The sequence below is a fragment of the Stenella coeruleoalba genome (assembly GCF_951394435.1).
Source record: "Stenella coeruleoalba genome assembly, chromosome: 10".
Classification (NCBI taxonomy): Eukaryota; Metazoa; Chordata; class Mammalia; order Artiodactyla; family Delphinidae; genus Stenella; species Stenella coeruleoalba.
This window is the reverse complement of record NC_137156.1, coordinates 103,088,804-103,230,818: the sequence shown is the minus strand read 5'-3', so window position 1 is coordinate 103,230,818 and position 142,015 is coordinate 103,088,804. Positions and strand designations below refer to the sequence as shown.

At 49.2% G+C, this 142,015-nt stretch overlaps 3 protein-coding genes and 1 long non-coding RNA gene across 5 annotated transcripts; 2 read left to right on the top strand and 2 right to left on the bottom strand.

The window, feature by feature from the left end:
- Nucleotides 1-34,287: 34,287 nt before the first annotated feature.
- Nucleotides 34,288-93,280, top strand: RAB7A (RAB7A, member RAS oncogene family). Of its 2 annotated transcripts, XM_079933902.1 has the most exons (7): nucleotides 34,288-34,484; nucleotides 54,713-54,817; nucleotides 77,102-77,162; nucleotides 79,830-79,956; nucleotides 87,406-87,624; nucleotides 89,102-89,230; nucleotides 91,876-93,280. In XM_079933902.1, the coding sequence occupies exons 3-7, from the start codon at nucleotides 77,110-77,112 to the stop codon at nucleotides 91,969-91,971; spliced, it is 624 nt and encodes a 207-aa protein (XP_079790028.1). In that variant the 5' UTR covers nucleotides 34,288-34,484; nucleotides 54,713-54,817; nucleotides 77,102-77,109; the 3' UTR covers nucleotides 91,972-93,280. The 2 variants fall into 2 exon arrangements, with proteins under 2 accessions (XP_079790028.1, XP_079790027.1); XM_079933901.1 differs by lacking the exon at nucleotides 54,713-54,817.
- On the bottom strand, nucleotides 93,087-114,468 carry LOC307192675. Its single transcript, XR_013830153.1, has 4 exons — nucleotides 114,254-114,468; nucleotides 104,324-104,465; nucleotides 96,165-96,284; nucleotides 93,087-93,213 (listed from the first exon to the last, which is right to left on the bottom strand). It is a non-coding gene; the product is annotated as an uncharacterized lncRNA (long non-coding RNA).
- Nucleotides 114,469-115,309: 841 nt separating this feature from the next.
- H1-10 (H1.10 linker histone) lies at nucleotides 115,310-116,699 on the top strand. Its single transcript, XM_079934890.1, has one exon. It carries the CDS (start codon nucleotides 115,654-115,656, stop codon nucleotides 116,293-116,295), a length of 642 nt encoding a protein of 213 aa, XP_079791016.1. The 5' UTR covers nucleotides 115,310-115,653; the 3' UTR covers nucleotides 116,296-116,699.
- Nucleotides 116,700-124,803: 8,104 nt separating this feature from the next.
- Nucleotides 124,804-141,240, bottom strand: HMCES (5-hydroxymethylcytosine binding, ES cell specific). Its single transcript, XM_079934062.1, has 7 exons — nucleotides 141,190-141,240; nucleotides 140,564-140,771; nucleotides 133,827-133,970; nucleotides 132,920-133,045; nucleotides 130,227-130,408; nucleotides 127,041-127,233; nucleotides 124,804-125,556 (listed from the first exon to the last, which is right to left on the bottom strand). Exons 2-7 carry the CDS (start codon nucleotides 140,744-140,746, stop codon nucleotides 125,323-125,325), a joined length of 1,062 nt encoding a protein of 353 aa, XP_079790188.1. The 5' UTR covers nucleotides 140,747-140,771; nucleotides 141,190-141,240; the 3' UTR covers nucleotides 124,804-125,322.
- Between the last annotated feature and the right edge of the window lie 775 nt (nucleotides 141,241-142,015).

Genomic DNA, 142,015 nt, shown 5'->3' with positions numbered 1-142,015 from the left:
TATCAATACTTGCTGCAAAGGTTTCGAACCAATGAGACGACCTGAGTCTTGAAAGCGAGATTTTTTTCTTTTTGCTTTTGTTTTTGCGGGGGGGAGGAGGAGCCGGGCAAACAGAAGGCGCTCAAGACCGGTTTGTTGAATGAATGAATGAATAAATGCCTTTTTGCTACAAGCACACATATTTTCAGTAGGTTCAGTTGCTGGTATATCTTCTGTGTTTTTAGGGTTAGTACCATGGAACACAATGGCAGCATTGACTTAGGAACTGAAGCAAGTTCTGCCTTAAAATCATCCTGAAATGTCTTCTTAATGTTTAAAAAATAAAGTAGTAGCAATTTCAGAAGTGGTATTGGTTTTGGGAATCACATATTTGAACATGAGAGCAACGTCCTCCTTCCTGAAGCAACTGACCACAAGTGGACACCCTTGCACGTACCACTCGGGCCTGTGGTATACACATAATGCCGTAGCTCTGGTGATGGAACTAGATAGAGTTAGCCAAGTTCCTAAGCTGTGCTAAGTGCTCAGGAAAGAGCATTTACTATTTGGGGGCAACCCTGAGTTGCTTGATACATTTTTGCCTCTGGGACCTTATAGGGGCTTTAAAAATATGCTAGTTGCCCTATGGATCTTACTTTTATTTTTATCATCTTAGAGGCCATATAATGCAAAGAATTTAGCTCCTTATTGTGTATCGTTGAGTAAGTTACCTAACCTTCGCAGACTTCAATCTTCTCATGAGTAAGACGAGAATCACAAAACCTCTTTCATAGGGTCGCCGTGGAAATGATTAGAGACAATGTATGTAAAGCACCTTGTGCAGGGCACACAGCAGGCGTTCAGTAGTGGTCTCTAGTTCTGCAGTATTTCAACCTCAGGGTTAAGGAACTAATACCGCACTCAGAGGCAGAATTTCTCTGGAGGGTAAGGAGCAGGTGGCCACAGGGTGACAGTTAACACAGGAAGCCTGCAAGGAGAAGTGGGGGCCAGCAGGTCTGCCGGCTTCAGGGCCCCCGGCTTCCCGTCTCCAGTGGGAGAATGCGGATATGGTCTGCAGGCCGTTTGCGGAGATGCCTCCTTGCTCACAGCCACCTGCACTGTTCAGCTCACAGGCACCTCTTCGGAGCGTCTTCCAGGGCCTTTCAGAGGCATCAGCCTCCCTTTCTGCGGCTCATTGCTCATATTTCATTGCTCATTTAATATGAAACACGTACCACGTATGTGTAAAATTTTTCTTTTAGTTTAATAATGGTAATGTAGAACTCAGCATCTTAATATTTTTAAGTGGCGTTAATATTTCAGTGGCGTTAAGTACGTTCACACTGTTGTGTAAGCAATCTCCGGAAGTCTTCATTTTACAAAAAGATGGAACTCTGTACCCATTAAACAATACCTCTCCATTTCCCCCTCCCCTGGGTCCCTGGCAGCCACCATTCTACTTTCTGTCTCTGTGAAGTTGACTGCTCCAGGGACCTCATATAAGAGGAGTCATAGAGTATATTTTGTGAGTGGCTTATTTCACTGAGCATAATGTCCTCAAGGTTCACCCACTGTAGCGTGTGTCAGGATTTCCTTCCCTTTAAAGGCAGATTAATATTCTCTTGTGTGTGTATAGCACTGAAGGGGAGCAGAATATGCCACCCCAAATGTGCCACCTTGTTCATGTGAATTATTTTGAGCTAAAGGCTGTCAAGACCCAGCAGTTTCAGGAAAAATTTTTACCTCTTCTTTATCAGCCTAAAAGAATTGCAATAGGGGGCCAGCCCCTAAAGAAAGCAATTAGCAGAGATGACTTATTTATGTTAAAGACTTAACCTGCATGGCAGGGCAGGCGTCCGCTCTTCTCAGCTGCTGTGAATGGCCCTCCTCCCCTCTGCAGCCCCAGCTTCTATCCCTTTCCTAGTTCAGGGATGCAGGTAAGTCTCAATTGCCTGACTGCCTTTGGGTCTCATTTTTATGGGACTCCCATACGTATGAAATCAGATCTGTTTTTCTCCTGTTAATCTGTCTGATGTCAGCTTAACCATTAGACCAGCCAAAGAACCTAGAAGGGTGGAAAGAAAATTTTTCCACCCTGACACCACATTTTGTTTCTTCATCTGTCAGTGGACACCTGGGTTGTGTCCACCTTTTGGCTGTCGTGAATAATGCTGCTATGAACACGGGTGCGTACGTATTTTAACATGAAGTAATATCTAATAGGATTATAGAGAGTAGAGTGTGTTTTATATAGTTGCACTTGACGAAGTAATTCTGAATCATAAAAAATGCACTATTAAGCTGTTTACAAGGTCATTAGAAGATTAAAAGATGTAGTTAGTCACTGTGCATCATGGGCCATGACGTGGCCTGGTGATGGGACACAGGTGTAAGGTACTGTGATGATCGTGGATTCCCTTCTGCCCTGCCAGTGGGTTTGGGGGATTTTGTGGATAATCTTATTTAGAGATGGCCTCGAAACCCTAAGGAATAGGTGCACAAAGATAGGAATCAAAGACCTTTAAGGATTGTGAAGTGAAATATCCGAAGCCCCTGACTAAGGCCTAATGTATTCATGTGTGAGGTGTGGATAAGTATTCATCTCAGGGGATGTTTTGGGGACAGTAGAGTCACGTGGATGAAGGGCTCACCTGGCCATTAAAAGGAAGCAGTATATCTGGGTGAAGGGTACACAGGGATTCACAGGGGTTCTTTTTACTATCCTTGCAACTTTTTTGTAAGTTTATATCAAAATAAGTTGAAAAAAACGAAGGCATCGCAATAGCATGTAAAGTAAAACACAACTTTGAGGGAAACTTTATGTGCGCAAAAAAGACATGACATTTTTATGTTAAAATTGCTAATCGTGGTTATCTCTGGGTGGTAGAATTACATATTTCCCCCTCCCTTGGTGTTTTCTTGAATTTACAAGGTTTTTTTGTTGTTGTCACTGTTACTGTTGTTTTGTGCGTGTATCAGTTTAATAACTATGGAGAAAAAACCATTAGTACGTAGTTAAATAAAACTCTGGGGTCTAGTAGTTATCTAATACTTGTCAGTAGAAACGTCTGAGACCTTGCATGCAATTGAGTGCCATGCAGCTGGCCCCTGGCTTCTGTGAAAGACCATAGCATCAGGGCAAGGATGGGGGCCCTGCGACCTCTGGTCTCACTGTTGGGTGGGTCCTTTTTCCAAGGTTGATAACACCACACTTCAGGACCCAATGCTTAGAATGTCAGCTTGGAATGTCAGCAGCTCAAGGCCTGAAAGATCCTTAACAGTCATGGACTCCACTTCCCGCTGCTCTGGACCTCTCTCCCGCTTCTCCAGCACCCAGTCTCTGCTTGCACTGCTCAAGGAGCAGAGTGCTCCCTGACTAGGGGGCCTGTTCCTTTCTTGGACAGCTCTGACTGTGACAGTCTTCCTTATTTGTAGTCCAAATCTGACCCCTGCTCTGTTCCTCAGACATGGTCAGGATGTGTTTGTGCCCCACCCAAGACCAGCAGTGAGGGACTCTGAAGTGTCCACCCTGAAGTCTTATGACCTGTCTTTTCTTTTTTCTTTAAAGTTTATTTATCATTTATTTATTTACTTTTGGCTGTGTTGGGTCTTCGTTGCTGTGCTTGGGCTTTCTCTAGTTGTGGCGAGCAGGGGCTACTCTTCGTGGAGGTGTGCAGGCTTCTCATTGCGGTGGCTTCTCCTGTTGTGGAGCACAGGCTCTAGAGTGCGGGCTCAGTAGTTGTGATGCACGGACTTAGTTGCTCTGCGGCATGTGGGATCTTCCCAAGCCAGGGCTCGAACCTGTGTCGCCTGCATTGACAGGCGGATTCTCAACCACTGCGCCACCAGGGAAGTCCCTGACCTGTCCTTTTCTAACCCAGCTCTTTTCCCCAAGCTCCAGACCCACACCTCCTGCTCTCTCCTGGTTCTCTGTGTTTGTCTATCCCACCGGCACCTCATACTCAACATCTCCAAAGCGTGACTATTCTCTCCTTTCTCACCCAGGACGCAAGAGTAATGCATGTTACTTGTCTCTGCTACAAGTGATGAACAAATTAGGGCTTCATTTTTCTCTTTTGTAAAAGAAGTTTAGATTTCTGCTAGAGTGGCTGCCCCATGGGACCATCAAGGACCCAGACTCCTATCTTTTGATGGAAAACCCAACCCATAGTGCCTTAGCTGAACATAGATTTCCCTTTTCTCATGGAGCAAGAAGTTCTGAGAAGTACTGTCGACCCATGAAGCCATCAGAGGCCGAAGCTACTTTTGTCCTTTTGCTCACTCATCCTTACCCTGTGGTTTTCATCCTCATTCTTGTCACCTCAGGGTCACAAGATGACTGCAGGCAGGATGAAGGGAAAGGGAAGACGGCAAGTTTGCCCGGCTCAGTCAGCTTTCTTGTTCTGAGCTGCTCAGGAAGCCCCACCCAGCAGCTTCCCCCTCGTTGCCTGGAGTCCTGTCACCTGGCCACCTCTAGCTGTAGGGTCTGCTGAGAAACAGAGTTCTTTAGCTGGGCCCATTGTTGCCCTGAACAAATCAGGCTTACATTCTAGGAACCAAGGGGAGACTGGACATGTGAGCAGTGGTGTCTGTCACAATAAAGCTTCCTTGGGACCTCCCTGGTGGCACAGTGGTTAAGAATCTGCCTGCCAATGCAAGGAACACGGGTTTGAGCCCTGGCCTGGGAAGATCCCACATGCTGCGGAGCAACTAAGACTGTGTGCCACAACTACTGAGCCTGCACTCTAGAGCCCACGAGCCACAACTACTGAGCCCACATGCCACAACTACTGAAGCCTGCGTGCCTAGAGCCCGTGCTCCGCAACAAGAGAAGCCACGACAATGAGAAGCCCACGTACTGAAATGAAGAGTAGCCCTTGCTCACTGCAACTAGAGAAAGCCCGTGCACAGCAACGAAGACCCAACTCGGCCAAACATAGATAGATAGGTAGGTAGATAGATAGATAGATAGATAAGGCTGGGACGTCCCTGGCAGACCAATGGTTAAGACTTCGCCTTGCAGTGCAGGGGGTGCAGGTTCGATCCCTGGTTGGGGAGCTAAGATCCCACATGCCTCATGGCCAAAAAACCAAAACATAAAACAAAAATTGTAACAAATTCAATAAAGGCTTTTTAAAAAATGGTCCACATTAAAAAAAAAACTTAAAAAAAATAAAATAACATAAACAAGAAGGCACCCCTGAGGGCTCTCTCTCTAGTGAACCATGGTTGCCTTCGAGGAAATGGCTGGGAGTCCTCCTGGGAGGGAAAAGGTTGGGGAGGTTGCCCAGAGGAGTCCACGTTCCCACTGATCTTTTTCAGCAAAGCACCCTGTGTGTCTTCTCGAGCATGGTGGTCAGGATGCCTATCGAGCTGCCTTCATCTGTTGGTCACATTCAGTGCTCTCTTTCCAATGAAGTGTGCTCTTCCTCAAAAGGAAAAAAGAAGTCCAAGCTTTCTCAACAGCACCATTTCCCAAAATCACCAGGCACCCAAGTGCCACCTGTCTTGTTGCTTGGTCATCTCTAAGGAGTTGCCATCACCTAAATAGTCTAAAACTTGTTGCCACACATTTGGTTCCAGCCGGTGGAAGGAGGGAGGGATAAAGGGGGTGCACCCTGATTTTAAGGATCTTATGTAGAAAGCTCTCATCCACTGACCACCACTTAAAGCTTTACTCTGAGCATCCGTGTGTTCTTGACCTTTGCCTTCCTAGAGTTTATAGTCTCCTGGGGAACACAAGGAACAATGATAGCAGTGATACGTGCTGATAAGAAAACAAACTCGGGGTTGGGGTAGAGATGAAGGTGGTCGGGAACAACCTCACTGAGGAGGAGTCGTGCGATCAGGGATCTCCTGGAAGAGGGACCAGCAAGCACAGATGCCCTGCAGTGGTAATGTGCTCGGCACATGGGAGGGGCAGCACGGTGTGGCCATGCACCTAGAGTCGTGTGAAATCAGAGGAGTGTAAATCACGTCAGGTGGAGCCTCGTAGGCTAGGATAAGGTAATCATTCTTAATTTGAGTGAGATGAAAACCTCTGCAGATGTGTGAGCAGGCACGATGGCATTTACATTTTAAAGATCGCTTTGATTTAACAAGCTACGAACTCTGCATACTGTGGATCAAAGACCTAAACGTAAGAGCTAAAACCGTAAAACTCTTAGAACAAATTATAGGGCAAAAGCTTCATGACATGGGGCTTGGCAGTGATTCTGTGGATGTGACACCAAAGACACAGGCAATGACAGAAAAAATAAATCGGACTTCATCAAAATTTAAGATGTTTGTGCATCAAAGAATGTAATCAACAGAGTAAAAAGGCAATGTATAGAGTGGGAAAAAATATTTGCAAATCACATATGTGGTAAGGAATTAATACCCAGAAAATATGAAGAACTACTAAAATTCAGCAGTACCAAACAACCCAATTCAAAACTGGGTAAGAGTTGCACAAAAATATGAATGTATTTAATGCCACTGGTACACTGAAAAATAGTTAATTTTGTTATGAAAATTCTACCACAATTTAAAAAATGAATTTTAAATAGAATGCCCAAAGGACTTGAAAAGATATTTCACCAGAGGAGTTATCCAAATGGCCAATAAACACATGAAAAGATGCTCAACATCACTGATCATTAAGGAATAGAAATCAAAACCACAATAAGATAACGCTTCACACCCATTAGGAATCATCAAAAAAGCAGAAATTGGAACCTTTATACACTTCTAGTGGGAATGTAAAATGGTGTGGCTGCTGTGGAAAACAGTATGGAGGTTCCTTAAAAAAAACAACACATAGAATGTCCATATGATCCCGCAATTCCATTTCTGGGCATATTCCCAAAAGAACTGGAAGCAGGTACTCAAAGAGGTATTTGTACAACAATGTTCACAACGATATTTTTTTAATATAAATTTATTTTTCTTTTTGGTTGTGTTGGGTCTTCGTTGCTGCGCGCGGGCTTTCTCTAGTGGCGGCGAGCGGGGGCTACTCTTCATTGTGGTGCGCGGGCTTCTCATTGTGGTGGTTTCTCTTGTTGTGGAGCACAGGCTCTAGGTGCACGGGCTTCAGTAGTTGTGGCTCGTGGGCTCTAGAGCGCAGGCTCAGTAGTTGTGGCGCACGGGCTCAGTTGCTCCGCGGCATGTGGGATCTTCCCGGAACAGGGCTCGAACCCATGTCCCCTGCATTGGCAGGAGGATTCTAACCACTGCTCCACCAGGGAAGCCCCACACAGCAGTATTCTTCACAGTAGCCAAAAGGTGGAAACACCACAAATATCCTTCAGTGGACAGTGACTAGAAAACAAAATGCTGCCTCTCCATACATACAATTGAATATTATTCATCTGTGAAAAGCAAGGAAATCCTGACATACCCTACAGCATAGGTGAACTTTGAGGAAATTACGTTAAGTGAAGTAAGCCAAAAGGACAAAAGTCAAATATTGTGTGACGCCATTTTTTATGAGATCTCTATAGAGTAGCCTTAGAGATGGAAGTAGAGCAGTGGCCCCGGGGGCTGGGGGTGGGGGCGGGGATTGAGGAGTTTGTGTTTAATGGGGACAGTTTCAGTGCAGGATGATGAAGAAGTTACGCAACGGATAGTGGCAATGGTCACACGACAGTGAGAACGTACTTAATATCACTGACCTGTGCACTTAGAAATGGTTAAGATGGCCTTTTTATGTATATTTTACCACTATAAAAATTTAGCTTAATTTTTAAAATTTAAATCTACCTACTCAAATTACCATATGGTTATTTAAAAAATTGGAAGAACTTTGACATGCTGTTAAGTGAAAGAAGTTGAATGCAAGGAAAATCAAAGGCTGCCCAAGAAAGGAGATGTAACCGTAGTACACTGCTTGGTTGTGCAGGTAATAATATTTCTATCATGCTAATCATATGAGCAGTATTTATTGAGACAGTCCACCTGTCAACTCAGCAAGCAAGACAGTTATGGTTACAGAACAACATAACACATTATCAGCTTGGCAGCGTAAAGTTATAGTTAACGGAAGTAGACAGGTGGCAGGGTGAGGGAAGGAAAAGGTAGAGAGCTGGAGCTCAGGTACGGCCGGCGCGGAAATTAAAGAAGAGCTACAGACAGTAATGAAAACCCTTGGGAACAGTGGAGGAGGGTGTAAGTGAATTAAATCCTCACGCAAAGCAGGAAGTCAGCGTACCTTTCATATACCCAGAAATAGGATCAGCGTGTTATTTAGAGCTATAGGGGTAAGCACCAGCAAAACAAACAGTTGAGAGTGACTGCTCTGAGGGGCAGCCTTGGGGTCCGGAAGGGGTGGAGCAGTTGGCTTTTATTTAAGCCCTTCAGTACTAGTAATGTTTAACCATATGCATATATTGCTTTGATTAAAAAAAAAACCTTAAAAACTATTTTAAAAATCAAATTGTAGGGTAACATGTAATCTATGACCCTGTTTTTAAAAAGAAACTAAACCCCAGCAAACCATGCATCTGTGTATAGATGATTATCTGAGCCCAGAGAAATATGTGAAGGATCGTGCTTGTGTCTGGGAGGTGGCAGCAAAGGGTGTGGGAGAAACCTTCACCTGTCCTCCACGATCTGTTTTCTGACTTGACCATGGATTATTTAGGTAAATGTTTTGCCTTTATCATTCTCTCTCTCTCTAAACCACTTGAGAGTGAATTGAAAACATCTTTGTGTTTAACCTCTAAATTCAGGGTTTATTTCCTAAATTCAGAGGCGTTCTGGTAGAAACCCAGAGTGCAACTATCAAAATCTGGAAATTCAGCATTGATACAATCCTGTTATCTAATTTACAGCCCGTATTCAGGTTCTTCCAATGTCCCAATAATGTTCTCTTTTTTTTTTTTTTTTTTTTTGCGGTACGCAGGCCTCTCACTGTTGGGGCCTCTCCCGTTGCGGAGCACAGGCTCCAGATGTGCAGGCTCAGCGGCCATGGCTCACGGGCCCAGCTGCTCCGCGGCATGTGGGATCCTCCCAGACCGGGGCACGAACCCACGTCCCCTGCATCAGCAGGCGGCCAATAATGTCCTCTTTATGGTGGTGGAGGTGGTGGTGTTTTCCTGGTGTAAGATCCATTCCAGGCATTGCATTTTGTTTTCATGTTCCTTAAGTCTCTTGATCTGGAACAGTTTCTTAGCCTTTCTTTGTCTTTTTCGACCTTGAGGTTTTTTAAGAGCAGAGGCCAGTTATTTTGTAGACTGTCCCTCAGTTTGGGTCTGCCTGATGTTTCCTTCTTATTACATCCAGGCTTTGCATTTTTGACAGAAATACTATATGTGATGTTGGGTCCATCTCCGTTCATCTTGTCAAGAGGTCCATGGTGTTGCTTTATGCCCATGTTGCCAATGTTAAGTGAGATCATTTGGTTACAGTGGCAGTCCACCAGTCTTTGTCTTTCTGACTTACTTCACCTAGTATGATAATCTCTAGTTGCATCCATGTTGCTACAAATGGCATTATTCTGTACTTTTTGATGGCTGAGTAGCATTCCATTGTCTGTATGTACCACATCATTTATTTATTTATTTGGCTGTGCTGCGTGGCATGTGAGATCTTAGTTCCCCCACCAGGGATTGAACCCGTGCCCCCTGCAGTGGAAGTGCAGCGTCTTAACCACTGGACTGCCAGGGAAGTCCCGACCACATCTTTATTCATTCATCTGTCATTGGGCATTTAGGTTGTTTATAAATTTTATTTTTTTAATTGGTTATTCATTTTTAAAATTTTATTTATTTTATTTTTTTGCACCTGGACAGGGACTTGAACACTGGGCCCTCAGATTAAAAGTCTGATGCTCTAGGAGACTTCCCTGGTGGTCCAGTGGCTAAGACTTCATGCTCCCGACACAGGGGGCCCGGGTTCAATCCCTTTTCAGGGAACTAGATCCCACATACTGAAACTAAGAGTTCACATGCCACAACTAAAAAAGAAGATCCCACACGTAGCAACAAAGATCCCATGTGCTGCAACTAAGACCCAGTGCATCCAAATAAATAAATATTCAAAAAAAAAAAGTCTGATGCTCTAGGGGAGTTCCCTGGTGGTCCAGTGGTTAGGACTCGGTGCTTTCACCGCCATGGCCCCAGATTAAGTCCCTGGTGGGGGAACTAGGATCGCACAAGCCACATGGCTGGCCAATAAAAAAAAAGTCTGATGCTCTACCGACTGAGCTACCCAGGCATTCTCCCAACGTGTATTTTTAAGCTAGGCAGAAATGACAAGGAAGCACTTTAGAAGAGGGTTTGGTAAAGGCCAGCGTCTGGAACCCGCTGTCCTTCCTGCTCATCTGGTTCCCCAGGCCCCTCGGTCATCACTTGCCATCACTCCTCTATCCCATCCATTTCTGCCCTGGATATCTTCAGAGGCAGTGCGGGCCCTGTGCACAGTTCTTCAAACCTGAGGCCTAGGAGATGCTAAGGCAGTGGTTCTCAAACTGTTGTCGTTTGTTTTTAGGCCACAGCATGCGGCTTGCGGGATCTTAGTTCCCCCACTAGGGATCGAAGCCGGGCCCCCTGCAGTGGAAGCACAGAGTCCTAACCACTGGACCACCAGGGAATTCCCCCTCAAACTGTTTTTAGAATGTAAAACAGATGAAATGGAAGTTGTTTGGGTTACAGAAGAGCAGTGAGCTGCAGCCATGCCCAGAAGACCTTCGCCTTCCTTGCTGGTTGGCTTCTGAGGCCCTCAGCTGGCGCCCTGGGACAGCGTTGGAGCCTCGGGCACAGGAGGCACACCGATGGCCACTGGCCCCTCGGGAGGGCTGGCTAGAACAGCTCTGACCCTGAGACCTGGGCCACACGAGTCATCGGCTTTTGAGAAGGGACTCTCAGCCTGTGCCCAGGCAGCATCCCAACCCCCCACACCATGCCAGCTGTACTTTCTCGTTTGTTTTCCTGGGATATCGACTGCAGCCCAGAGAGGAGGCCAAGAAGAAGCATGAGAGCCCCAGCAAGGGCCCCCCCTCCCCTCTGCCCTGAACCTGAAGGCGGCTGCTTCCTTCCAGCCTGCACCCTGGAGGAGGCAGCCTGCTCGGATGTCCAGGCCACACTTCCTGAGCTCTCCCTGCAGCACACCAGCCCCATCAGAGGGGAGCTGGGAACGTGGTGGATGACCACAGCCGCCAGGAGGAAGTGGACTGGAAGAGTTCTTCACTTCTCCAAAGTTACGCTTACTGGTGGCTTTCGGAGTCTGTATAAGGTGGGGGTGGGAGTGGGGTGAAGACCATACCAGCCAGGAATGAATCCCAGCTTTGTTACTGACCACTAGTAGCCATGTGACACTGACAGGTCATTTCAGTGTTCTGATCCTCACTCTCCATTCTAAAGTGGGGGCAAAAATTAAGCAACTCCTACTGTTGTCACAGGGACCAAATGTCATCTTGCAGTGGGGTTTCCAAATCTTAGAACTGGCATGCCACTTGCATGATTTTGGCCATATCTTCATGCCAGTTTTACTATTACTTACCTAATTATCCCCCCAGTTGGTTTGCCTTTTAAACATGTCCTGAAGAGATACTGCTCATGAAATTGGGTTTGTTTCACATGTTATGTTTTCCTACTCTACCTTAAAATAAGTAGACAATGATTAAAATTTAAAACGTTCCTGTGTGTACCACAGTCGGGTAATAGATGCAGAGTGATGGCCCTGCTCTCTGCTAACGAACCACCAGCAGTCCCCCTCCCCCACCCTCTCCCCAGAGTCTCCCATTTAACTTCATGGCTGTGTTTGTAGGGAAGTGAAGGAGAACCCAAATCTCTGTGACGATAGGTATTTTAACTCCTTCCCTGTGTTGTTGCAGACACTCAGTTGGCCTGAGCAGTGGCTAGGGTTGTACAGCCCTTACCTTTGGGTGTGGAAGGAGGACAGATCTGTCAGAAGCAGGATCCCTGCAGCGAAGGCTGTGTCTGTGCTTGCCCTCAGCTGCTCTCAGAAGTGGTCTGTTCTCCACTGAGGCAGGCCAGGTCAGGGGAGCTTTTTGGTGGTGGTGGTGGTGTCCATGCTGCTTTTTGGGCATAACAACAATAGGCTGTCCAGAATGTAAGCCAGAGCCTGGACTTGAGCCACATTTTAGGTGGAATGTGGTTGAATAGTCAGGTTTTTTTTGTTTGTTTGTTTTTGTTTTTGTTTTTGTTCTGCGGTACGCGGGCCTCTCACTGTTGTGGCCTCTCCCGTTGCAGAGCACAGGCTCTGGACGCGCAGGCTCAGCGGCCATGGCTCACGGGCCTAGCCGCTCCGCAGCATGTGGGATCTTCCCGGACCGGGGCACGAACCCGTATCCCCTGCATTGGCAGGCAGACTTTCAGCCACTGCGCCACTAGGGAAGCCCGAATAGTCAGTTTTAACGGCAAGCCTCTGCATTGATCAGAGTTCAGTTAGAGGAAACAAGCCATTCTACCAATTTTAATCAGAAAGGGATTTAATCCAGGGCGTTAGATGCTTACAAAGTCATTGGAGGGCCTCAAGGAATGTCTCTGAGTGGGCCTTCAAGAATGCAGCCGGAACAACACAGCAGAACTGGCCTACCAGGGGAGCTGCAGCCTCTCCCACAATCAGGAAAAGGGGGCGTCACTGGAGCTATGTTCCAGATATAAGGGAGCCTCTGCCATGGCTGCAACTCTCTCAGTCTCTTAGTTCACACAAAGCTGAATTGCTGGGCTTCCCTGGTGGTGCAGTGGCTAAGAACCCACCTGCCAGTGCAGGGGACACAGGTTCGAGCCCTGGTCTGGGAAGATCCCACATGCCACAGAGCAACGAAGCCCATGCGCCACAACTACTGAGCCTGTGCTCTAGAGCCCGCCAGCCACAACTACTGAGCCTGTGTGCCACAACTACTGAAGCCTGCGTGCCTAGAGCCCATGCTCTGCAACATGAGAAGCCACTGCAATGAGAAGCCCATGCACTGCAACGAAGAGTAGCCCCCGCTCACCCCAACTAGAGGAAGCCCACGTGCAGCAACAAAGACCCAACACAGCTAAAAATAAAATGAATAAAATAAATTTATTTTTTTTAAAAAGCTGAATTGCTGCTGAAACACAGTGTTTCCCTGGCTGTGCTAGCCAGCAGTAGCAACTGGAGAAGCGAAAAGATAGCCATGACCTCACTCCTAGCTGCGTCAGTGCACTTAACTGGTGGAGCTAATTCATCCAGAATTCTAGCTGCAAGGAAGACGGGGAAATGTAGTTTTCAGGTTTCTGGCCTCAGCCTGTGAAGGCACACAAGGAAGTTGAAATGGATGATGAGAACCAGTTCACATACCACCACAGTCGGACAAGTGATGTGCCTTCCCCTCCAAGACCTGGGCCCAGCATCATCTCTAGCCACCATCCACCCTGTGTTCAGTTGAGTTGCTGGGGTGCCTCCAACGTTCAGTGCCTTTGCTCAAGATTTTCCCATTGTCAGGAAGGCTCTTTCTTGTTTTCTTCTGGATGAATTTGGACTTCCTCTTCTTAGCAGCTTTCTCTTTCCTCCTGGGAGAAGTTTGGTTCTCAGCTTCTATAGCATTTTGTGTTTTCCTTCTGTAATGATTTATTTACATGTTTGTCTCCCACACCAGACCTGGTAGGCAGAGACTAGGTCTCACCTGTCTTTGTTAAAACAGCTGAGCAAGGTCTGGGCCAATTCCTTTTAGCTCCTGGCATATAAAAAGAAGAAGACTGAAACAGGGTAGTACGTTTTCTGGTACAGTGTAAAGGTTTCAGTTTACCAACCTAATGCTTTTAATATAAAAATGATGATGCAGTATAACTGGGGCATTTTTAAAATAAGTACAGAAAAGGGCTTCCCAGGTGGCGCAGTGGTTGAGAGTCCGCCTGCCGATGCAGGGGACACGGGTTCGTGCCCTGGTCCAGGAAAATCCCACACGCCGCGGAGTGGCTGGGCGCGTGAGCCATGGCCACTGAGCCTGCGCGTCCGGAGCCTGTGCTCCGCAACGGGAGAGGCCACGACAGTGAGAGGCCCGCGTACTGCAAAAAAAAAAAAAAAAAGTACAGAAAAAAATTAAATAGATAAATCTGTAGAACATAAAAAGTATTAATTCATTTTTAAAAGGTATTGGAAACTGTAGGAGAGAATGCTGATTTTGCCCCAAATCAGTTCTCTACTTTTCATGTTATCATGACCCTCAATTTTTAGCTGGATATATGGTCAGCCAGATCAAATGCTACATTTCCCAGATTCCCTTGCAGCTATGTGAGCCATATGATTAAGCCTGGGCTATGGGGTGTGGGACCAAGTGCTCTGTGCACTTCAGGTCCCCTGAAAGGGAAGAGGCCTTTTCCAATAGGCAGTCAGCCACATTGGGCCATGCAGACCTGGGCACCCCAGGGACAGTTGAGCAACAGTATGTATATTTGAAGCCTGGCTCCTTGATACTGCAAAGCTGGGCTATTAATAGATGAGAAAGAAACCTGTCAAGTACACAAGTGTTCTGGTTCTATTTGAGCAGCTGAAAGTACATCCTGATTATTCCTGGTTTGCAACTATGCAGTTATATGATGAGCACCGCTGTCTTGCAGATATGACTTAATCTGTACACAGTGTACACAGCATTAAAATCCTAAATGTAGCACCTGTTTGTGAATGTGTGGTGCAGGTGTGTTCTTCCTGAGTCCCTGCAATAGGGAGTTGGGCCCAGAAAAGACATTTACTGTGTAAAACAATTAATGATCTAGGAGGTCATATGTGTTTTTTACTCTGTCTCAGGTGTTCTTTTGGCAAGGTAGCCTGTTCCCAGCTTTAAAGGAGTTTCAGCAAGATATAGAAAGCTCATTTCATGGAGATGTTCATCACTGTGAAATACTGGAAATGAAGTAATAATAAATCGACATGGGAGGGATTAAAGAAATATTCATTTAGTCAAAGGAAAATTGCAGGCATTAAAATAATGACAATTATGTGTCAAGTATAATATGCTTTGAAGTTATGCTGAATCAAAGAAGATTATAAAATAAGGTTCAAACTGGGAATCCACCTGTGTCAGGAAGTGTGTACACAGAAAGAACAAAAAAGTCCTGATCACCTACTGTGTGCTAGGCCTCCTGCTGAGTCTTAAGGATACACAAATTAATAAAACATGGTCCTAGGCTTCCTTAGTGGTCCAGTGGTTAAGACTCTGCACTTCCACTGCAGGGCACAAGTTCAGTCCCCGATCAGGGAACTGATCCCACATGCCGTAAGTGCCATAAGATCCCACATGCCACGCAGCCAAAACAAAAAAAACATATGGTCCTATTATGGCTCTCTGTTATGATACCTGCACCCAGTGATGTGCAGTTAAATTCTTAAAAGCTGCCTGTCATTTGTGGGTGGGGGAAAATATTTTGTAATTTTGCCGGTTTCTGTGGTGTAAGCGTTTCCACCGTGGCTGATTTCAAGCTACCAATGGAACTTTACTGAAGGAGGGAATTGGGAAGAGATGTACACAAGTGGCTCTTCAGAGTCAGCACAAGCTGGTTCCTGCATGTCCCTGGAGCCTTCCACCACCTAATGTCTACCAGTCAGGAGATGGCTGTTAAATAAACAATAACATATTCATAGAATGGAATACTAATCAGTCATGAGAAGATCATACTTTGGAATAATTAGTCATATTTGAAAAATGTCAAGGTTTAGTTTCAAGTTTCAACACAAGCAGCTGTGAGTGAAAATGACGGTGTGAGTGAAAATGGCAGTGTGAGGATTACAAAAATTGCTTCCTCCATAAAGTCAACCAGAAGGTTGGCAAAAATTGTCAGAATCAACTTTCTGAGAAGTGTGGAAACTAGCCAAGCTCTTGAAACAAGCTGGAGAGCACTTATTCAAGAATAAGGGTGAACACTACAGATTCAGTGCAATGCCTTTCAAATTACCAGTGGCATTTTTTACAGAACTAGAAGAAAAAATCTTAAAATTTGTATGGAGACACAAAAGACCCCGAATAGCCAAAGCAGTCTTGAGGGAAAAAAACGGTGCTGGAAGAGTCAGACTCCCTGACTTCAGACTATACTACAAAGCTACAGTAATCAAGACAATATGGTCCTGCCTCAAAAACAGAAATATAGATCAGTGGAACAGGATAGAAAGCTCAGAGATAAACCCACGCACCTATGGTCAACTAATCGATGACAAAGGAGGCAAGGGTATACAATTGAGAAAAGACAGTCTCTTCAATAAGTGGTGCTGGGAAAACTGGACAGCTACATGTAAAAGAATGAAATTAAAACACTCCCTAACACCATATACAAAAATAAACTCATAGTGCTTAGAGACCTAAATGTAAGACTGGACACCATAAAACTCTTAGAGGAAAACATAGGAAAAACACTCTATGACATAAATGACAGCAAGATCTTTTTTGATCCACCTCCTAGATTAATGGAAATAAAAACAAAAATGAGACCTAATGAAACTTAAAAGCTTTTGCACAGCAAAGGAAACTACAAACAAGACAACCCTCAGAATGGGAGAAAATATTTGCAAACGAATCAACGGACAAAGGATTAATCTCCAAAATATATAAACAGCTCATGCAGCTCAATCTTAAAAAAAAAAAACAACCGAAACAAAAAATGGGCAGAAGACCTGAGTAGACATTTCTCCAAAGAAGACATACAGATGGCCAAGAAGCACATGAAAAGCTGCTCAACATCACTAATTATTAGAGAAATGCAAATCAAAACTACAATGAGGTGTATCACCTCACACCAGTTAGAATGGGCATCATCAGAAAATCTACAAACAACAAATGCTGGAGAGGGTGTGGAGAAAAGGGAACCCTCTTGCACTGTTGGTGGCAATGTAAATTGATACAGCCACTATGGAGAACCGTATGTAGGTTCCTTAAAAAACTAAAAATAGAATTACCATATGACCCAGCAATCCCACTACTGGGCATATACCCAGAGAAAACCATAATTCAAAAAGACACATGAGGGCTTCCCTGGTGGCGCAGTGGTTGAGAGTCCGCCTGCCGATGCAGGGGACACGGGTTCGTGCCCTGGTCTGGGAGGATCCCACATGCCACGGAGCGGCTGGGCCCGTGAGCCATGGCCGCTGAGCCTGCGGGTCCAGAGCCTGTGCTCCGCAACGGGAGAGGCCTCAACAGTGAGAGGCCCGCATAACGCAAAAAAAAAAAGAAAAAAAAGACACATGGGGCTTCCCTGTTGGTGCAGTGGTTGAGAATCTGCCTGCCAATGCAGGGGACACGGGTTCGAGCCCTGGTCTGGGAAGATCCCACATGCCGTGGAGCAACTAAGCCCGTGTGCCACAACTACTGAGCCTGCGCATCTGGAGCTTGTGCTCCGCAACGAGAGGACATGACAGTGAGAGGCCCGCACACCGCGATGAAGAGTGGCCCCTGCTCGCCGCAACTGGAGAAAGCCCTTGCACAGAAACGAAGACTCAACACAGCCAAAAATAAATAAAAATTAAGAAAAAAATACAACATACTGAAATTAAAAAAAAAAGACACATGCACCCCAATGTTCATTGCAGCACTATTTACAATAAATAGCCAGGTCACGGAAGCAACCTAAATGCCCATTGACAGACGAATGGTTAAAGAAGATGTGGTACATATATGCAGCCATAAAAAAGAACAAAATTGGGTCATTTTTAGAGACTTGGATGGATCTAGATCTGTCATACAGAGTGAAGTAAGTCAGAAAGAGAAAAAGAAATATCATATATTAACGCTTATATGTGGAACCTAGAAAAATGATACAGATGAACTGGTTTGCAGGACAGAAATAGAGGCACAGATGTAGAGAACAAACGTGTGGACACCCAGGGGGAAAGTGGCGGGCAGGTGGTGGTGGGATGAATTGGGAGATTGGGATTGACATGTTTACACTGATATGTATAAAATGGGTAACTAATAAGAACCTGCTGTATGAAAAAATAAATAAAATTCAAAAAAAAAAAAAGGGTGAGCAGTGAGTGTTATGACATTTTAACTGGCCCTAGAGTCATCCTCTGTTCTCCAGGTCCACAGTAGCCTTTAGAAATAACAGCCTGCATTTCTGGTGCCACATTGGCAGCTACCAGAGGAAGAGGAGTGGAGCTAGAACTCATTAAAGACACGTTCTAAAATGGATGCCATTATTTGATCAGTCTGGTGGTTCCCTGGAAGCCCTCAGTTGCAAGGCTACCTTGGAGCTCACTCAGTGTGAAAAGTCTTCTCTCTAGAGGACATTTTTAAAAGAACAATTACAGGCAAGTTTTTTAACTATGTGATTGTTAGAGGCAACAGATAAGAGTTGGGTCAAACAGTAGACCTGAAAAAAAAAAAACTTTAAAGTTTAGGGAATAGAGTTCCATAAGGGCTTTGGAAGCTTTGATGCATTCCGGGAAGTCTGGATGGTCGTGCACACATGTGGGTCTGTGTGCCCAGGGATGTGCACTTGCTCAGAAAAGAACTGAGAAAACCCTAAGCTCTCACCTTTGTTGACCTTGAAGCATTGCCCACTCAGGAAATGAAGTCTAAGGTGGAGTTGTAAACTGCCTGTCTGCACCCTGAAAGCCTGTCCTAGCCACACTTACAGCCCCTTGGCAAAGAATGGGAGATTTATTTGTTCCAGGCATTTAAAGAAATCTCTGTCCTATCATTAGCTGACCATTAACTGAATAGAAACTTCAGTGACCTTATGTGACAAAGAATACAGACACTATAGAATTAGCTCAGGGTAGTTACTTAACTACTACGACAAGCAGTAATGACAACAGACCTTGGGGACGGAGAAAATCATATTTCTAGAGCTGTACATTCAGTTATTTAAAATGTCCAGTTTTTACCAAAAATTATGAGAACACTTCCCAACTCATTTTCTGAAGTCAGAATTACCCTGACACCAAAACCACACAAAGACATCACAAGAAAAGAAAACTACCGGCCAGTATGTTTTGTGATCGTAGATACAGAAGTCCTGAACAAAATGCTAGCAAACTGAATCCAGTAGCATCTAAAAAGGATACACCATGACCAACTGGGATTTATCTCAGGATGCAAAGCTGGTTGAACATATGAAAATCAGTTAATGTAATATACCATATTAATTGAACAAAATGGAAAAAAAAACACATGAGCATCTCAGTAGATGTAGAAAAAGCATTTGACAAAATCCAATACTCTATATGATTTTTAAAAACCACTTAACAAAATAAGAACAGAAGAGAACTTCCTCAAATGGATAAAGGGCATCTAAGAAAAATCCATGGCTACCATCATATTTAACGGTGAAAGAATAAGAAGTTTTCCCTGAGATTAGGAATAAGACAAGGATGTCTGCTTTCATTACTTCCTTTCAGCATTGTTCTGGAAGTTCTTGCCAGGGCATTTAGGCAAGAAAATGACATAAAAGGCATTCAGATTGGAACGAAAGATGACATGATCTTACATATAGAAACTCTTAAGGAATAAGTACACAACACACAGTGCTAATAAACAAGCTTAGCAAGGTTACTAGATACAAGATAAATATACAAAAAAGTTCTATATCTGTGCACTAGCAATGAAGAAAATGAAATTAAAATTCCATTTGTAATAGATCGAAAAGGATAAAATACTTAGGAATAAGTTTAACAAAAATGCAAGATTTATACACTGAAAAGTTCAAGACATTGTTGAAAGAAATAAAGATCTAAATAAATGGAAACACACCTTGCATTCATAGATTGGAAGACATAATATTAAGATGATAATCCACTCCAAACTGATGTATAGATACAATGCAGTTTGTATCAAAACTTAACTGCCTTTTTTTTTTTTTTTTTTTTTTGGCAGACACTGACAAGCTGATCCTAATCTCTTGGAAATGCAAGGGACCCAGAAAAGTCAAAACAACCTTGGAAAATAAGGACAAAGTTGGAGGACCTCACACTCCCCAATTTCAGAACGACTGCATAGTAACAGTAATCCAGACAACGTGGTACTGGCATCAGGATAGACGTGGATTAACGGAACCAATCAGAGAGTCCAGAAATACACCCATACATCTACAGGCAATTGATTCCAGTTAGGGTGACAAGCTCATTTAATGGGATCAGAATATTCTTTTCAACAAATGGTACTGGGACCACTGCAAGAGAATGAAGTTGGATCCCTAACGATACCATATACAGAAGTTAATTCAAATTGATCAAAGGCCCAAATGTAACCGCTAAAACTGTAAAACTTTTAGAAGAAAATGTGGGAATTCCCTGGCAGTCCAGTGGTTGGGACTCCACGCTTTCACTGCTGAGGGCCCAGGTTCAGTCCCTGGTCGGGTGGCTGGGATCCTGCAAGCTTCGTGGCCAAGAAAACGTAGATGTAAATATTTACGACCTTAGAGCACACAATGGTTTCTTAGCTATGACATCTAAACCTCAAGCAACCAAGGAAAAAAATTAATGGGGCTTCAAATTTTAAAACTTTCATGTGTCAAAGAACACTGTCAAGAAAGTGAAAAAATCCACAGAATGGAAGAAAATATTTGCAAATCATATATCTGCTGAGGATGTATTACCCAGAATATATAAAAAACACAATAAGAAGACAACCCAATTGAAACATGGACAAAGGATTTGAATGGACGTTTCTCCAGAGAAGGTATACAAAAGTTCAACAAGCACATGAAAATATACAAACTTCATTAGTCAGTAGGAAAATGCAAATCGAATCCACAATGAGAAACCACTTCACACCCACTAGGATGAGTACAGGAAGAGAAAAATGGGCAATGACAAGCGTTGTCCAGGATATCAGGAAATCAGAACTCTCACCCACTGCCGGTGGGAATGTAAAATGATTGGAAAGTACTTTGGCAGTTCCTCAAAAAGTGATACGTAGAGTTACCGTATGACCAGCCAGGTTTATACCCAAGAGAGTTGAAAACATAGGTTCACAAAAATGTGTACGTGAGTATTAATAGCAGCATGATTCCTAGTAGCCAAAAAAGAGAACAAATGTCCATCAGCTGATGAATGGATAAACAAAATGTGTCTCTCCATACAGTGGAATCTTTCTTGGCCATAGAGAGGAATGAGCACTGACGACACACTACAACACGGAAGAACCTTGAAAACGTTAGTGCTCAGAAGCCAAAACACAAGATCGCATATATATGCAACTCATGTGTATCCGTATATGTAATATCCACATACTGCATATATGCATTTATGTGCAGTGTTCAGAATAGGCAAATCCATAGAGACAGACAGTAGGTCACTGGCCTCCGGGGCTGGGAAGGAGGGAATGGGGAGTGGCTACGAATGGCATGGAGTTTCTTTACGGGGTGAAAATGCCCTGGAGTAAGTGGTGCTATTTCCACACCCTGTGGATATACTAAAACCCACTGAGTTGTACACTTTAAAATCGGTGAATGGTAAGGTTTGTGGAATATGAACTATATCTCAAATAAACAACAAGTAGGTTACAAAATAATGTTTCATCTAAGTGGTAGGAAGGCAGCCTCTAAAATGACCCCCAGTGATTTTCATCCCCTTGTGTCTCCCTTGGTCTTTGGTGCGGGCCAGATTTAGGGACTCATAGCAAACAACACAGCAGAAGTGGTGGAATGTTGCTTTTGACATTCTAAAAAGTTCTAAAAAGATGGAGCCTGTCCATCACCCTTCCTCTCACACGCATCCCTCGCTCTGGGGAAGTGGCTCCAGGCCCCGAGCAGCTCTGTGGAGCTCCCGGGTGGGGAGGAACTGCTGTCTCAGACAAGCCATTGCAGACCTACGCCTGCCAACAGCCGCAAGAGTCAGCATCCAGGTGGGTCCTTCCCCCGTCAAGCCTCGAGGTGACTTCAGCCAGCACGTCAACTGCAGCCACGTTACCCCTGGATTCCCGACCCTCGAAACCATGAGATAATAAAGGCTTGTCGTTTTCAGCTGCTAAGTTTTAAGGTGATTTGGATATTTTCTGAAGATAACTACCGCAGTGTGTTATATCAAACATAGACAAAAGACACAAATGACGTATACCACATATTGTTTTACCAGTTGTCTCTAGGTGGAATGATTGTTGGTGCCTCATTTTCCTATTCACAGATGCCTGATTTTTCTAAAATGTTCATTAATGAACATATGTTGTTTACATAATCAGAGAGAAAGTGAAAGGGATAGCTGATTTCAGGATGCTTAGGAAGCATTTGGTGACATAAGTGCCTTTGGTATAACATTAGGTAGACTAGGCAGTATAAAAATGGTCCATAGGGAATTTCCTGGCGGTCCAGTGGTTAGAACTCCGTGCTCTCATTGCCAACGGCCTGGGTTCCATCCCTGGTCGGGGAACTAAAATCTCAGAAGATGCGGTGCAGCCAAAAAAAAAAAAAGTCTGTATACTGATATTATTGCATAAAAATTCCATCTGCATCTGGACAAAGCCTGGAAAAGAAAACTCAAAACAGTTAGTTCTTTGGAGTCTCTGTTTTGAGTATCAAATTAATTGTTATCACGATGTTTAATTATTGAGTTCCATTCAGCGGAAACATTGAAAGTAAAGAAAGATCCCTGAGGCAGAGTGGAGGCCAGGCCCCAGTAGGAGGGTGGAATCGTGGTGCGTGCTGTATGGGATGCAAGGTCAGGCGTTGGAATGGAACAAAGGATGAACCCAGGAGAGGAATAGGACACCAGATGGGTGGATCCTGGTGCCTGGTTTAATGAAAGGGCAGAGAGAGAGACGATCCAGATAACTGTCCCACACTTGAGATACCTCCAGAGAGCACGGAGAAGGGAAATGAGGTTACTCTCTCAGCATTATTAATAACAGCCTTCCCCCACTATCCGAAAGTAAAGCGTTCCTAAGAAACCTTTCATGAGCCAAATGGCGTAAAGCGAAGGAGCAGTTACCTTAGGACACATCTTGCTCACAGATGCACAGAATAAATCTGGATAAGATGCTTGCAGACACAGTTTAAAGCTTGTGGCTTGACGCTGAGCTGCTGAGCGTGGCTCCTGGGGGAAGGGGCTTGGCGGGGCCGCTCCTGCTGCTGAGCGCGTGCGCTGCCTCTGTGACAGCTTGCGGCAGAACACACGATGAACACTACTTCTGCTTTTCGCCTTTGATCGTAAAAGTGAAAATCCTCTTTAGAGAGCTTTTGGTTAGTGAAAACAGGTAGTAACGTAGGTCTTTCGTGAAAGCGAAGTGGCATAAAGCGAACTTCCAAAAAGTGGGGAATACCTGCGTTAGGTTATTTTGAAAGCTTGACGTAACAGTTTGTGTTCTGTTTGCCTTGTTTCTTCCAAGAATGGAATACGGTCCTGGCCTTTTAAGTTGCTCACTAGTGCAGTCAGTGGGAGAGGAATGTCTAAACGGTGTGATAGTGGTCATTAATATTCAAATACTGTCCAGATATTCAATGCTGTTCATTAATACTCAGATTATCCTCCTTTCAGGGTCATAGTAAGATCATGCTTCCCTGCCTCATGGAAGTTGTTGTGACCAGGTGACAGGCTTTGTCTAAGGAAACATGAATGGAGGCATCATGTTTTACATGCGGGCAGGGGCCTTGAAGAGGCAGAGCAGGAGTTTCCACGTTTGCGCGCTGGAACAAACACAGCAGCGGCTGGTCTGCAGTGGTGGAGGCTGGCGCCATCGGCCCGGGTTCCTGAGTGAGGACGAAATTAAAAAACAGTCTGGTGGTGGATACACAGACCTACGCAGGGGATTCAGTTACGTAGCACACAGCATGCACGCGCATGGGCGTGCGCGCACACACACACACGTGCAGAAAGGAGTACAAGACTGAGGAGCTCTGAGTACGACCAATGTCCGTGTCGTCCGCTGAAGAGCTATAGCTTTGCAAAAATGTCACCCTTGGGGGACATTCAGTGAAGTGCTCAAGCCGTCTCTCTGCATTATTTCTTACACCTACATGTGGATCCACAATTAGCTCCAAAAGAGAAAAGTGACAAAATTATTCCTTTTCCGGTTATTTTCCAATCTTTCTGAATACCTCAAGGAGAAATTCTAAGTGTGATAGCAGTGCGTATGTTGCATTTCTCTGACACTTGCAAATGCACATTTTGAACAAAGGAAGAGCAGGCTTCCTTCAGCAGACAATATCTAGTTATAATTCAATAATGTTTATTTTCATTATGCTTCTTTTGCCAGTTATCTTCTATATATATCAAGAGAGACTCGTTATCCCCTTATGATGGTGATATAAAGTTTTTCTTAAAAAAAGTTAAAAAAATTTCTAAGTCAACTCCCTTTCCATAAATAGCAGTGTTGATGGCATGGGAAGATGGTTTGCAAACAATGGAATTTGAGGGAACACAGACCCCCTGGGAAAAAAAGGTAAAATTAAAAAAAAAAATCAGTGTTAATTGGTTGAAGAATCTCAATGTCTTATAATATAAATATGAAATATGCTCTGGGTAGCAGATTTCTTAATGACATTAAAAATTTTGAAGTGTAACATACATAGGAAAAAGCATTCAAATAATAAGTAAGTGTATAACTCAGTAAAATTCTCCCCAAGTGGAGTATAAATGCCATGCAATTCCAGTCTATATTCTAGCAGAATTTTTGGGGGTGGAAATTGACAAGTTGATTCTAAAGTTTACATGGAAATGCAAAAGGCCAACAATAGCCAAGGCCATCCAGGAGAGGAGGAAGGAAGTTGGAGGGCTCTCACTGCCAGATATCAGGATCTATAATGTAAGTATAGTGATTAGTGTGGTACTGGCATAAAGATGGGTAAACAGATCATGGAACAGGACAGTCTAGAAATAGACCCGTAAATACCCAGTCATCCGATTTATGCCAGAGGTGACACTGGAGAGCAGTGGGGAATGGGCCATCTTGTGAACAGATCTTTCAGGTCCCAGCTGCTCCGTGAGCACTGCCATCTCTGTTGGGCCTGCGTCCCGCACAGGCCGTGTGTGAGTTTTCCGCAGAGCCCTTTGGGGCCGTCCCACAGCTCAGGTCCGTGATGAGGGAGGGCTGACTCAGGTTTGAACTCTTCCTGCCCCTCTGGCTCATCCTCTTCAGGTGCCCCGTCCCTGGCCAGCCCTCCTGGCTGCGGAGCCAGTGAGGGAGCTGTGGTCTCCGGCCTCCACGTTGGCCCCCGTGATTCTTCCCACCGGGGTTCATGTCCTTCCGTGGTCCCCTCTCCCACCGAATGGGAGCTGACCTGTGTGACCAGCTGAGTTCTGTGGAGGTGATGACACAGGACTTCAGAGGCTCGGTCCTATCCGACGTTCCAGCGTCTACCTCAGTTCTTCAGATCGTTTTCTCAGGGGGAAGCCAGCTGCCGTGTTGTGTGGACACAAACAGCCCTATGGAAATAAGCTTATTGGTCAGCACCGGTCGGCCAGCGTGTGAGCGAGCCCCAGGCAGGCCTTCAGATCATCCTTCACGGCTCTCAGCTGAGGCCCCAGACAGCACGGAGTAGAGATAAGTCATGCACGTGACCTTCAGTCTGACCTCCTGGCCCACAGGGATCATGAGATAAGAAATGACCCCAAGTTTATGGCCCTCAGGTTCGGGAGTGTTTAGTTTTGTCGTAGTAGATTGCTGATACAGAGGCTCAAGCCTGCTGCCCTTCGGACCAACCCCTTGACTCGGAAAGGCCTGCCTAGTGGCTTTACCCACGCAGGTTTGCAGGCAGCCGCCCTGCAGCCTCCTCTTTGGGCCCCTCTCCTGTCCCTGCCGGGAAGGCAGAGGACAGGATCCACACACCTGCTGCCCACGACGCAGAGGTTCCCTTGGGGAATGAGATGCCAGTCCGTCCTGCTTCCCCCACCCCAGCTTTACACCTCACCTTGGCAACGGCGGGGGAGGGGAGCCCAGTACTCTGGGCTCAGCAGCCCTGTGACTGCAAGAATTCCCTCTGTCCCCTCTGCCCACGATTCTGCTGCTGCTGCTTGTGTGGGTAGGGGAGGAGGGGAGCCGTCGTGGCGGGGCCAGTCCTGCCGCTTCTCTGTGCCTGTGCGCCCCCGTCTCAGCCGATGTCCTAGTCATCCGAAGTGTCAGATCCTCCATGCTCTTTGCCCTCAATTTTGGATCTTGGCTGTCAATACGAGGAAAACAGGAAAAGGCCCTGTTGACATCTGGATCAAAGGCATTCACGACCCACCACGACCCAGTCTTTGTGCGTGAGTTTCCTTACTGCTCCTGCTTCCTTCCCTTGAACTCTGTTCTCCAGGAACACTAAGCCGTCAGCAATTTCTGGAATGAGTTATGTCATGTGCTCTCTTTTCTCTAAACGTTCGCACCCAGCTGTCCCTCCCAAGCAGTCGCCTTCCTCTTGGCCCAGCAAGTTCTTAATCATCCTTCATGAGTCACCGCAGCACCTCCGGCTCTGGGAAGCCCTCCTTGACTACTCTGTCTCCCAGGCTACCTCAGGTGTTTCTCCTGGGCCGCCCTCGCTCCTTCACTTCCTGTACCCAGCGATCACCACGCTGTATCAGTGGCAGAGGCAGACAGCTCCCCAGCGAGGTTTGCTCTCCCTCTTCTGGAGTGCACAGCTGTTGCCTCACCTGCGCCCCTGTTCCGTAGGTCCTCATGCATCCAGGTGTGCAGCATGACTAGCTCTTACCAAAGTAACACGAGCAGAGGTGGCATGTGTCCCTTGCACACCCAGGCATCAAGAAGAAGATGTACCATCTCCACGAAGTTCTACCCCTGCTACCAGCTCTATCTAGACGATGGCGAGCCCCTTGGGAATGGTGTGGCCACAGGGGAGAATGAGCCCAGTCCCCGCGTCAGTGTGTGGAGGAAAGCCACCTGCTTCTGTTTTGTTTGAGATCTGACTCATTTGGAGGCCTATTTGTTATAGCAGGTAGGGTTGCCTTCTGTAACACAGTACCGTGACGGTGTGTTTACCAATATATTCTTTTTTTAAAAAATCTTATTTATTTATTTATCTTTGGCTGCGTTGGGTCTTCATTGCTGCGTGCGGGCTTTCTCTAGTTGCAGAGAGCCAGGGCTACTCTTTGTTGCAGTACGAGGGCTTCTCATTGCAGTGGCTTCTCTTGTTGCGGAGCACGGGCTCTAGGCGCGCGGACTTCAGTAGTTGTGACACGCAGGCTCAGCAGTTGTGGCTCGTGGGCTCTAGAGCGCAGGCTCAGTAGTTGTGGTGCATGGGCTTAGTTGCTCCACGGCGTGTGGGATCTTCCCGGACCGGGGCTCAAACCCGTGTCCCCTGCGTTGGCAGGCGGATGCTTAACCACTGCACCACCAGGGAAGTCCCTACTAATATATTCTTGATGAACTAGCCTTAAAGGAAAGGGGGGAATTCTTTATGTGAAAGGAGAGGAGTGGGGGGATGGGAGAGCAATGAATTTGTCAGTCGTTCAGTGAATATTCGCTGAGTATCTGTCATGTCCCAGGCACTGTTCCAGGCGTTGAAATCACAGCATCAAACCAGGTAGACAAGGTCCCTGCTCTCAGGAAGGGGGAATTCTAGGAGGAGGGAGAATTTCCCCATAAAACAGGGAAACGAATAATTACAGGGGATCCTTGCTCATTGAGGTGCTTTGGAGACAATGTAACAACGTAACAAGGTTATATTGGCCCGTGAGGGCCTCCCTGTAGTGTCATTTGAGTTCAGTGGTAAGAAGGATCCAACCCGGAGAAGATCTTGGAAACGGGGGCAGGGGGACTGTCTGGGCCAGGGGAGCTGGATGGGCAGTGGCAGGGGCAAGCTCAGTGTATCTGGGAGCCGGAAGAAGCTGGTGCGGCAGGAGCGGCCTGATGCCAGGAGACAGGGAGGCCGGGGGCCGGGGTCACTCGCCACCCACTGCCCTGCTTTGTTTCTGTTCCCCACACTTATCACCATGTAATATACCATAATATTTTATTTCTTTATTTGGTTGAGCCGGTTCTTAGTTGCGGCCAGCGGGCTCCTTAGTTGTGGCATGCGAACTCTTAGTTGTGCCATGCATGTGGGATCTAGTTCCCTGACCAGGGATCGAACTTGGGCCCCCTGCATTGGGAGCACAGAGTCTTAGCCACTGGACCACCAGGGAAGTGCCTAATATACTATATATTTCGCTTATTTACATGGTGAAATTCTGTGTCTGCCACTAGAATATAGGTTACATGAAGGCAGGGATTTTTGTCTGTTTTGTTCTCTGCTGTCTCTCCAGTGCCCGCCACGCAGTAAGTGCTCAAGCTACGTTTGTTGAATGAATAAATAGATGAAAGATACAAAGGCCAGATGATGTAGGGCCTTGAAGGCCGTTCCGGGGGGATGGAAGGTGCACACGGGGGGCCCGTGTTGGTCAGGGAAGGCAGGACGAGACACCCACAGCTTGTCAGGATGGAGCCGCAGGAGGGCTTCAGTGCACAGCATAGGAAGAACGACGGGTGGAGGCGGGCGCCCCCCGTCCCCACAGTGCTTGTTAATCTGAAGCACAGAGTCTGAAAGAGTCAGGCGCAGTGACCCCGAGAAGGGGCACCCGCAGAGACGCGGTCCATGGGAGAGAACGTGGGAGGGCCACAGCTGCTGAGGGCGCAGCGCCTGCCTCCCAGCCCGTTGACTTGGGGTAGTGGGGCAGCTCTCCAGCAGTGGCTGCACTGACCCCTTGCCTCTGGCCTGGCCACCTCGCCCCTCCTAGGGTCGTTGACGTGCTCGTCCATCCTGGGCCGTGAGTGGGGCGGAAGTTGTCATCCTCGTGCCACAGAAGAGGAAACTGAGGCTGAGTTGTCACCCGGGCTCTTTTGGATGCAAGTGACAAACATCTACTTGAACTGCCTCGTCTTACCTCAGCTCCCCGGAAAACAGAGCCTGAGGCCCGGCTTCACGTGCTGCTGCTTTATGCCGGGTTCAGGACCTGGCAAACCAGGCGGGGAGCGGGAGGGAAGTGCGAGGTGAGTGTTATGCTGGCGTGATGCTCAGCAAGGACCGCCGCCAGGTTGACACAGGACGCCGCCACGTGGGAATTCCGATGAACACGAACGATGTTTTACTACCAGTATTTTTATTTGCTAATTCTGACAAACTTATTCGCACACGCCGTCCCCAGGAAGGCCGTTAGGAACAGCCACTGGGGAAGGTGGGAAGGTGACAGCAGACTCTCCTCTCAGCTCCCCACTTCCGGCGTCCGTCCTGTTGGCCAGTTTCCCGGTGGGGATGTCCACGACCTACGTTTCTGGGCTGCGGTTACTAGGGGAGCCGAGGCCTCTGAGCTTCCAGGCAGGTAGGACCTGGGCCCTGCAGCTGCTCGGCTCCATGGAGACCAGCCCCAGAGCGGCTGGGGCTCCCCAGTAAGCACGTGGCAGAGGCTGGGGGGCAGGGAGGACTCGGGCATCTCTGGATGAAGTGTCCCTGGTTGTGTCCCTCTGACGCGTCCCTGCCGCCCCACTTTAGCTCTGCCGCACGCGGGCTCTGCTCTCCAGGTGACAGGAAGCCCCCAGCAAGTCTAGGCATGGCTGACTCTTTCTCCTGGGAAAAAAGTCTTCCTTCTCCCAACAGGTCTGCTCCCTCCACCCCCCAAAAAAGACTGTGATGCTCTGGAGCTGCTCGAGTGCCCGTCCGTGAAAGGGTCACCGTGGGCAGAGGGCTGCAGTGCAGCCTTGTGGGCAGGAAGGCTCTGGAAAGCAGCCTGTGGCTAGTTGTCGGAGGAGCAGGGTCTAGGGTGATGTGTGGTTGTCTTTTTGTGGGCGTTCCACACACACACACAGCCCACTGGCACCTCCTGGAGCTCAGGGACTTGGGCTGGTTCATCTCTGTGTCCCTGTGGTCAACCTGGAAGCTGTGCTGTGCGGCATGTGGGATCTTAGTACCGTGACCAGGGATCGAACCCACACCCCCTGCAGTGGAAGTGCAGAGTCCTAATCACTGGACCTCCAGGGAAGTCCCTAATTACATTTTTAAAAATATATATATTTATTTTTGGCTGTGTTGCTGCGCATGGGCTTTCTCTAGTTGCAGGGAGCGGGGGCTACTCTTCCTTGTGGTGCGCAGGCTTCTCATTGCGGTGGCTTCTCTTGTTGCAGAGCACTGGCTCTAGGCACGCGGGCTTCAGTAGCTGTGGCTCTCGGGCTCTAGAGCACAGGCTCAGTAGTTGTGGCAGTCCCTAATTACTTTTGAATGAATGGATGAGTGATCACATCTTAAAGAAAAGTGCCTGAAGCCACCACCCAGAAACCGACATGTAACTCTGGTCTCCCCCACATGTGATGGAGCACCTTGGAAGTCACATTCACGTGTGAGTCCCCAGTGACCCAGAGAGGCGGGCTCATCAACACCATTTCAGAACGAGGACACTGGGGCCCAGGGAGCTCAGAAGAGTACCTCAAAGGCACAGGGCTCCGGCTGAGTGCTGGGCTCAGGGTGGAGGACCACCCAGCCTAACTCCTGGGCTAGTGAAAACTGCCAGGGGTGGAACCCTTGAGCCAAACCATCTGTGTTTGAATAGAAAATCTCAGAGAACTTTATCAATCATGCAAAGCTGCACCACACAGAAAAATTCAACATTTGACCCTGCGTTGAATTGGTCAGACATGTACCCAGCGGGTGCTGGGCCATTGAGGCAGGCCAGGGCAGGTGCTGGTCCCCAGGCTGGACGAGGAGGGAATGAATCAGCAGACATCAAGCAAGCAGTATCCTGGGGCTGCGGCGGGCCTGGACGGGCCATGGGTTGCCGTGGGAACAGGGGAAGGGCCGCAGTGAAGCAGCCTGTGAAGGGAGACACACCTCAACACATAGACACGCACACGCTCTGCTTCAGAGCCTCCCCGGACTTCTCCTCACACGCAACACACATGTCAAAGGCCTTCCCACCACCCATGAGATTCTGCGTGAGCCAGCTCTGCCCGTCTCCCCACCCCCTCTCTTCCCTCTCTCCCTTCCTCATTCTGCCCAACCACACTTGAACAGGACACCTTGTCTCTGCACAAAGCTATTGCCTCTGCTGTTCCCTTGTCCCGTAACACCTTCTGCTCAGGTAATCTCAGCAGGGTCGCTCCATCTTGTCAACAGGTCTCTCTGCTCAAATGTCACCTCCTTAGGGAGCCTTTCTCACCACCTGTGTCGAATGTCACCTCTCCTCCAACTGCCCTCACTGTCCGAGAAGCCCATCTTATCGCCTGCATCCCATTTATCACTCTGTGGATTTCTTTTTTTAATCTAAATATTTTTTAATTAGAAAAAATTTATTTATTTATTTGGCTGCACCGGGTCTTAGTTGCGGCACGCGGCATCTTCGTTGCCGTGTGCAGGATCTTCAGTTGCGGCGTGCGGGGATCTAGTCCCCTGACCAGGGATCGATCGAATGTGGGCTCCCTGCATTGGGAGCGCAGAGTCTTAACCACTGGACCACCAGGGAAGTCCCTAATTTAAATATTTGGTAGTTAATACAGTCCCATAGTTAAAACTTAAAGATAATATAGGGACTTCCCTGGTGGCGCACTGGTTAAGAATCCGCCTGCCAATGCAGGGGATATGGGTTCGAGCCCTGGTCCGGGAAGATCCCACATGCTGTGGAGCAAGTAAGCCCGTGAGCCACAACTACTGAGCCTGCGCTCTAGAGCCCGTGCTCCGCAACAAGAGAAGCCACCGCAATGAGAAGCCTGCACACCGCAACGAAGAGTAGCTCCCGCTCACCACAACTAGAGAAAGCCTGCGCAAAGCAACGAAGACCCAACGCAGCCAAAAATAAATTTATTAGGAAAAAAAAAGTAAGGCCAACCCAAATGCAAAAGGAAGGGAAGTAGATTCCACAACTCAAAGGAAGGAGGAACAAAGAATTTACCACTTTTTTAAATCTATCGTGGTCTACCTTCAGGATACAGATTTTGTCTAGTTCTCCTGTGTGCCAGATATGCTCACCTCCTCCCAGAGGCCCTAAAAATCTCATCCCAGTACATCACTGGCTCATAGTGGATCTTGTGTAAATCAGGTCCTGGTGCAAATGAGGCTCCTCAGAAGATGAAGTTCCTGTGATTCCTCAAGAACAGTTTCTTGAATATGTTTTCTCTTGATCTGAAGACCTGTGAGCTACGGGCATGTTTTCTACTCTCCACAGCACAGAGCCAACAAACAGAGTTGACAAGCACATGACAACCGGAGCAGACCCTTCTCTTCAAAAGGGGAAAAACAGGAGTGACATAGCTACGACTGGGTCACAGCAATTTTGAAATCCAGTTAGGCACATGTTGTCAGTTTTCTGATAAGGGTCCAATCCTGCTCCTTGGGAATAATTCTCTGCAGCTCCCGACTCCACCTTCTTGGCTGATGGGTTTCTTCGGAGTAGTCCTTTCTTTTTCATGAGAAATAGCCATGTTTGCATTTGAATAGCCATCTTGGTCTGCTTCTTAGAAAGCTGGGGGTTCACAGGTCTCTTTATTTTTGTGCTCTGCCTTTTTCTGTGTTCTCTAGTTGTTTCTTTAAGCCTAGCATTTTGAATGGCTGCAGAGTGGGGTGGAATTACCATAATTCTTGGCTTCGGAGTCCATTTCCAACTTGCATTGCCCTGAATACTCTATAAATGGTACTTACTGAGCATCTACTGTGCCCCAGCACTGTTCTAATCAAGGATATGGCAATGAATGAAACAGACAAAATCCCTACCCTTACGGAACTGCCATTCTAGTGGGGGAGAGGGACAGTAAGCAAACAAGAAAGCAATATGAAGAAACAAGAAAGCAGGAAGGGAGATAGCAAGTGGATGTTTTATGTCTAGTGTGATAGGAAGAGGAACTTCAGTTTTATTTAGGGAAGGCCATTCTCACTGAGAAGATGACATTTAAGTCAAAACATGAAGAAAGTGAGGGAGTGGCCATACAGATATCTGAGGGAAGAACTGTCCGGATCGAAAGAAATACAACTGCAAAGGCTTTAGTTACACGTGTGCCTTCTCTTTTCTTAAACTAGTGTAGTCTGAGCAGACTGATCAGAGGGGATGTTAGAAGGAGATGAGGTCCGAGAAGTATCTAAGGGGTCAGGACTTTTTTTTTTTTTTTTTTTTTGGCGGCTTGCAGGATCTTAATTCCCCAACCAGGGATCCAACATGGGCCCTTGGCAATGAAAGTGCAGAGTCCTAACCACTGGACTGCCAGAGAATTCCCAGGATAGGACCTTTTGTTTGTAAAGCCTTTAGTTTTTATTCTGACCTATGGGAATAGTTTGAGCAGGAGAATGACATAGTTTGACATTTTTATAGAATTACTCTGGCTACTGTGTTAAGACTGGATAGGGAATGAGGTGGGAGCAAGAAACCAAGGTTGTTGCCATAATCCAGGTGAGAAATGATGGCGGTTCAGAAAAGGGGGAGTCACATTCCGGATATCTTTTGAAGCTTGTGGATGAGGGGTCCGAGAGAAGGGGAGTTGAGTTAGTTTCCTAGAACTGCTGTCACAAATCATCACAAGTTTGGTAGTTAAAACAACAGAAATGGGCTTCCCTGGTGGTGCAGTGGTTGGGAGTCCTCCTGCCGATGCAGGGGACGCGGATTCGTGCCCCGGTCCGGGAAGATCCCACATGCCGCGGAGCGGCTGGGCCCGTGAGCCATGGCCGCCGAGCCTGCGCGTCCGGAGCCTGCGCGTCCGGAGCCTGTGCTCCGCAACGGGAGAGGCCACAACAGTGAGAGGCCCGCGTACCGCAAAAAAACGCAAAAACCAAAAAAAACAGAAATACGTTCTCTCAAATACAAAAGTCTAAACTCAACACCGTTTCTCCCCGCTCTTGCTGCTGGCATTCTTTGGGTTGTGGCTACTCACTCCAGCCGCTGACTCCATCTCCACGTGGCCTTCTCTTCTCTGTGTCTCTTATAAGGACAGTTGTCATTGGATTTAGGGCCCCCCCATGGTAATCGAGGATGATCTCTCTCCAGATCCTTAATTACACCTTCAAATACCCTTTTTCCAAATCAGGTCACACCCACGGGTTCCAGGATGTGTAGGGGGGGTCACTATTCAACCCACTACGGGGATCAAGAATGATTCCAAAGTTTTTGTACCCAGCAACCAAAAGAATGAAGTTTGCATGAACCAGTAAGAAAAGGCTATGAGAGGAGCATGTTTTTGAAGATGGAGCCAAACTTCTGAGTAGATTCTAATGTGTGCAGGTGGAGCTGGAGCTGGGTAGGGTGCCCCGTCCTTCGCAGAGCTCTAGTGGGTTCAATTTCTTTGCTTCTCTTCTGGTGCTAAGTTCAGGGGCTGAGGCATCGGTGGGTGGGTCCAGCATGGCGCCACCCTGCTCCCGGCCGGGCCTCAAAGATGGCCGCAGCCACTGGGGGCAGACATGTTTGGGCCACGTGACCCAGGCCCAGGCCCGAGGCGGCTGAACTTGACGCACGGTAGAGGCGGGGCTCCTCCCCCGCAGCCCTGGCGTCGAGCGTCTCGTGACAGGTACTTCCGCTCGGGGCGGCGGCGGTGGCGGAAGTGGGAGCGGAGCCGGAGTCTTGGCCATAAAGCCCGAGGCGGCGGCGGCGGCGGCGGCGTTGTTGGAAGCTTGGACAGGCCGAGGAGCCCGCCGGAATCGGAGCTTGGACTTTCCTTCGCTCCTGTCGACCCCTCGTCTCCTCCTCGGCGGAGCCCTCGCGACGCGCCCGGCCCGGAGCCTAGCGGAGCGGCCGCGGTAAGTGGCGGCCCGGCCCCATCCCCCTCCCGGCCCTAGGTCGCCGGTGCGCGCCGTTCGCGTCTTGGGCAGGCCCGGCCCGGCCTCTTGGGGAGCTCCGTGTCTTCGGGCCCGGCGTCAGGCCGGCCGAGCGTCCGCGGGGGTGTCAGAGGTCGCCGGGTGTGACCCCGGCTGGCGGCGCGCACGCCTCTTTCCCGGGGCGTCCGGCCCGAGACGGCCAGGGCGACCTAGCCTGGGCGGCCCGGCACTGGGGCGGCGGCCGAGGGCGGGGGCCGGCCGACCAGCGGCGGGGGCGCCGCCCACCCTGCTCCGGTGCCAGGCAGAGCCGCGTGCCCGCCGTCCGGTCCTACCGATGCGGATGAGGGTCCCCGACGCCGCGAGTCCACGGAGACCCGGGTCACGTGTCCCGGGCTCCCTCGGGCGCCTCGGGCTCCCGCGACTGGGAGCTTTTTATCACAAAGACGTTACGGTGAGGCGTGGAAGAAGTTTCCAAACTTGCTGGGGGAGAGACGGTGGCTGGGTGCAGAGCTGTGTTTGGTTCGGACCGCGGCGGGGCCCGCTTAGGGCGTTCAGTTCGGGCTTCCCCGAAAGGAATGGTTCGCAAAACTGGGAAAATTGAAAATAACAGTAGCAAACATTGGAGCGGCTACTGCATGTTAGGCAGCGTGGCGATATTTCTGCACCGATTATTGTATTTAATTCTCAGAATAGACTTCTCAAGTACCATTACTGGGCCCACTTATAGATAGGGAAATGGAAGATCGGAGAGGTTAAGTCATTTGCCCAAGGTCGCAGAAGTAATAAGTTATGGAGCGGAGATTTGAGTCCAGGCGCCCAGACTCCAGAGCACTGTGCTCGGCCTCCGGATTGTACTGCTTTCTGATGCCCCTGAAGCTTGTGAAGTATCTTTTGCCACCTGGTATCTGTCTCTCTCCGCCTCCTTTCTTTCTAGTGATGTCATTTTGGAAGCCTTTTCTGGTGCCATTAGTTCTGCCTTAAAACCATAACATATTCCATTTGCAGTTGTGAGTTTTAACACAGTTTTTTGTTTTCAAGTAGTGTAGTGCCAGTAAACTGGGAGCTCTAGCATCATAGCAGAGTACTCAATTGAGGTTTGAAAGTTTTTGTTACCTACGTCTTCTGTCAAATGAGTTGGGCTGGCAGTCCTGCCATGTGGTTCTTTCCTGTTGAAAATACTGTATCTTCTCTTTGGATTCCAAAAGAACAGGCTCTTGTCTCTTCCTTGTGACTGAAGCAGCTGATTACCCGCATGACTTCTCATCCATGGATTGATAAAGTCTTCTTTTGGTGTGCTTCTCTCTCCAGACTTAGGAGAGTTTGTTCAGATTTGAGTCTAAGAACTGGAAAGTGAGTTGTGAGTACTTCTCCTGAAGATCCTGTCCAAGCCCTGTTGTAGTCTGATTTCTTTTCTTTTGTTTTTAAACTTTGTTACCCAGCCTGATATACTTAAGTGGGTATTAAGTGTGGTAGCCTTAAGTATTGTTTGCATTTAGAGGAGTGTAACGATGAGTAGCGTTTCATCCATTCATCAGCTGTTTTGAGTATCTACCATGTATCAGGCATTGCCTGTTGACTCAGGGAGATAGACCTGGTTCCTATCCTCAAGGAATTTAAAGATGGTGAGTGATCACGGCCAGGAATTCTCTTGTGGAATGGCTTGGCGGTAGAATTTGAGATTTTTTTGTAAAAGGAGTTATTTTTCATCTCAGCAAGTGCATTCAGAGTAATCCAGGCAGCACGGTGTTCTGGGTAACTTGAAAGCCTTCTTCATTTTAACAACAGCATTTGATTTGGTTTGCTTTTGAAGAGAGTTCATAGAAGATAATATCACAGTTTCTAAATTGGTCGTGTTTTTTGAAGGGTAATTTTCATCTCTAAACTTGTTTTACCTTTTGCTCTCCAGCATTTTTTGTTGTTCACTGAAGAGGGGGTTGGTGTCACTGTCATCTTACAGTGCGAATGTCAGCTTCGGGGGCTGTCTGAGCAGAGGTGCACTTGGCAGGCTGGGGCTGCTGCTTTAGCCGACAGTGAAAGTTTCATGTGCCACCTCCCAGTCTCAGTACCAGTATCATCCTAGATAAAACCCTCCGCCACCCCACGTCCCACAAGTCCTCTGGTTCCCCTTCTTTAAGAGGGGACGTGAGTTTTGCATTTGTGGTAGAATTTCAGGAGTAGCCAAACAGAAGGGGGAGTGGAATATAGAAGATACTCTAAAACAGCTTTATTTGGACATTTTTTCAGGTAATTGTTAGCAACCTCATGGAGCAAAAATATTTCTTGGTGCCAACCAGGCCTAACCCCTGCCCCAAACCCCATAAACAAAGAGCATTGCTTTATAGTACAGTGTGGCTTTGAATCCAGTTCCTGACCCCACCACCAAGCGAAGCAGAACGTTTTGGTTGTTTGATTAGCTTATAATAAATTTCCAAAGGGACCTGCCCTGAGGACATCCTTGCCCTTCGGTTTGGCGTTAGTCTTTCTATGCAAAGGTGTAGCAAACCCAGACCACACACGTGGGAGAGCCCTTTTATGCACTATTTCTCTCTGAGATTTGACGCAGATATTTACCATTATTACTGTCATGAGCTGTCTGGCTCTCCATCTACGTAATTCACATATGGCTAAGGAGAACTCACCAGGCTGTTGGTCTGGGAGTTAGAGTCCGGGTGTTCCGGGGAAGTCTGGAGGAGTCCTCCTGCATGAGGCCCAGACGGTGGTTCACCTGGCACTGATGTCATGCCTGAAGGAGGCTGGAGCTGGGGAAGTTAGCTCCCCCCACTTCGCTGCTCCTGGCTTTCTGCTGCTTCCTGTCTCCCCTGTAAGGTGGCGGTTGTATTCCCGGCATTTGTTCCTCTGCGTGATCACACCTGCGTCTGTGACTGCCGTCTGCTAGAGCTGTGTGCTTCTGTCTGCAGTTTGCTGCGATGTGTTGATCTCTTCAGTTATTTGCTCTCGCACGTTCCTTGTATTTTCTGCTTTTTCCTTCCCGCATATGGCGTTAAACACAGAAAAATAGTTTGCACTTATATTTTAAAACTTGTTAATGGCGGCTGTGGTTAGTGTGATTTGTGAATCAAAAGTAAAAGTGATGCGGTGCGGGAAATCAGAACAGGCTTTTTAGCACTGTCTCCGACTAGTTTCAATTTTAGTACTCCAGGCTGTGATTTCAGAAACAATTTAAGAATAGCTACTTGCAGAATGTCTCCATGGGGGAGGAAGAGAGCTTGGGAGTTGGTTCCAGTGGTGACATGCAGTATTGGCCTTGTTCATCTCCCTGAAGATGCAGGACTTAATGCAGGGGATCTCAGGCCTTGCCCGGGGCTCTCTGTTTTGGTGATGTCGTCACTGCCGCGGAGATCAGTCTCACTGATTCTGTTGTCCATATCCTGGTTGTCTAGGACTGCTTGCTGTCCGCACAGAGCACGTTTGAGGAAGCCCATCAAGGGAGTCAGGGACCTTGCTTGGCTCTCAAGTGGCCTTGCGTGCGTGCCCGTCCCCAGGTGCAGGGAAGCGCCTTCTCTGGTCTCCCCACCCTCTCACAGCCAGAGGGCTTGCTCTTACTACTGCCTTTCCTGGACTTAAGCTCAGCTCAGTTAGGGAATACTTTAAAATTTCCATTGTGAAGTAAAAAGTTACATCATTGGTTTCCAATCTTGGTATGCAGTTTTAATTTTAAAAATTTATTACCATTTGAGTTGTTTTGAGAGTACACAACAAAGCTACTATGAATTAACCTTTAAAAAACCTGATTGTAACAGCACAGACTTTATGAAAAATAATGCCTTCTTACATGTGCTATTCAGTCAGGCTACCGACAGTTCTCTGTGTACTTACAGGCCAGGGGACCCAGAAATAAATCTGGGTCGTTTGGGCAGCCCACAGGTTAAGAGCCACGTTAAAGTCCTCCAGCCTGTCCTGTTCAGTTGATGGTTGTTAAAGAACGTTCTTTTTTTTTTTTAATGAATTATTTATTTATTTTAGGCTGCATTGGTTCTTCATTGCTGTGTGCGGGCTTTCTCTAGTTGTGGTGAGCTCGGGCTACTCTTTGTTGCCGTGCACGGGCTTCTCATTGCGGTGGCTTCTCTTGTTGCGGAGCACGGGCTCTAAGCATTCAGACTTCAGTAGTTGTGGCGCATGGGCTTAGTTGCTCCGCGGCATGTGGGATCTTCCCGGACCAGGGCTCGAACCCGTGTCCCCTGCATTGGCAGGCGGATTCTTAACCACTGCGCCACCAGGGAAGTCTGCATTCATGTTTTGTAGAAACTTTTCCTACATGGTATTTGTCTTTCAGTGTTTTTTAATGTTTGCCTAGTGCTTAACAGTTCACATAGGATTTCAGCTGGTGTTCACAGCAGCCCTGCAGGCTTAAGAGGGTGGCCGAGCCTGGGTGCTCAGGTGGCCCGGCTACTCTAATGCTAGTCTGGGTCTCCTGAAACACAGCTGAGGCTCTTTCTGATGCACCAGCCTGGCTTTTTGATTATTCATGATTGCTGTAACGCACTCAGCATTTGACTCCTTATAAAAACGTATCTTTTTTCCACTGTTTTTTATTTAAAATGACATTTCTCTTTTGCTGATTATTAAATAAGTCATTTCTTTTAAAAAAAAAGGTAGGAAAATTCAGAAGTAAAAAGAAGAAAAATTCAATTCACTACTCTGAGGCAGACTGGAGTGTTAACTGGTTATTTAATTCTTATGAATGTATACTTTAATGAGATTCAATTTTTAAAGTATGGTATGAGAGATTAACTTTGGAGGGCCCTGGATATTCTTTGGATCCTTTGACTTGTGGGACCCCTCTAGATAAACACTCAGTGGTGGGAAGCTGGGATCCGGAGACTAGCTGTATTTTTCAAATGTTTAGTGGTAACAGGTGAAGAACCTGATGCATTCAGTACCATAATGAGGTTTTTTTGCCGTGGTGACAATGGATCAGTAAGTTGTTGCAACTTGTCATTTCTACATTTTAGTGAACTGTGAATTTGCAGTAGGGCATATGAAAAGCGTACAGATAAATGAACAACTTCGAGAGTTTTCATAAACTCAGAAATAAGCCCCCTTGTGCCTCCTTCAGGTCATTGTCATCCCCTCCTGCTGCTTTTTAAAAAAATGTTCTAGTTTTCCATTTACCTTTTTTTTTAATATTCATTTATTTATTTAGGCTGCACTCAGTCTTAGTTGTGGCATGCGGGCTCTTAGTCATGGTATGCATGCAGGATCTAGTTCCCCAACCAGGGATCGACCCCTGGATCCCTGCATCGGGAACTTGGAGTCTTACCCACTGTACCACCAGGGAAGTCCCTCCTCCTGCTGATTTTTAACACTGTAGTTTAATTTTGTCTGACTCGACTTTGTGTAAATCATACACTGTGTATCCTTTTGTATCCCTTTCTTTGAGTCATTGTTGCCTGTGAGATTTTCTGTTGGGTGCAGTGGTAACTCCATTTTCATTGCTCAGTAGTATTTGATTATATGATACACCGTAGTGTTTTTATTAACTTATTGATGGGCATTTGGGTAGCTTGCAGTTTGTGGCTGGTAAAAATAATGCTGTATCGGGACTTCCCTGGTGGTTCAGTGGTTAAGATTCCACGATTCCACTGCAGGGGGCACGGGTTCAACCCCTGGTCAGGGAAGTCTCACATGCCACGCGGTGCGGCCAAAAAAAAAAAATGCTGTATGAATATTCTTGGTTTGTCTTTTGATGACTGTATGCACACATTTCCATAAGTTAATGCTGAGGAGTGGAAAGTTTCAGCGTGTGTATCTGTATATTGCTAGGGCTGCTATAACAAATACCACAGGCTGGGTGGCTTAAACAACAGAAATTTACCTTCTCATGATTCTGGAGCCTAGAAGTCCGAGATCGAGGTGTTGGCCGGGTTGGTTTCTTCAGAGGCCTCTTTCCTTGGCTTGTAGGTGAGCATCTTCTCCTTGTGACCGCATATGGTCTTTTCTCTATAGGGGTCCGTGTCCTAACCTCCTCTTACAAGGACACCAGTCTGATGAGGGCCCACCCTCATGACCTCGTTTAACTTTAATCACCCCTTTGAGAGCTCCGTCTCCAAATACAGTCATATTTTGACATTTTGAGGTACCAGAGGGTAGGACTTCATAAATTCTTGGGGGGGTGGGGTGGGGGACAAAATTCAGTCCGTAACGGTATGTGCTGCACCTCGGTAGACACTGCCGGCTTTCCAAGGCTGTATCCTGCTTTACACTCCCATCAGCGGTACGTGAGAGTTCCAGGTATTCCACATCTTTGCTGACGCTTATTTTCATTTTGCCCTTGTGGTGCTAGCATCGTATCTCCCTCCAGTACCAGCATGGGGAATCCTTGAGGGGGTGGGGAGGTTGTTTCTGGAGCCATATGTGTCATAACTTGAGACTGCCTCTTGTAAATGCTTTTTAAACCCGTTGGGGATAGAAAAGCAGAATGACTTCAGTCTAGTGAGCAGTTAGCCCCCCTTAGTTGCCCTTATGGGTTAGTTTTTGCATTTATAATCTGGACTGATTCCTGGGGATGGAATTGGCTTCAAAGTGTCACCTGCAGGGTATAAATCTAGCCATGGTAGAGAGTGCTTTCACTGAAGTTCTTTTTCCGTCTGACACTTGGATTCCCTCATACACGTGCTAGGACTAGGTCTGTTCTGCATGTTCTGACTGACCATTTAGGTATTAGTTGGTGTTTGACCAGCCGCCTTCTGGCTGCGTGATCTTGAGCTTTGTGCATCCACTGTAGGCCTCGGTTTGATTGGAATAATAGTACATGCCCTTGCCCTTCCCCCACTCGAATCTCCTTGAGGGCAGGGATGAATCATTATTCTAGCATGGATCTTGAAATATTACTCAGTAAACTTAAAAATATTTTTCCAGTTCTCACTTTGGACACTGCTTTACTATCTGTAGCATGTAAGTTTTGCTTCTGGGCCACTGATTAATATGGATAGCCTTCCTGAATGATAAATTATGTGTTCTGTGTTCATTTGACACAGTTTTATTGTCTACTGTAAGAAAATACTGCTGACAGCTGTGGGGAGTATCAAATAAAAAACACTGGAGGTTTAGGAATAATTGTAAAAACAAGACAGGTGAGAGTCACAAAAATGCTGGAGGTGTTCAGTGACTGGGTTAGGTGGTGCTGAGTAGATTTTGGATGAATTGATATGGAGGGGAGACTCGGGAAAGCCATTGTAGTTGGAGGGAATGGCATAGCAAACGAATGGAGGTGGGGGAACGTAGGGCAGATGGAGGGACTATGGTACCTCAAATTGGGGAATGGCAGTATGTATGGGGGCCAGACGGGGGTGGGGAGGGGACGAACTCCAGTGCCATGTTGAAGGATTTATGTTTAACAAAGTGGTACTTCACTGGGTGGTGCTAGGATAGGGCGTAATCCTTTCACTTGATGTCACAATCCTATTGGGTAAGACTGATGCTGTCCCAGTTATGGATTTATAGTTTACCTAAAGAAACACACATTAAGGGATGAGTGGGGCTAGGACTGAAATACAGGTGGCATGCTTAAACCTTCAGAGAGGTACTTGCTCAGAAATGCGTTTAACACAGGTTAAAAGTAAGAGCTGGTTTGGGGGGGATGGGCTGGAGAAAGAGAGCAGTTAGCTTGGTTTTCTTCTTGAGCCGGTCAGCCCATGTGGACACTTCTTACCAGTTTATGGGCAATGTTTTATTGGCTAAATGCCTGAGATAATCTAGGGTTCATATCAAACGTTCAAACTATTGAAAAATAGTTGTGTGTAACTCTCGTTTTCCATTTTGTCTTACCAACAAATAAAAAAAAAGGCACTGTCGTCGTGGTCTGTTAATACAGACTCTTAGCTCTTGGTTTGGCACCTGCATTTAGAACAGTGGGAGCATCATAGTCAAGAATCTGTTGATCCAGGGGCTGCAAAGTCCTCGTAACAAGAATCGCTTTCCAAGGAACTTGATTCTTTGAGAAGGTGGGCTTAGTTTTCCCCCTCCCCACACATGAATCTGATACTTTGAACAGAGTATATATATACACACAGACAAATAATCTCTTTACTTTTTGTAGAGCTTAATGGTTACCTTGTTTGATGCTTCACTTCCAAGTTCAAACTAAGCAGCAGCATTTGCCTTGTCAGAATCTTTTTTCAGAAGCAAGAGCAGCCTGAAAGAACATGCTCAGTATCCCGACTAGCGCTCCATATTCCAGGTTAGTGGATCCAGGCAGATGTGTCTTTAACCCCAAGAATGCTGAGAAGAATAGCACCTTCTTATTTTCTTTTTTCTTTTCTTTTCCTTTTTTTTTTTGCGGTACACGGGCCTCTCACCTCTCACTGTTGTGGCCTCTCCCGTTTTGGAGCACAGGCTCCGGATGTGCAGGCTCAGCGGCCATGGCTCACGGGCCCAGCCGCTCCGCGGTATGTGGGATCCTCCCGGACCAGGGCACAAACCCGTGTCCCCTGTATCGGCAGGCGGACTCTCAACCAGTGCGCCACCAGGGAAGCCCTCTTTTTTTTTTTTTTTTAAAGATAAGTACTTTTTTTTTTAAAATTAATTTATTTTTAGCTGTGTTGGGTCTTTGGTGCTGTGCGCCGGCCTTCTCTAGTTGCGGTGAGCAGGGACTACTCTTCGTCGCCGTGTGCGGGCTTCTCATTGCCGGGGCTTCTCCTGCAGAGCACGGGCTCTAGGCGCACGAGCTTCAGTAGTTGTGGCTCACGGGCTCTAGAGCGCAGGCTCAGTAGTAGTGGCACACGGGCTTAGTTGCTCCGCGGCCTGTGGGATCTTCCCGGACCAGGGCTCGAACTCGTGTCCCCTGCATTGGCAGGCAGGTTCTTAACCCCTGCGCCACCAGGGAAGCCCAGAATAGCACCTTACGGAAGAGAATAGCCTTTGTAAACTTTAGTGATCTTTTTTAAGTGTTCTTTTAAAGTGTTTTTGAAAAGAGGGATGCTTTGACTATTCTGTTTCTTTTGAAATGTAAATTTCCAGGTAGTGAGTTTTCCAGCAGCATCTGACTGAATTGGCTGGGTTTTTCTGTAGTAACAAATAATCTCAAAATGGCCAGCGTGGGGGCTTCCCTGGTGGCGCAGTGGTTGAGAGTCTGTCTGCTGATACAGGGGACGCGGGTTCGTGCCCTGGTTCGGGAAGATCCCACATGCCACGGAGCGACTGGGCCCATGAGGCATGGCCGCTGAGCCTGCACGTCCGGAGCCTGTGCTCCGCAACGGGAGAGGCCACGGCAGTGAGAGGTGAGAGGCCCGCGTACAGCAAAAAAAAAAAAAAAAAAAAAAGGCCAGCGTGTCTAGTATGGATTTTCCGGGGGCTCTGTGTCATCCTTACTCCAGCTGAAGAAGCAGCCACAACAGTGTGGGACGCTGTTGGCTGTCTTGGCAAAGTAAAGGAGAACTGTTGGAGGGTCTTGCTCCCGTGATTAAGTGTTCCAGCCCAGAGATGACACGTCACTTCTGCTCACAGCTCACTGGTTAGAGTGAGTCACACTGCACAAGGGATCAAGAGGCGCTTGACTTGGAAAGCACAGAGTTGGAAATACTGGAGAAATGGTGCTAGCTTTACAGTGGCTGGCTTCCGTGGGTAATAGCTGTTGGGGGAAGGTGCCTCATTTGTAGATTCTTGTTCCATTAGCTAGTAATTTAAATGCAAAAAAGAATGCCAAGTTGCCCATAAATCTTCTCTCACAAATCAGCTTCCTATCGTAAGAAATTTATTTCTTTTAAATGATAAGTGGGATAATCTCAATTCGATTTGCCCGAAGTAGGCGTGAAAGGAACGTTTGAGTGTGAGCCCTCCCTTGCCGTCTACATTTTCAGTACCCTCGCCCAGCTCCCCCCCACCGCATCCTTCTTGTGAAGTGCTACTGGATAGTCTTGAAGTGGTCCTTAGGTCCCATTCCTTCCCTGGTGCAGAACCCTATGTTTTTCTACACAAACTGTCTCCAGCTTGTCTTCCTGGCTTTGTCCTTTTGATGCAGACCCTGTGTTGCCCTGACTTGCTGTATTTAACCTTTTCCTGACCACACTTTGTTCCCTGCTTCCTACAGTTCGGTTCCTACCACTCCCCTTCATCTCTGTGTTCTGTCTGTTGGCGTCCTGCCTTGCTCAGGCACCACCAGCTTCATTTCCTAAGTTATTCCCATCATATTCCCACCTTTCACTGAATCCCTGGGACCTGTATATGTGTGTCTTAAACACGTGTTATAGATGTTCTACCTGCTCTAGGAGAGGTTCTTAGGGTAAAACCCAGACTTATTTATTTAAACCAATAAGCCTTTTGCGGTGGGCGGGCACTGTGCAGCTTGCAGGATCTCAGTTCCCGGACCAGGGATTGAACCTGGGCCACGGCAGTGAAAGCCCTGAATCCTAACCACGAGGCAACCAGGGAACTCCCAGATCCTAGACTAATTTATGTTTTCCCTCCAAAGGTAACCGTATGAAAGAAAGAACTAAAAATACGTTCCCCGAGTGGCTTTTGATAGATACATACACACACACATCTGTTGTGCTCCCTGCTGAAAATTCCTCACCTTGTTTGAAATTGGTGGACCAGAAGCTGGAGGATTGTAGAGGCTTCCTTAAGCAGGGCCATGGGATGGATCTCAATGGAGTTGCTAAGCTTCAGTTTCCACTGCTGGAAAATGAGAGTACACTGGTCCCCCCTTATCCCCAGTTTCACTTTCTGCAGTTTCGGTTACCTGCGGTCAACCGTGGTCCAAAAATATTAAATGGAGAATTCCAGAAGTAAACAATTCGTAATTTTCAATTGCGTGCTGTTCTGAGTAGCATGATGAAATCTCCCTCCTTCCCACCTGGAATCCCCAACTGTCCACATTCTCCGCTCCAGACGTCCAGGCCTTGACACTGCCATGGCCCCACCATCTGGGATCGCTGCAAGCGATGGTCCGCCTTTAGATGTGTAGTCAGAAGGCCAGCAGTGGCACAACGCCATTTTATCCTCTCACGTCACAAGAAGAGGTGGGGTGAGTACAGTACAGGAAGATATTTTGAGAGAAACCACATTCATATTTTATTACAGTATATTGTTATAATTGTTCTGTTTTGTTATTAGTTATTGCTGTAAATCTCTTTGCTTGCCTGACTGAAAGTTAAACTTTATCATAGGTGTGTATGTATAGGAAGAACACAGTGAACAGGGTTGGGTGCTGTGTGTGGTTTCAGGCATCCACTGGGGTTTGCCCGTATCTCCCATGGATCAGGGGGGACTAAGTGCCCACAGGATCCTGCCTATTCTAATTTTCTTTGGCTCTTGCTCATACTGCAGTGGCGTTTGCAGTATCCTAATTGGCAAGATGACGTCATGGAAACGTAAAGGACCCTTTCAGCCACGGAGAAGCTGTCACCTATGTGGAGCCCTGCTCATTCACTTCTTTAGAGGAGCAGGGGGGACCTCACTGCTAGGTGGCTAGATTTTTCCTAGAATGACTTGTTTCTAAATTACAGAAGCAGTGTAGAAGTCTTAAAGTCAATGGTTCTCTGTCATCCTTCCGATAGTTGGTGACCGTACTTCCAGACTTACATTTTTCTGTTTAAAGGGGGTCATACAGTGCACACTCTGTGTCTCTTGCTTGTTAAAGACTTCACTCAGCACCCGTCCGTGTCAGTGCCTGCTGTCGCTCGTGGCTGTGCGCTGCTGCTGCTGGCGTAGGCTAACGGTCCTCTCAATGAACACTTCAGGGACTTCTACCTTTTCTCTGTCACAAAATCATTTACTGTTTATCTTTGTCCACTTACCTGGTAGTTTCCCTGAGATATAGTGGTCATACCTACGTAAAATTTGCTACTCATTACTATAGTACCCCCAGGAAGGTTGTGTACTTAATATTTGTAGTTGGAGAATTCTATTTATATAGTTGCCAATTGTCAATTCTCTTAGTGTTTGCCAGTTTAACTAGTGGGGAAAATTTAAATGGTGCCTCATTGTTTAACATTTCCATTTCTTTGATAAGTGGATTAAACTTTAAAAAAAAGATTAGCCATTTATTTTTCTTTTGTGAATTGGCTTTTGTTCTTGAAAGCTCAGGTGAGGGTTTTTAAAAAACTGTATAGCGGGGCTTCCCTGGTGGCGCAGTGGTTGAGAGTCCGCCTGCCGATGCGGGGGACACGGGTTCGTGCCCCGGTCCGGGAGGATCCCACGTGCCGCGGAGCGGCTGGGCCCGTGAGCTGTGGCCGCTGAGCCTGCGCATCCGGAGCCTGTGCTCTGCAACAGGAGAGGTCACAACAGTGAGAGGCCCGCGTACTGCAAAAAAAAAAAAAAAAAAAAAAAAGAAGTTACCTGTCAGTCTGACGGCTGTTGCTTTGAAGGTAATGCGTCTTTTTTCCTCAGAGCAAACTGTTATCAGCAGCATATTAAAAAGATTATACTGGGCTTCCCTGGTGGCGCAGTGGTTGAGAGTCCGCCTGCCGATACAGGGGACACGGGTTCGTGCCCCGGTCCGGGAAGATCCCACATGCCGCGGAACGGCTGGGCCCGTGAGCCGTGGCCGCTGAGCCTGCGCGTCCGGAGCCTGTGCTCCGCAACGAGAGAGGCCACAACAGTGAGAGGCCCACATACCGCAAAAAAATCCCCAAAAAACATATATATGTATCAAGACTATTTCTTATATAGTAAGAATATTTTTTATATAGGAAGAATATCAACGCTTTTTCATGTCGCAGTGTTCCTGGCTTGTTTCTTTTGGCTTGGTTTGGTTGATGCTGTGTTTTTGTAGTATAAAAACTTTTCTGTAGTCATGTCTGTCAATTTGTTTTGTTTTCTGGGTTTCATATTATACTTAGGCCTTCTCCTTTCCTAGGACAATAAAAACAATGGTTATTTTTTTCCTAGTACTTAGCACGTTTGGAATTCTTCTGTATGATGTGATGTCAGACTCTTTTTTTCCAAATGCATAGTTGCCTTAGTATTTCATTGTATTGTCATCTTTTCCTCACTGACTAGAAATTTTTTTTTATCACACACACTGATTTCCCATCTACATGTGTCTTTTGTGAATGCTTCTGTTCCATTGTTTGTTTCTGGGACAGTGCCGCTGGGTCAAGCTAGGAGATTGAGTCCGCTATCATAGACCTCCTGACAGGGAAAAGCCCTGGGTCAAGCTGCGAGATTGAGTCCGTTATCATAGACCTTCTGACAGGGAAAAGCCCTGGGTCAAGCTGGGAGACTGAATCCGTTATCATAAACCTCCTGACAGGGAAAAGCCCTGGGTCTAATGGCTCCACTGGTGAATTCTAACAGACATTTAAAGACAGCACCAGTTCTTCTCAGATTCTTCCCGAACATTGAAGAGGGGGGAAGATTTCTTAGCTCATTCTGTGAGACCAGCATTGCTCTGATATGAAAGCCAGACAAACACTACAAAAAAAAGAAAACCACAGAGTAGTATCTCTTATGAACAGTGATGCAAAAGCCCTTAACAAAATACCAGCAAATCAAATTCAGCAGCATATTAAAAGGATTATATACCGTGACCAAGTGGGATTTATTCCTGGAATGCTAGGATGGTTCCACAACCAAACAGCGATCATGAATACACCCCATTAACAGAATGAAAGGGAAAAAAACCATGTCATCTCAGTTGATGCAGAAAAGGCCTTTGACAAATTCAACACCATTTCACAATGAAAACGAAACACTGGGAATAGAAGGAAATTATTTCAACATAATAAAAACCATGTATGAAAAACCCACAGTGAACGTTATACTCAGTGGTGAAAGACTAATACTTTGTCTTCTAAAATCAGGAACGAGGCAAGGATGCCCACTTTTACCCCTTCTATTCCAAACACTACTGGAAGTTCTAGCCAGAGCAGTTTGGCAAGAAAAAGAAATAAAACATCCAAATTGGAAAGCAAAGAGATACATGGTCTTATACGTGGAGTACCTTAAAGATTTCATACCAAAAAATTAAAAAACTAAAACCTGCTAAGAGCTAATAAACTAGTTCAACAAAGTTTCAGGATACAAAGTGAACACACAAAAATCAGCTGCATTTCTTTTTCTTTTTTTTTCTTTTATAATTTATTAATTTTGGGCTGCATTGGGTCTTCGTTGCTGTGTGCAGGCTTTCTCTAGTTATGGCGAGCAGGGTCTACTCTTCGTCCCGGTGCATGGGCTTCTCATTGCTCTGGCTTCTCTTGTTGCAGAGCACGGGCTCTGGGCGCGCGGGCTTCTGTAGTTGTGGCTTGTGGGCTCTAGAGTGCAGGCTCAGTAGTTGTGGCGCACAGGCTTAGTTGCTCCATGGCATGTGGGATCTTCCCGGACCAGGGCTCAAACCTGTGTCCCCTGCATTGGCAGGCGGATTCTTTTTTTTTTTTAGTGAGATATTTTAATATAATTGCCTTATTAATAAAAACATGGAACGCTTTGCGAATTTGCGTGTCATCCTTGCTCAAGGGCCATGCTTATCTTCTCTGTATTGTTCCAATTTTAGTATATGTGCTGCCGAAGCGAGCACGGCAGGAGGATTCTTAACCACTGCACCACCAGGGGAGTTCCCATCAACTGCATTTCTATAGACTAAAAATGAACAATCCAAAGAGGAAATGAAGGAAACAATTCCACGTACAGGAGTATCAAAGAGAATAAAATACCTACAAATAAATTTAACTCGGTAGGTGAGAAAGACTTGTAAAGTAAAAACTATAAACATTGCTGAGAGGAGTTAAAGATGTAAATAAGTGGAAAGACATCTCACATTCATGGATTAGAAAAATTAATATTCTTGGGAAACCATCTACAGATTCAACGCAATCCTTATCAAAATCCCAGTGACGTTTTTTGCAGAAATAGAAAAACTTATCCTGAAATTCATGTAGAAAATCATGGGACCCTCAATAGTCAAACAAGTTTGAAAGCTCAAAGTTGGAGGTCTCTCACTTCCTGATTTTAAAACTTACTACAGGGGACTTCCCTGGTGGTCCAGTGGCTAATACTCCACGCTCCCAATGCAGGGGGCCCACGTTCGATCCCTAGTCAAGGAACTAGATTCCACATGCCACAACTAAAGACCCTGCACGCCTCAACTAAAGACTCCACATGCTGCAACTAAAAGGTTCCTCATGCCTCAACTAAAAGACTCCGCATGCCACAACGAAGATCCTGCACGCAGCAACGGAGATCCTGCGTGCCACAACTAAGACCCAGCACAGCTAAATAAATAAATAAACTATAGTAATCAAAACAGTGTGGTACCAGGATAAGGATACACATGTAAACCAGTGGAACAGAATAGAAATCCCAGAAATTAATCTTCACATTCATGGTGGATTGAATTTTGACAAAGATTCCAAGTCCATTCAGCGGTGAAAGCACAGTGCCTTCAACAAATCATAATGGTGCTGAGAAAACATCTACCTGCAGAATGATTTGGACCCGGACCTATCATCATATAAAAAAATTAAAACCGGGCTTCCCTCATGGCGCAGTGGTTGAGAGTCCGCCTGCTGATGCAGGGGACACGGGTTTGTGCCCCAGTCCGGGAAGATCCCACATGCCGCGGAGCGGCTAGGCCCCTGAGCCATGGCCGCTGAGCCTGCGCGTCCGGAGCCTGTGCTCCGCAATGGGAGAGGCTACAACAGTGAGAGGCCCACGTACTGCAAAAAAAAATAAAAAAATAAAACCAATCAAAGACCTAAATATTTTTTTCTTTTTAAAATTTATTTTATTAATTTTTGGCTGTGTTGGGTCTTTGTTGCTGCACGCGGACTTTCTCTAGTTGCGGTGAGTGGGGACTACTCTTTGTTGTAGTGCGCAGGCTTCTCATTGCGGTGGCTTCTCTTGTTGTGGAGCACGGGCTCTAGGTGTGCGGGCTTCAGTAGTTGTAGCGCACAGGCCCAGTAGTTGTGGCACATGGGCTCTAGAGCGCAGGCTCAGTAGTTGTGGAGCACGGGCTTAGTTGCTCCGTGGCATGTGGGATCTTCCTGGACCAGGGCTTGAACCCGTGTCCCCTGCACTGGCAGGCAGATTCTTAACCACTGTGCCACCAGGGAAGCCCAGACCTAAATCTTTTTTTAAAAAATTTTATTGAAGTATAGTTGATGTACCGTGTTGTGTTAATTTCTGCCATACAGCAAAGTGACTTCGTTATGCATATTCTTTTTCATATTCTTTTCCATTATGGTATATCACAGAATATTGAATATAGTTCCTTGTGCTGTACAGTAAGACCTTGTTTATCCATTCTATATATACTAGTTTGCATCTGCTGATCCCAAACTCCCAATCCATCCCTACCCCACCCCTCTCCCCCCTGGCAACCACACATCTGTTCTCTATGTGTGTGAGTCTGTTTCTGTTTCATAGATATGTTCATTTGTGTTGTATTTTAGATTCCACATGTAAGTGATATCATATGGTATTTATCTTTCTGACTGACTTTGCTTAGTATGGTAATCTCTAGGTCCATCTGTGTTGCTGCAAATGGCATTATTTCTTTCCTTTTTATGGCTGAGTAATATTACAGAGCGTGTGTGTGTGTGTGTGTACACACATATACATGTATATACATACACACACCCCACATCTTCTTTATCCATTCATCTGTCAATGGACATTTAGGTTGTTTCCATATCTTGGCTATTGTAAATAATGCTGCAATGAACATAGGGGAATGTATCTTTTTGAATTAAAGTTCTGTCTGGCTATGTGCCCAGCAGTGGGATTGCTGGATCATATGGTAATTCTATTTTTAGTTTTCTGAGGAACCTCCATACTGTTTTCCATAATGGTTGCACCAATTTACATTCCCACCAACAGTTTAGGAGGGTTCCCTTTTCTCCACACCCTCTCCAATATTTATTATTTGTACACTTTAAAAAACTTACATGGATGCGTCGGGTCTTAGTTGTGGCATGTAGGATCTTAGTTGTGGCATGTGTGCTCCAGAGTGCTCAGGCTCAGTAGTTGTGGCATGTGGGCTTAGTTGCCCCACGGCACATGGGATGTTAGTTTCCCGACTGGGGATTGACCCTACATCCCCTGCATTGGAAGGCGGATTCTTAACTACTGGATCACCAGGGAGTCCCTTGTAGCCATTTTTTTTTTTTTTTTTTTTTTTTGGCTGCTCTGGGTCTTCGTTGAGGTGTGTGCAGGCTTCTCTTGTTGCAGAGCACAGGCTGTAAGCACGCGGGCTTCAGTAGTTGCAGCACCACGGGCTCAGGAGTTGGCGGCACGTGGGCCCTAGAGCATATGGGCTTCAGTAGTTGTGGCGCATGGGCTCAGTAGTTGTGGCTCACAGGCTCTAGAGCACAGGCTCCCTCCCCTTGTAGACTTTTCTTTTTTCTTTTTTTTTTCTTTTTTTTTTCTTTTTTTTTTGCGGTACGCGGGCCTCTCACTGTTGTGGCCTCTCCCGTTGCGGAGCACAACTCCGGACGTGCAGGCTCAGCGGCCATGGCTCACGGGCCCAGCTGCTCCACCGCCTGTGGGATCTTCCCAGTCTGGGGCACGAACCCGTGTCCCCTGCATTGGCAGGTGAACTCTCAACCACTGTGCCACCAGGGAAGCCCCCCCCCCTTGTAGACTTTTTAATGATGGCCATTCTGACCTGTGTGAGGTGGTACCTCATTGTATTTTATTTCATTTTTTAATTTGGCTGCACCAGGTGTTAGTTGTGGCACGTGAGATCTTTAGTTGCAGCATGTGGGATCTTTAGTTGCGGCATGCAGGATCCTTTAGTTGCAGCATGTAGGATCTAGTTCCCTGACCAGGATCAGACCCAGGCCTCCTGCATTGAGAGTGCAGACTCTTAGCCACTGGACCACCAGGGAAATCCCCCTCCTTGTAATTTTGATTTGCATTTCTCTGATAATTAGCTATGTTGAGCCTCTTTTTATGTGCCCGTTGGCCACCTGTATTTCTTGGGGGGAATGTCTGTTTAGGTCTTTTGTACATTTTTTGATTGGGTGGTTTTTTTGTTATTGAGTAGTGTGAGCTGTTTGTATATTTTGGCAATTAAACCTTTGTCAGTTGCATTGTTTGCAAATATTTTCTCCCAGTCCATAGGTTGTCTTTTCGTTTTGTTTATGGTTTCCTTTGCTGTACAAAAGCTTGTAAGTTTGATTAGGTCCCATCTGTTTATTTTTGGGTTTATTTCTGCTGCTTTGGGACACTGACCTAAGAAAACATTGGTATGATTTACATCAGAGAATGTTTTGCCTATGTTCTCTTTTAGGAGTTTTATGGTGTCACGTCTTGTGACCTAAATCTAAAGAGTTAAAACTTTGAGGGACTTCTGTGGTGGTCCAGTGGTGTTAAGACTCCGTACTTCCACTGCATGGGGCGTGGGTTTGATGCCTGGTTGGGGAACTAAGATCCCACATGCCACGTGGTGCAGCCAAAAAAAAAAAAAGTTGAAATCGGGGGTATTTCAAGAGATGGATTCAGCAGTGATTTTGTAGATATGATACCAAAGGCACAGGCAACACTAGAAAAAAAAGGTAAATTAGACTTTATCACAATTAAAAACTTTTGTGTTTCCAAGGACAGCATTAGGAGAGTAAAAAGTCAGCCTACAGAATGGGAGAAGATGTTTATAAATCATACACCTGATGAGGCTTAATATTCAGAATACATATTTAAAGCTCCTGCAAGTCAACAACAAACAAACAGTTTGATTAAAAATGGGTTCAGGACCCAAATAGACATTTCTCCAAAGAAGATATAGAAATGGCTGATCCACACACAAAAAATACACAGCATCACTAGTCGATAGGAAATTCAAAACAGTGATATACTACTTCACACGGATTATGATGGCTCTTGTTTTTAAAAATGCAAAAAATTTGTGTTGGTGAGGATGTAGAGAAATGGGGACCCTCGTGTATTGCTGGTAGGAATGTAATATGGTGCTGGAGTTGTGGAAAGCAGTGTGGTGTTTCCTTAGAAGATTAAACAAAAGTACTATATGTCCTGGCACTTAGGTGTATATACCCACAAGATTTGAAATCAGGATCTCAAACAGATACTCGTACACTGTTGTTCACAGCAGAATTATTCACAACAGTCAACAGGTAGAGAGTACCTGTGTGCTCATCAAGTGGTAAATGGATAAGTCAAATATGGTATCTAGATACAGCGGTGTATTATTCACCATATAAAGGAATGAAGTTCTGGTGTGGGCTGCAATGTGGACGAATCTTGAAATGAAAGCATGCCAAGTGAGATAAGCCATTACAGGAAAGGAGAAATATTGTATGATCCTGCTTACAAAAGCTATTTAGATAAGGCCAATTCAGAGGCAGAAGGTAGAACAGAGATTACCTCTCCCCTGCAGGGGGAGCAGGAAATGGGGTTATTGCTTAATCTGCATAGAGTTTCTGTTTGCCCTGATGAAAAAGTTCTGGAAATAGGTAGTTGTGATGGTTGCACCACAGGGTGATGTTCTTAACACACGCAGAAATTAAGATCAGTATCTTCTCTTCAAACAAGTTCTTTCTCCCAAATAATAGCCAAACAGCATCTTAACTGACAGATCTCTGACCTTGAAATGTGATTTTGTAGTTACATCAAGGTTGGTAAACAGCAGTAGGGAAACTGAGAACCTCTATTCTAAAGCTGCTGTCCTAAGTTGACCAGGCATCACCACCTTGCAGTGTGCTCAGCAGTGCTGCGTGGACCTGTGTGAGAGCACGCAAACCTGACCTAGTTACAGACTGTTCGGCCCTTTGCCTTTGCAGCGTGGTACTGGTGTGTTTCCACCTTGAGTTAGTGTTTGGCAGTGATATTCCTAAATGTTATCCGAGGCAAGCTGTGCATTGGTGATCTTCTGAGGCATGTGGATCTTTATTTTGCCAGAATCTTGCCAGCACAGTTTGAGTCCCTTTAAACCTATACTTCAGTAATAACCTGTGGATAGTAACCTTTGAAATGGAAGCAGAGTGTTTGGAAACTTCTGACATCCTGTTCTTTAGCACTTCCTCCTCAGCCTAAGGAGCTGGACTTTTGCCTGAGCCCTGCAGTCTGCCGGGTTTTCACATCTACCTGGTGTGATGGTTAATTTTGTGTGTCAACCTGACCGGGCAAGGGATGCCCAGGTATTTGCCTGAAGCATCATTCTGGGGGTGTCTTTGCCGTGTTTCTGGATGAGATTCACAGTTGAATGTGTGGACTGAGCAAAGCAGACTGCCCTCATCCAGTCCTGGGAGGCCCAACTAGAAAGAAAGGCTGAGGAAGAGAATTCACTTTGTCTGCAGGTTTTCTCCTGTCTTCCATCTCAGACTGGATCTGACACCACCAGCTCGCCTGGTTCTCAGGCCTTCAAACTGCAGATCGTGGGACATCTCGGCCTCCATAATCACGTGAGAACTTCCTTACTAAATCTAAGTACTAAATCTCATGTATGTATTATATAATCTCATACAGTGTTACATAAACATAAATCTCATATATATGAAGTTTATTTTGTTTTTTTTACAAACAAAAAAATTCTATTGTAGTTGAATTTTGTGTAAATTTCTGCTGTACAGCAAAGTGACAGTGGTACATTTATGTATACATTCTTTTTCTTTTTTTTTAACATCTTTATTGGAGTATATTTGCTTTGCAGCGTTGTGTTAGTTTCTGCTGTATAACAAAGTGAATCAGCTATACGTACACATATATCCCCGCATCCCCTCCCTCTTGTGTCTCCCTCCCACCCTCCCTATCCCACCCCTCTAGGTGGTCACAAAGCACCGAGCTGATCTCCCTGTGCTATGCAGCTGCTTCCCACTAGCTATCTATTTTACATTTGGTAGTATATATATGTCAGTGCCACTCTCTCACTTCGTCCCAGCTTACCCTTCCCCCTCCCCGTGTCCTCAAATCCATTCTCTATGTCTGTGTCTTTATTCCTGTCCTGCCTTTACGTTCTTCAGAACCTTTTTTTTTTTAAGTTTCCACATATATGTGTTAGCATACGGTATTTGTTTATCTTTTTCTGACTTAATGAAGTTTATTTTTAACAACAGATTTTAAATATCACTTAAACGTAACTGGTAAAACGTGGGCTTATATATGGTGTCAACAGAACCATTAGGCTCTGTTCCTTCATCCTAATGGTTCTGTTTCTCTGGAGAACCCTAACTAGTACATCTGGCGTTAATAGAGTTACTCTTCCTAGAGACAGGCCCCAGAGCATCATTATGCTGATCTTTTCCATACCTCTGCTTCACAAGTACTTCTTACAATTCAGGGAACTAGTCTGATTTGAGAATGGCCAGATGTACTCTGACTGGCAAAAAGGTCATTGCAGTCGCCAAGCCAACAGGCTTTTTTTTTTTGCCGTACACGGGCCTCTCACTGTTGTGGCCTCTCCCGTTGCGGAGCGCAGGCTCAGCGGCCGTGGTTCACGGGCCCAGCCTCTCTGCGGCATGTGGGATCTTCCCGGACCGGGGCTGGAACACGTGTCCCCTGCATTGGCAGGCAGATTCTTAACCACTGCGCCACCACGGAAGCCCCAAAATGATTTTTTAAAATTCTATTTCAGTCATTCCTTCTGTATTCCTTCTACTCTCTTTTTTAAATTAAAGTAGTTGATTTACAATGTTGTATTAGTTTCACGTGTACAGCAAAATGATACAGATATATATCTATTCTATTTCAGATTCTTTTCCATTATAGGTTATTACAAGATACTGAATATAGTTCCCTGTACTATACAGTAGGTCCTTATTTTTTTATCATGTATTCCTTCTACTGGCATTCATGTGTTAAAAATTTTTTCCCACTTGTCAACTGGCAAATTTTTCTCCACTTGTACAGTTCCTTTTTTTTCCCCCCATAAATTTATTTATTTTATTTATTTATTTTTGTCTGCGTTGGGTCTTCGTTGCCGTGCGTGGGCTGTCTCTAGTTGGTGGCGATCGGGGGCTGCTCTTCATTGTGGTGCACAGGCTTCTCGTTGCGGTGGCTTCTCGTTGTGGAGCACGGGCTCTAGGTGCGTGAGCTCAGTATTTGTGGCTGTCAGGCGCTAGAGTGCAGGCTCAGTAGTTGTGACGCACGGGCTTAGTTGCTCCACAGCATGTGGGATCTTCCTGGACCAGGGCCCAAACCCGTGTCCCCTGCATTGGCAGGCGGATTCTTAACCACTGTGCCGCCAGGGAAGTCCTACAATTCCTATTGAAAAGGCAGGATACACTAATTGTTTTTCTCTAATCATGGGCTTTCAGAGTGAGGAATTATTATATGAAATAATCTTCATCAGAATTTACACTTTGTAACATTTTTGGTAGCTGATTATAAAGTCATGACTGCAGAAAGGAATCATATGGTACATTTAGTTCAGTCTTACACTTGCTCTCCTGATGAGTGTCCTGTCTTCTGCTTACCATGACAGTGTTTTCCCAGTGCTTCTTGGTATATCCTGCTTTATTCAGCAACTGGTGGTTATTCCGTTTCCCTGATTCAAAACTCATTTGTTAAACCACTGGTCCGGATCCTGTCCTCTGGAGTAATGCAGTTGGGCACACGTTTCTTGTGTATTGAGGCTGCCACTGTTTGAGTGCCTTTTTTCAGTGGAGCACATCAGAGTTCATGTGACGTTTTTGCGTTTGTGTCTGTATAGGTAGAGGGGCCAGCTGAGAACCTAGAGATTTCTTCACATTAGAAGGTGTTCCGGTGTTATTTGGGTTGGGTTAGGCAGGATAGGTGAGTAGGTGTGAGAAGCAGTGACGGTGAGGAGGGGCAGGAAGGTCATTCCAGTTAAAAACATGTCACGGCAGAGTCCGAGGTAGATGAGTTGAGGGCGCTGGAAAGGGACTGGATCTGGAGAAGTGGGAAGCTGTGGGCAGGAGCCTGGTGTGTGGTCAGGGCCATCACTGCACTGCTCCTGGTTGCCGTGGACTGGGTGGAGGGTTCCTGGCACCCTCCCAGGAGAACCTGGGAATCCACGTCCCGCCCAGCGTGGTGACGGTGAGACATCCCGTGATTTCACCTCTCTTCTCCGTTTTTGACTTTTTAATCCTGGGGGCCCAGATTATTTTGCTTACGTGTAGTTTGTTCTGTGTTCATTGGTTGATGCCCGTTGGGATGTGTGTTCTGGAGTTGTACTTCAGCACAGGTGGACTGGCTGGGGCTCACTGGTGTCCCTGAGGGCTGTGTGTGTTTGTAGCAGGTGCTTAGTTCTTGATTAGACTCTTGCTGCTGTTCCTTGTATCTTTAAATGTTAAGAAAGAATATATCTTAATTTTAAGTTTTGTATTTGGTGGAAGATTCCCTCAGTCATGGGGCTCATCTCAGGAAGAAGGGTAGAGACTAAAATAGGTTCTGTAATTGAGCTGTCACAGGACAAGGAGCCCCACAGCGCACTGAGTTGGAGAACGTTGTACTGGATTAATGTCACCAGGACCCGGTTGTAGCTCCAGGAATTTGAGAAGTAGAGACATGTTGGTCTCTGGCTCCTCTGCCTCTTCATTCTCATATCTTCTCAGGAACACACCCACCTTTTACAGAGTTAGGAATTCAGTGAAGGCCCAAGGAGAGGAAATTACTTACCTCAACTTGCACAGCTCGTAAGTTTCAGAGCCCAGATTTGAACCAGAGCCTTCAGGTCCCAAGCCCTTGGTTGGTCTCTCATCCCCCAAGTTCCTCTTGCATGTGAGTGAGGAGCAGATCTGACCCCTCTGGGGGAAAGGAATTGGGAATGCCCCTGGAGCCATAGCCTGCTGACCAGCCTTGTGTGACCAGCTGTAGACCAGTAGGAATCTTGTCGCTCTTCGTGTTCTCTTCAGAGTATTGCGTTTTTGCCTCTGAAGATGAACCAAAATGCTTAAAACTTTTTTGGAAATGTTGGCTGTTTAAGTCTAGTTGTTGGGTTTTTGGTTGTTGTTTTTGGTTTGGGGGGGCGGGGGGGGCGAGCGGAATGCAGGATATTAGTTTCCCAACCAGGGATCAAACCTGCGCCCGCTGCAGTGGAAGCACGGAGTCTTAAACACTGGACCACCATGGAAGCCCCTAGGTGATGGGTACTGTTCAAAGATAATTTTCAAGAAAATGTAAGATCATGACTGTCATTTAAATATGAAATGAACAAAGAACAGACATACATGGAAGTTGGTAATGTTGCAGGGAACCTGCAGTTGGACACAAAACTGTCTTTTCCATGGTGGAAATTTGTCCAGATAGAATTCATTTGTGTAGACAAGAGCCATTTGTTCTACCATCATTACTACAACCTACAGTTGGTAAGGGCAGTGAGACCCCAGAGTCTAAGTAGTGCATCATTTCCCATTGGAGGCATCCCATACTTTTTTTTTTTTTTGGCTGTGCTGGGTCTTAGTTGCAGCATGCAGGATCTTTAGTTGCGGCATGCGGGATCTAGTTCCCTGACCAGGGATTGAACCTGGGCCCCCTGCATTGGGAGCGCAGAGTCTTAACCACTGGACCACCAGGGAAGTCCCCTATACTCTTTTTTTTTTTTTTTTTTTTCCTCCAGTACTTGGGCCTCTCACTGTTGTGGTCTCTTCCGTTGCAGAGCACAGGCTCCGGACGCGCAGGCTCAGCGGCCATGGCTCACGGGCCCAGCCGCTCCGAGGCACGTGGGATCCTCCCAGACCGGGGCACGAACCAGTGCCCCCTGCATCGGCAGGCGGACTCTCAACCACTGCGCCACCAGGGAGCCCCCCCATACTCTTTTTAATTGCAAGTTTCCTTACAGCATATGAGTTGATAATGCTACTCTCTCTACTTCTTTCCTTTCATATTAAAAATTTTTAAACACTTGTTTTAAAAATGTTTTTGTTGGGGAGGCTTTGTGAATTGAAGCCCCAGTGGTTACATATTAGATTTAATGTACTTTGATGACATGATATGAAATATGGTCTTTATTTTAAAGCTGATGTATTTGGGAACATTTTCTTCTTCAAGTATCTGTTCTGAGAATGATGACCCTTGTGACAAGGTATGGGACTCCTGGTACTCCTATATTCCTAGTATCTGACTTGGAAGCAATACCCAAGGTTTCGAGCCTGTAGACCCTTAAACTTTGGGCAAGAGTTTGCTGCTGTAACTAGCATTTCCCCTGGGGGTAACTCCACCTGTGCGCTTCAGTGTCGGAGAGGTGAATGCTGTGTAGCCACGGTTTTGTATTCCTTTGATCTTATTCTTTGGAGAGGTGGAGGGGTTTGGGTGTTGTGACAGTGCAGAAGTTGAAATTGAAGTTCACCGTTTGGAAGAAGCAAACCAGTCTTTGGAACTAAAGGGCTCTTGCATCCCTGGACAGCCAGCGGCCATTGAGAGTCCTTATGTCTTCGGTTAAACGTGAGGAGGGTGGGCTGCCCTGCAGGGGGAGTCCTCTTTGGGGGTCTGTTGACTGGAGAATAGCAGGAGCGCGGGGGAGGAGAGGCAGCACTAATGCAATCTTCACATTTGTAGCCTGGCCTTTGGCCACAGCTTGTGTTGACTTGGGGAGGAAGGCTGCTGGCTTAATGATGCTCTCCACCTTGCCCTCCTGGGGACTCTGCTTGAATCTGTCTTCCATTGGTTTCCACCTTTCCTCTCTTAGGAGGGTAAAGGACACATTTGCTTCTCATCTGATAGAGCTCAGCCTGCCTCTCTGACTTCTTTCCCTCTGTCTTGGTGGCATGTTGTGTCACGTGACCTGGGCTTCCCTGCCTGAGATTCTAGAACATGGACCCGTGAGCAGTGGCGTTAACTTGTTGGCGCCTAACATGACCAGGCGTATTACATTCTGCAATGTTTGCTGTACTTGTTTTGGAGCTGTGGAGACAGATTATCACTTACCTGACTGGATTTTTGTGTTTTATTTTGGCTTCTTGATTAGGAAGTGGCCAGGAAGAAATTGTTTTGAAATGTAAGTCTAGCTGTGTGAGACACCTCAGTCACCATGGTTCTTCCAAGGGTTCTTGAGAACAAAATACGTGTGACCACCTTCTGCCATCGCATCCAGCTCCTAAGAGGATGTAATGAAACTCTCTACACTGTCAGGAGAAGACTTTCACACCTAATCAAAGGAGGATTTCAAGATTTGGTTGACGTTTTCGTACTTTGACCTTACGCAGGCAGATTGGTCAGCGTGACCTGTGTCTGGTCCTTGATGCTCCTTGTGTGGTTCACAGTATGGTTTGCTTTCAAACAGTTAACTGGACCTCAGTCTCAGTGGGTTACAAAGGACCTAGGGTAGTGTTTGGACACTCCTAGGCTGCTAGGACCAGTGGCTCCAAATATTTTGAAGTGGTTATGATGCAGCCAATATGTTGCTGTAATATTCTAACGAAAAACTCGCATGTTAACTAATACTTTCTAAAGTTTGCTCTTGAGGAGCTAGTATCTTTACTGTGTTTTCAAGAGTGAAAGAAGATGAGCTAGATAATCGGTAATTAATGGCCATAAATCGAGATATGAGATGTTTGAGGACTGTCTACTAATGCTAGTAAAATCCTCCAGGGTTGTTTAGACCAACACCATACCATAAAACTTCCGGTGATGATGGAAATGTTCTCTGTGCTGGCCAGTGCGGTGGGTGCTAGCTGTGTGGCTTGTGAGCACCTAGTGTGGCTGGTGTGGCTGAGGAGCTGTATTTGATTTCATTTAAATGGCTAGTGACTGCTGTGTAGGACAGCACAGGCCTAGACCAGCCTTTCTCAACCTTTTTTTTTTTTTGCGGTACGCGGGCCTCTCACCGTTGTGGCCTCCTCCGTTGCAGAGCACAGGCTCAGGACGCGCAGGCCCAGCGGCCGTGGCCCACGGGCCCAGCCGCTCCGCGGCATGTGGCATCTTCCCGGACCGGGGCACGAACCCGCGTCCCCTGCATCGGCAGACAGACCCTCAACCACTGCGCCACCAGGGAAGCCCTGTCGACCATTTTTGATTATTGCACCTCCCTTCTGCTCCGCAGGGCTTTTTAGATTTTTTTCCCCTAATTGTCTCCCCTACCCCAGTAAAGTTTTAATACCATGCATGTACTGTGTCTATCTGTTTTTATATTGCAGCTTCTAGAGGGCCACAAACCATTGTTAATAACATCCCTGCTGGGAATGCATGGCCTGGACTAAGCAAGGGTTGGCATTGTCGAGAAGCTTAGCCCGACGGCAGTACGCTTCCTGAACAGTTAGAATGACTGCTAAGGCTGGTGGTACCTGTGAGTGCAATTAAGAACATCAAAGCTGAGTGCGTTTTTAGAGGTTTGTAAAATTCTCCACATCCTTATGGCATCACCATGTGTTAGTGATGGGCGGCACTTTCACAAAGAGGCAGGCATTTTAAGAAGTACAGTGAATCTGATCTCGTCAGGGTAAGCCACCAGGAAGCTGAGTGATCTGGAAGCCACGTTGCGTGGACAGGAGTTGAGAAAAGATGTTGGCACTGGTGATGGAGTGTCTGAGTGTCTCTAAATCCCTCTGCAGCCTTTGACAGTGGAACACTGCACAGGAGGTACTTCATGGTCACTGTGAGTGTGCAGGCAGGAACTGGGCAAGGTGTCGGTGCCACGGAAGAAGTGTCTCTGCTAATAAAAGCTCAGGATAAAATGACTTCTAAGGACCCATTATGGCTGAGTTTAAGGTGATTTGGCTTTGTTCTACCCTTGGCCTCACTGGTTTTTTTTTCCCTATCTATTTATTTATTTATGGCTGCGTTGGGTCTTCGTTGCTGCGTGGGGGCTTTCTCTAGTTGCGGCGAGCAGGGGCTCCTCTTCATTGCAGTGCACGGGCTTCTCATTGCAGTGGCTTCTCTTGTTGTGGAGCATGGGCTCTAGGCGCAGGCTTTAGTAGTTGTGGCTCGCGGGCTCTAGGCATGCAGGCTTCAGTAGTTGTGGCACACGGGCTCAGTTGCTCTGCGGCATGTGGGATCTTCCCGGACCAGGGCTCGAACCCGTGTCTCATGCATTGGCAGGTGGATTCTTAACCACTGCGCCACCAGGGAAGCCCCCTCACTGTTTTTAGAATCACACAGAACCCCTTGTCCAGCAGGGAGTTGTGAAATAGCCAGCTGAATGTGGCCACTGAAGTTTCCAGTTTAACACTTGAAAGCTACAAAACAGAATGCTTTGTTCAGCTTACAGAGAATTATGATGGCCTCCTTTTGAAATAAGAAGTGTTTGTAGTTTTCTGTAGGTAAACCCCAGCCTCCAACCCAGTAACTGACACCTACTGGACCCTCAGCAGGTGTTTGAACTGAACTATGTGTTCTTACCCCTAGATCATGGTTAGTGACCACTGTTACTGAAAAAAATGGGGATACATGATTGGACATGTTTAAGTCTGAAGCATGGAGGACGGATCGCAGGACATGGGATGTTTTAGTCTGAGGTCGTCTGATCGACGTGGGTCAGGATCTTGGGAGCCAGCCTCCTAGGGCGCACATGCCTATACAGTGAATGCACAACAGTAGAACAGAGGCAGGAATTCAAACTGTAAGTTGCTTAGTGACCCAGTGCCCATTTCTCAGTTCTGCTTTTTCTTCCATGGCATTGGCCATGGATCTTCCTCCAGTGACAGGTCTCATGCCAGATGACTCCACTGCAGTGTTTGCTGCTGTACGGCACAGGGCCTCAGTGCTGGTGTACAGTGTGGTTTTAGGAAGCACATAAGTGAAGGTGCGATTTGTCTTAGATGAATAACTAGGACCTCAGACACATTTATGTGGGTTAACATGCAAATATAGCAAAAGTCAAACAGGTAGTATGAGAGGCTGTAGTGATGAGATTTGGAAAGTGAAGTAATGCTAGTTGACTAGGTACACGTTTTTATTCACTGTTAGAAAAGCCCTCATGTCATAATAGCCACTTATTGAGTAGATTTAATGAGCCAGATAGAGCTTTCTCTGCATTATCTCACTTGTAGGGGATGCTCGTTTTTCACGTGAAAGCACATTTAAGTTCACACAGCTGGATGTGCGAGATGGGATTTCATCCCATGGTTGTGATCCAAAGCCCATAGTCTTTGCATGGCCGTTGCACCTCCCCTGTGGAGGGGTGGCCTTTAAATTGCCTTGCTTGGTCAGTTTCTAGCTGTCCTTCTCTCCCTGGTGTTCAGTTTCACCATTTATCTGTCTCCCTGAGAGTTTGGGAGCGCCCGCTTCTGACTATCATTCAGTGGGTCTGTGATCGCAGGTTCCTTAAGCAAACTGGAATGGGACAGTCAGAGCAGAACTATAAAATAGAACCTGGCCTGGTGCCTTGCACTTAAATACCCCGTGAAAATTTCAATGTTGGAGAAGCCAGTGATTCTTGTTGGAAGAACTCTGGAGCTGGACTGCCTCATTTCAAATCCTGGCTCCAGGGACTTTCCCTAGTGGTCCAGTGGTTAAGAATCCGCCTTCCAATGCAGGGGACGTGGGTTTGATCCCTGGTCGGGGAACTGAGATCCCGCATGCCGCGGAGCAACTAAGCCCATGCACCGCAACTGCTGAGCTCTTGTGCTCTAGAGCCTGTGCACCACAACGAAAGATCCCTCATGCCGCAACGAAGATCCTGCGTGCCACAACTATGTTATTTAACATAGATAAATAAATATAAAAAAAAAATCCTGGCTCCAAGATGACTAGCTGTGTGGCCTTGGACAAGTTACCTTACTTTTCTGTGTGTGTACGTTTTGAGTTCTAGGGAGAGGCTGCCATTTGAGCCCGAGCTGAATGGAAAAACATTGCAAATGCCAGGACAGTTCTCCCTGTGGCAGAGGCTGGTGCCCAAGGGGTGGGGACGCTTGCTGTGTGCCTCCTCCTTTCACCTGCCTGATGGTTGGACATAATCTACCTGGGTTAGAGCTGAGGAGCAGCACCGAAGGCTGCAGAGGCCTCTAACGGAGCAGCGCTGTGCGCGAGTGGCCACCGAGTCCCCTCTTGGCCCAGGCAGACCTTAGTGAGGGGCGGGGCTAGCCGCGAAAATGATCCAGGCCTGGGACTTGCCTGGTGGTCCAGGAGGTAAGACTCAGCGTTTCCAGTGCAGGGGGCCCAGGTTCGATCCCTGGTCGTGGAGGTAGATCCTGTGTGCCGCAGCTAAGAAGCCCGCATGCCGCAAGTAAGAGTCTGCATGCTGCAACTAAAAAAAAAAAAAAAACAAACAACATCCTGCATGCCACAACGAAGATTGAGCATTCTGAAACTAAGAGCTGGTGTAGCCATAAAAAATATTTTTTAAAAGAAAATGATCCAGGCCTAGGGAGGAAACGGAGCTGCCAAGGCATTTCTTTATGTCTTGTGTAATCCGTCTAGATTTTTGCCTACTCCCTTAAACCTTTACTGCTGAAGGATCACAGATCACTGCACACAAGAAAGTAATGTCTCCACCTTTTAAGCGAGAGCACAGACGACAGTTAATACTGTGGCGGATCCAGAGAATGTGCCCTGGTGAGAATGGTCAGCCAGGCTTTTCCTGCTGAGTGATGGGCAGGAGGCTTAAAGTCTTCATGTGAATAAGCGCTAGCCTTGTGCTCGGAAGCTTGGCATCATCCGTGTGGGCCGAACCTAGCAGAAGGCGCTCGCGGGGGCAGCCCCTGGACCCGTGTCTCCACCAGGGAAGGCTGTGCTCTCCAGGCCCGTGTGGGGCCCCGTGGGAGTTGTCCCCAAGCCCTCACGTGCGGGGCCCCGTGGGGAGTGGCAGGTGCACCTGAGACGGAGCATTTGCGGGGAGATGAGGCCTGTTGGGAGCAGTGTTGCCAGATGAGACGAGGCGGCTCCCTCGAAAGGTTGCCTGGAGCAGCGAGGTGGCTGTCTTGGGCTTTGTGTGCAGCTCAGGCCTCCCACCTTGGTGACGTTGTACTCCTGTGTCCCGCCTGTCTTGGCCCCCCAGGCCTGACGCTCCACGGTCCTGCTTTCTCATCTCAGTCCTCTAGCACTTTCCCCTGGGCTTCCTGGGACTGTCTCTGAAGCTTATGAGGAGTTGACAACACTGCAGCGTCCTGACAGTTTGGACACGCTGAACGCTCCTTCTGAGGCCTCGCTGTGCAGCTGTTTAGCCTTGCTTTGGAAAATGTTCGGTGTTTCTGCCGGTTGGGTTCTCTCTTCTACACCAGTCTTGTCTAGAAGTCCATATTTGTCCTGCCCTGCGTATTGTTTGTCTTCTTGCCACCAGGCAGCAGCCTCTAGGAGGCAAGGCCCACCAGCATCGTCCTTCGCACTCTCATCCAGGGAGTGTTGCTCTTCCCGTGTTCGCACAGCGGTGCAGACTGAAGTCATAAATCCAGCACAGTTAACACTGAAACTTAAGATGTAACTAAGTACAACCATATCTTTTAAAAATAGATTTGATTGCAAGATTACCCCAGGCCCTCTAGTATTGGAGGAGAGGGGAATATGATAAAATTCAACTGAGTTCATGTTTTTCATAGTCTTGGAAATCTCTGTGAACTATAACACGGAAGTAGGTGAATGTGAATCTCAGCATACCTGTTCCTTACCAGATCCTTGAGTCAGTTAAAGCAGTGGCTCTTGAACTTTGCAGAGTACAAACTGATTCAGCAAGGCAGGAAATTCCACACGTCCTGCGCACTGCCCCCAGCCATTTACGACCCTTGTGTGGGCACCCTCTTCGGGCATATTCCATTCTGGGTTGGTCAGAGATACTGGCAGTATCTCTGCTTTTAGTGGGGTTTTCCTACAGTGAAAGGTAACTATTACTCAGATTCTTTATCACATCTGTATTTTGATCCATGTCTGTCCTCCACTCAGTTAATACATTTGCCACTTAAAGATATTTTGAGCATTAACCAAGCAAACCATATGCTTAATTGAGTGAAGACTTTTTTTTTTTTTTTTTTTGTGGTACGCGGGCCTCTCACTGTTGTGGCCTCTCCCATTGCGGAGCACAGGCTCCGGACGCGCAGGCTCAGCGGCCATGGCTCACGGGACCAGCCGCTCCGCGGCATGTGGGATCTTCCCCGACCGGGGCATGAACCCGTGTCCCCTGCATTAGCAGGCGGACTCTCAACCACTGCGCCACCAGGGAAGCCCCCTTCTCTTCTTTATGTCAGGGTCACTTCAAACTTAGCATGTCTAAATCAAACATAATTCCCTTCCAGAAAACACCTGGCTCTTTTTCAGGGTTCCCTGTCCGAGGATGCTTTTGGTTGCATTGCATATGAACCTGGGCGCTTCGTGGCACGCCCCTCGTGCCCTGCCTCTTCTGAGTCCAGTTCACTGCTTGGTGCTGCCCCGCTTTTCTTGGCCCTGGGAGCACCTCCGTTCCCCTCAGTCTCACCGTGGCTCTGGTGCAGTCCCCTTGCCTGGAGGTTACAGCAGCCTCTTCACGTCTGCTGTAGGCTCTCCTGCTGCTGAACACTTCCCCCTCCCCCCGCGGCAGACAGGTTGATGCTTCACAGTATGAACACTACTGTGTAAGAATCGCAAACGGTGGGCTTCTCAGTGCTCTGGTTTCAGGGCCCCGCCGTGGCCTGCTAGGTCCCCTGTGGTCTGGCCGTCAACCCCCAGGTGTTCGTTTCTCCCTGCAACAAGGCGTTTGCATGCTGCATGCGCTGGTTTTCCTGCCAGGGAAATTTTGGCGTGCTTTTCCACCTTCAGATCCAGATTCAGTCAGATCTTCCTGGAGGAATCCTTCCCTGACTCTCCCAGCTAAGGTAATTACCCTTAAAATTAATATAATATGTCTCGATCACGGTAGTCTTTTAAAGTAGTTGGGCACCTCCTTAATGTGCTACGTAATGAAAGAGTGTCTATCCCTACCCCTTGGGCCCTCAAACTGTCCTTTTGAAGGCTTCTAGTAACATCTTCCTGCTGAGTTCCCACGTGGAGGTGGTGGTTCTAAATGGAACATCAGACCAGCAGCCTATTTGCTAGTATCATTACAGTAGTAAGTCTTACTTGGAGCGTACAGGTTATGCATTATCTGCAGGCCACGTATTTCAAGCTGTATAACCCCAGTATCTCACAACAAACGGCACCCCTGCATGGATGGCAGCGGCGCTCGGTTAGAGGACCGCAGTCCAGGGCGGAGAGCCTTTCGAGGACGGCGGCAGAGGTGAAGATGGTCTTACAGGTGACTGTCGTCGTGTCCTGCACTGCCCGCAGCCTTCCACATGGTCAGAGAGCCATGCCCTGAAGGTTGACCTCTTCCACCCAGAGGGCCCTGTAGAGCCCCATCCTCCCCTGGCAGTGCGGGAGAGTGTAGCGGACACAGTGGAGGGAGGCGTGAGTCGGTCCTGGGCTCTGGGGAGATCAGAGGGAGCTTCTCAGTGAAGGTGGCATTTGACCTTAAGGGAGTGAGGAACAGCTCACCACAGACAAAACCTGGTGCCCTCGGAGTTTATAACCAAGATTTAAGCGTTTAAGGTTATTCTGAAACAGTTGTGTTGAATGAAGGGAAATTGGGAACTGGACAGTGGAAGGGCACAGAAGGTGTGCTAGGCCAGGCTGATGACTCAGGGGAGAGGAGAATAGTGCAAACAAGGCAAAGGCCGGTCACAAGTCGAAAGGAGGCCTAACTGCCTAGATGCCTGTTGTACATTCAGAGGCACTGATTGTCGTGCCCAGTTGCTAAGTTCTGTGTTCCAGTCTAATCACGTCTGCATTCCTAGAACACCAGCACTGTCCTGAGTGCCCTGGAAATGACTGGATGATTCCACAGAAATGGCTTTTGGCCTCCTACATTTTTCTCTCCTTCACTTCCTTGTACCTGCTTTTGGTCCCTGTACCACCTGATCGTGGAGTTTCAAAACATCTCCAGTTTCCATCTTTCTTTGTTGGTGGGACATTTTTGCTACTGTTTGAAGTTACGACTTCAGTTTTAGTTCTGTAGCTTTTAAAACGTTACTCAGTGATGCTTTCTTTTGCCTCTCCCCTGGGCTTAGAACTTGGAAGCCATTTTCATTTTTAACCCAAGCCAGTCTGTCACACCCCGTCCTTTTTCCTCTTTCTTGTAGTAGAATATTTCCTAGATTTGCTAATAACCCTTGGGTCGTTAAAGTGGCCACGCTTCAACTCCCATCCCCAAGGACATGCTGGCCACCCTTAACAACACTAAGTTGTCTCAACCTTCCTGCTTCCCCAGGTGAGATGAGCGGTTAAAATGCTTATTAGCCTGGAGACAGTCAGTAGTGAGCTTGCAAGGGAAGCAGTTGGTGATGAGAGCTTACTACATACATCAAAATGGTCTGTTTGAGCTCAGGCCTCTGGGTAACTAGTCCTCCTTCACGCATTCGTGACCTGTGTTCCCCAGGCCCGTCAGGCAGACCTCCCTTCTGTACCCAGCATGACTTCCTTCCTTCGTTCCACCTCCTGGCTGGGAGGTGCTGTTGAGAGACGTTTTTTTTTAAATTTTTATTTATTTATTTTAACATCTTTATTGGGGTATAATTGCTTTACAATGGTGTGTTAGTTTCTGCTTTATAACAAAGTGAATCAGTTATACCTGTACATATGTTCCCATATCTCTTCCCTCTTGTATCTTCCTCCCTCCCACCCTCCCTATCCCACCCCTCCAGGCGGTCACAAAGCACTGAGCTGATCTCCCTGTGCTATGCGGCTGCTTCCCACTAGCTATCTACCTTACGTTTTGTAGTGTATATATGTCCATGCCTCTCTCTCGCTTTGTCACAGCTCACCCTTCCCCCTCCCCATAGCCTCAAGTCCATTCTCCAGTAGGACTGTGTCTTTATTCCTGTCTTACCCCTAGGTTCTTCACGAGAAACATTTTTTATTCACCTTACAAACATTTTATGGCTGTTTCCTGATACTTCAGAACCCTTGCACAGTGCCTTTTAGCCACTGGAATGAAGTTGTCTTGGTGGTATTATTGGCTGAAAATTCTGATCTCATTCTGACTTTTCTCTTTCCTTCTTAAGCTCCTCTGGGATCGGAATCCAAATTCATATTTGTGTCACCTTTTTCTCTCTCAAACTGTTATTAAAAGAAGTTACCTGTGGGACTTCCCTGGTGGCCCAGTGGTAAAGAATCTGCCTTACAATGCAGGGGACACAGATTCGATCCCTGGTCAGGGAAATAAGATCCCACATGCCCTGGGGCAGCTAAGCCTGCGCACCACAACTACTGAGCTCCTGTGCCTAACTAGAGCCCGCGTGCTGCAAACTACAGAGCCCGCGCACCACGAGAGAAGAGAAAACCATCGCCCCACAACGAGAGAAAGAAAACCCGCGTACCACAACGAGAGAAGAGAAAACCTGCATGACACAACTAGAGAGAAGGCCACACACCACGACGAAGAGCCCACGTGCCACAGCAGAAGATCCTGTGTGCCACCACTAAGACCCAGTGCAGCCAAAAATGAATAAAATAAATAAATAATAAATCTTAAAAAAAAAGTTACCTGTTCTTACCAAAACCCTAACATAATTTTTTGCTAGACATTTCTAACCTCAGACGTCTGCGGTGGCAAAAGTAACACTCCTGCTTGCCCCGCAGCCAGAGGCTGATGATCACAGATGGCCAGAGAGGATTACCAAGCCTTAATCTGGGATACATCTGCCAGAAAAGTTTGTCAAATGCTTTTGTTAATGAAAACGAATGTATAAAGTCTTGATATCTCTTCCAGATATTCCTTGTGTATTAAAAGTGTGAATTGCATTTACAGTTTTTACTACAGGAAATCTCAGGTGTTATGAACCTCCCTGCCTCCCACCAGTGACTCAGCCTCAGTTACCATCTCACCCCGTCTTTGGCTGTGCACGTGGTCTCACCCTGTAGGTTATTTGAAGCATGAAATGCCGTTACGATCTTGGTGATCAACCCAGTGTAGTGGCTGAGATGAAGGCCTTTGTAATCAGTCCTGGGCTCCAATCTTATGTCTGGATATTTTTAGAAATGCAGTGATCACTTATGAGCTTCTGTGTCCTCATCTGTTAACTGGGAATTCAACCCTATGGGCTTGTCCTGAGGATTAAGTAGACGACCTCACGGAGGCCTGGGGTGCAGTTCACTAGCTGGAATTTGCTTCTTGCTGTTCCATGAGCTGTGCCCTTCCACTCTTTAGGTCCTAGTCTGCTTCCTTAGTTTGGAAAGTTAAAAAAAAGAGTCTGCCTACAACAGATGCTACTGTTCAGCTTGACGACCAAACACGGTAATATTATGTGAGTTCAGATGCCTTCCCTGTCTCTCCACGTAACCTTCTTCAAAACTTTATCAGCAGACATCGCTTGCCTCCCTCTCTCGAGCCTTGAAGTCCATCAGTTTGGAGAGCGAGAAGACGGCTGGGTTTCTCTAATGGTCAGGAACAGAGCCCAGACTCTCGGAGGCAGTGGGATGCTGGGTAAAGTTTAGAATGGTACTTCTTTTCTGCTCAGAAGCCTACAGCTTGCGAAGTCTGTGTCCCAGTGTTGCTTCCTTCGCGATGTTATATTTAGACCATGTGTGCAGTAAATCACATTCTAGTAGGTAAAATAGGCAGAGACCATCAGACAACTGAGAAGTACATGGTGGCAATGTTTGACTCTCCTAATGTAAGGAGTACAAATAGAACCCGCTGACCCTCATTTGTGGCTGTCTATCTGATTAACAGTGATTTGTGCCAGTGATAGCTGGGGGTGGCGAAATTGAAATGCTAGTTCATTGCTGGCACGGGTGGAAACGGTTATTCTGGAAACTAATTTGTCAGCGTATTTCAAGGGCCTTTCAAATACTTATACTATTTAGCTGAGTAATAACTCATTTGTGAGTCTGATCAGATTGTATACATGGGTTCATCTCATTATAACTAAAAGCAACCAATTAATAACAAAGGAGTGGGATTATCCATATGCTGATGTATTACCAGCCTTAATAACGTGGGAAGATATTTAATGTAGAACAAAATGGGATGCAAAGTTATGAACAGCATGATCTCAGCCGTTCGAAGGAAAACTGGCAAGACTTATATACCCTGATGCTAATAGTGATTGCTTCTAAGAGATGGAACTGTGTTTGGCCTTTGTCTTTGCTTCATTCTTTTGTACTTTTCTGAATGTTGTACAGTTCAGTACTTTAATGGGGGCAGAAAAGTCAACTGTCTGGTTAGGCTGTAGCTGTTAAAGGCAGGCAGCTTGGAAACACACACCAAGTAAAAATGTTAATGGACTATAGAAAATCAATTGGTTTAACTGTCCCAGCTTTGTTGAACCTTTAGCACTTGTTCAGATATTTCGTGCCATCGTTAGTTTTGTATCAGACACACATGCAAACCAGAACAGCAGTTTTTGACCTCACGTCACTGGTTTTCCAAACCTTGTGTGTGCGCCTCAGTCCCCAGAGGGAGCTTTTTTAAATGCCTACTTCCTGGAGAACCAGGGGAAAGCTGGTATTGCTGAGTGGCAGGGCAGTCAGGTGTTGGGTCTGGGCTTACACACCTGTTAACTCCAGCTCTGCCACTTGATTGCTGTGTGACCTTGGACGTGATGACACCTCGTTCAGTTTCATCCCCTGCGTTTTACACTGTTGTCTTGACGGCTTTGCAGACACTTTGCTCTCACCTCCTTGGCCCTGCATCTCCCTACAGAGCCTCACCTCCACTCGAGCATAGTCAGCGTGTTTCTGATCACCAGGCAAAGTCGTTCCACCTCCACGAACTCAGACTTTGTGGTGGCCTGCTGACCCCCAGCTTCCTCTCTTCCCCTCTCCAGCCCTTTATCCTCGTTGCCCTCCGCTGACCCCTCTCCGTCAGTCCCTTTCTGTCCTCACTGACCCTGCCTAGCCCAGAGCTGGGGACGGTATTTTCCTGATGTTTTTACCTGCTTGGGGCTTCCTTGTTTTGTCTGCCTTTATGGCCAGCTGGCTGCTGTGCTTCAGCAGTGAGGAAGGCGGCAGCTCCAGCTGATGGGGGGAAGTTCTGGCTTTTGATTCATTACACGGGAAACACTGTACGAGGGAAAGAATCGATTCAGCGTATGGAATAGTTCGTGTTCTAAAAAAATGCTTGTTCTTCCAAGGAAGAATGCACCCCAGAGCACACTGATCAAGTTTGGTTTGATAGCAGAAGGAAGGAAGTGTGTTCGGAATATATCTTATTCTAGAAAGGCTTTTAGAGAGCTTCCTGGATTAATGGATGCTATCTAAAATGTTCATTTCCAGGCAACAGGGGTTAGGGACCTCATATAGCTCCTTCTGTTCTCTCTGCCTGCTTCCCTTTCTCCTGTAAAAGTGTAAAAGGGAAGTGGTCTGTGCGTTGAAGAATGGTTTTCCACTTAGAAATTTCTAACTTGGTAGGATTTTTAAAAGTAATTTCAGTCTTCAAAAATTCATGAAGATGGTGGTGGAAATGGATAACAGAAAGCAGAGACTGCCAGTGAAGGTTCTAAAGCCACTGCTTCTTGTGGCAAAAGTTGTGTTCAAGGTTTCGTTTGGTTTTATTTTTTTCTTAGCTCTTTGCTAGAAACAAGTGCCCCATTCTTGGTCCTGGAGAACATTAAGTACAAAAACATAGCTCTTAGCTTCTGCCAGTTTGAAGCCGTCAGCGTCCTGGTGAAGCCAGCCGGGGGTTTCCTCCGGGCTGGCGCCCTGTTTGCAAAAGCCCGACTGTTCACAGGCACCGGGCAAAGAGGAAAGTCTGCCTTTAGGTGCACCTCATGGCGAACAGGAATATTCTTGCAAGCAGAAAATTTACCTGAAAAATCAACAGGTGAACATTGTCCTCCAAAATGGAAATAGCTTTTTGAGTTTAAAAGAAATGCGCTCTTCACATGAATATAAAGAAAACGAAATCATTTGGAATCCCACCACCCAGGAAAAACCTGCCAATCTTGTATGTATTCCTTTCAGCTTCATACGTAGCCATTCTTACACTTACATCTTTACTCCTGTGGGAATCTGTTGTGGAAGATGAGGTTTAAGGATGTTAATTCTGGTTCTCACCACTTGGTAAATTGTTCATCCTTTTGCTGCTAAATTTTGTAACGCTGGACCTGCCGAAATTGTTCCTTTCTGGACCCTCTTCCGTTTATTCCAGCCCATGGTGTTCATACTGTATTTTTGTAACATACTTTCCAAGACTGTTAGGCAAATCCCTGTCATTACTCTTTTTTTGAGAGGAATGGGAGGGACTCTTGTGCATTTATTTTTATGAATAAAGTTATAATTACTTCATCAAATTCCAAAAAAAACCCCTTGGAATTGTTTAAATAGGGAAGAATTCGTATCTTTACATTAAGGCTTCCTATTGGAGGTATCTCTTCATTTATTCAGATTTTCTTTGTCTCAGTAAAATTGTCATTTTTCTCATTTAGATGCTATATGCTGTTAATCACTGCAACAGTGGTTGCAGTGTAAATTTGGAAAATCCTTCAGGAAAGTGAATTAGCAAAAGTTATGGAAGTGTTTATACTTTTGACTCAGTTACCCCATTCCTAAACAGTACCCGTGGGTTAAGGTGGACAAAACCCTTTCCCGTGAGTGAGAATTTGCCCTTTGTTTAACTTTCTAGCTGTTTCCCTGGGAACCCCACTAAAGGCAGCGCGGTTTGTGATAAAATGTCTCCTGGTTGGTGATTGCATCTGACAGATGGGGAGTGGCTGTGAGTACCTGATGGGCCCCAGGCCCACTGGAGCACAGTGGCTCTCGCGCTGGACGTGTCCCTCGTGGGGAGCCCCCCAGGAATGAGGGCTCAGAGTCAGGGTGGTGAGTCCAGGCCGCCTCCCTATGCCTGAGCTGTCTGCGGTGTGGGCTGTCGCGAGGACAGCCAGCGATCCGTGTTCCTCAGGGCCGGCGTGGCCTGTGATAGTCACGTGAGTTTGAGCCTAAGAGACCTCCCCAGGGGCATTGCTGCGGCCCAGGAAAATGACCCCACAAATGGAAGTTCAGAGCTGTTTCTTATGGCGTTGTTTTTCCCAGATTTTTGATATATTAAACAAAAGGTAGGAATGGCTTTTTAAATGCTTAATTCACTCAAAGAAATATTAGACACTGAGACTCATGGAAGCAAGTACTGGAAAACAAGGCTAAATAGTAACATGGGAGAGACAGAATACCGGGTTGTGTGTGGGGCTGGGTGAGCTCTGATGGGGACTTGGGACTTCCTGGCTGTGCCCTCCGCTGTGTTCTGGAGGTTCTGTGACTGGGTGTGCAGGTGAGGAAAGACGCTCAGGCGTCGTGCTCTGCTGCCCAGGAGGGTCAAGGTGGCCGCATGGGCCCACCTGCCACCGCTGTGAGCAGAAGCCTGAGAGGACACAAACGTGAGGTCTGTCGGGTGGGAACAGGATGGGTGAAGTGTGTTTCTTACTTCCTTCTAATATTATGAAATAATACTGGATGCACCGTGAGCCTTACTAAACCAGGTCGTGGAAATCCTTTTCCCATTCTCAAAATCAGTGACTTAAACATTCTTTAAGAATTTCTTTGCAAAGCTCACCTTCTTTTCATACCTTTCCTTAATTTGCCCTTTGGATTTGAAACTTGTCCCAACTGTCATAATCTGATCTCTAGCCCAAAATATGGTACCAGACCTTGGGGTGAGACTCTTAGGTTAAACTTTGGTCAAGGTAGTCCCTAGGGAGGAAGGTAGGGCTGTGGGTCTCGTGGGTGATCATGGGTGATTGGGGGTGTGTACCTCTAACTGCAGAGAGAAAAAACCAACACCAACCCTAGATCTGATGGATGACTACAGGAAACAGGCAGAACTCGGGCTTGTCTTATGCCGCCCCCAGCTAGCACTGGTGGGCGCCTCATAGACAGAAGCTATGTCTGTGTCTCCAGAGACTGCACAGACACGAGGCTTTGGGCTGAGACAGCTTGCCCCAGGCTAGGTCGTGGTGCCTGCTAACTGCCTCTGCTTTGACTCTCGTCCCCACACCATTTCTGAAGCTGTGGAAGACACCACTTTCAGGCGCGTAGGGCTCGCCACCTAATCCTGCCCTGTGGGCACTAGCTCCGTTCTGATACTTTCCTTCAGTTTCCTTGTGATGCCACCAGCTGAAAGGGAACAGTTGACAGCCAGGCATCTGGAAGCCGAGGCGTGGAGCTGAGTTACCGCCTGGGCTCTGCGACTTACTGCTTCTCTCGCCTGGGCCTGCGACTTACTGCTTCTCTCGCCTGGGCCTGCGACTTACTGCTTCTCTTGCTGCCTTCTGGACTCTGTTCTGCTGTTTATTCATCTCGGTATTTGGCACACATGAAAATCATAGCACCAACATTTACTAACCACTTACTATATCCTAGTCAGTGTCCTGAGCATTTTTCTCATCCAGGCCTCACATCACCCATGGGATGTATGCCAACAGGTTAAATGACTTGCCCCGGGTTACACAGCTGGAAAGTGGCAACGCCAGAGGAGCATGGGATCGGGATTTGCATGCTTAAGTCACCCCCACCGTAGGTAGGCAGTGCGGTCATCCTCACCTTCAGGAAGCCAGGTGGATAAAGGTGAAACTAAAGGTAGCTTTTTTCAGACCCAGTCTTGACTGTCTTGTCTTCCCAAACTATGGAAAAATAACAGGCTTTATTTAACCCACATCCTTACCTACTTTGCTTAAGTATAAACACTTAATTTCCCCCAGCTCCAGTGAAGGTAGGAGTCGGATATTGCCCCGTGACTGTTAGTGGTAGTCTCCTGCCGTGGCTGTTTCAGCGTCTCCCGAGGACAATGGCCAAGGCTAGAGGTTCTCAGAAGGCATGGGTGTCATTTCTGAGGCTCACGTGCAATCATAAATTCCTGATTCTAGAGGCGGTTGCAGCTCTCCTGGGGATCAGCTGCCTGAGGAGTGCTCCTCTGGTAGTTTCAGTTAAGTCACGGACATCGGAGGCCAGAATTTAGGACTCCTGCTTTCTTGAAAGTTGTTCATCTTCTGAAAGTTACTGGCTCAGGCCCTGAGGACTGAGGGGCAATTAAGACAGGAGGTCGGTCTCAATAAGTAAATTGACCACGCGGTCACGTGGTGGCAGAGAGTTGAGCACAGATCGTATTGTCTGGTCGAGGCTGTGGAAGGCTACCCGAAAGGCTTTCTGGGGAAAGGTGGTCTCAAGAGCTGCGAAGTCAAATATTAATTTGTGCACTAACCCGATATTTGATAATTCTCTACTTGGCACTGGAGAATAAAACCGTGGGGAATAAAACTGTTTTCACAGAAATTATTAGGAAAGGGAGAAGAGAAATGAATATAATACATTAAAATGTCAAGTACAGTTTATCCTCGAACAGCACGAATGATGCGACCCTGCTCGGTTGATACTGTGGCTGCAGGACCGCGGATGCGGCGCCGCGGATGCGGAGGGCCGACTGTTAAGTTATAAGCGATTTCCAACTGAGTGGAGGGTCAGTGCCCCTAACCCTTGAGATGTTCAAGAGTCAACTGTAGTGGTAAGTACTCTGAAGGAAAAATAAGGCAGAGTAAAGGATAGACGGCAAACGGGGAGAGGGTGTTCCGCTTTCCTTCAGATCAAGTGGTTGCCTCCGAGGAGTGATGTTTGAGCAGAGACCTGCCTGAAGCAGGACCCAGCTGTTGAGTAAATGGAGCATTGATCCAGCATCCAAGTGGGAGAATCATTCCTTCAGACTCCTCCCAGGGGCGGGATGGCCCTGACACACCATGTGGCCGAGCTCTTGGGTCCAGAGTTCCAGTACTGATACTGTGTTCCGTCGAAGGCCCTGGACGGCGGGGAGCCACTTGCAGAAGAGCTCAGGCGCAGTGCTCTTGGGGCTGCCGAGGAGTTTTGTGCCCAGGGAGGTGGTCCCCCTGGGTGTTCCCATCCTACTTAACGTGCGTTCTCCTCTCTTCCAGCTTGAAGGATGACCTCGAGGAAGAAAGTGCTACTGAAGGTTATCATCCTGGGAGATTCTGGGTAAGTGTCCCTCCTAAATTTGAGCCAGCACACTGACCTGGGTTTAAATTTCACCCGCTTGGAGCTCATGCCCTCTGTGCTGACATTTGCTGCTTCCGTCTCTAATAGCCGTGGCATTAGGGCCCTACGTTTCCGTGCTCTTGGGAGCACAGCAAAAATCGGAATGACCCCTAGTCAGGTAGTCCTTTGTTCCCCAATTTGGGGCATGATTTAGGGAAAAGGGTGGCTGTTTGAACTCAATTAATGATAGTTTCATGGGGGCTTCCCTGGTGGCGCAGTGGTTAAGAGCCCGCCTGCCAGTGTAGGGGACACGGGTTCGAGCCCTCCCTGTGGCTCCGGGAAGATCCCACATGCCGCGGAGCAACTAAGCCCACGAGCCACAACTGCTGAAGCCTGCGTGCCTAGAGCCTGTGCTCCGCAACAAGAGAAGCCACTGCAATGAGAAGCCTGTGCACCATGAGGAAGAGTAGCCCCCACTTGCCACAACTAGAGAAAGCCTGCGTGCAGCAGTGAAGGCCCAACGTGGCCATAAATAAACAAGCAAACAAAGAAATTTACTTAAAAAAAAAGAATCCGCTTGCCAACGTATGGGACCACGGGTTCGATCCCTGGTCTGGGAGGATCCCACATGCCGTGGAGCAACTAAGCCCGTGTGTCACAACTACTGAGCCTGCGTTCTAGAGCCTGCGAGCCACAACTACTGAAGCCCATGTGCCTAGAGCCCATGCTCCACAGCAAGAGAAGCCACTGCAATGAGAAGCCCGCGCGCTGCAACGAAGAGTAGCCTCTGCTCACCGCAACTAGAGAAAGCCTGCGTGCAGCAAAGAAGACCCAACACAGCCAAAAACAAAGAAAGAAAATATATTTTTAAAAAATTCATGGAATCCCTTTCCCAAGCTGGTTAGACTAGGGAGCGCTGTTTATGTAGGCTTGTTGCCGTTGGCGCCGTGTCCACGAGATGGAGGTTTGGGGTGCACTGTGCAGCACACGCAGACCCCCGAGACACTGCGGGCTTGGTTCTGGACTGCTGCGACGAAGTGCATATCGAAGTGAAGGGAGTCACGTGAACTTTTTGGTTTCTCAGGGCATCTAAAAGTTAATGTTTGAACTATACTGTACAATTAAGTGTACAATAGCCTTATGTCTAAAAACAGTGTACAAACCTCAATTTAAATGCTTTTATGGCTAGAAAATGCCAACCATCATCTTAGCCTTCAGGGAGTCGTAATATTTTTGCAGTAGTAACATCAAACTCACTGATCGTCATAACAAATATACTAATGAAGAAGTTTGAACTATTGCGAGAACTAACAAAATGTGACACAGACATGAAGTGAGCAAATGCCACTGGAAAAATGGCACTGATAGACTAGCTTGACACAGGGCTGCCACAGACCTTCAGTCTGTGAGAAGCGTAGTTTGCACAGAGCGCATTCAAGTGGGGTATGCCTGCATCCTCCTCCTGCTGTGCCTGAGTCAGTAGAGCCTGGGACTGGAGAACTGTGTTCGGGTCTTAGATCTGCCGCTACTGCGTAACTAGCTAGTTCTTTCATCACTGTGAAGATTCAGGGGGTTACGGGGGGAGCTTTTCAGACTTGGCATCTGAAGTGACCCATGAAAACTTAGACCAGAGGCTACATATTTTTAAAAACAATATGATAATTGCAGGTGCACGTCCTTCTTCCAAAGTTCTTTTCAAAAGGCAGTGATTTTTCTACCGTGGCTGGCTTTTTTAATCACCCGAGGAGCCTTTTAACAATTAGCATTTGCCCAGACCAGTGGGTAGGACCTGGTTGGCAGTGCTTAAATAGACGCGCACTCATCTGTCCCCCCTCCTCTCTCCCTGTCCCCGCTTCCGCTCACATACATTCTCCTGGTGCCTCTGGTATGCTGTCAGGATTGAAAGTACTGCTTTTAGCCTGTGTTACCCAAACTTGCCTGATTACACATTTCCTGTCTTTTCCCCCTGGAAATTCTGGTGCACGTGACCAGGTGAACACTGCCTTGGGCTGTTTGTATTTCCAGGTCCCCTCTGCATGTGAAATGCATGTGTTCCTTTGTGAAAAGGAAGGTATTACTGGCTGTGAGGAAGGCTTGCGTTGTCTTTGGCCTGTCCTAACTACCTCATCACCAAAAAAAAATCACACATTGTCTCTTGCTGAGTTTTCTTACTGGAAAATACCTCTGGAGGAGCATACTTTGAGGTGGATTCTGGTTTGGTGGAATACTGGTGCTTTTTTCCGCTTCAGATTTTAAACTTGGAAGCGGCAGATTGGTTAACTGGCGTAAATGTCTGCTCGGAGCCAGTGGCTTCCTCTGGCTGTTTGCTTGGACTGAACAGCAACCACTAAATGGAGACACACCCAAGGCGGCAGAGATATTTTTGGACTAGTGGAGCGATCTTATTGCTGGGGCTTCTTTTAGAAGGAGAGAAATAACACTAGGCTCTACCAACTACACCAGAACCTCGAAGCAGCTTTTCCAGATCTGGCCTGCGTCTGTACCCTGTGTTTTTGTCCCAGGAGAAAGCATGTCGTCAGGCGAGTGAACTGGGAAGTTTTCCTCCTCTGATGGGGGTGGGCAGGTTCCTTCCGAGCTGCAGGTGTCAGAGTCAGTTTTCAGTGCCTTCCTAGTTGACTTACACTTGTGGTTTTTCTCCAATTTCAGAGTCGGTAAGACATCACTCATGAACCAGTATGTGAACAAGAAATTCAGTAATCAGTACAAAGCCACAATAGGAGCAGACTTCCTGACAAAGGAGGTGATGGTGGATGACAGACTAGTTACGATGCAGGTAAGCGCACGCCTCACCTTGGCCAGCCAAGCCTTGGTCATTCCGTCTTCACCCGTCTTTCATGCCCAGGCATCTTCCCCTCCCTGTTCTTTAGATCTCACTATTATATTCATGGATAATTGGCTTATAGATAGGATTGCCATATAAAATGCAAGACATCAAGTATGTCCCAAGTACTGTGTGAGACGTACTAAAAATTTTTCATTTTTTTCCAGAGTTCAAATTTAACTGGACTTCCTGGTTTTCATTGTCTTTTTGCTGTAAATTTGGTAACCTACAGGTTCTTGTCTTATGTCTCCAAAATGTGTAACTTGTCTCTTTCCTAATACCCTCGCCTAGTTCTTCAGGCCAAAAAAATCGTCGTGTCTCTCCTAGGTTCTTACAGCAGCTGTTAAATTAGTTTTCCTGTTTTTCTGGCTTCTTATAATCTGTCCTATCTGTAGCCCTTAAAGTTGTGTTTCTATTAAGCCAATCTGGTTTTTCACGTATCAGCTTAATCTGATTTCAAGGGCTTCCCTTTCAACAGTTAGGATAAAAACAGATTCCTTCACATGGCTCTTTAAAAGCCTTCACATTCTGGCTACAAACTATTCTTCACTTTTTCATCTCCTGCCAGTCCTTCCGAATCATGTGCTGCTCTTACAAAGCTGTGGTTGAACGTGTCTCTGCTTGCTAGGCCCTTTGGTCACAGCTGCACCCATCCTGAAGTCGCCAACTTTCAGCCCAGATGTTGTCTTTGGAAGCTCCCACCTCCACACCAGTTGTTCCTTACTTTCTCTGCTAAATGATGTCCTGGGGAGACTGAGACATGGGGGTCCTAGCGAGCACCGGGCTCGCTGAAATGTTTGGATGGTACAGGTTGCAGATAGTTTTTACATGTGTTGACCTCAAGCTGTCACATGCTCCCAGGGGAACTCAGACCTCCAGGATGGGGCTAATGTGGCTCCCCCATACCGCAAGCATACACACAGAGGTGCTCAGTGTACAGCTGGAGGTGGGCGAGACAGGTCAAGGGGATTAAGAGGTACAAACATCCAGTCATACAATAAATAAGTCCTGGGGAGGTAATGTATCGTCGGCAGGATCGTAATAACTCTGTGTGATGACAGATGGTAGCTAGACATTGTGGTGGTCCTTTTGTAACTTACAAAAATAAAAAAAAAATCACAGTGTCCGTACACCTGAAACTAATATAATACTGTACATCAGTTATACTTTAATAGTAAGCGTGTGTGTGTATAAAACTAAAGTTTGAATAGGCCAAGCTTGAGAGAAAAGGAAATTACCAGATAACAGGAAAGAAGAGAGAACTGAAAGCTCATCATAAGCTCAGGGGCTCCTGCCATGGGGATCTGTGAATTTATAACGGGGACTTGAGTTCTGTCTGTCATCAAGGACAAGAGGCGTGAACTGCACAAGATGCGGGCCCAGAACCCCCCTGCACACATAGACACACACTCATTAGGACCTTGGAAAGATGGGAAAACAGGACCCAAAACCTCAGCCCACGCAAGTGGCAAAGCTGGCATGTGCGGTGCAGGCTGGGGCTTTGCTACTTGCTTCCTGGTTGCAGACTCCCAGTCCCACTGTGCCCGTGTGTGGATTCTCAGTTTCTGCTCTGCCAGGCACAGAGAGTTTAGTCTGGAGGATCTGACATTAACCCTCTGTCACTCCTGGCAAATACAAAGATAAGACCACCCTATAGGGACAGAGGATGAGCTCAAGGGGGAATAATGGCCTGCAGAAAATGCTCACAGTGACTAGAGATTTCTTGGAATGGAAACCATAAATGAAAAGGGGCACTATAAAAAACGAGGATATGGGAAGCTTAGAACTTCAAGAAGTGAAAAAACAGTCACTGAAATCAACTGAGCAGTTAAACCTCAGATTAAACATAGCTGAAGAAAACAGTAAACTTCAAGATTAAGCTGAGCAAATTACCTCAAGAGTAAACTCGGAACTGGAGTGCCAAAAATCAGAATCCTAAAAGCAACTGGAGAGAGAAGACAGCTTACAGATAAAGGAACAGCAGTTAGATAAGTTCTCGGCTGCAACAGAAAGCAGAAGGGAAATGGGATGTCTTCAGGGTGCCGGGTCAAACGCCACCTGAAGATTTCCCGTGTCGCGTAGCAGGAGAAGCAGATGGAGAGCCACGCTGTGGTTCTGACAGCCGGGTGGGCTGATGAGAAGCGAGACTCTGTCCCTCCTGGCTCAGGGGCCATTCTGATAGAGCCCCACAGGTCCCACGAGCTCAGATCTTGGAGTTTCCCGGAGTCGACCCCATCTGGAGAACCCAGGGCACCAAAGCAGAGTCTGGAAAGGGTGGGAGGAAAGAACATGGTCCTCAGGTTGAAACAAAAGGCTGGCCCTTGTGCTCCTGCAGCCAGTTTAAAAGACTAGAATTAAATGAAAACCGTCGTCTCCGGACAAAGGCGTCATCATGTTGGATCTTGAGGAATCCTCCCCTGTTTTTCACGGGCCTTCAGCACTTGCAAAAATAGATAATTCAGATTAAGACAGCAAGGCAAGAACCAGTGGAAACCCCCCTGGCCATTCAGAGTGGTCTTTGTATTTAAAGAAACCAGGCAATCTTGTGTCTCTGTGGAGAAGAAACTAAGCAGGTGGTGTAGGTCAGTAGAACTTCTAAAAATGAAATGCAATAACCACAGTTTGGAAATACAGAGAGTGTTTTTAGCAACAGATAGGATACACCACAAGAGGGCTGAAAGGAAGAAAAATGGTGGGAAATGGGGAAAAGAGGTAAAAACAGGATTCAGTGAGTAGGTCGCTCGCACTTAATTTTAATTAGTCTCAGCCGAGCGAATAGGTGAAAGTTATTTGCTGAGGATTTCTCAGAACTGATGTGGCACCAGATCCACAGATTCAGGAGGAACACAGAAGTCTAGAGGAACCATATGGAAAAAATTCCTTTAAGACAAACTTGAAGGCAGCCAGAGGAAACAGAACGACCTGGAGGAGCAGTGAGGCTGCCAGTGGGACTGGCAGGCTGTGGCATGTGAGCCGGGGCTGTCAGCAGGGTGTTCTGAGCCCTGGAAATGCCCGCCTCCAAGAAGGAAAGCGAGCGCCTCCTTAGGCTCGGGCAGAAATCCTAAGAGACGCACTTCAGGCGGAAGTGGAAAGGTCTGAGATAAGATAAACTTAATTGTATTGCATGCATCTGTTTTTAGAATTATGACCCTAATAGTAAGAGTATGTAGCTTCAAACCAGTACAAGGAAACCGGGATTGGAACTGTGTAATTTAATGTGTGGGGAAAGATGAGTGACCGTGTGCATTTTTAAAATTTCTTACGTTGCTCAGGAAGAAGCTAGAAATCAATCGGTATTAAACATTATTAGATGGAGTCAAGTGTGCGTGAAAAACCTAAAGGTAACTTACGAAGCCATAGTAATGTAAACAGTATGACATTGTCACAGAGATCCACAGATCAAGGGGACGGAGGGCACAGAAACAGGCACACCTAGCTGACACTGGGTAGGCAGAGGAGGCTTTGCAGAATGGGGAAAGGACAAGTCAGAGGACAAGTCGTACTGTAAACAGGCCTCTGGGCCGGCGGCTTTCCATTTGCTGAGGAGTAGCCAGAGTGTTCAAGACCTGAATGGAAAAAGCACGAAATGAAAACCTGTAAAATGAAAATACAGGTTCTTTTGGGTTTTCTTAACTTTAGGCATTTAAAATAGAGAAAGCACAAATCATAAAAGGTTAAAGATTGATAGTAGACCACAGTAAACATCTGAATAACAAGATTCTAAGTAACAAACTACAGACTGGGAGAAACTGTTAATAATGCCTAATAGTATCCATTCGGCAGAATGACCTAGTGGGTAACAGGCAACTCTCAGGAGAAACCACGTCCTGTGGCCTGACGTCAGGGAATTGCAAATTTAAAAGGCTGACAAAATCGAGTTTTGGCTACAAGTAGATAGAATATTCTCAAACCGATGGTGGGAACATATCCGTGCAGCCTTTCAAATGGAGACTTTTGTTGGCTCTCCAGCGTCACACACACACATCCCTGACAAGCAGCCAGTCTGCATCTGGGTTCAGAGCCTAGGAAACTGGGGGCCCGACGACAAGTGAGGAAGAATGCTCACTGCAGCCTCTGTGCAGTCACGAAACGCTACGGATAATGTAGAGGCCCAGGGGGTCAGCGGTGGTGGTTTAAGGCACCGGATACTGTACAGCTGTTAGCATCTGGAGGAAACGACAAAAGAGGCAGAGGATCTTGCACATGATATATGGAATCATGTTACGGACACTGTCTGTGTGACACAGGTCTCGGGCCGCTTACTTCTAAGGGGGGAAGGGAATGGAAGGAAGGCTGTGAGGAAGGGCTGACTCTCTTCCTGAAGAACTGATGTAGAAACAGCAGTGTTGATAGTTGTCACCTTGGAGTTCTGGGTAGATAGATATATTGGGTGTATTTTGAAGGTAGAAAATAAAGTATTTCAGTTAAAATATTACAAATTTTGAAAGATCATAGCCACAAGACTGTACTTTTGTAAGTGTTAAGTTAAATTAATTTTGGAAACTTGCTGAGAATAACCCCCAGTTTTTCAACTTTTCTTTTTAATTCCTTACTTTGCCTTCTCAGTATCTGAGTTCCAAATACCCATTTGGTTCCACCAAGAGTCATAAAGTTCCGGTGTAATTCTGCTCTTGGGATCCTGTCCTAAAGAAGCAATCTGAAACACAGGAAAGACTCTCTGTGTTAAAGCTCATTACTGAGTTACTTATAATTATGGGAAATTGGCAGCAATATATTTTTTTAAGCAATATTTTTTTAAAATGAGTGAAGTGGTTTGCTGAGTGTTGGGCAGAGTAAGGATGTGCGCTCTCGCCGGGGAGGGTGCTGTGTGTTTTGTGGGGCGGAGAGGAGTGGCCTGTGCACTGAGATTCCAGCTGCGTGAGTGACCCTGCAACGCGGGCACCTAGAGAAAGATGTGTGCTCGTGAAGACCTCTGGGTGGGAGGACACCAAGAGTTTCGGGGCATTTTTTGGCTTTTGCTTTACTTATCCAGATATTTACATAGTGACAATGTTATTTCTCTAATGGGAATTTTGTTGTTGTTGTCCAAGCCTATATTTGTTTATAATTTTTTTTTTTCCTGTGTTTCTCTTTATAGAAGTAGTTGTCAGTTTTTACCTGCTGTGACAGAGTTCTCGATTCTCCCTCCACCTTGGTCTTCTTTTATGGGAAAAGGCTCTTTTCTCCACTCAGGGACACGCATTCAGGGTAGGACGTCGGACAGCAGGAGAGCACAGAGGTGACCCTCACAGGGTCCGGCTGCTGCCGCGCTGTCCACAGAGACCGTTTGTCCGCACGTGTGCTCTGCTGCTCACGTGGGGCGGGGCGGTGCCCTTCCCTGCCCACTGAGAGCAGCCACAGTCTTCGGCTTTGTTTCTTTCATTGCCCTTCAGCCTTACCATCACTTCTTCTGGTTCCCAGTGGCTGCTTCCTTCCACGTAGTGTGAGCACTGCTAGGCCCCGCGTGGACATTACCACAGCCTCCTGACTCCACGCCTGCAGGCACGCTGAACCCCCGTGGCCACTAGGACGTGTCCTTTTCAGGAAGGTTCTTCCCAGAGTGCTTGGAGCACGCGTGGGCTCGAGGTTCCCGGGGGGTGGGGGGTGGGCAGGGGTAGGCTGCCGTGGTCGGGCCCCTTGTGGCCAGAGCTGTGACCCGGAGTCTGTGTGCTGGTTGTGGAGGGCCCCATACGTCGGAAGAGAGGGCTGCGTGGGCCCTGCAGAGCTGCCTTCCTTGGAGGGTAACCTCTGGGCTGGGGTGGGCACTCTTTGCCCCGCACTGATGGGCGACCACAACAGCCCCCTTCCGCGTGCACTGTCCTTGGCCTGTCTGTGAGCCAGAGTTTAGCCTGTGTAGTTGCACTGCTTTATGGGAACTTCTTCAAGGGGTTCTAATGCTGCCGTTTCCAGCTGTAGATATTTCCAGACAATATTTAAGTCCTGGCCCTGCTCTGTCTGCCATGATGTTGTTTGAGCCCGTCCCCAAGGGAAAACCAGCCTTCAGCATTTGCATGTTACGTTTCAGGGCTCCTTTTGGAGAACATTCTCGGCGGTTCTGTGGGGTTTAGAACATCATGAGTTGGGTAGTATTAAAGAAATGCAAATCCCATGATACTGCCCTGTTCTGCTGCGTCATCCTTCTGTGTATTCACTCACTGCGCAAGCATCCTGTGCGCTTCCTGTGCAGTGAGGCTCTTCCTACCTGAACTGGAAGCTGTCTGTGGCCGCGCTGGAGTTGGCGTGTCCCCGAGTGCTGTGGGCTGCCTGGGAGGAGCTTCGGGGAGGAGCTCAGCCCTGCTTCTGCAGAAGCTGCTTCTGCAGAAGCCGCTTCTGGAGATGAAACTGTCGTGGCTCAGTCCACACTCCGTGTTGGTCTAAGTCGCAGGCCTTCGGTTCACTGGCTGGTGGTTTGGACATAAGGTTGAAATTTTGGGGGGTTATGAGGATTTTCCAGATTCTCATGTTGCTCTGAAGCTAAGTGGTTTCCTGCAGACAGTGGAGCCAAGAGGTGAAGACTCCTGTCAGCTGAAAGTAACTGCGAACCGCTTTGGACCCCGGCACCGTGGCTCGCCGCGGGTGTGCGGCCATTCTGGGGAACACTAGTCCTCTCCAGGCAAACCGGGGGCCCTGTTGGGATCTGGGGCGTTGAGGAACTGCATCCTTGCTCTTGGACCTGGTGTGGCAGTGAATGGTGGGAAGTTCTTTGAGCTGAGCGCCTGGTGGTCCATTGATGAGAAGCGACTTCGATCTGTCTTCCTTGGTGTATTCTCACATTGCTTGTCCCTTTATTCCTCTCCCCCTGTCTCCTTCCCACCCCTCCCCCTTTTCTGGTACTTTTGTTTCCTTTGTCTCTTAATTAAGGTATAATATAACTAAAACATACTGGGGTTTTTTTAGGTCAACTTTATGTATACAGTAAAATGCATACATTTAAATGTACAGTTTGGGAGTTCCCTGGTGGTGCCGTGGTTAGGACTCAGTGCTTTCACACTGCCGTGGCCCGGGTTCAGTCCCTGGTTGAGGAACTGAGATCCCGCAAGCCGCGCAGCACGGCCAAAAGTAAAACTGAATGTACAGCCCGATGAATGACCACCTCCCTAGCTTTCCACCAGCCCAGGAAGCCCCAGGGTCCAGAAATCTTACGTTTACATTCAGGTTTTCCGTAAACATCTACCCACGTGGCCACCACCTCGATCAAGACTAACGTTTCTCTAGCGTCCTCCAGACGCATGGGACACGTCCACTTACACTGCTGTCTGTCGGTGTGCTCTGGACACTCGGGTGCTGAATTCTGTTCCTGATGAGTCCTGAAGTGATTGTCTCTGGGGGGGCCCCTGGCGTCCTCCACACACCCCACTCCTGGCACTCCGCCCCAAGGAACGACCGTTTTGTCTCTCGCAGATCTGGGACACAGCCGGACAGGAGAGGTTCCAGTCTCTGGGTGTGGCCTTCTACAGAGGCGCAGACTGCTGCGTCCTGGTGTTTGACGTGACTGCCCCCAACACGTTCAAAACCCTCGACAGCTGGAGAGACGAATTCCTCATCCAGGCCAGTCCCCGGGATCCTGAGAACTTCCCCTTCGTTGTTCTGGGAAACAAGATCGACCTCGAAAACAGACAAGTAAGTGCCAACGATGCCGGGGGTCATCACTACGGGGCTTGAGAACCTGAGAACCTGCCCTCGCTTGGGTAAGGGCTACCGAGTCACAGGAAGGGCCTTCTTGTAAAGGGGCAGCTAAGTTTTGGATGACAGGTGCTGTTTTTAGATTTGACTGGTAAGAAACTATATGCCGCAGGGATCTACACCCCATGTCTCTGGCTGTGTGTGCCCCATGCGGGGGTGGATGTGGGAGACAACTAACTAGCCACCTGCCCAGCCCTTGGAATGGGGCCTTGCTCCCTAACCTGTAAAGACCTACCATCCTGGCCTCCCCGTGGACAGACGGGCAGCGAAACTCTGCAGAGGTTGGTATTCCCTTGGGAATTACGGCAACAAAGCAGGAAGCCCGCCGAGTGGGGCTGCCTGCACCGGCAGCTCTCTCGGCCCCGGTGACGGGATTTCCCTTGAGGCCGGGTGATATTTGGTCTTTGGGACGCAAAGGCAGACTTGCACTTCGTCTGGCTCATGCACTCTTAGATCGGGGATGCTTCCTGAGTCTGATGCTGTGTTCATCTGACGAGGACACTCAGATGCCAGATGACGGTGTGTCTGGGGCTGTGGTGCCCAGGAGGAGCTTTCTAGCATTTTCCTCTCCTGTGAGAGCCCCCTGCTTCTGGGGTACTGCGTGAATTTGGAGGGTTCTGTGCTGAGGCCAGACCGACTCTGGGGGTGCACTACCTCCTGGCCAGCTGCCTTTGGGGACCAGGGCCCAGGAGGCCAGTTCACATCCCCATGCTGCCCCTGCAGCTGTGACTTTGGGTCATTATTACCTTTGCCTCTGAGCCTCGTTCCCGTTCCCTTTCTGTGCTGGGAAGGAGGGGATTCGAGTGTGACCTTCTCAAGTGCTCTCTCAGCGCCTCAGGGGCCTCCCTTGATCCTCGTGTGTACAGGAGATGCTTTGGGCTTTGAGCAAAATTGCTCTAGGTTCCTTTCAAATAGCACTTGTCTGGGGAACGTAGGCTCTTTAGTGTAGCTAGGTGTATTTCTGACCACTCATCTCTTTTTCTCCCTTTCCTGAGTGGCATGGTCCTTCTCATGCCTGAAAATGGGCTAGGGTGGGGAGAGGTCAGGACATGCGAGGCAGGGTGAGGGCCTCGGGGCTCTGGTGCCTAGGTGTGTGGTCAGGTGAGGTGCCGTGAGCAGTCACAGAAGGAGCTGCAGAGCTGAAGACCAAGCTGCCAGGCCTGTCCTGTGCTGAGGGCTGCCTCTGAGGTCCCAGGAGGGACGGTTACTTCTTCCTGGGCTGGCGTCTTACTCCCTTCAGAAGCTGCTTCTAATCTTAGTGCGGCTGAGGGTCCGAAGGTGTGGGTGGTAGGCGGGGTGCTTTGGCTCCTGGCTCTACTGTGTGTAGGGGTGACCGGGGCGGCGGGGGGGACAGTCCTTCCCTGGTGGGATTCCCGCTGTTCCCTGCACACACATGCCCTGCCTCTTCTTCCAGGTGGCCACAAAGCGGGCACAGGCCTGGTGCTACAGCAAAAACAACATTCCCTACTTCGAGACCAGTGCCAAGGAGGCCATCAACGTGGAGCAGGCCTTCCAGACGATTGCCCGGAACGCGCTGAAGCAGGTGGGTGTCCAGCGGTGGTCTGGCTACCTCTGGTGATGGGCCGCTGAGCCAGCCCCGGCCTGGCTGCCTTGTCCTTAACCTTCTTTCTTCGCTGACTCTTTTCCATGTAGCCAGAAACCCCTGTGTTTATCCAGGAAGGTAATGGCACAGTCTGCTAAGGCTTCCAGAAATTCCGCTCACTTGTGAATAACCTCAACCGTGCGGGGCAGCAAAGACCTCAGCCGAGGTCTCCCTGGTCTGACCAGCTGCATTGTTCTTTCCTTCTGCAGCTGTCAGGTGGCCAGGCCACTAGATGGCCCTGGTCAGACTGGTCCTTCTGTTTGAGGAGGGGATAAACGGGAATTTGAAACCCATCATTGGATCCAGTTTTTTTAAACAAATTAAATGTATAATTATTTATGTATGTATGTACGGTTGTGTTGGGTCTCTGCTGCTGCGCTCGGGCCCTGTCTAATTGCAGCAAGTGGGGGCCACTCTTTGCCCTGGTGCGTGAGCTCCTCACTGCAGTAGCTTCTGTTGCGGAGTGCGGGCTCTAGAGTGCAGGCTCAGTAGTTGTGGCACACGGACTTAGCTGCACCGCGGTGTGTGGGATCTTCCCAGACTAGGCTCGAACCCGTGTCTGCTGCATTGGCAGGTGGATTCCCAACCACTGCACCCCCAGGGAAGTCCTGTTTGGTTTTTTTAATCATATCTGAGCTGTAAGAGATTGCGGGCTCTAGGAATTGTGTTCCTTGGATAAAGTTTTCCTACATTTTTTCTTTATTTATTCAGTTGTTCCCCCGAAATAACAGTGGCTTCTTGTTGGCAAGGGCCAGTTGAAGACTTTGTGACTCAGCAGCTGTGTTGGGGCCAGTGCGTTGAGGCAGGTCCCAGCATTGTCAGTCGTCTGTAGTGGGCAGGTGAGGGGTGCGGTCGGAGGCAAAGGGCCCGTGGCAGCTGCAGAGGGCAGGGTGGGAGCGGGTTTACAGAAGGCGTGCTTCTCAGCAGTCGGGGCACCTGGCCTGCGGGCTGTACAGGAGTCGTTTTTCACCAGTTCCCTGTTGGCTGGCATCACTGTTGGAGTTTTCCTCTCTGAATATTGCTGTCCCTGGAGCCTCATTACAGTGGCGAGCTGGCATCTTGGGAGTGAGACTGTTAGACTGCAAGGTATGTGTATTTTTGCGGGCAAGCGCCACCTGGCTTCCCAGGGACAGTAGTAATCCTTCAGTTCCTGCCAGCGCGCTGTGGGCCTCCCCCTGGAGCTCCGCTGACACTCCCCACGGCAGAGCCCGTAGGCAGCCCTCCCGCGGGACCCCGCAGTGCTCAGGAGCGCTTTTGAATTGAACCTCACTTCACCTGTTACTGCAGTGGATTTTTTCAATTCCTTTGGCCATAGAGAATTTTTTAGTCGAGTATGCAGTATTCACATACGTTGGGGTCTGTCCTGGCCGTCTGCCTGCTCCTTGCCTGGACCATCTTGATTTCACTGCCTCTGCGTCTGACCCCTGATCAGGCAGGCCTCCCCTCACTAATTTTATCTTTTTGGTTCATTTTATTCATTTTTTCTTTCTTCACCCTCCCTCCAAATAAGACCTTATTGAGATTCTGATTGGAAATGCATTACAGCTGTTGTATTAGTCTCTCTGGGTGCCTTAACAAATACCACAGACTGGGTGGCTAAAGCAATAGACTTTTATTTTCTCTCAGCTCTGGAGGCAGAAGCCCATAATCAGGGTGCCAGCAGATCCGATCTCCGGTGAGGACTCTGTTACGACAGGAAGTAGCTAAGTGTGTGGGAAGGGCTGAGGGCATCAGATAGGGTCCGGGGTGGCCGCCCATGGCGCACACTTTCTTTTGGGGATGACAGAAGTGTCCTGGAATCACGGCGTGGTGGCGGCTGGCAACTTTTGAATATACCCAACAACACGGCACACGCACACTGCTGTGTTCAGCAGAGCTTTTTTTAAAATATGTAGTCCTAGAGGTTGTTACTTTTATAGCAATTGTGAATGGAATGATTTTTCCTAGAGAACTTCTGATGGATAGAACCAGTCCCTGCTTTCCGGAATCCTTGAACAGTTCCTGCTGCACAGGTGCTCAGTGTTTAAGTGACAAATTACTTCTCTACATCAGGAAGTAGAAGGCTGCTCCTCCCTGGAGACATGCTCATCAGCGCAAGGCCCGCTGAACTGACCCCAGTCTGTATCCCCACCAGACAAAGGGATCCGTCCTCGGCTGGGCTCTGCGTGTGCAGATCTGGAGATACAAAAAGGAAGCTAGACCCTGAGTCCAGAAAGATGAGAGCAGGTAGGGGGCCGGAGGAGCGCCCAGGAAGAGCGCCCAGGAACCTTGAGGACATGCTGGCTCAGAGCGGCCAAATCCAGGCCACGGGAGCGTCTACCTTCTTGTCAGACGTTGGTAGAAGCCTCGGAGCAGGCGGCGGCCCCCAGGCTGACGTCACACGGAGGGCGCGTTGGCCGTGTCCTGCCTGCCTACTCAGTGTCACCTTGCCCCATCTTCCGCTCACTTGGCTTCGAGCACCTTCTGCCAGGGCCCTCACTGCACTGCTGGGCCTGCTCCGTGCCCATGCCCCCCATCTGCCCGGGCTGAGCTCGGGAGTCTCCCCGAGCCTGGACTAACCAGCCTGTCTCTCTCTCCCTGCCCAGGAAACGGAGGTGGAGCTGTACAATGAATTCCCCGAGCCCATCAAACTGGACAAGAACGACCGGGCCAAGGCCTCGGCAGAAAGCTGTAGCTGCTGAAGCGGCAGAGCGAGCAGAGCACAGAGCCCTTCGCGCACCAAGAACACAAGTAGGCCTTCCACCACGAGCCCCTCTCCTCTCCACAGTCAGTCATCTCTCACATCCAGCTGCCAAAAGAACCCCCAGACACAGTCTCCCCTGCACACACACACCCGACACAGACTCACTCCACAGCCCAGGCCTGTGCCGGCTCCATCGGGGTCCCTGCGTCAGCCCTCAGATGGCAGCAGGACGGGCCGGCTGTAGAAATCGTTCCGGTTTGGAGTCGGCCTCGGAGACGACTTCTTTTTGTCCACTGGAGAGAGAGAACTGTTTACAGTCAACCTGTGTCTAATTAGTTCTGGTTTTTTTAACTTGTCTTGTGGTCTTTTTACCCCCCCACCCCCGTGAAGGCTACCACTTGGGAAGGCGGGTGCCCTGCGCTTCATTACAGGCTCACACCCAGTCTGATCAGGCTGAGTTTTGTATGTATCTGTTAATGCTTGTTACTTTTAACTAATCAGATCTTTTTACAGTATCCATTTATTATGTAATGCTTCTTAGAAAAGAATCTTATAGTACATGTTAATATATGCAACCAATTAAAAATGTATAAATTAGTGTAAGAAATTCTTGGATTACGTGTTTAAGTCCTGAGATGCAGGCGTAGAGATGGAGGGTGAAGCCTGTCTGGATCGCAGAGTGTTTAGCCACTCAGATTTCAGAAATCCAGCTGGAGGCAGTATTCTGTACAGTAGACACGAGAATCATGTACGCCTTTTAATCAAAGACTTAGGAGCCAAAAAGCTTTTCATCTCTCCAGGGGGAAAACTGTCTAGTTCCCTTCTGTATCTAAATTTTTCCAAGAGGTTGATTTGCATAATACCATGGTGTGTGCAATGGAGAAACGGCTGTTTCAGAAATATAAAACTCTCATTTTTCTTTTTTTCCTCTGCTCCACACTTTGAAACTCCCTTATTAGATCAGCATCCACGTACAAGAGAGAAAGGAAAAGGAAAATCCTACCAGACCTGTCCTAGGGGCTTTACCTTTGTTCTGGAAGGTGCTCCTTTCGGGGCTGTGGCATCCTTAGGTGAGCAGACCTTCTCTCCTTCTTCCCAGTACAACCCGCCATGCCTTCCCCGTGTCCTGGGTGTGGAGCCAGGCAGCTGTGCCCCAGGACCTGCCCCGCATTGTAGCTTGCTTCTCAGAGCACCTCCCTCTCTCCAGAGGCCTGCATTCTAGGGTGTGGGCCAAGTTCTTCTGTAAAGAGATGAACGTGATGCCAATAAAATGTAACAAGAACAAAGACCATCTGTCTTCGCCCTGTCTTTTTTCCCTCTTCCAGACTCGGGCTCAGGAGAGACCCTGTTAGCTAATCCCTGCCGTTGCTTTTTCTGGGTCCGCAGGACTCTGAGGCAGAAAGGCCTTCTCCTCTCCAGCCCTGCATACCTGCCCCTGGCTTTTGTCTTTTGCATTTTTAATCACAGTATTGGGGGGGGACCCTGCATGGAGAGAGCATTGTCCCTAGAGGAGCAACCACGAGCTGCTGGGGACCCATGGACCACCACGCACAGCCTGGGAGTGTCACTCGGTCTTTGTGCTGCCTTGTTTTTAATGCTGTGATGGTCGACCGTCACATAGTTCTGGATCAGGACAGGAAGACCTGGCAGCACCAGCCCCATGTTCCAACATAGATAAGCAACAGCCGGGACTGAGTAGATGCCGCCCAGAGCCAACTGTACGAACTAGTCGTGTTTCCCGCAGCAGGACAGTGTAGGTTTTGCAGACGTAGCCTTTGGATTCTACTTGGGTCCACTTCTCAAGCCCCTCAGTCGTGTCTTTCCCCCGCTGCTCTTGGCCCGGACTTCACGTGTTAAAGTAGCGTCCTCAGGAGCTCACAGCCACAGCGCCGCCGCGGCCATCGGGGCTTACCCCTGCTGCGGCCCTGCACCCTGGGCTGGGCTTGGGGGTATGCTGTTTGGCCTCAAGAGGAGCAGAGTCCTTCCCAGCTGGCGGCCTCGTGCTGGGCCGTGCTGTGTGGACCAGGCTGCTGTTCTCAGAGCGGGTCCCTCTCGCCCTAACCCTGAACATGACGTGGAAATGGACTTTGACCTCTGACCTCAGCCATGCCCTAAAACTGGTGACCATCCTTACACTGACCTGCTTTATTTTTGAAATGAGCCCGAACATAACCTTGTGGCCCTGATCGCAGCCGTAGCTGGCTGATTCGAAATTTGACTTTTAACCGACCTTGACTCTGTGCTCAGCTTCGTCTTGTCACTGACAATCATCCTAAACATGGTCCCCTTTGAAATGACCTTGAATCTGACCCTCCTCCTGACCCTGTCATATTCAAACTGAAGTTAACACTGAACCCTACCTCCCATGACAGCCTTCCTCTCCAGCCTGAGACTAGTCCACACCACGTCCCGTCAATGGCTGGCCGACCTTGGTCTCACCTTATCTACCTAAACTCTGTACGCACAGCTACACTTACCTAGATTGGGTTTCTCCACAGTAAGAAGTAAGGCTGAGACTGAACTCTGCACTAATACAGCATCTTTTCCCACACTCCTACTAAGAGTCAGCATCAGCACGTGCTTTTGAGAGAAGCAGGTTAGCTCCAGCAAGCAGTAAGGTTTGCTTTTGAGGAGAATGGGATTTGGAGTGTTTGCACTAACGCAAATTCTTTTCAGTAACACAGTTGAGTTCGTTTGAATTTGCTGTGCCTCCCGGTAAGAATGTGAATGGAGACGAATGTGTGCTGCTGTGTCTACATTCATCTCAGTTTGTTCTAACAAGAGGAAGTTACTTTTGAGAAGAATGGGAATGATTTGTTGCACGGATACAAATTCATCTCAGTAGTGCTCCTCAGCTTGATGCAAACCCAGTCACCCTGTGACTGTGCATCGCTGCGCTTGCGTTCACTTCACTCCAACAAGCTGTAAGGAGTCTGGGACTGACGTTGTTGCACTGATGGGAGTTCTTATCAAAACCTCTATTCAGATTGGTCCTAATTCCTCCTACCTCGCAGTAAGAAAGTGCCTTTAGATGAAGGTGTGTTGCATTGCTTCCGTTCATGTTAGATAACACTAACCAGCAATACGGTTTTATGTTTGAGAAGAATGCCTGAGGCCGAGCTTGTCTGCACATGTCTAGTAGCACTAGTTAGAGCTGAACGTAGGTCCATCACGGTTTATGCTGACCTGCAGTGGTTGAGACTAAGCTGCTTACAGTAATACGGATTCTCCCCATTACACTAATTACACTCATCCTAATTGGCTCAGGCTCTCAGCAAGAGCTTGCTGTTGGGGTGAAAGTATACGGCTGAGTATATTCACCTTGTTTCATTAATCCTGACCCAGACCCTGCTTCTCAGCCAGATACACTCAGGTTGAACCTCTTGCCTTGTCACGACCCTAAAGATCTTCCTGGACCTCACACTGGTGTTGCCGCATCTTTGCCTTCCGAATGACCTGACCACATGATGTCCTAATTTTAGGTGACTTCCTGCTTCACCTCACACCAGATGTTTACCTTGAAACTGACCCTGAGCCTGACCCTGATCCAGTCTCTCACCCTATGGATATGTGTTCCTTGTGAATTGCCCTGATTTTTACCTTGTCCTGAACTTGACCCTGTGTCACACTTACGTTACAACCTTGGAATGACCCTCCTGATGCTGCACGTTAACCAAAGTCAGTGCTGAACTGGTCCTTGAATTTGATCATCTTGAAGTTGACCCTGAAACTGACCCTCACCCCTGGTCCAGATCATGCTGCCAGTGTCTCACACTGAGAAACTGACTTTAACCTTGAACTTCTCAACTCCAGTCTTGTCCTTCACACCGGGATGCTCCTGACCGTAATCCCCGTGAAGCAGCCTTGGGTAAGCTTCAAACTAACCTGGAACCTGACCTCGGTCCAGTGTTCTGCGCCTCGCTCTTCAGCTTGATCCTGAACTTCACCTTGAACCTGTGCACTGAAAATCACCTGGCCTCAATCCTCCTTGAATTTCACATAAGCAAGAACTTGACCTCACATTTGAAAGTGGCCCTGTACAACTCAACAACAAAAAAAACCCAGTAGAAAAATGGGCAGAGACCTTAATAGACATTTCTCCAAAGAAGACATACAGATGGCCTGCAAGCACATGAAAAGATGCTCAATATCACTAATTATTAGAGAAATGCAAATTAAAACTACTCATACCAGTCAGAATGGCCATCATTAAGAAGTCCACAGGAATTCCCTGGTGGTCCAGTGGTTAGGACGGCATGCTTCAACTGCAAGGGGAACGGGGGTTCAATCCCTGGTCGGGGAACTAAGATCCTGCATGTGTGGGGGCAAAAAAAAAAAAAGAGCTGTTCTTAAAAAAAAAGTCTAGGGCTTCCCTCCCTGGTGGCGCAGTGGTTGAGAGTCTGCCTGCCAATGCGGGGGACACGAGTTCGTGCCCCGGTCCGTGAGGATCCCGCATGCCACAGAGCAGCTGGGCCCGTGAGCCATGGCTGCTGAGCCTGTGCGTCCGGAGCCTGTGCTCCGCGGCGGGACAGGCCACAGCGGTGAGAGGCCCGCGTACCGCAAAAAACACACACACACACACAAAAGTCTACAGGTAACAAATGCTGGAGAGGGTGCAGAGAAAAGGGGACCCTCCTGCACTGTTCGTGGGAATGTAAGTTGGTGCAGCCACTATGAAGAACAGTATGGAGGTTCCTCAGAAAACTAAAAATCGAACTACCATATGAGCTGGCAGTCCCACTCATGGGTGTATGTCCAGAGAAAACTCTAATTCAAAAAGACACACGCACCCCAGTGTTCACTGCAGCACTGTTTACAATAGCCAAGACATGGAAACAACCTAAATGTCCGTCGACAGATAAATAGATAAAGAAGGCGTGGTACCTAAATACACTGGAGTACTACTCAGCCATAAAAAAGAACATAACGGGCCAGGTCTTTGAATATAGGTGCAAAAATTCCAAACAAAATATTAACAAGCCGAATCCAATAACACATAAAAAACCATCATACACCACAATCCCAAGTCTGAATCCAAGTGGGATTTAACCCAAGTTCACAAGGAGGGTTCTCAACGTCTGCAAAATCAATGTGATACATACCACATTAACAAAAGAAAACTCAAAAACCAAATGATCATCCCAATAGATGCAGAAAAAGCAAAACCAAAATTCAGCATCCATTCATGATAAAACCTCTTACCAAATTAGAATAGAGGGAACACATCTCAACATCATAAAAGCCATTTATGACAAACCCACAGCCAATATAATGTGAAAACCTGAAAGCCTTCCCGCTAAAATCTGAAACAAGACAAGGATGCTCACTCTCACCACTTCAATTCAACATAGTCTTGGAAGTCCTAGCCACAGCAGTCAGACAAGGAAAAGAAAGGTGATGCAAACTGGAAGGGAAGAGGTAAAGCTCATTATATACAGATGCTATGATACTATATATAGAAAACCCTGAAAACTCCACACAAAAATTACTAGATCTAGTAAATGAATTCAGCAAAGTAGCAGGATACAAGATTAATATTCCAAAATCAGTTGCAAGGACCTTCCTGGTGGTCCAGTGGTTAAGACTCAACCCTTCGACTGCAGGGGCCATGGGTTCCATCCTTGATTGGGGAAGTTATGCATGCCACGAGGTGAGGCCAAACAAAACAAGACAAAAAAATCGGTTGCATTTCTTTACACTAACAATGAAATATCAAAGAGAATGGAAAAAACAAGTAACTTCTAAAATAGAACCAAAATCCTAGGAATAAACCTGACCAAGGAGGTGAAAGGCTTACACCCTGAGAACTATGAAACATTAATAAAGGAAATTAAAAAGGATTCAAAGAAATGGAAAGATATCCCATGCGCTTAGATTGGAAGAATATTGCTAAGATGGCGATACTACCGAAAGTAATCTACAGATCGAACGCCATCCCTCTCAAAATTCCCAAGATACTTTTCACAGAAATAGAATAAATAATCCAAAACTTTATATGAAACCATAGAAGACCCGGAATTGCCAAACCAATCCTGAGGGAAAAAACAAAGCAGGAGGCATAACTCTCCTATACTTCAAACAATACTACAGAGCTACAGTAATCAAAACAGTGTTGTGGGGCTTCCCTGGTGGCGCAGTGGTTGAGAGTCCTGCCGATGCAGGGGACACGGGTTCGTGCCCCGGCGGGGAAGATCCCACATGCCGCGGAGCAGCTGGGCCCGTGAGCCATGGCCGCTGAGCCTGCGCGTCCAGAGCCTGTGCTCCGCAACGGGAGAGGCCACGACAGTGAGAGGCCCGCGTACCGCAAAAAAAAAAAAAAAAAAAGTTTTATGGGTACAAAAACAGACATACAGATGAATGGAACAGAAAAGAGAGGCCAGAAATAAACCCACACACCTATGCTCAATTAATCTCTGACAAAGGAGGCAAGAATATACAATGGAAAAACGACAGTCTCTTCAGCAAGTGGAGTTGGGAAAGTTGGACAGCTGCATGTAAATCAATTAAGTTAGACCACTCCCTCACACTACACACAAAAATAAACTCAAGATGGCTTAAAGACTTAAGACATGACACCATAAAACTCCTAGGAGAGATCATACACAAAACATTCTCTGATGGGACTTCACTGGTGGCTCAGTGGTTAAGAATCCGCCTGCCAATGCAGGGGACATGGGTTCGAGCCCTGGTCTGGGAAGATCCCTCATGCCCTGGAGGACCCACCTTGTTGCACACTTGCCTTCTCCCTGTGCGTGTCACTTGCACGTGCTGGCCAAGAAGCGTGTGACTGCCACCTGGTGCTGCCGGAGCCCTGGTGTGTGACAAAACGAGGCGATGGAGGCGCTGCTCCACCAGGCGGGCTCAGTCTCCCGAGTTTCCTGACGTCTGGGGAGAAGCGAGCTCGCTGGCGGGAGTCCTGCCTCAGTTGGCACTGCAGGGCTAGAACCGCCCCTGTCGCTGGGCACTCGCCATTTTGCCGGAGCTCCAGGGAAAGGAGCCAGCGCTGGAAGTACGTTACCACTTAGGGTCTAGTCTAGCTCATGGGTGAACCTTGAGTCCCTACTTTAGGCCAGAGGGGAGGAAGGGTAAGGGCTGTAATAAACCCCTCACTTTAGAGGAGGAAAGCCAACTGGCTGAACTGGGGTCTGCACGTGTATCTGTATCTGTTGCTTCTCCTTGGAGAAGCCAGCATGGCTGTTAGTTCAGAGAAGCACACTGGGGCCTTCCCTGGCAGTCCAGTGGTTAAGACTTCCTCTTCCAATGCAGGGGGTGTAGGTTCGATCCCTGGTGGGGGAGCTAAGATCCCACATGCCACACAGCCACAAAACCAAAACATGAAACAGAAGCAGTATTGTACCAGATTCAACAAAGACTTTTAAAAAATGGTCCACATCAAAAAAAAAAAAAAAAAAAAGACCCTGGTTCTCTCTCCAGTCAGCCCTCCACGCCTGGAAAGGACTGTTTGGGGGCTGTCTTGTCCAGGGGTTGTGGAAGGACAGGGAAACTGCCTGCCATCCCCCATTTCTGGCGCTGGGATAGGATCCTCCAACTCTGAGATCAACTCAGGTTACCCTGGGTATCATGAGAATCCTGGCAGGTCACTGATTCTCTGGCTATTCTCGCTGTAAAAACGGAAACTGCTGAAGCATATGAAAAGGATTATACACCATGTCCAAGTGGAATTTATGCCTAGAATTCAAGGATGATTCAACATACTCAAGTCTATCGATACACGACATTTACAGGATGAAGACAAAAAAACATGATCTCAACTGATGCAGAAAAAGCATTTGAAAAAATTCAACTAGAAGGTTTCTGCAAAGGAAGCCATGAACACAATGAAAAGACAGCCTACTGAATGGGATAAAATACTTGCAAATCATACAGCTGATAAGCGCTTAATATCCAAAATATATTTAAAAACTCATACAATTCAAAAGCAAAAGAACAAACAATCCAATTTTAAAATGGTCAAAGGGGCTTCCCTGGTGGCGCAGTGGTTGAGAGTCCGCCTGCCGATGCAGGGGACACGGGTTCGTGCCCCGGTCCGGGACGATCCCACATGCCGCGGTGCGGCTGGGCCTATGAGCCATGGCCACTGAGCCTGTGCGTCTGGAGCCTGTGCTCTGCAACGGGAGAGGCCACAAGAGTGAGAGGCCCGCGTACCGCAAAAAATAAAAATAAAAACAGGCAAAGGATCTGAAGAGACATTTTTCCAGAGGACACACACAGATGGCCAACGGGTACCTGAAAAGATGCTCAACGTCACTACATCGGGGAAACGAGGCAAGACCACGATGAGATACCACCTCACACCTGTCAGAATGACTATTTATCAAAGACAAGAAATAACACGTGTTGCTGATGATGTGGAGAAAAGGGAACCCTTGTGCACTGTTGGTGGGAGTGGAAGAGAGTATGCAGGTTCCTCAAAAATTAACAACAGAATCATGCACCGCACGTTTGTGGGGAACCTGGAGCTGAACAGTCTGTAGACGAGCTGCTTCTGGGTCGGGCCTCGAACGCAGCAGAGCGGCTCCCTCGCCGCGATCTACTGAAAATCGGCCCTCGACACAGGGGTTTGTGAAAAAGTAAAACAAACAAGTCAATTAAAAAAATAGAACGATCAACCCATCCAGCAATTCCACTGCTCAGTATTTATCTGAAGGAAGTGAAAACACAACTCGAAAGACAGCTGCACCCTCATGTTCACCGCAGCACTGTTCACAACAGTCAAGACATGGAAACAACCCGAGTGTCCATCAACAGATAAACGGATAAAGATGTGGTCCACGGATGCAATGGACTCTTAGCCGTAAGAAACGAAGGAAATCCCGACATTTATGTCATCGTGGATGGACTTTAGGGCATCAGGCTAAGCGAAGTAAGAGAAAGACAAATACTGTATGATCTCCTTGATATGTGGCATCTAAAAATAAGTAAATACGCCAAACCCACGGACACAGAGAACAGACTGGAGGTTGCCAGAGCTGGCGGGGGTGGGGGGTGGGCGGTGGGGCTCGGGGGTGAGGGGTGAAATGGGGCAAGAGGGCCAGGCTTCCGGTTACAACGTTGGTCCTGGGAATGTAACGTCCTGGATGGCGACCAGGGTTAGTCATATTCGACTGCATATTTCAAAGTTGCTGAAACAAGCTGTCTTACCTGACGCGCGGCAAGCCACAAGCTGAGATGCCGAGGTCGGAAAGCCGAGCGAGGAGACAGGAGAATAGACGCCACGGCAGGCAGGGAGCCCGGGTGGTTTCGGGATAAGGAATAAGGAAGCAGGGCGGGGTCCGCGCATGGGGGGCGCGGAGAAAAGTGACGGAAGAAGGGTGTGAGCCGGTGGAACTAGGCCCCCGGCCTCTGCAGGTTCAAAAGGCCGCCCCGGGGAAAGCTGCGCAGGCCCAGTTGGAGGGCCGGCGGTCCTAACCGGTTTCAACCGGCTCAGCTCTAACCGGGTACAGCTGACTCTGGGCTTTCCGGACACTGTTAGGCTGCGTGGAGGACACGCAGGTCTTCTTGTAGCAACAATTAAAACCGCCTTGATGAGTCAAGGCAGGTTACAGGTGATGGATTTAACTAAGCAGTCCCTGCAGTTTCACTAAGAGACTAGACCTTACAAGTTCTCATCAGAAGAAAAAGAAAATTTGTAACGATGTATGCTGACGGATTTGACTACACTTACTGTGGTGATCACAGTATATACAAATAGCGGTACACCTGAAACTAATGTCACGGTAGGTGTCAGTTACCAGTGTTTAAAACTTTAACCCCTTTTTGTGAAACAAACACTGAGTCAACTAGCAATAGAAGGAAACTGCCTCAACATAATAAAACCCACATATGAAAACCCCACAGTCAACATCATACTCAGCGGTTAAAGACTGAAAGCCTTTTCCCTAAGGTCAGGAACAAGACAAGGGTGCCCCCTTCCATCACCACATTCCGCAGAGCACCGGCAGTTCTATCCAGAACACTTAGGGCAAAAAAATAAAAGGCCTCCAAATTGGAAAGGAAGACGTAACAGTATCTTTGTTCACAGATGGCACAGTCTTATATGTGGAAAACCCTGAAGAGTCCACGATATAACTAGAGATGATAAACTACTTCAGCAACATCGCAGAATACAAAAATCAACACACAAATCAGCTGCATTTCTATATGCTAACAATAAACAATCCAAAAAAATAATTCCATTTATGATAGCGTCAAAATTAATAAAATAGGGCTTCCCTGGTGGCGCAGTGGTTGAGAGTCCGCCTGCCAATGCAGGGGACGCGGGTTCGTGCCCCGGTCCGGGAAGATCCCACATGCCGCGGAGCGGCTGGGCCCGTGAGCCATGGCCGCTGAGCCTGCGCGTCTGGAGCCTGTGCTCCGCAACGCGACAGGCCACAGCGGTACCGCAAAAATAAATAAATAAATAAATAAAAATGGTCAAAAGACTTGGATATCTGTCCAAAGAAGATACACAGGTGGCCAATAAGAACATGAAAAGATGCTCAATGTCACTAGGCATTTGGGAAATGCAAATCAAAGTCACCTTACACCCAGTAGTATGCCTATTATTCAAAACAAAACAAAAGGGACTTCCCTGGTGGTGCAGTGGTTAAGAATCCGCCTGCCAATGCAGGGGACACGGGTTCAAGTCCTGGTCCAGGAAGATCCCACATGCCCTGGAGCAACTAAGCCCGTGCGCCACAACTGCTGAGCCTGTGCTCTAGAGCCCGCGAGCCACAACAACTGAAGCCCGCGCGCCTAGAGCTTGTGCTCTGCAACGAGAAGCCTCCGCAATGAGAAGCCCGCGCACCGCAACCAAGAGTAGCCCCCGCTCGCCACAACTAGAGAAAGCCCGCGCGCAGCAACGAAGACCCAACGCAACCAAAACAAAAGAAACAAACACCCAAAAAAAACAGAAAATGAGTGTTCCCAAGGATGTGGAGAAATTGGAACCTTTGTGCACATGGAAATAATGTAAAATGGTGTGCCTGCGTGGAAAATAGTTTGGTCATTCCTCAAAAATTTAAACATAGAGTTACCATATGAGCCAGCAATTCCACTCCTATGTATTTACCCAAAAGAACTGAAAGCTGGGACTCAGAGAGATGGTCGTATAGCAAGTTCATAGCAGCATTATTTGCAATAGCTATAAGGTGGAAACAACCCAAGTGTCCATCAACAGATGATGAGTAAACAAAATGTGGTTTATATATGTATAACGGAATACTATTCAGCCACAAAAATGGAACAAATTCTGAATAATGCTGCGACATGGATGAAACTTGAAGCCATTTTGCTAAGTAAAATAAGCCTGACATAGAAAAATAAATATTGTATGACTTCACTTAGATGAAGGCGCTAGAATAGGAAAAATCCTATCAACCGAAAATAGAATAGATGTTGTGGGCAGTGGGGGAACGGAGAGTTACTCTTCAGTTGGTACAGAGTTTCTGTTAGCAATGACGGAAAAGTTCTGGAAATAAACAGTGGTGATGGTTGCACAACATTGTGAATAGATGTCATGACACTGAACTGTATACTTAAAAACGGTTAAAATGGTAAAAAGTCTGTTACGTGCATTTCATTTTTGTTTTTAAAAAAGGGGAAAAAGGAAACTGCCGAGCTAAAGAAGTCAAAGGCAGTGTCTGCAGCTCACGAAACCTGAAAAGAGGCCTCAGCCTCACAGAACCCCAGGGGCCCCTGCCTCTGCCCGCAAACATCCTCCATCCTCTGTGATGTCCCTGCGCGGGGTGCCCTTTCGGCAGAAGCGCCCTGTGTGGGCAAAGCCACACCGCACACGAGACAGTTCGGCCAGCTCGACTTCTGCTGCCACTCCCCCGTGTATATAGAGAACACGAGCTTCTTCCAAGGTGTGGGAGGCCGCAGTGGTGTGGGACTAATTTCTTTGGCCATCAAGCCCTAAAAGAGCCAGTGGGCAAGGCCTGCCAGCCTCACTACCTGAAGGAGGTGGAAGCGGAGGGGGCCAAAGAACACCCCCTCAGGCACCCCTCCCTCCCCCGAGAAAGGCCCCAGACTCAGATTGCCGCCCATCCCCCCCCCTTGGAGTGGCTCTCACCCACCCGGCATCCCATCCCGGAAGCTGGGAAGCCTGCCCCCTGGACCACAGGGAGCCCCAGGGCTCACCTCCTCCCGCTGGGGGTAGGGCAGTGTTTCCACTGCCCCGAGGCAGGCATTCTTTCTCTGGTAATGCCCCCCCTCCCCCCCGGAAATCCTAGTACCCGTCAATTATATCCCAATAAAACTGGAAGAAAAATCCTCATGCCTGGGCTCTACCTTTGGCACTGTGGATTTCACTGTCCTGGGAGAAGGCGCTGGGAGTTTTTAAAGCTCACCAGGTGATCTGAGTGGGCAGCCAGGTTGAGAACCACTCTTCTGGATTGTGACCAATCAGCAGAGGCCGTGGCCCAAGCCTCCTTAGGGAACTAGGAAAGGAGCTGGCGTCACCGTGGTCATCGTGTTCCAGTGTCCGTGGTCCTGCAAGGTGGCGGGTTGGCAGCAGACAAGTATTAGAGGGCACAGCAGTTGGTTTCTACTTCTGTTTTGTACGTTTCTGGAAAGGGGAAGAGAGAAACCCCCTTCCCTTCTCAGTCAAGGCCTGAAGCCCGAGGAACTACCGTCACACGCCCCTCACTGTGCACAGGAACCGTCCCCCTGGGAAGTCACACCCGGACCTGGAGGCGCCCAGGGCTCCCCGGAGCAACAGGGCCCCTGAGCTGCCCACTGGGGCCCCAGAGCAGGGCGCTGGCTTATGCACAAGTGCACGTCGCTGGGTAGCACATAAACCATCCGGAAAGGGGCCAGGAACGAGGTGCAGATTCTCAGGGCTGAGTCTGGGAATCTCAGTGCTGCGCGGATGCTGCCTTGCTGCCTTGGAAGCCAAGCTGCTGTGCTGCTCTTTCCACGCTGACCTCTAGGGCCAGGGGCTGGGAGGGGCTTTTGAGAAAGCCGGCTCACAAGTCTGGGGCCAAACTCAAAGCGGGAAGAGTGCGCCCTGCGGCTGGCCTGGCACCTGGTGCTGAGAGGCCCAGAGACCCCCACCTCCCTCTCCATCTCCTTCTAGACTGGTTGCAGATCAGTTTGGTAAAGAATCTTTGGGCAGCCCTTGCTCCTCAGGGAGAAGCAGGTGAGGGAGCTGGGCCAGGCACAGGGTCCCACCCTGAGGAGCCCCCAGCCGGCCAGTAACATGGAGGGATCTCTGGGGCTCAGGCACATGCAAAGAACAGTGTCCAGGGGGTCTGCACACAGCAGGCTTAAGTGGAGTTTTCATAAGATCACGGGCAGACAGGGCTGAATCTGCGCTGAAGTCCAGGCTAGCAAGCCAGGCAGGCCAACCCTGAGCTGCAGACATGCCTTGTCTTACTTCTTACAATTTTTTCTTTAATCTAAATTTTTTTTTAATTTTATTTATTTATTTTTGGCTGTGTTGGGTCTTCGTTGCTGCGCACGGGCTTTCTTGGAGTTGCGGCGAGCGGGGGCTACTCTTCGTTGTGGTGCGCGGGATTCTCATTGCGGTGGCTCCTCTCATGGCAGAGCACGGGCTCTAGGCGTGTGGGCTTCAGTAGTTGCAGCACGTGGGCTCAGTAGTTGTGGCTCGCGGGCTCTAGAACGCTGGCTCAATAGTGGTGGCGCACGGGCTCAGCTGTTCCACGGCATGTGGGATTGTCCCGGACCAGGGCTAGAACCCGTGTTCCCTGCACTGGCTGGCGGATTCTTAACCACTGTGCCACCAGGGAAGTCTTTTAATCTGAATTTTGAATAATGTTGAGAGAAGAAGAGATTATAGACTAAAAAATGTCGTTTTGCCACTTGTCTTCAGAGTGTTCTGCAGCCCGGGGCCTGCCTTCTACCTGGCATAGCAGCGGGAGCTGGGCTCATTGCCCCCCTTATGGGCGCACCGTGCCCCTCAGATCACCAGTCCCTCGCAAACCATCTCATTCATTGATATTTTCTACCTGGCCAGGTAGGCCTGTAAGTCTGTGAACCCCGGGACAGAGAAAATTAATGCTTTTGTCTTCTGTTTTGGTTTGGACTTTTTTTTGTTTCCTGGGACAAAATTGGAATAGAAAAGCATCCCAGACAGGTGGACAAGAAAGGCACAGAGGTGTGCAGTGTGGTGGTTCCACACGAGGACAGATCTCTGGTGGTTTAGCATCAGGCAAATCTGCAAAGCTCTGGTCCCCAGTGTCCGGTGTCACCACAGGGGCTGGTGGCGTGGATTCCTGACATACAAAGGCCAGCAGGTGCCGACTGTACAGGCCTTGAAGGCAGCATCGGGAGTGGCCAGTGAGGACCAGTTAAAAGGTCACTCTGGAAGCCAGCTCTAGTGGTTGGTGCAGTGGCAGGTCAGGTGTGCACCAGCGGTCACTTGGCCATATCCCGGGAGAAGTCAGCTTTCAGGTTAGCCAGTCCTCTACTGGGGCTGTGGACATCTAAAAATCTGTGCAGGGTGCGGGTCTTGGGAGGAAACCAGCAGTTGGTCTCCTTGGCGGGCGTAGATGTGGCCTAGGCTGTTCTCTGAGCCTACCAGGCAGAGGTCAAAGACCAAGGTCAGCTTTGCAGAGCTTCTGCCATAGCCTGGCTGGGATCTATGGGGGCAAGCGGTCCCCACAGCGGGACGCCTTCCCTGGTGGCTGCCCGGCGGCGTCGGGGGGAGTCTTGCAGCGTCCTTCACAGAACCTCATCTCAGAGCCTCGTCCAATGCAACCCCGTGGGGAGTGACCAGAGGGATCTGTGCCCAGGGGACGAAGTCCTGGGGTCTGGCCTCGGTGCCACCCCAGGGAAACCTTGGCAGGGCCTCAGGAGGACCTGTGGCAGGAAAGCTCCAGCGCAGGTCCTGGACCAGCAACAGTACCCAGGGGTCCAAGCTCTCCAGGCTTTGGGTCAATTCCTTTTCCCAAACCTGCCCCAGCATCGACCCTTTGTTAAACGAGAGACTCCCCCCCGCCCCTTCCTGGGCCTGTCGAGAAGGGGGTCTGGGGGTCCCCGTGCTGACATGCGTCTCCGGGCTTGAGGATCCGCGCGTCTGGTCCCCAGAGCCGCGCAGCCGGTGGGCTGTTGGGAGGGAGGCTGGCAAGCGGTTTCCATGGAGACGGGGTGGGGCGCGCGCCCAACGCCCGCCGGCCGAGCTCAGTTACCCGCTGGGCAGTCCAGCCGCACGGGCGGGGCGGGAGGGAGGCGAGCGCGGAAGGGCCGGGGACGCGGGTGAGACCACGCGGCGCGCCCCTTAAACCCGGAGGGGACTTGGGCAGCCGAAAACGCAGAAGCTGGGCGCCGGCTCCCGCTCCCCCTGACGCAGAGACGAGCATCCTTCCCGAGCATCCCGGGCACCCTTTCCGCTCAGTCCCCTCCACAGCGATTGACCCCGGCCGTGGTCGTTACTCACCCTAAGGGTGAAGACTGTCCTTCCCGAGAACTGTCCCCGCTCCCCACACAGAAAGCTGCCCCAAGGCCCCAACCTCTCTCCCGTTTGAAATGCTAGTTCCTCCACTGGAGCCAACCGCTCACTTGTCGAAGGCCTAGGGGAGGGCAGGGGAAGGTGCTTTCTTGGACCTAACCCCCAGGCTCTCCAGGCGCGCAGTTTAATACCTTGGGCAGAAAAAACGGGCCGAATCTCACTACTCCCTGTGAGGGCCCTTTCTCTGTCACTTATTCGAACAAATGTTTATTGAGCATCTACTGTATGCTAAGTACAGAGAATTCGGTGACCCACACACCAGACAAGCTGACTCCAGGTGGGGAGGAGAGACTAGGCTATAAATGCAAAAGCTCAAGTAGTGATAAGCGCTTTAAAGAAAAACTTGTCGAAGTGATGGGGAAAGATGGGGGTGGGTGGCCCTACTTCAGACGGGGTGTTTAGGGAAGGCTTCCCTGAGGTGTTATTCACCTGACTGGCAAGAAGGAATAGGGCCTGAGAGTCCAAGGAGGAGGGAACCGCAGCACAAAGACACCGCGTGGGGTGGGCCGGCTGTCCAGGGCAGGGACAGGAAGGCAAGCCGCATAAGGCCGTGGGGAGACGCCTGTATTTTATCTTAAGTGTGATGGGAAGCTGTTTGAGGGGTGGGCAGGATCTGATGGGGTCCAATGGGGGCTTTGAGAAAACCTTGGCCTCTGTGAAGATGTGGCAACAGGGAGATCCACTCTGAGGCTTTCTCAGTCTTCTGGGGCAGATGGCGCCTAACAGGCAGGTCCAGAGTGAGCTTAGATGCCTCAAGACTGCTTGGCCCTCCTCCGGCTGCCCTTCCGCCGTTCCCTGGCTCCGGGGCCTGGCCCGGATGGAAAGACTTCTGCACCCAAACCAGGCTGGAGCTTGGCGAACACCTGTCCTCATCCTGGGACCTAGCCTTGGCCTTGCTGCCCCTCCCCCGGCCCTGGCTAACTGGACAGATGAAGTGTCAGGAAGGGCAAGAGCCCTGCACTAGGAATCAGACTCGGAGCGCAATCCAGTGGCACCGTGTGAGCCCTGCGTCTTCTCTGGACCTCAGCTTCTGCATGTAAGGTGGGGACAGGGCCGACAGGACACAAGACAGGGTCAAAGGGTCCTTCCCACTGGATCCATCGACGGTCCCAAAGCGCTCAGGAATTAATATCTGATTAGAGGGAAATAAAGTAAGGGAACTCATTTTTGGAGAGCCGTTTATGTCGAGCTCTAGACTAGGTGTTGGTTTGGCGGCTTGTTTCCCCCTTTCACAAATATAATTCTGAGTCCTAACGGACCTAACTCCTGAGTTTGGAGTTAGATTCCTTTCTAGATTCTCATCATTCAATGCTACACAAGACAGACAAGCTCTTGGGGGTGGGGGACAGATGCTAAAATAAAAGATACTTTAGCTACAGAAAACTTACGAGAAAAGGAATGAGGATGACAGGACTGAAGGAGCCGATGGAAGTCAAACCAGGGGTGGGAAGTGGGCTCTGGGAGGGAGGCCGCGGGGAGGGCAGGGGCGCCAGGACATAAAGTCTGAAGAGGTCAGCAGGCCCGAGTGCTGCAGGACGGTCGGGGAGCCCTGGAGGGTCCTGAGCGGGGAGGGCGGGGGCCCGGGCTGGGGGGTGGCAGCCCCCCCGGACAACGGCAGTTAGGGAGTGGAGTCCCAGCCTCTCAGGGCAGCTGTGAGTTGTTCTTGACCAGGAGAGAATGTCGGGATCGCCAGTCACACTGACATGAGCATCTGCGAGCCTCGCAGGCCCCTCGGGCTCTCGGCTCGGCCCTGCAACCGTGCAGACTCGCACTGGGACGGGAAGCCCGCCAGAGTTTGACTCCCATCTCATTCATTCAACGAATATTTATTGAGGACCTACTACGTGCCAGGCCTCGTGCAGCATGGGTTGATCGGGTCCCTGCTCTCCTGGGGGTGGCAGGCATGAGAAAGCGAGAGGTGGTGTAAGACCACGTGCTAAAAAGTGGGGTGGGGGGGCCGCCTTGAAATGAGGTAAACAGCAAATGCTCTGCCATCTCTTCCTGGCCAGGGGTCACCGGGGACCTTACCCAGTCTCTCCTGGGTCCCGGTTTTCCACCGCAGGCAGAAACGCAGCCCCGGCCGCACGGGATGGGTGGATGCCCGGCGCCTGGGCCCAGGCTGCTCTCGCCACCTGTAGGGCTTTGCGTGTCCCCCCCTCCCCGCCCAGGCCCCCACGGGAGCGTCTCCACAGCTGAGGCTATTTGTAAGAAAGGAGATAAAGCCAAGATTCCCTTGTCGGCGCCTCCGCCCCGCAGGGCGATGATGGAAGATGGTTTCTCTCTTTGTAGCGTTTTGTCCTGGTCGCCGGGGCCCCTCCCCAAATGGTCTCTCCATCGCAAACCCGCCCGGGCTCCTCGGGCCTCAAACCCCGGGCCTTCTGGAGAAGAGATGTCAAGCTCTACCACAGCCCCAGGCTGGAAGACAAGTCTGGCCTCGCCCACCGGGCCGGCTCCCTCGCCGGGGGGCACTGGAGCAGGCAGCCTGGGTCCCAGGAGACCCCTGCCCCGCAGACAGGGGGGCCGGGAGCCCGCGTCTCCTGGGCCAGGAGAGTCGCCGGCTCCCCTGTCCTTGAACCAAGGGCCCAAACGCCATCCAACTCCACTGCTCCCCCCAGACCTGGCCCAGCCAGGCAGAGACCCCCGCAGGGGAGGCCCCTGGGGAGGCTGGGCTGGGCAGAGGCCGAAAGGAAGGGCAGGGGAAGGTGGGGACGGCAGGGCCAGGCTGTGAGGGGGGCAGGATGCCACGTCCCTTCACACCCCCAAAGGCTGGTGGCCGCGGCCCAGAAGAGATGAGGGGTCAGGAAGCCCTGAGGAGGCGGCCAGGTCACGGGGGCGGGGGGATGGCGGTGCCTGAAATGGGGCGGGGAGGTGGGGACACACACAGGCCAGGCTGGGTGGAGTCACAGAAGCCGGGATGGGAGTTCATGGGGGACGCGGGTGCGGGGAGGAGGGGGCGCTCAGAGGGCTGCACGGTCGCGGGGCAGCAAGGCTTAACCCGATTTATAACAGTGAATCTGGCGGCTACTTCTGGGCTCGTGAACAAAGGACAGTCACGGAAACACCTTAGTAACAGCCCCGCCTGCCCCGCAGGAGGACACGACCAGATGGCTGGCGCTGCAGCCGTCAGGACAGGCGACCTGGACGCGGACCCGGTGTCCAGAGTCAGCGACACGAAGCCCTGTGCGCGCACAGCTCGCGAGCTGGGGCCAAGGGCGGGGGCTTTGTTTTCACTTCACATCCTTCTACTCCCGTTGGGTTTTATACCACAAATAACTTCACCAAGAAAAAACTACCCAGCACTTAAAGAAATGAAAGGAAAGAAAAGTCAAAGTCCTGGAGAAGATCCCCAGCTCGGGCACAAGCGGAAGAGGGAGGTGGTAGGACCCCTCCTGGAGCCGAGCCACTGTTCACGTCCCAGGGTATGGGCTCCACTCTCCACGCCGCGCCTCTGATCAGCACTGCAGGCCCGTCTCTAGGATGGGGTCCTTACTCGGCACCCACGGTCCTCAGTCCCCCGGAGTGGGGGCCTCCCTCACTCTGACCCTGACACACAGCGCCAGGGGGTGGCGGGTCCTGCCGAGGTCTGGCTCCTTCCACACTGAGAAGCACCTAAGTCCCTTCTTGACAACCTGCACGTTAAGGACAGCAGCACTTTGGGGGTGTCTGCAGAGGTGGTGGGCAGCCGGGGCCCCGGGGACAGGACAGGACGCGGTGGCAGCTCAGCCCCCCGTTACACCTCCTCTAAGCGTCAGCATCTACTCATCCGCTCCTTTGACCTCAGCCTCCCGCCTGGCGGTCCCGCCCCGCCACACCGCCGGCCCTGGGGGTGAGCGGCCAGAGGCCCTCACCACGTCCCCATTCAGGGCTTCACAATACACATTTGCATCTTAAAGGCAACCTCCCCGCAGCCTCGTCTGGTGAATTCCCCTTTTTCTCCCCTTAAATACTGAAAAGCACTTAATGCCTCTTATTTACATTTCAAACCCCAAACTGGGCCCAGCCCAGGCTAAGGCTGGAGCCAACCTCTCGGTTTAAAACAGCTTCTGGGGAGACAAACCCTTTGGCCTCTTAACTGTTACCCCAGCAGCCCAGCCACAGCCGACTGGGCCTTTCCCACAGCAGGCTGGCGACCCCACAGCCCTCTGGGCCTCCCCACCCGGGGCTCCTGCCCAGGCTGTCAGAAACACTCCGAGGTGGAGGTGCCTCTGTTTGCCCCTTTGTGCGTGCACCCCTTATACAGATGGCAACACTGAGACCACCCGGGGCCCAGGCAGGTGGGTCACACAGGGAGTTTGGGGGAGGGGAGCTCCTGACTCCCAGAGTCCACCTTCCTGCTGCTGCGTCGCCAAGCAGGGTGTGCCCGGGGCTGGGGGCCGGCAAGGAGCAAGGCAGACCCAGCTACGCTCTCGGAGCCCCCCCAGAAATAGGCAAAACAGGGTCAGATGATCGTTAAGTGCTATGAAGAAAATAAAGCAGGGTAACGAGACAGGAATCCCAGAGAGGCGTCTTGGCCCGGCTGGCCTGGAGGCTGCACTGAATGGGTTCTGGGTGAAAGGAGCTAGCCACACAGCAGGTGCGAAGGCCCCAAGGTGGGAGCCCCTGGTGTGTGGGAGGAACAAAAAGCCTGGAGAGGGAGGGCGGCAAGCGCGGCGGCTGGGGGAGAAGTGCACACAGGCACCTATGGGTGGGGGGAGAGGGAAGAAGAGATGAGGAGGGGCCCATGCTTTCTGCACGTTTGGGGAGAAGCAGGATTGCAAGAGAAAATGGGGAGTTTTTGTTTCAGCGAGGACACAGAAGAGATGCTTTTTAGACATCCCAGGGGAAGCGGTGGGCAGCCCGCGGCGCCTGTTACTCGGGAGAGAGACAGAAATGGGCGTCACCAGTGTACGGATGGTGTTTGGAGCCCAGGACTGGAGGAGCCTGCCTAGGGAGAATATGCACCCCCGGCCCCGGGGAAGGGGTGGCCCTCTCCACCAGGCCCTGGCCAATTCCAGGTGCTCCTTTTCCCATATTTTGGCATTTTCCCATTGGCCACGTGAGGCCTTCCCCACCTGTGACGTCCTTAAAGGATGGCAGGGGGCTACCCAGGCGCGTTGGGTTCAAGAGGCATCCCTGAAGGCCTAGCGTCCTGGAGAACTGGGTAAAGCTGCTAACTGCCACCCAGGCCTCCGTGTCCTCACTTGTATAATGAGGTCACTGGGAGGAAATCGCCTCCCTGCCCACTCCCCAAGCCTAGAATTAGTCTCCCTGAGCCCTGGGACCCAGGCAGCAACCCACCCCCGGGCAGGCCAAGGAGCCCAGGAGGGCCGGTGTGTCCTCCCTGTGGACTGCCCTGCCTGCATGTGTCCATTCCCTGCTTTGATTCCTTCTCTCCTCCAGTTACGGCCAGGCCTCCCCCAGGGCAAGGGAGCCTCCCGGCACCCTTCACTGAACTGTTACTCAGGCCCTGCACCCTCTGCCCACTCCCCCCAACCCACCCCGGTCAAATCTTCAGATTTTTAAAAGGGAAATCTGAAATCTGGACTGCATTTCTACTGAAATCGCCTGATTTTTAAATCCTGGAAGTAATTCAGGTCTTAGTAAAACACCAGGCGAAACAGGCAGGGTCCAGGCAGAGGGTCTCAGAAGCCGGCTCTGAGGACCAAGCAGCTTCCTGAGGGAGCTGCACTGGACAGACCGGCCCTTCCTTCTTGAAACTCTCTCCTCCTCGGCTTCCAGGACACCAGCCACGCCTGGCCGTCCCTTCCCCTCTGACCGTTCTTTCTCTGTCTCCAATGGGCAGCCTCCCTCTCCAGCCAGCCCCACGTCCTTCCTTCCCCTCCGATGACCCGGGGAGACAGCCCTCACCCCGCCTGCTGCTGCAACCAGCTCGATTCACATTTCCAGCGACCTGGCCCCCTCCACGGCGACGGCTGGGCAGGTTTCAGTCGGGGGTCCTTCTGGGCTATCACCCTCTGCTCTCCCTTTGACCTTTCAGAGACCCAAGCTGGAGCCCCTCGTGCCAGTCGCCCGGGGGCCCTGGGCCAGCTCTCTCGTGGGCGCCCCTGCTCCCACTCGACCTCAGTGCGCCCTGGTCCTCCTGGGAGGGCCGCCACGCCCACCCCCAGCACACCCACCCTCTGCTCACTCCCAGGGCTTCTGCTCCCAGGCAGACCCCTCGGGGGCACGGGGTCTACATCTCGCTGCTTCTCACCCTGCACACACCCTGCATCTTCGGAACCCAAGATCTTTGCTCAAGCCATGCAGTATCTGCAAGCTCCTTGCCACTGCTCCCTATTCCTCCCAAGGCTCAGCTCTCACAGACCCGTGTGTCCCACCCCACCCCCCCACGTTAGGAACTTCGGATGGTCTTTCGTCACCTGGGCTGGGCTCGCTAAGCGGCCCTCCTCCCTGGGAGAGGGTCTTGGCCTTCTCTGCTGGAGCCCGGGCTGAGATCCATCTTCCCTCTCCTACGGGCTGTACTCTCTGCCCCCTTTTGTGGCTCAAGCCCCTGATGCCCGCAAACACCCCACCAGCCTCAATTTCCTTCTCCCCTGGGGCTTATTCCCCAGCTTGTCGGAAAGCAAATGGGGGCCGGACAAGCGCCGTGACGGGGAAGCACAGACCGCTCAGGGGGCTGCTGGGTCAGAAGGCCCGAGACGCACCCGCTTTTTTTGGCTTTCACGGGCTGCACCTCTTCTCACCCCTGGAGCTCCAGTCCAACCCCCACCCCGTCCCACCCCCTCTCCTCCGTGCTCGGGCCTCAGGGAACTGTTTATCCTGCCGTGGCCGTGGCCGCGGCCGCAGGATCCGGGCCTAAATCACTCACCCCAAAGGGATCCGCCCTCCTCCCGGAGCGTCTCCCCGTGGCCTCAGCTCCCCAAGTGGGGGCTCCTTTGGCTTCGAGAAAGATGGTCCAGCGCCTCCTCCGCACCCCCAATACTGGACCCAGCGGCAGGGCCACCAGATTTGCACAAGCCTCCGCGTGGTACCCGGAGAGGGAGCCCCCGCTCTCAACTGCGCTCCCCACGCGGGAGGGGGAGGGGTGTGGCCCGGGACGAGGAGCAACTCCCCTCCCCCATCCTCTCCGGGAAACCGTCCGGAGTCCGCGGCCTTCCCCTCTCTCCCAGCCGGAGCCGCCATTTGGCTTTGGGGGGAATGATGGAGGCTGCTCACCCACCATAAAATGGGGCACTTGTGGCATCTGCGGCGGGGGCGGGGGCGGGGGGGGGGACGGCGGCTAGGGAATGTCCCCAGAGAAGCACCTGCGGTCTTCTCCGCCGCCTCCCGCGTCCTGCCCAGGCCCCCGAGGCGTAAGGAGACCCCGGGCGCGCAGGGGAGGGCGCCAGCATCCGCTCTCCTCTTGCACTCTGGCGGAGACCCCCCTCGAAGCCGTCCCGGCTCCCTCCACACTGCCCTAGCCGACCGCGTGAGGGCGTGCCCTGTGTTAGTTCGGACAAATTAAAGCGCGTCTAGCGGGCAGGCCAGGGCCCCCCCGGACGCGGTCTGGCCTTGGGGGCCCGTGGACCACTCTTGGCTGACTGCCGCCGAGCTCCGGGCCGCGGGGCCTCCCCGGGGGCCCGCGCTATTCGGCCCTAAACGGGGTGCCCCCCTCCTCTCGCGCTCCCGCAGCCTAGGGTGCGCCCCTCCGTTCCCCTCTGCCGAGCCCTCCCTGGGCGCGGGCCGCCTCTCCGCCACGCCGCAGGCTCGGGCCCTGTCCGGGGCGCACGGCGGCGGGCGCGGCGGCGCCGGGGAGGCGCGGTCTGGGAAGCCAGCGGCCGGGGAAGGGGCTCCAAGAAGCACAAGTTGGCGCTGGCCCCGGACCAGGCTGTTGTTGTTCTCAACGTGGTCCGCCGTAGAGCCATAAAAGCAGAGCGGGGCGCCCTCCTCACCAGAGCCCAGCGCGCACGCCCAACGAGCTCTGGCGGAGGCGGCGACGCTCGCGAGGCCGACTAAACCCGCTCCGAGACGGTCCCCGCTTCGTCTATCTCGCGTCGGACTCCTGCGCTCCGGCCGACCCCGCGCCGGCCCCGGCTCGGGACCCCCGCTCCGGCCGGCCCGGCCCCCACCCCAGCCCTGCCGCCCGGCCCCAGGCACGGCCGCGGCCGCTCCCGCCTGGAGCCGCCGCGCGCCCCCAGCCCCCCGGCGCCCCCGCGGCCCCTCGCCTTTCTCTTCCCGGCGCGGCCCCCGGGCTTCCGCGCCCCGCCCGCCACCAACCCGCTCGCCACCATGTCTGTGGAGCTGGAGGAGGCCCTGCCGCTAACGACCGCCGAGGGGGCGGCCAAGAAGGCGGCCAAGGCCGGCGGCTCGACCTCGCTGTCCCCGTCCAAAAAAAGGAAGAATAGCAAGAAGAAGAACCAACCAGGAAAATACAGCCAGCTGGTGGTGGAGACCATCCGCCGACTGGGCGAGCGCAACGGCTCGTCGCTGGCCAAGATCTACGCGGAGGCCAAGAAGGTGGCATGGTTCGACCAGCAAAACGGGCGCACCTACCTCAAGTATTCCATCAAGGCGCTGGTGCAGAACGATACGCTGCTGCAGGTGAAGGGCACTGGCGCCAACGGTTCCTTCAAGCTCAACCGCAAGAAGCTGGAGGGCGGCGGGGAGCGGCGCGGAGCCCCAGCGCCCGCCTCCGCCCCGGCGCCTGCTGCGCATAAGGCCAAGAAGGCGGCCCCGAGCGCGGCCCCTGCGCGGCGCGCGGACAAGAAGCCCGCCAAGGGCCCGCAGCCCGAGAAGCGCTCGCACAAGAAGGGTGCCGCCTCCAAGAAGGACAAAGGCAGCAAGGCCAAGAAGGCGGCAGCCGCGGGCGGCAAGAAGGTGAAGAAGGCGGCCAAGCCCAGCGTGCCCAAAGTGCCCAAGGGCCGCAAGTGAACGCGGGGTACCGGCGCCCGCTTTTCCACCCCGACTGCACGTAGGTTTTGCGCGGGGCACCGGCCCGGGCCGCCGTGCGCGCTCCAACTTCAGGGGACCCGGGCCCGCACCGGCCTGCCCATCCCCCGCGTGGGAGCGTTTTTTTGTTTGCTTTAGATTTTTGAAACGGCCCTGGCGATGCTCCTATTGGCTCTCGCCCTTGGCAACGGGTGTCGCCTTGGTTACCGGGCCCCGAAGGCCGCGCCGCGCCTGCGCGCGAGGCCGCTCAGTCCTTCCCGCCCCCGCCCTGCCTGTTTCCGGGCGCGCGCCGAGCAATCGCGCGGGGCGCGGGGCCGCGCGGCGCTCTTTTTTCTCGTCGCCGTTTTTGGGGCACAATAAATTGGGCACAATAAATTGTTTAAACCTTTGAACCGCTCTTGTTTTCTTCCGAGTGGAGTAGGGTTGGGCGTGGCCGCCTCGGGGCTTGGGCTGGATGGGGGGCGGGTCCCCAGCATCCCGGATCCGTTAGAGGTGCAGGCCCGGAGCCCGGCATGAGAGGGGGCCGGTTGGTCCCCGAAGGAGGTGCGGAGTTTACCTTGGTAGATAGACAGTTGGGTCCACCGCCTGGGGGGCGGGGGAGCGGGGGCTTTGCGGGGTCTGCGGGCTAGAGACCTTCACGTCTCACAAGGTCACCGCACGCTGGGTCTTCACAGAGCTTACTGCGAATTCAGTGAGACTTCGTGTTACTCTGACAGGGACAGTGGAGCCAGGTTTTGGTTCACTCACCACTAACAGGTGTGGTCTGAGCAAGGCTCTGACCCTCCTGGAGCTTGTAAGTTACTCTGGAGTGCACACGGGACCCAGGGTTACAGACAAATTGGCAGGAATGACCCGCAACCCTGGGACACCCTCCCACCCTTCGTGTCCATCTTACGGAATAGTTGTGCTTCTAGTTGGGCACTAGACTTGAGGCCTATTCTGACAGATGCTCCTATGAAGGGACAACCCTCCAAAACAGGGAGAGCCCTGGAGCAGTGGAAAGCCAGACAGCATTCTAGGGTAGTGCATATGCACAGACCAGGCTGAGCAAGTAGGTGAGAGAGCTTCAGGGGATCTCGCCTAGAGAAGAGGCCCTGGCCGGCAAGTGACCCTGACCATGGCCTGGCAGCCACTACCCTCCTCTGGCACACAGGCTGGGTAGCAGGGCAGACCCTTCCCACGTTGAGCAAGTGGCCAGCCAGTCCCACTTCAAGTCTCTCTCCACCCTGCTGCAGGTTCTCCCCACTGCTTCCTGCTGCAGGGAACTGCAGGGCCAACTGCCAATGTGTTATTGCCCTGGCCTGGGCCCAGGGCACACAGCAGCGGGCCAAACCAGCACAGGTGCCTGCCCTGCCCACGCTTCCAGTGTGGGAGAAGTGGGGAGACAGAAGTCACAGGGGTGCCACATCATTCCCCTCGAGGCAGAAGCTCGGAGAGAGAGACTTGAGAGCCAGATGGGGCCCTGATCTGGCTGGCATTAGGGCAAAGGCTGTTTTCAGTTCTTGGGAACTCCACCCACCTTGTCAGCCCACGTCCTGGCCACTTCCTGATCAGTAACAGCTTCATCTACTTTGCAGTTTTGATTTTGGGGCAGTGTGCCCAGTGCCCTGCTGCAGGGCCACCGTGCCAGCCTTGGCCGGTCCCAAGCTGCCTGCAGAGCCAAGCAATAGGCCACCAGCAGCTAGCAGCAGTGAGAGGCCGCAGCCTCCCCAGGGTTCTGGGGGATGGCGCTCCTGGCCAGCTAAACGGGAGCCCTCCCATTCCACACCCTCTTTCCCTAAACCAGAAACCCAAGCCCAGATGCCACCTGGGCTCACCCCAGTTGTCCAAGTCAGCATCTGAGGCTGGGGCCTGGGGCTTGGGTTTCTGACACTCTCCTAGGTTGCCCTGAGGTTCAGAGAGGGTTGGAAGGGCTGCAGGGACCTGGGCACGTGGACACTACTCCTTCCTGCCCAACCCTTCACACTGAGCCACCTCCCCTTCCCAGAGTCCTCCCTGACCAAAGCTCCACCCCTACTGACTCTCTATCCTTTGAAGACATCCCGTGAGTTCCAAGGCCCGAAAGTGCCCTTCATGTTGGCCTTATGCCACACTGTCCTTCCAGATTTCCCACTGAAATCCGCCCTTCACTGCTCATACCACCTGGCTCTTCCAGCAGCCTCTGGCCCTGATGCTGACCCCCACACCCTTGTCACCACTGCCCCCCTCCATACTTTGAAGTCTTAGCCTCTGGCTTGTTGTCCATGCCAAGGCCTATCTTCTCCAGGTAGCATGGCTCATTCTTCTGATAATAAAAAGCACTTTAATTTTCTTCTGGAGACAAACCGCTCCCCTACTCTCAGGCCACATGGCTCTGGGGGGTCTGACCCTACCAGTCCCAGGGATGGTTGCGTGACCAAAGACCTGGCTGTTGGGTGTTTCGTCTGTTCCTTGGCCACAATGATTGGAGAAACTGGTTCTTGACCCCAGTGAGTTCAATGAGTCAATCCTGAGACTTGCTGGAACTAGTGAGAAAGAGGTGCTCTCTCACCCAGGATCACTAAGGGTAGGGACACTGGGGCCAGAGCTGCCAGTGGCCATCTTTGTCAACACATAGGGAAAACCCACCTGAAAAAAGAGCCAAGACATAAAGGTGGAGCCAAGAACAAAGGACATTAATGCAGCATCTAGATCCAGCCATGCCTGAAGCTACATAGACCTGGCTATTCTGTGAGCTGATACTTGTTTTTCACATAAGCTAGTTGAAATTGGGTTTATGTCCCTTGCAATCTGGTCTCTCATTCCTTTAACTCACTTTATCCTCCCATGCCCATATCCTGGACCTTGTCATCTATTCAAATTGCTCTTCCTCAAAACCACTCTCCTAGGGTCCCACTGTCCTCCACCCACAGGTCCCCCACCTTCCCAACTTGCTCACTCAGACCCTTCGGCTGAGCTGCATCTCTGTAGGTGGGCCCCACATCCTGAAGTTGAATGAACACTCGGCGTGTGCCAGGCACTCTGAGGAAGGGCAGAGACCTCAGCCTCAAGAGAGCCCAGCGAGGGAGGTGTTCCAACACTCACCTTACTGGTGCTGAAGGTGTATTTTCTGCCCTGACACCACACTCAGCTCCTGCACAGAGCGGGGGAGCTCATTTACTTACTGTCTCTTGCATTTGGCTTCAAGGGGCCTCAATTCCAGGTGAACACTGAAGGCACGTGACACTGAGGCCCTGGAGGAGGTATCCATTGTGCAGCAAAGGAGACAAAGGACTAGGTGGTTTTCTTGTCTGTAAGATAGGGCACAGCAACAGCCCACGCCCACACCCACCGATGGAGGGGACTTGGGTGGGGGGCCCACAGAGGATGAGGTCAGGGTTCTGAGCCTGGGTCCACCATGGTCTTTTCTCTGGGGCAAGCCTGTTTTCTCCAAGCCTCAGTGCCCTCACCTATAAACAGAGCCAAAAAAGATTTCTCTTAGTCACCTGCTGACCAGGGCAGTCTGAACACACCACCCCTGGCCAGGGTCTCAGGTTTCGGTCTCTTGCACCCCTTGGGTAGCGCTCTCTCCTCCTGTGAAGCCGCTTCCTTCCCCTCACAGGGCTGGGACCCTGCCTCCCTGTGAACCTCCTCAGGATCTCGGCTCTACCCTCTGCACTCCTGGGTGCTACTTCTCCCTGGGCCCCGGACAGCTCTGCACACACTGCAAAGGCCCCTTTCCAGGTCAAGCAGCCTGAGCAACCCAAAGAATGGGGTCTCCACCCATTCAACTGCTGGGGACCAACCCAGCTAAAGCTGTCCTCTGCCAGGGCAGGGCCTGGCACTTAGCACAGGACTGAAACCCATGTCCATGTTGCCTCTGACCTTGGCGATGAGGGTATCCTGCAGAAGCTGAGACCTTTCATCCAGAGCTCAACATGTCCACACCTGGCCCAGTAGTCAGAAAAACTGAAGCAGAGTCCAAGGAAAGTAGAGTAATTGCAGGCCCAGGTGCCACTTCCCAGCAAGGAGGTAAATCAGCAGCTCACCAACCAAAATGGTTGCTTCCTTCCAAATCTGGCAAGAATCTGCCTGTGGCCCACCCTACCGGGAAACCTAGCAGCGAGGGCGCTCTGGGAGAGGTAGTGCAGTGCAGCCAAACTGACACAGTACGAAGCCATCATGGTTCCCCACAACAGAATGGGTGCGTGTGAACTGCACCAGGGTCTCAGACACAGAGGAGCACAGGCCCCAGGCCGGGCAGGACAGCCTGCCCAACTGGAGGACACAGACCCCCCTGAAGAGGAGCAGTGACCACCCAGTCCTGCTGATGGTCTCCAGGCAGCAATGCAGCGGAATGTGGACAGAGCTTCCCACCTTCTCAGACCTATTAGGAGCACCTCCTGAAAGTTTCTGATTTCCCCTCCCGAGGCATGGAGGGGCGTGGGCCATCCAGGGAGGCCTGGCAGGAGGGTGCCCCGGCCGGCAGTGGTCCCACATGGGGCTCAGTCATCAGAGCCACCTCCTGAGAATTTTTTTTTTAATTATTTCTTTTGGCTGCGTTGGGTCTTTGTTGCTGCACGCGGGCTTTCTCTAGTTGCGGTGAGCAGGGCCACTCTTTGTTGCGGTACATGGGCTTCTCATTGTGGTGGCTTCTCTTGTTGCAGAGCACGGGCTCTAGGCATGCAGGCTTCAGTAGTTGTGGTGTGCAGGCTCAGCAGTTGTGGCTCGAGGGCTCTGGAGCACAGGCTCAGTAGTTGTGGCGCACGGGCTTAGTTGCTCCGCATGTGGGATCTTCCCGGGCCAGGGCTTGAACCCGTGTCCCCTGCATTGGCAGGTAGATTCTTAACCACTGTGCCACCATGGAAGTCCCTCCTGAGAATATTTTATGTGGAAACTATAAACTTCTTTTTGTGAAACCTCCCACTTTTAAAATGTGGGCTTAAAAAAAGAAATACTCCACCTCACACCCATTAGGATGGCTACCATTAAAAAAAAAAAAAAGTTTTGGTGAGGGTGTGGAGAAACTGGAACTTTGTGCCCTGTTGGTGGGAATGTAAGATGTTGCAGCTGCTGGAAAACGGTATGGAGGTTCCTCAATCAAACGTAGAATTGATCCAGCAATTTTACCTCTGGGGACACACCCAAAAGCACTGAAAACAGTGACTCAAAGAGAGATTCGCACACCCATGTTCATAGCAACGCTATTCACAACAGCCAAAAGGCGGAAGCAACCCAGGTGTCTGTCAATGGATGATGGACGAACAAAGTGTGGTCTCTACACACAATGGAATATTATTCAGTCTTAAAAGGAAGTTCTGACACTTGAGACAACACGGATGAACCTGGAAGACAGCGTGCTCGGTGAAATAAGCCAGTCACAAAGGGACAAGGATGATCCCACTTATATGAGGTTCCTAGAGGAGTCAGCTTCACAGAGACAGGAAGTGGGTGCCAGGGGCTGGCGGGGGATGGAGAGTTAGTGTTTAATGGGCTCAGAATTTCAGTTTTGCAAGATGAAAAGAGTTCTGCGGATGGGTGGTGGTAATGGTTGCACAATAATGTGAATGTATTGTATTTATACCACTGAACTGGACACTTAAAAATGGTTGAGATGGTAAATCTTACGTCCTGTGTATTTTACCACAACTAAAAATAAATAAACACTGTATGGCCCAAGCAAAATCACGTGTGACTCCATGTGGCCTTCGGTCCCCACCTCTGCGATCACTCACCTTGATCTTCTGTGTGGGCTGTTCTGGCTGCGTCACGAGACAAGAAGCTTCGAATGGTGGTGTCCTGATGGAGCCGGAGCCAAAGGACACCACACAGTGGTGACAGCAGAGACCAGGCTGCCCGTGCTGAGGGCCTGCACCAGGGTGACCACCTCCTCCCACAGGGCTGCTCCTAGGACCCCAGAGCCTCGCACAGTGCACCCTGCACATATGTGCTTCCCTATTCTCACTCACCTCCTCTTGCCTCTCCCAGCTCCTGGCTTTCTTCCAGCTGCCTCCATCAGGGGCAAAAAGTGTGGTACTGGGGCCCTGCCCCAGCCTGGCTTGCCCTATAAAACTTTTTGTGTTATTCAGTGTGATTATCCAACCCCTTTCACTGAAGCCCCAGCTCCTCCAAACAGTCCTTTAGCTTCCGCTGCCTGCTGGGAGTGTTGCCTGCGGAGCCTGCAGCATGCCTCTCTTCCCTGGAGCCCCGGGACGCAAGGGGGACCCTCACCCATCACCACATGAGGGACACCATGACAAGAGGTAGGTTCTCGGTCTCCAACAACCAGCGCCTGTGGCTGTGGGATCCTGGGAGTTCAACTGTGAGCACCTACTCTCCTGATTCAGAGACGGGCAAACCAAGTCTCAGAGAGAGCCAAGGACTTGGTCAGTTTTGTATGTACTAGGGACCCTTCCATACAGCCCGAGCCAAAGCTCCTTTCCCCAGGGAATGAGGTTCCACACCTCCCATCGCGGACTGCTCCTCATTCTGGCTAAGAAGAGGTAGAGAGTCTGAGTCCACGCATTACCCTCTCTGGTTCCCACCACCGACCTACCCTCTGGGCTCTCCTGGCAGCAAGCAGGGTCTTGTCTAAACTCTGCAAACTGAGACACCGTTCCCAGGCCAGGAGCCCCTCAGATCTGCCCTCAACTTACCTATGCCAAGCTGTGCACTGTGGGCCAAGCCCCTCCCTTGCCTCCGTCTGTTCTGCTTGCTTCTATACAAAGCAGGACCGTGCTTCAGGTACACAAGCTTTGCAGGAAGAGATGGATCCAGAGGGACCGCAGACAGCAGTGGGGGAGACACCCGTCTACTAGAATCTGGAGTCTAGGGGACCCTCTGCCTGCTCTAAGGCTTCAGAGCAGGAAAGGGTCCCCTAAGGCCTGGAGCAAGCCTGGTCATCGTGCAGGTAGGGTGGGGTGAGGAGGGCCTGCCAGCTGGGAGCCCAGCTGAGATGCCAGACAGCCTCATTCAAGAGCTGTACCTCCTGCCCTGAGAACAGTTGGGGTCCTGGTCTACTAGATCACACCATGAAAGGAGACCCAGCGCAGCCAAAAATAAAAAATAAAATAAAAAATGAATAATTAAAAAAAAGGAAGAGCAGGGCAGGACAGGATGCTATGCTGCTCTAACAAGCAGGAGTAAGTATTGGCAAAAGGTGGGAAAACGGTAATCACATGCCCCTGAAACTAGTGAAAATTTGGAGAGCAACTTGGCAATACCTAGTAAAGCTGATGACTCAGATAGGGGGAAAAACCTGCCGAAGGAAATGGCCAAGATGATACCATTTATGTAAACCTGAATATCACAAAACAATGTTTTGATACAAGAATGTGCTTTTAACATCACATTTATGTCAAAGTATAAAAACCTGAATGAAAAGGACACAGGCTCCTGAGAACACTCTATTCTGCCTGGTAAACGACCCCACCAAACTGAACCCTGAAAAAGAGTGGGGAAAAGCGAGGAGAAACAAAGGGAGTTTTACTTTTGTCGCTCATTAAACTTGAAGCAAATACGACAAAAGTCGTTAACAGTCAACATTCTGGTAGTAAGGTATCTGTAAGATCTCTTACTACAACCCCGTGCCAAAGAGCCCAGAGAAAACTGCAGGCCCGGGGAAAGCGCCCCGCGGCCCTCGCGCCGAGGTTGCTCTCCAAACCCCACCCGCCACTCCGTCGCCGCCGCCGCCCCCCGGAAGAAGAGTTTGGAGGCCTAGGGTCTGGGGCGGGGATCCCGCCCGCCGGCGTCGCTCGCCCCCATTGGCAGGAACAGCGCCGGCGCCCCGCTCTGATTGGTGAGGTTGCGATCCCTGATTTGCATAGGCCCGGCGGCGGCGTGCGCGCGTCGGCCTGCGCGCGGAGGCGCCATATCCATCCCGCCGCCAGGGCCGCGTTTGGCGGGTTCCGTCTCCCGGACGCCCGGATGCGGGGGGGAGGGGGCGTGCCCGGCGCGGCCCTCCTGGAGGCTGTCCCCGGATCCCTGGGAAGGCCTCTCGGCCTCGGCGTCCCCACCGTGGGCGGCCCGCTCCTCGCCCCCCGAGGCGTGGCATCCGGTTAAGCCTGGAGGGCTGCGCGCGCATTAGCGCGCAGCTACATTATAGGAGCCTTGGCAGGCCTCCTGTTCACGTGGGCCGAAAGCGGTCCGTGCCTTCACGGATCCAGTCATCTGGGTGGGGAGGCGTACAGTCACAACCACCCAAACATCTAATTACAGAGTGGTGCCTGGGACGAGCCTGCAGAACAAACCGCGGGGGCGCTGACCAGGCTGGGGCGGATGGCCCCCAAACCCGTGTCACCCTCCGTGCCCTGGTCCACCCAGGGGCCGCGAATCTGGGCAGGGCTCGCACCCAGATCCTGCACTCCCCATGCAGGGGTCTTGGCCTCTGCAACCCCTCGTATTTGGCAGGCACTCTGGCTGGTTTTAAGCTAAAAGATTCGGGCAACTTCCAAGTGTTAAGAGTGAACAGAGACTCAATGAAGAGTGCCCCACCAAGTCTTTTTGTTTCCAGAAAGGAAGTTTTGTCCACAAAAACCCCAGTGCCCCACATTGTGACAAAACCATTCCCTAGGACTATGCCAGGAGAAAACAGTGAGATCCCGAGTTCCTCCCCCCAGCAGCATTTTCTGAAATGTAAACTGTTTATCAAACACTTTATTCAGAAAAAAATACAATGTTTTAAGAACTTAATTCCAAAGCACTGAAAGAGCCCGAAGGCTAAACAGAAAACAGCCTCTGCTAAGCACTACCAGGTCATGCTGAGAACCGCCAGCAGGGTCAGACTCTGAGGGAAGGTCCCTGGGCCACCAGGAGACAGCTGTGGGCACAAGGCCCCCCCGCCCCCCATCATGAGTTGATGGTGGTACCTCTCCCTTTTCCCAGGCTGCCCACCCACCCCACTGGGGTTCCCCGGTCACAGTCAGGACACCCCCTCCCCCAAGAAGCCACAACTGTTAACACCGTGCTACCTCCTCCAAGGAACACCCCCCCCCCAACCTGTCATCACCATGGTATTCAGCGCAGCACGCCTTGGCCTCTGTAAGTCCTGCGCTACTGGGTGTGAGGCCGCTTGGCCACAGGCTCCTCCTCCTTCTCCCGCTTCAGCCATCGCTCCAGGAGGTCAGCGCCTCTCCTGTGGGAGAGCGGGCTCTTCTTCAAGAACTGGCTGGACCACTGGGGCACATCTGACTCTGCCTTTTGGGGTGCTTTGGTGTCTTCCTTTTTGGGCGACTTTGTGGCCAGCCATTGCAACATCTTCTGGCTGCTGCCACTTGCCTTGGGCTCCTAGGAGAAAGAAGGAAAAGCTCAAACCACCAGCTCAAGCTTGTGGAAACAGGCCAACTCCAAGGGAAGAAAGAGGGGAAGAGGCATTAGGTATTGACCTAGGCTTGGAAAATGTCACCAAGGGCCAGATGGGGCCCCTAATCAGGAGTGGGATAAGAGGAGCAGAGTGCGTTCCAAGGGCTGCAAGGAGTAGGGAGCAGCTCTCAGAGGAGGCTTCCCAGAGGTGTGTGGGACCAGCCAGAGAAGAGAGCTGCTGGGCACTCCAAACACGGGCAGACAATGAAGCAGTGTCAGGGAAAAGTGTGTGCTTCAGCAGGACCAGGCAGTGTGGTGTGGGGAGGAGAGTCGCAGGGCGGGAGTCAGCCGAGGGCCGAGGGCCGGAGCACAGCTCTCTCCCGCGGCACCGCCCTCCGCACAGCCCCCCACCAGCCCCGCTCCCTCCGCTTCCTCTACACCTTCGCCAACCCCAGACTGAAGCTTCTGAGTTCACACGATGCCACCTCTCCAGAATGTGAATTCTTTTTTTTTTTTTTTTGAATTCTTCTGGAGGAAAGACCATGGCAGAAATGGGGCAGTGTCTAGTGCAAAAGGAATGCATACAATGACATTTTTAGAGACGGGTAATGAAAAAAAGTGTCAGGGGTGCAGGAGTTCGACAGAACTGAGAGAAAAAAGATGACACTGACAGTGAGTATGAAAACTTAATAAACTTAGAAAAGTGGGGAAGGGGGCAGCTGTTCTAGCCATCACTGTCCTTCACACTTCTCAGGCCCCCTAAGACGCCTACTTTGGAACACTCAGATCCATGTCTTACTTCAGGTCCCTCTATGCCACCTACAAACAGTTGCTACTCCTAAATCTTCACCCCGGGTATCAGCAGGGGCCAGCTTCTACTCTGGAACTTCCTTCTCACTGAGGCCTCTTGCCTGTTCACCTTCCCTTCAAAATACATCATCTGGATCCCTGCCAATTCTAAGAAGTTAAAGTTCACTGCAGGAATGTTCTCAGATCCCCCTGAAGGAGAACGACGATTGGAATTCCTCCATCTTGTAGCTGGGAAAAGAGGTGCAGAAAACAGACATAAATCACACATCTGGTTGGCGAGAGATGCAGTTATGGTCGAGGGCTCCTTGTCCTTCTCACAATCGCCCTCTAGATGAGGAATCCTCAAACTTGGGTTATTATCAGACCCACCAAGGCAGCTTCTTAAAGATACAGAAGCCCAAGCCCAGCCCTGAATACTGAAGCAGTAGGTCTAGACAGAGGCTGGCATTTACATTTTGAAACAGGTCTCCTGAGGACTCCCGGGTCGCAGCCAGCTTTGACAGTCACTGCTCTGGTCCACCTTGCCGTGCACGAGGAAGGTGAATTTGGGGTGGTTTGTATTCAATCTCTGATTGTGAAAGTTCATGGCATAAAATTAACAGGTCACACTGACAGAAGACAGAAAGCTCAGAAAGGACTATCATAGTCATAGGCCCTACCTTTTTGACCAGCGAGTCAACAGGAAGCAGACACTCAGGAGTGTTGTTTCGGGAGTTGTTCACCACGGAAGAAACTGCATGGAAGGTGATGTTCTCTGTGGGGTGAATTAACTTCAGAGCTTCTTGAGCTGAGACCTCCCCAAAGTCCAGCCACTTAGAGACTGCCTCCTCTCCATCTAATATGGCAGGCATCCTAGCCCGCGAGGTGAAGACAGTGGTTGGGAGCCACGGGTGGGGTGGGGGGGGGGCGGGGAGAAAGGCCCGGTCAGTTGAAGCGCAAACTGCCCCAAGCAGCAGCTCACCCTCTCTCCGCGCCTCACGTGCCAGTTGCTGCCCGGTGTCCCCCCCCGCCACCCACAGGGCACAAAACTCAACACCAGGAGACCCAGCTTAACAGAGTCAGATGGCAAAGACAGTGCCCCGTGCTATGAGTGGATCCACTCCAGTGTACACGCTAGCAAACTGGTGACCTTTACGACACTCCAGCCTAGACTTAAAGGGAAAATAAACCCTGGAAAACTTGTCTATCAACAATACTCTCCAGCCTTATCACCCATGGAAGATTTATCTAAGAAAGAGCTATTTATATAATTGTGAACAAAAGGAAACTATGGCAGAAAAGCAAAGAGCCTGCCTCAGATGACTCCTGGTACCCAGCAGATGTTAGGAAAAGATCCCTTGTTTAGCCCCCAATGTTATGTTCTAGGCCAATGCAAAGAATGTACACACTTCATTGGTGGGTGGTACAGATAGGAGATAAATGCGTTAACATCTATTTTAATAATTATTATTACTTCAACAAGTCAAACATTTTATTTTATTTTAATTTAATTTATTTTTTTGGCCGCACTGCATGGCTTATGGGATTCTTAGTTCCCCGACCAGAGATCGAATCCAGGCCCTCAGCAGTGGAAGCACGGAGTCCTAACCACTGGATCGCCAGGGAATTCCTCCAAACATGTACTTTTAAAAAGTATTTTAAGGGACTTCCCTGGTGGTGCAGTGGTTGGGACTCCAAGCTCCCAATGCAGGGGGCACAGGTTCCATCCCTGATCAGGGAACTAGATCTCACACACATGCTGCAACTGAGAGTTTGCCACAACTAAGAAGCCCACAAGCTGCAACTAAGGAGCCCGCCTGCCACAACTAAGACCTGGGGCAACCAAATAAATTTAAATAAATCAATAAATATTTAAAAAAAGGGTATTTTAAGATCTTTTAAATCCAGATGCATTTTATGATGAATGGCATCTCTGCACTATCACAGTTTAATTGGCAATAATTGGCAGCACTTTATTTTTCTTAACTATGTATAAAATAGTGGTACAACATCTTAGATTAGATGAAATAGGAATTTATTTTAAGGTGAATTAGCAAAAACTAGAACTATTATATCCCATGAAAGCATCATTTCAGACAGAACACTTAGGACAAGAGGGCTAAAACAGGTAATCCAGTTTGTGCAGCACTGCATTCTTTTCAGCAAAAAATCATAAAATTACTTCTGAGGACACTCAGATCTGGCAAAAACTGTGAAAATGTTACACTAGTCAGTTCTGCTAACGTTTTTTACTTTATTAAATATCTTTTAAAATATTTATTTATTTGGCTGCGTTGTGTCTTAGTTGCAGCACACAGGATCTTTGTTGCCTTGTGCGGGATCTTCGCTGAAGCATGTGAACTCTTAGTTGCGGCATGCATGTGGGACCTAGTTCCCTGACCAGGTATCGAACCCAGACCCACTGCATTGGGAGCACAGAGTCTTAGCCACTGGACCACCAGCGAGGTCCCATAACGCTTGTTTTTAAAATGAAAATCTGTTCCAATGTGATTGATCTATTATTTTTTTAGAACATAATGCTAATTTTGCCTTTGCTTATATACGGTTTTGTCTGTGAGAAACACAAAGTGAACACAGAAAACTGCACCCTGCTGAACTGAGCCTTGTAAGAGCACACAAAACGCACACATCTCAAACACTGACGGCTACCTTGGCTCACTGCATATTATCCTCCGAAGTGCTCTGCTCTTACTTTGCATTTGTAAACTTTTCTCTATATTAAAAAAACCATTCGTTCAACATCTGAAACACGTCTAAGCTTCCTGGCTCAAACACGCTAAGCAGTGCATGCAAACAGAAAACTTGTAAGTCTTGATGAGAAGCGTGAAATAATAATAAAGCGTCTTGAAAGCAAGAAGAGAACATGTGACATCTCCTGAGCAACAGACATAAAGGATCCACAACAGTAACAGGGCTGGGAGAAAAGGAACATCCACGGCTGGAACAATTGCAAGAAGTGTTATAAAGTCAATACCAGCCAGGTCTGAAGGAATAGAAGCAATGGCAAGATTTAGTATATGGACTGAAAGCCGAACAGTAAAAAAACTAAAAAACTGGAAGCTTTCTCACAAAGAGAATGCCCTCTCTATACACAAAGACCACAAAAACACCACAGAGGTGGCTCCTCTTAGCGCTAGTAATGGCTGTTTTGGTGGCCTCAAACACTGCTGCAATTTCCAGAGCTCTCAGCTGTTGGGAGAAGACATGAGCACAGATGAAGATGCTGCTAAGGAATTTCCACTAGTGATACTGAAGTTAACTGGAGGAGGCCATACATTGCACCAAAATGTTCAGTTTTGATTAAATACGTAAAGGCACGCCTCGAAGGAACAACGTTTCAAAGGCAGAAGAACATGCCCCAGGATTTAAGACTGCAAAAGATGATAATTTTGCAGAATCTTCCTTCTACCACTGCACAACAACACAAGCTGCAACTCTTCCGACGCTCACTTCCACAAGTCAGTTTCAGGTCTTTCTAAGGTAAAATGCCATATTTATTGTAGTATCTATGTACTTCTTAACCACTTAATGCATGGAACGATAGTACTGTTTTTACTAGATTCCTATTTTCTTTTTGTTTTACTGTGTCACTGACAAAATTTTTAAGTGTAGTCCCCTTAGTCCCACATTTCCCGTAAGTCCTATGGTTCTCATAGTGCAATTCTGCATAGTGTGGTGATTTTTAGGAATGCATGTCATGTTACAGCCAAACTGTACTTTGTGAAGCAACTGTCTTAGTTTCCTACTCTCTAAATCTGTGCGTACAGAAGCTGCCTATCTAAAAGCAAAGAGGACAAACCCTGCCCTGAATCCTTTTGGACCCAGGCATGAGAAGTGTGACTTGCCGGTGGTGGATGTCATTCAAGCCTTTGCAGGAATCCACTGTGATGATGGTATAAGAATACAGGCAGTCTCCTCCCTCCGGGGGCTCCCAGCAGTCAAAGAGCCCAGCCATCGTTAGCGGCCTCCAGTTGTCCCAGACTTTCTCCCAGTCCTCAGGGCCATCTGCAGCACCCATGCTCTCTGACTGGAAGCAAAATCCATGGTAGATTAGATACTCAGCAGCCGCCCTCCCCTCTGCAGGTTGGGTACTATTACAGACTCGAGAGCACGGCAATCATTTTAGAAGGAATTCAGCCCGTGCCTTTAGCATGGGTCCTCTTGATCCACCGTCGCGGAAGGAAAGAGGTTTGGTGGCAGATACTCACTGAGGCAATAGATTTATGGCTCCTTAACGCTTTCACAATACAGTTTAACACCTTCAGTGGATATTCCAGCCTTCCATGACCTGGATCATGATTCCGGCTTTCAATTACAATGTTAACTTGAATTAAGCCCAGCTATTTCTAAATGATGATGCTCTCATGCAATTTCATGCCCCTGTATCTCGCAGAAGCAACTTTCCTCTGCCCCAAAGGTCTTTCCTTCCCTTTTTCACCATGCCAACTCCTACTTGCCATTTAAGATTCAGTTCAAGGCCTAGAATACAGAAAGCTGGAAAGTGTCACCTCCACCCTAACAAAAAAAAAGGTAGAGGGCTTCCCTGGTGGCGCAGTGGTTGAGAGTCCGCCTGCCGATGCAGGGGACATGGGTTCGTGCCCCAGTCTGGGAGGATCCCACATGCCGCGGAGCGGCTGGGCCCGTGAGCCATGGCCGCTGAGCCTGCGCGTCCGGAGCCTGTGCTCCACAACGGGAGAGGACACAACAGTGAGAGGCCCGCGTACCGCAGAAAAAAAAAAGGTAGAGAATCTAAATAACCGTAACTTAAACTCATCAGAGAACTGAGGTCACAGGGCAACCAATTAGCCTGAACTTTATGGAAAGACAGGGTCATCCAAGAGGAGATGAGACACCAGTCCTGGCTTCCCAGTGGTAACAGAAGGAAAACAAGGCCTCCTTCAAACAGCAGGTAAGAATTCAGATAAAATTATCAACAAATTGCTCGATGCAGAGTGTGGGCTAGCCTGAGGGCACAGAACCCCTGGGGGCTGCAGACTTCAGGGAAGTTTGCCTCAGCTTGCAGACCACCCTCCACAGGAGCTCACGAGAGAGACTGGGGGCAGGAGACTGGAGAAAGCTTCTTTGCCAATGTGTGCTAGACACGGGGAGCTCTTTTGCCTCAGGGATGGTGAGAAGCCTTACCTGGTCACTTCTCCTCTAAGGAACAAAAAGCTTAAGGGGCCAGGGTAAAAGTGATAAATCCTATCGCTCCTAAGATACAGGTAAAGACCCCCTGAGGCTGGAAAAGGGCAAAAGAAAAAACCCTCTACGCCCCTGGAGAAGCAGGATCACTGAGAAAGCCTGAGCCTGAGAGCCGGGGACACAGTTCTGCTTCAGCCTGAGACTGAACCAAGGCCACGGAGAGCTCTCTCCACCTCCCTGTACACCAGATGACAAGCAACAGCAGTCTGCTTCTGGGGGAGCGGCAAGAGCATGGAGAGATCCTCTCGAAGGCACAGGCTCAAAGGGAAGTAACAAGAGCTGCAGGAAGCAGGGCTATTGAGAAAAACCCTCTGGAAAACCAACCCTTACCCTGAACACAAGGTGACAGCAGAGAAATATTTAAAGCCTGTGATGCACAACAAAACCAAACCCAGTTCAGCTCCGGACAAGATCAACTCAACCTCGGACATTAATGGCCTAATAAAAGAATAAACAGGGGCTTCCCTGCTGGCGCAGTTTAACAATCCGCCTGCCATTGCAGGCAACATGGGTTCGATCCCTGGTCTGGGAAGATCCCACATACAGCAGACCAACTAAGCCCGTGCACCACAACTACTGAGCCACAACTACTGAGCCCGTGTGCCACAATTACTGAAGCCGACACGCCTAGAGCCCATGCTCCACAACGAGAAGCCACCACGATGAGAAGCCCACGCACCGCAAGGAAGAGTAGCCCCCGCTCGCCACAACTAGAGAAAGCCCATGCGCAGCAACAAAGAATAAACATATCCATTTCCAGACATAAATATTATTGATCTCAGTCTCTGTCCTATCTACTATGTCTGGCAATCAATAAAAAATTATAAGACATACAAAAAGCCAAAAATGAACTGCCAAGATATATACAAATCAACAGGACCAGACTCAAGAGATTACATTTCCCAAATGCTGAACTATCAGACAGGAATTTAAGTGTAATTACTATATATACATATTAGCTATGTATTACATATATATATAAAATAGCTCTTATAGAAAAGGTAGACAACATGCATGAACAGGCAGATAAGCAATTTCAGTGAAATAAGACTGAACTTAAAAACAGGTCAATAATCACTCAAACTGAAACACAGAGAAAAAAGAATGAAATATACAGAAAAGAACATCCAAAAACTACGGGACAATATCAAACTAACACATATATAATTAGAATGTCAGAAAGAGAAGAGAAAATGGGGCAGAAGAAATAGTTGAATAGATAATGGCTGAGAATTTTCAAAAAAACAGGAAAGACATCAAACCAAAAATCCAAGAAGCTCAGAGAACATACCAAACACACAAAGACATAGACACAGATACACACTGCTGATGATACCTTTTCTGTTTTGATTTGGGGGAAGTAGATGAAGTAGGGCTGCGTCTTGTTTGTTCCTTGACATCGCTGCCACTCATAGAAACCATCTGCTAAAACAACACAGCGCCTTCCCTTTCCCAGAGGCACCTGAGGGAAAACATGAGCAAGATATGGTCTTAGTGACAGAAACATATTTCACAGACTTAAAAATCTCAGGTCTGCCAATGTGTGACCTCAGAGCAGTTAATTCCTCTGTCACATTTCTTACGTATAAAGTCACACTTACACAGATGCTGAAAAGATTAAATAATGTACATAGCAGGAAACAGGCACTGTGGTAGCCAGTCTCCAAAGCTGGCCCCACAGAGAACCACGCCTACCAATATTCACATGCTAAGTAGTCCCCTCCCTCAGTGATGTCAGGCTGGCTCTGTATGACCAATAGAACGCAGCAGAAGCGAAGCTGTTATGATTTCCAAGGCAAGGTCACAAAGCCCTGCAGCTCGTGCCCTGCTCTCTGGGATGGTGAACTCTGGGTAAGCCAGATGCCATGCGAGATGCCTGACCACCTTGACACCCCCAGCAGGCACACGGAAAGGCCTCCAGTTGTTCTACTCAGCCCAGCTGAGGTGTCACACACGTGGGTTAAGAAGCCACCTGGGACATGCAGCTGTCATCTGATTAGAACTACATGAGAACCTCTGGTTGAGTAAAAACTGTCTAGTTGAGCCCAGGCAGCCCATGGTTTATTATGAGAAATAATAAACTGTTGTCTTGGCATGCTCTGTCACACAGTAATAAACAGAACAACACTCTACATTAGTAACTGGGAACACACTTTGGAACTATTTCTCAGGTATATAAGGCACTAATAGTTCTGTTAGATAAAATAACGAATATGTGCCTTTTCCCTAGACCAGCTACCTACCTTAAAGGACCGTTTCTCCATTATGGTATCACTACGGCAGTTGCTAGTGTTGAACTGCAGCTTGGAAGGATCAGCTTCTTTAAACCAAGATGGGACCAAGCCCCACCGCATGGGAGCAATGACACGCTCAGATGAGTCTGCGCCCTGCCACGAAAAAGGTGAAGATCCAGTGAGGAGATCATAATGAAATTTAGAAAACCTAATTCAGTACATGCATTACATTACTACGAGTCTCAAAATACAAAGAGGATTATTAATAGGGAAATATTCTACTTGAAAACAATTTTAATGATGTATCATGATGTGAGTAACTTGAGTTCTCTAGCAATCATATTTATCAGAATGTATGACATTCTGCTTGGGCAGGATGGGGGATACAAAGAGGTTTAATTTCTGTAAACTTTTAATTAGTGCCTACTGCAGGAGAGACATAGCACTAGGCCCTGCACACTTCACATGGCCCCAGCTCTCAAGAAGCACACGTTACAGGCAACCATCATGTAAAACGGTACATGCTATGATTAAGGGATACATAGGGTAGTACGGGGGCACATGAAAGGTGCTTAACCTCAAAGGGCTTGCACTATAACTTGTGAGGCCGCACAGACATTAAAAATATGAAGTACTAAGATACTATAGGCTAAGGGCCATATAAGTGGTACAAGGAGTGTCAAAAAAGTTCAGTGGAGAGTGCTCTGTGAGAGATGGAATGAAGAAGTATTATCAGCTCCTTGGGAGGGGCAGAAGGGGAGGGAATAGGGTGAGGTGGATCTTGGATTGGCTCCCACAAGAGGTACAGGAATCAGACAGAGAAGAGATGGGAGGAGAGACCAGATATGAAATTAGGGGCCGTGTCAAGAATGTGCAGGAAGTGGTTTTGTGCAGCCAAGTTATAGCAAGCCTGAGGATGCTATTTTTAGGAAGGCCTGCTTACAGGACTGGCCCTCAGTTAGGATCTGAGAACGTGGATTGTGTTTCCACCTTCCCCTAACTGATAAGGATGGTACACTATGCCTTCTTTGTGCAAAAAATGAGGTTTATGCCGAGCACCTGCTTTCCTTCTAGGAGTCTACCATTTTGGTACTTGCTAGGCAGAGAGTGCCTACATGACCAGCCCCCAACAAAAACCTTGGGCTTAAGTTTCTAATGGGTTTCCCTGGGCAGAAACAGTGCACAAAGTTACCACATTTTTCACTGCTGGAGAGAAAACATGCTTGGTGTGTCCCCTCACAGGAAGGAGAGACTATAAGGAAGCTTGTGCATAAATTTCTCCAGATTTCTACTTGTTTCTTTTCCCTTGCTGATTCTATTGTGTATGCTTTCACTGTAATAAACCTTAGCCACGTCATATGCTGAGTCCTTCGAACGCATCTCCAAATGTGGGGGTAGTCTCGGGGCCTCACCCTCAACACATGGTTGTTAAACTCTTTTGGGGTAACTGGCCCCTTGAGAATTTGATGAAATCTACAGATTAAAATGCGCGCGCGCGCACACACACACACACACACACACACACACACACACACACACTATTCTCACGGTGTACTACACTGGGCTGGAAGACACCAGTGAGCAGACAGTGCATTTTAGGTTCTACTAGGGTGGTACAGTAGGTCTGGTGACAGTAGTGAGAATAAAAGACATTCAAAAGATAGAAAGAAAAAAAAAAAAGAAATTGTGGTGTCAAATGGACAAAGAAAACAGGGATGATTAAGGTTTCAGGCCCAGAAGCCTGAAATAATGATGGTGCTATTGAACAAAAGAGAAAAGTCCGAAAAGAGGTTTGATGTGGGGAAATATCACACACTGAATTTCAGATAACAGTGGGAAGTCTGTGGCAGCTTGGAAAAATGGTCCCGAAGTCTTCGACGCTTCTCCCATCAAGAGCTGTGTGGGGGACCTATGTGCCCTTTTCTTGAATCTGGACGGGCCTGTGACCTGCTTCTATCGAACAGAATGTGGCACAAGTGACACTGCATGATTTCTAAGGCTAAGTCAGAAAAGGTTTTTCAGCTTCCTCCTTGTTTGCTGCGACACTGCCTTTGCTGCCCTGAGCTGCCATATAAGAAATCCAGCTACCTTGGTAAAGAAGCCCAGGCTTTGTGGAGAGGCCACATGTAGGGGCTTTGGTCAGAAGCCCCAGTTCAGAGCCAACAACAACTGCCAGATAAGACAGTGAAGATGCCTCTAGATCAGATGTTGGTAAACTTTTCTCTAAAAGGCTAAATATTAAGTACTGTAGACTTGACAGTTTTTGTTATAAACGCTATTATAGGGACAGAGCAGCCATGGACAATAGATAAATGGATGTTGCTCTGTCCCATAAAATTTCATTTACAAAAATAATCAGAGGGCCCTAGTTTTCTGCCTCCTGCTCTAGATGATTCTAGCCCCAATGCCTTCTCAGCTGAGGCCCCAGACTCCAGGGAAGAGACAAACCATACCTGCAATGCCCTGTCCTAATTCCTCACTGGTGAACATAATATAAAGGTTGTTCTGAGTTAGTTCTAGAATAAAATCCACAGACAGAGGTTTACTATGTCCAACAAGCATGTGGAATTAAAGCTTAGGAGAGAGGCAGCATGGTATAGAGAATGGGTCAGCAAACTTTTTCTGTAATGGACCAGACAGTAAATATTTTTGGCTTTCTGAGTCCACACAGTCTCTGCTGCAACTCAACTCTGCCACCATTGGTAGTGTGAAAGCAGCCAAAGAACAAGTGAGCATGGCTGTATTCTAATAAAACTTTATTTATAAAAACAGGCAGTGAGCCAAATTTGGTCTGAGGACCACGGTTTGCCAACCTCTGGTATAAAGGAAAGAACATGGCCTTTGTAAGAAGACCCTGGTTCAAAAGTCCCTTCTCCGCTACTTATGAGGTTAGATGTGTGGCATGGAATAGGCACATTAATTGTAGTTTAATATTTTTTGAGGTTATGATGAAAAAGAAACAGCAAAATCTTCTATACAAAGGTGACTGGTAAAGCCATTAGGATAAAGTTTCTTAGAGAGCAAATCAATCACAGGATCAAACCTGGGGGTACAAAAACAAAAAGGAGAAATGAGGAAAAAGTGCAGTCCAACAAAAAGTTCCTAGAGAGATAAAAGCAGAATGAAAAAAGTTGAAAGGATGGAATTCCAAGAGGGGAATCGTCAGTAGTCGTGTCTTAGAAGGGCTTCCCTTTTCTTTTCTCTTAAATTTATTTGGCTGTACTGGGTCTTAGTTGCAGCACGTGGGATCTTTAGTTGCGGCATGCGGGATCTAGTTCCCTGACCAGGGATCGAACCCAGGACCCTTGCACTGGGATCGCGGAGTCTTAACCACTGGATCACCAAGAAAGTCCCGGGCTTCCCTTTTGTTTAAAGCTAATTCCTCCACTGTGCTCTTCACAGGATCCTGTCCCACTTCTTTCAAAATCTTGCCTGTATTAGTTAATCCCCTTGCCATACACACACACACACACACACACACACACACACACACACACACCACAGAACCATTCTTGTTATACATCGCAGGTAGGCTGTACAAAGTTGCCATGACACTGAAGTAGGGAACACTGAACTGCAGCTCTTAGGGGAAACACCGTTAGGTTGCCAGGAACCTATAGTGAGAACATCTTCATCAACTGATCAATATACAACCTTGTCTTCTGTGTGTTTTTGTTTAAAATATTTATTATTATATGTTAAACTTTATTTAACATATATTGTTGGTTCATTAATGTTGAATTCATGACCAGCAGCCACAGTAACTCACGCCTGAACGAAGCATCTCTAACACATGTATTTTCTCTGTAAGGCATATTACGCCCTTCTTGCATTTACGAATTCTAGCCTGCACTTTACCACTATGCTTGGGGACAATTTTAAACACTAAGATCACCAACAAAAAGCATAGAAATGCAAAAAACATGGCAATAAACAGATCTCAAAAAAGACACTTGTTTATAGTATGAAAAGTGAAACAAGAAAGTAGAACTTCATCTTACTTGATCTCAGTTAGGAATACGTATTTGGGTAACTTGAATATTTCACCACTCTGTATGTCCACGAATGGCTACAAAAGCATCATGAGTATTATTTTGGGGGTTACAAAGTAGGCAAGTAGGCAAATTTACCAACAGAATCTACGAAGAATGAGGGTCAATTGTATGTATATATACATATATGTTTCCTTCTCCTTAAAGACAGAAGCAGCCTTTAAAACCAATAAATGAGCTCGCAGGATAACTAAGGAAAAGGTGGCCCTGGAAGAAATGGTAGGGTAGAGAATGAAGGAAGAGAAAGAATGTGTGAAAACACAGAACTTTTGTAAATCCTCTTTCCCTTCCGGAATCAAATGTGTCAAATGTGCCTTCCAAGCAGAAGGGCCCCCAGTACAAACCATAAATGAAAATAAGAGATAACATTATCTCACAGCCAACTAAACAATCTTGCATCAGAAATTTACAAGACAAAGCTCTAAATCTGAGGTTCTGGACATGGGGCAATTCTGACACTGCCCGCCCCCACCACCTTCACTTCACCAAGCCCGGGGGTGAGGGCTGGCCCACTGGCATCCAGTGGGTATATCGAATGGGTATTTGGCAATGTCAGGAGACATTTTTGGTTATGATGACCTAGGGAAAACTGGCATCTACTGGGTAGAGGCCAGTGACGCAGCTAAACATTCTACAACTCACAGGTCAGCTTCCCACAACAATTATCCCACTTAAAATGTCAATAGTGCCAAGGCTGAGAAATCATGCTCGTAAAAATTCCACTGATCACCTTTAACCTGAGTGTGTTCAATGGACAATTGTAAACCAAACCCAAATACAGGGCTGCCCCATACTGGGAGCAATGAATAGAAAGCGGCTTCTAAGCCAAAATACTGAAAATATTGCTCAATATTAGTCATCTTTTCCTCTACCCTCTTGGACTTGTAACCTGAACAGCTGGTAGCACTGGGGGTAGATAAATGAAAGAGGAAGTAATTTGCAAGTCAGTGGCTTCAAATGCAAATGTTACAATCTATACACATGCGCTGACACTGATGATACGGATTAGTGACCTGAAATAGTTCTATTTTCACTTTACAATTTACTATTTTCATTTTCAGATAAATGACACCTCAAATATTTATCAAAATTAGGAAACCCCTAGCAACCTTTATAAAATTTATTAGAGATGTGGAGTCAAAACATTCCATCAGCAAACTGACACCACTGACAGAAGAGGAGGGCTATGCTGTGCTTAGGGGCTCCACCTTCCCCGTTCCTAGTTCCAGGAAGTATCCACTGGAGTGGGTACAGTGGACTGGACCTCGGTACCAGCTCTTCCCTCACTGACTGGGTAACCCAGGACCACTCACAATCTTTCTACACTTCTGTCTTTACATCTGTTAAAGTTTTCTTCCAGCTAACATTCATTCTATAATTTTAATGACGTGGTACAAAGAGAACCGAGGCTAAAAAAATAAGAAACCTCAAACAGTTAATCCTTCTTTCTCTTCAAATTATTCCTCCCTCTGAAACGTTTTATTTTTTCCTTTTCCAGTCAAGGTTCCCCATGATATTGTTTTTACTTTGATTTGCCTCTCATTAAAAAAAGTTCTTTTAGTTTCAACAAGTATGCATCCACTAAAAATGGCTCAAGAATAAACTATTTCATGTAAATGGCTTCATTCAACCAAAAAGATCAAAGGCGTCTGGTATTTTTTTTTTCAAAATAATCTGATCCCCACAACGGAAAAATGAATCTTTTTTGACTACCATATTATCACAACAGTTCTGAAGAGTATTTAGCAGGGTAGTATAATCAATTGTATCAAGTGACTTAAGCATTATGGATCAGATAGAATAAAAATCCAGGATGGAAACAATCAGGATTTTAAAAAACATATCAAAGATATTTAACATATTTAAGACATGGAAAAACTACTGATTTCTGGAATGAAGCTTTTTTTTTTTTTTTTTTTTTTTTGCTGTATGCCGGCCTCTCACTGTTGTGGCCTCTCCCGTTGCCGAGCACAGGCTCCGGACGCGCAGGCTCAGCGGCCATGGCTCGCGGGCCCAGCCGCTCCGCGGCATGTGGGATCTTCCCGGACCGGGGCACGAACCCGTGTCCCCTGCATCGGCAGGCGGACTCTCAACCACTGCGCCACCAGGGAAGTCCTGGAATGAAGCATTTTTATTACACTGCAGGTATGCATGCATACGGGCACATACTCCCTCCCTTTCAGGAGATAAAGCCAAGAACCAAAACATAATTATAAATTATCGGCCACTCCAACACTACAGAAGTAGATTCCACAAAGATAAAAAATGCAATTAAACTTCAGAACACCAAACCAAATACCTCTGTTCCTAGCTTCAGTAAAAGACAAACATAAAAAGACTGAAGACGCAATCAGAAAGAATAGAAACTTAAACGTTCAAGAAACGTCAGAGGTGTTTTTAGACTAGCTAGTCTTAATCCTGCCCTAAGCCCAGAGATTCTGACTTCGCTTATGGACTCATAAGGGGCATGGAAATCCTTTTTTTTTTTTTTAAAGATATTGAAAAGTCCCTGATGATCAGTGAGGTGTGAAAGACGCTACCTTAAAGTGTTTTCAAATGCATATGAACCGGCCAGGCACCAGGGCTGGCGCGCCTCTTGCAGAGCAGCACTCAGCTGGGGCCCCAGGAACAGTGACCCGTCCCGGAGGCCTCAGCACAGGCGCAGCGACGGGCGCAGGGCAGGTCAGCGCTCACCTTCTCCACGTGCAGCCGGGACAGGAGCACCGGGCTGCTGGACTGCGGGCTCTTGTTGTACGACGGGCAGTACCGGTCCGGGTCCCTCCACTCTGGGAGCCGCCGCTGGCCCTGCCGGTCCCGGTAGGCGCAGGCCCGGGCGAGGACCTCCTTGGACAGGTGGCAGGACGTCCGCCCGCACATCTTCGGCGCTGCGAACACCGCGGCCCTGGACGCGAGGACGGGGTTCGAGCGCCTCACACGCGGGTCTCGGGCCTCCGCCCCCAGGGTCTCCCTCCGCGCCCCGCTCCGCCCCACCCTACTCCCACCCCAGGCCCGCGCGCCGGGCTCACAGGGCCACCTCCCGCCCCGCGGCCCGGCCGGGCGAGGAAAGGAAGCTTCTCAGCCGGGGGCTCCCCCTGCCTAGCCGGCCCCGGCCTCCCCAGCTCCTCCCCGCTCCCTCCGGGACCGCTGACCCTGACGACCGCGCCCCACCCCCACCCCCGCCGCCCGTCCGGTCTCACTTCCCCCTCAGGCCCGCCGCCCTCCCATCCCGCTTCGGCTCCGCTCACCCCCGCTCAGCCCCCGTCCGTCCCACTTCGCCTCCCCCTCAGGCCCGCCTGCCCGTCCGCCTTTCCCCACCTCACCTCCACCTCAGACCCAGCGGCCGCGTCGCTCTCCGCGCCACCGCGCTCCCCGCACCACCGCGCTCCCCGCACCACCGCGCTCCCCGCACCACCGCGCTCCCCGCACCACCGCGCTCCCCGCACCACCGCGCTCCCCGCACCACCGCGCTCCCCGCACCAGGCCCCGCCCCCAGCAGGCCGGCCCCGCCCCCCAGCGGCCGGCGGTTCCGCCTAGCGCTGGGGCGTCTTCCCCTCCCGCATCTTGCAGAGCGTTGGGACTGCGGAACCTGACTCTCCTGAAGGAGCCCGAGCAGGAGCCCCTGATTGTCTCGGGGACTCGTCCTCCGTGTGGGCCGTTCCCCTGCGGGGTTAACTCCCTCCCAGGGCGAACCTCGGGAATGGGCCGGGAAGGGTCCCGAGGGTGCAGGCTGGCAGAGACCCTAGATGCGACCCGGAGGCCTACAGCCCCTTCTCCGTACAGCGGGAACCACGACTCCAGGGCACCAGGTTCTCGTAGGGGTGAAATCGGGAAATTTTCTTTACTTCGCAGCCCTACTAACGGCCCATAGCTTCGGGCAAAAATTGAAAAACCATCAGGAAAACTGCCATGGATCACGCAAGTCACTCTGAAACTTCGGTGGGCACCAGAACACTTTCCAAGGCCCCACCTTTCCCCCACCCCCAAACCTGAATCTCTAAGGGTTGAGGCCTATGTTTTTTAAAACTAGGCTTTACAGGTGTATTTCAGCCACAAAATTGGCAAAACACCTGGCTTGTGTTTAAAAGCCCAGCAGAGGAAACCAGGGACTTCTGCTCTGTAAGGGCTGTTCCTCCGGCAGAAGTGCAA

Bases quoted from the DNA above. Each gene is read 5' to 3' on its own strand.
- RAB7A (XM_079933901.1), top strand. From the start codon at position 77,110: ATGACCTCGAGGAAGAAAGTGCTACTGAAGGTTATCATCCTGGGAGAT. The intron at 79,957-87,405 runs GTAAGCGCACGC...TGTCTCTCGCAG, and splicing joins ACAGACTAGTTACGATGCAG to ATCTGGGACACAGCCGGACA. The intron at 87,625-89,101 runs GTAAGTGCCAAC...CTCTTCTTCCAG, and splicing joins TCGACCTCGAAAACAGACAA to GTGGCCACAAAGCGGGCACA.
- H1-10 (XM_079934890.1), top strand. From the start codon at position 115,654: ATGTCTGTGGAGCTGGAGGAGGCCCTGCCGCTAACGACCGCCGAGGGG.
- HMCES (XM_079934062.1), bottom strand. From the start codon at position 140,746: ATGTGCGGGCGGACGTCCTGCCACCTGTCCAAGGAGGTCCTCGCCCGG. The intron at 133,971-140,563 runs GTGAGCGCTGAC...TTTTCGTGGCAG, and splicing joins CCCGGCTGCACGTGGAGAAG to GGCGCAGACTCATCTGAGCG. The intron at 130,409-132,919 runs GTATCATCAGCA...TTTTGCTTCCAG, and splicing joins CCCAAATCAAAACAGAAAAG to TCAGAGAGCATGGGTGCTGC.